Below are 120,332 nucleotides of genomic sequence, written 5' to 3' on the forward strand. Positions count from 1 at the left end.
GACAAAAACTGCATGAGCTGCCCTAGCAGTCCATCTGTACAGCTCAGAGTACTTCGTGTGTCTGACTACACTTTTTTTTTTTTTTTTTTTAATGAAAACCCCAAACACGAGAGGTATTAGAATCTATAGTACTTAGTACCATGCTTTGGTTGAAGGTTGAGGAGACAAAAGAAGATATTTGTTGACATTAGACTAGAACTTCTGTAGACTGTAATTTTCAGGAAATACGTATGAAGGAAGGATGTTCCAGAAAATGGTAGTTGAATGAATAAACGAGAAAGATGAAAAGTTGGTTCTTTGAGTTTGAAGTTGGACAGTAAATGGATGTTGGCTGGTGGTTGCACGTGTTTGGACTGTTTTGAAAGAGAGAGAGCAGGAATTATAGAATCCAATTCAGAAGAACAGTGCCCATGGAAGTATCTGTAGAAAATGCATGCAGCAGAAACAGTATATCTATGAGACAGCGAGTGTAGAGACTCTGTTAGAGAAGAGTCATTAATTAAACTAACTGACCTCTTCTGAATGGAATCCAGAAGCCTGAGAGAGGTTTTAGGTGCACTGCCCGAGATTTTGGAACAATATTCCATGGTAGGGCGGATTTGCGATTTGTACAGAGTGATGAACAGCTGTTTGGAAGAAAAGTAATGCTGAGAGCGAAAGAAAAAACCAAGTTTTTTAGATGCAGAGGAGCAATATTTGTAATGTGCTTGTGCCAAGAGAGATTAGAAGTCAGAGTAATCCCCAAAAGAGATTTTGGTCACCAAAGATAGGCATAGGAGCAGAAGAATCCTTTTTTCGAGATATAAGACAAGACTGAGTTTTAGACGGATTGAAATCAACTAAGTTGTCTTTGCCCCGCTACCAATTCCTTTGTCTTTTAAGGAATTGGTAGCGGATATTCAAGAAGTTGAAGCTAATTGCACAGGACAAGGTTTCTCAAAATGCAAAGTGGAATGCAATGTGCTATCATCGGCAAAACATATCCACTGACTGGATAGGATTTCCAGTCAGTGGAAGAAGGTCATTAATATACAAGAGGAAAAGAGTGAGAGAAAGAATTGAACCTTAGGAGACACCAGCATTAGTGGAGAAGTTAGAAGACAGAGAGCCATCTAACATCACCCTCAGTGAGCAATCAGAGAGAAAGCTGGATAACCAATTACAAAAAACAGTTGGCAAACCATAAGATGGAAACTTGTTTAGAAAACCTTTATGCCAAACACGATCGAAAGCCTTTGAGATGTGAAGAGCAACTACTTGTGTTTCACCGAACCTTTCCATTGAGTTAGGCCATGAATGGGTAACATAAGCCAGAATATCACCAGTGGATCGACACTGACGGAATCCATACTGGTGATCGTTGATCAGACGGAAGGTGTCTAGGTAGTTTAAGAGTTGGTGGTTAATTGATTTCTCCATTACTTTAGAAAGAACAAGTAATTGCAATGGGACGATAATTGAATGGAGGGGATTTGTCACCCTTTTTAGGAACTGGCTGGATATGAGCAAATTTCCAAGCAGAAGGAAAAACACTTTTGGAATAAGAAAGTGAAAAAAGATGGCAAAGAACAGGAGTAAGTTCAGGAGCACAGGTTTTGAGAACAAGTGGAGAAATACCATTAGGACCTGGAGCTTTCTTAGTATCAAAATTTGTCAAAATCCTGACGTCCTTTTGACGGAAGACCACAGGAGGCATTGAATGGATCATGTTAGGAATGGTGGGAGGTGTTTTACCAAGATCATTAATACACGAGTTGGAAGAAAAATGGAGTGCTTGTAGGTCAGCTTTATCCTTGGCTGAAGTGACAACAGAACCATCTGGTTTTGACAGAGATGGAAGCAGAGATGGGCAAAAGTTGTGGCCAATAGTTTTGTTGTGAGACTGGAATGCTTGGCTACCATTAGGGTAAGAAGCAATTTTTCTACTTTTAGCTTGTTCAAAATCTAGTTTGGACTGATAACTGCTCTACAATTGTTGAGTGGTTGGTGTAAGCAGAAAATGAAACTTTAGAATTAGAAACAAGCCAATTACGATATGCAATGTTCTTCTCTTGAACAGCCTTAGCACATTTATTGGAAAACCAAGGTTTAGATAAAGGACAAGATTTTAAAGCGGAGTGTGGAATAAAGGATTTCCATTCCTGCAAGAATAATTTCACTGACGATCTGAGCAAATGTTGACATTAGAAGTTTTGAAATAGTAATCCGACCAAGGAAAAGAAGAAAAGAAATCTCGTAGGTCATCCCATTTTGCATTCTTGTAATGCCAAACAATAAGAGGTTGTGAATAGCCATGAAATAAAGGCTCCATTGGAGAAGAGACTATCACCATGTTGACAAGTTTGTCAGCAACCTGAACAGGACCAGCAGTAGTTATGTCATTCATATCTTGTGGACAACATGATTCGGCCCTTTCCTTTTGGTGCCAACATAAGCAAAGAATTTTTTTGTTACTTTTCTTTGGCTTCTTAGCCTGATACTTTTCTCAATCTGCTTACTTGCCAAACCTTAGTGTGCTGGTTATAGACTAATTTGTACTTGCTTTGGATTTGATGGCCTCTGATAATTTATAATCATGTATAGTAAACTTTTCTAAGAAAATCCCTTCCCTTTGACTTAGAAGCGGTTATATCTTTAATTCTGGATATGCTCTCAGTTTTTCATATTCATCCATTTTAAAGTCTTAAATCCCTTAGTCAGGTTGTCTTGCAGATCCATGGTTTTCAAAAACTGCAATGTGCAAACCTCTCCTGTGTTAAAATTTTACTTTTTCTCCTCAACCAGTCTTGACACTCTTCTCTGTATTATTTCCAAAATAGGGTTTTAAACTTGTGTGGACCACATGTTGAATCAACATTTAGCAATTTATCCTGAATGTTATGATAAAACCCTTACAATCTACCATAGCATCTTGTCTATACTGTTTGTAAAGTTTCCTGTTAAATTGCATAGTTGCCCAAGCATTTTTCTTTTTGAACTGGTGTTGGTGTATTACACTAGAATATTGCAACTTAGCTGCATAACCATTAATTTTCCAGTATTTCTGCTATTTCTCAGTCGATTCATATAATTTGTTTAGGTCTTTTTGAAAAATTAGTAGCATTACCTGATTGCTCTTATTAACCAGCCTTCCCCACCTTTGTATCATAATAAAACTTGGACATTAAACTCGGATCACAGGAATAGTCAATTTCCATCCTTTATTGGTTCCATTGAAGCTGCACATAAAGTTAAAATACAAATATCAAAGGTTATTTTCCATAAATACAATGCCACAAATAAGTAAATTTTTTTTTTCTCAATATTGAAAATCGGACCATATTTTGATATTACCCTATTAGTACTAAAATACTCAAGCCCTTTGAAATACAGATTTAGATCACCAGAAGAATATTAAAAATGAGACAAAAATGCTAGGCTTAGTTTCATCTGAAGTTTCAGATAAATTTTTTGTTTGGCCTTTTTTGAGGACTCGTTTTTAGATTTTCTCTGTTTTGTGTACCTTCGGAGAGCTCCATGGAGCTACATCTTCTTTGGGGATAAATTTTCCTAGTTGAGTTGAATGTTTGAGTAGAACATTAAAATTCAAGGTTGAAAAGTGCATTTGTGAACTATCAAGACATATCACGGATCTTGTTTGTAAAAATTTGAATGGAACAGAAAAAAAAAAGAAGACATTAAACCTGATATACCATCATCAGTATCATTAATAAATGTTGCAATAAGAAATTATACAACACTGCACACAGTGGCATGTTATACCTTCATGGGGCCCAAGGCAAAATGGAATTTGGGTTAAAGATGGGGCCCCCAAATTCCATTCCAGGGCAGTCTTTTTCAATTAACGGAACTATTTAAGGAAGAACTAAATATAAAATTTCATCAAAATCGGTAAAACCCTTTTTGAATAAAACGTAATTTTCAAATTAAGCTTGAAGTAAAGTTATATGCAGGTAGAAAGTTAAGTTTCTGATAAAAATCACTTAAAAATATTAGTAAAAAACAGCAATGAGCTTTTGAGAATCAATGATTTTGGGGCTCCCCATTGCGGGCCATAGGCAGATATCTTTTTTGCCTATGGGATAATGTGCCACTGACTGCACACTACATGTAAATTTTAAAGACAAAAAAAAAAAAAAAAAATCAAGTTTATTGAAAACAAGCTGGGAAGGAAACTTTACAGAAAAATTTTAATGGTTGGTCAACAATGCCCAACCATTTAAAAGCCATTTCTAAAGAAGTTTCTAAATACTGTTTTCAAGTTTAGAGAAAAGGAAAATAAGGTGGATTCTAAGAACTGGTTATATACTGTGCTATTTAGAGATCCACAAGAATTTTCAAAAATAGTGCAGTATTTCATCAAAATTGGCCTCTGAATGGTTGTGTTATTGGAATATTTTCTGTGAAGTTTTCTTTCCAGCTTGTTTCAATAAACTCTTTATCATTTTTTGCCTTTAAAATTTATGTGGAGTGCAGCGTTCAATCTTTTATTACAATAGTTAATTTCCACATATGCCTTTCTCACAAGAAATTAAGTAATGCATGAAACAATGGGCCCAGCACTGAACCCTAGGGGACTCAACTAATAACATTAGTCCATAAAGAGCAGTGGCTATTGATGACCACTCTGTTTTCTCCCACTCAATCATCTCTACAGATTGCGTATGTTCAAATATCTCTCCTATTCACAAGATTAATTTAAAGTAGCAATGTACATAATCGAGAATTATAATTGCAATAATCAGTAACAGCATTTTCATAATCGATTATATGCAAAATAGATAGTACAAAATCTAAAAAAATGAATGGTTTTGATCAAATGTTCAATTTCAGCATTTATCAAATTAAAATTACTCTATAGTGCTGCTGAAAATTAAAGTGCTGTTGACACTCAGTCAATACTTTCATTCTATATGAAACTACACACACATTATATATATACACGTTTGGTCATGATTGTCAATTTCTTTCATAATCAACTAATTTGCATATAATCGATTATTGAAGTCGATTACTGATCATTCAGTTATCTTCATCACTAGTTTTAAAGGGTGTAATGGGTAACTGCAGACATATAAGTTGGACTTCTGTGCCAAAGAAAATAATTGAGTCAATATTTAAAGAAGTAACATAAGATTATCTTGGTAGGAATGGAGCTATAATATAATCACAGTAGGCTTTTGTTAAAAGATCATAATAATAAAAAATTATAACTATAATAATAAAGAAATTATTTATGTCATACAAATCTTTAAAGAATGTTTATTCTTCATCATCGTTGTTGGTTTGTGGAAGCACAAGGAGTCATTTTCCTCATCAGAAATGCTTCAGTATTCATTTGTTTCTAACACTGTCTTCTCTTTTCTTTATAAATTTCATGATAGCATGCATAAGCATTTTTTAAATCTGTAGCAAATTTTCTTGTGCACTCGAAAATCTCAATTGCTTTTTCTATGTGTTGAAGAGGTTCATCAAGCCCCTTGAGAGTGAAGAAACTTCACTGTCAAGGGGCTTGAAGAATTAACAGCTGAAACTGGAGTTTCAGCTGTTAATTCTTCTTCTTCCTGACACATTTGCTTCTTCACATTTTGCCATTTCAAGGTGGTCTTCATTTGTGATCTCTCCATTGCGTTCTTGAAGCAGATCAGTGACATCAATTGTAGAAACCTCAAGCTGCAATTCATTAGCAATATTAATGACTGCTTCTGTTTCATTTTGTACGATCACTGCTGTTTGCTTATGATCTCATATTTTGTTTCCAATGAAATAAGACAAGACAGCAAAAATGAACAGCAACAAAATCACTCTTTGTAACGGCAGCGTGGTAACTGCTTTATTTATGTGAGTCAATGAAACGCTCTCTTCTGCCTGAATGCACAGTAGAACTGTATCGTACAGCTATGTGCGCAGTTTGAAATACCTTATTTATCAATGTTTAGCATTTATTTATTGCAATCAATCAATGTTCATATTTTTGATTTTATTGATACTTTATACTTGAAAAAAAATCTCGTAAAGTAGGAACTGCCTGTATACCTATTCAATTCATCTGCAACATCAGATGGGTTGTCTAAGACTCCCACTCACGTTGCATAAGGGTCCGATCTGATTAGTTTTCTTTATTGTATTCACTTAAAGGGGTGAATATATGGCTTATATAAGCTAGTCTGTAATCAGGTCACAAAGGAGGTTAGGCAGGCGAAGGCAGATTACGAGAAATCCTTGGCAAAAAATGCTAAGAAAAACAGCAAGGATTTCTTTACTTATATAAACCCTAAAAGGAAGGGGATGAATCTGATTGGTCCACTTGACATCGATGGTTCGACTGTTGATAATCCTGCTCAGATAGCAAACAAACTGAATGAGTATTTTGCATCTACATTCACACATGAATTATTAAGGTTTGAAAATGGCAGAAGGTTATCAAATTGTAGCAGGATATTTAATGATTTTGTAATAACTGAGAGCAAAGTGGAGGAGAAATTGTTGAAGTTAAACATAAGAAAAGCACCTGGGGTGTATGGGATCTATCCAGTTATATTAAAGGAGGCGGCAAAGCAACTAAACAAACCCTTGGACTCAGGGGAGGTTCCCACGGACTGAAGATGTGCAAATGTATCCCCAATTCATAAAGGGGATTGAAGGGTGACACGAGTAATTACAGACCAGTTAGTTTAACTTTTGTTCCGGGTAAAATAATGGAGTCACTGGATAAAGGATCATCTAGACAAGACTGCAGCAATAATTCAGATACAGCATGGGTTTGTTAAGGGAAAGTCTTGTCTGACAAATTTGATTGGTTATTATGATGTGGTTACAAAGGAACTGGATGCAAAAAATAATTTTGATATCATATATTTGGATTTCAGGAAATCTTTTGACACTGTTGCGCATGGAAGACTATTGTACAAATTGGATCAGAATGGTATTAAGGATAAGTTGCTACAATGGATAAAAGGATGGTTAAGTGGGAGAAGACAGAGGGTGGTAATCAATGGGTGCTGCTCTTCGTGGACTAATGTTATTAGTGGAGTCCCACAGGGTTCAGTGTTGGGTCCTCTGCTGTTTTGTATATTTATCAATGATATTGATGTAGGTATATCAGGCTTAGTGATGAAGTTTGCAGATGATACAAAGGTTGGCAGGGTTGTTAATGACAATAATGGCAGTGTGCTTCTGCAACAGGATCTAGATAATTTGGGCAGATGGGCTGAGAAGTGGCAACTGAAGTTTAACCTTGACAAATGCAAAGTACTGCATATGGGTAGAAGTAACCCCAGGGAAATGTACCAACTGTGTGGTACTACACTTAAGGTGGTACAAAATGAAAAAGACCTGGGAGTAATTGTGCAGTCAGATATGAAGTTTTCTGAGCAATGCAGACAGGCTGCCAGGGCAGGTCATGGGGTTTAGTCAATGATATATAGGAATTTTGCTAGCAGGGAAAAGGAGGTGATTGTCCCTCTGTATAAGGCAATGGTCAGGCCACGCCTTGAGTACTGCGTACAGGTCTGGAAATCTCATTTTAGGAAGGATGTCAATTTGCTTGAACGTGTACAGAGAAGGGCAACAAGATTGGTGAGGGGAATGAAGGGATCCTCTTACCAAGAGAGGCTTAAGTTCTGCAAATTGCAGTGGCTGGAGACTAGGCACCTGCACGGTGATCTGATTGAGGTGTATAAGGCCTTGAATGGGTTGAGCATGCTAAATTCTGATGGGATCATTCCACTTGTTCAGATTACGAACCTAAGGGGCCATAAATTCAAATTAAGAAAGGACAGATGTATAATAGATGTGCGGAAATTTGCCTTTAGCCAGCGGGTGGTTAATTGCTGGAACAAACCTCCATCTGTCATGGAAGTTGATAGGTTGAATAATAAGGAGGAACTGGACAGGCACTTGGAGGGAATGGTGTGATTTTTTTTTTTTTTGGGGTGATGCTGCATAAGCTCATACACTTGCTTTCTTGCATCACATGCCACTACTACTACATACATGAAAAATTCCTTACCCCCATTCCTTGCTCTCTTAACCAATGCTTTCTCATATGCAGCCTTGGCCTCCCTGACCTTATTTGTGGTACTATTACAGATCAATTTGTACCTGTTGTAGGCTTCACTACTTTTCATCGCTCTGTAACTGTCCCATGCTAACTTTTTTCTCCTCTATTTGACCAGCCAGCTCAGCAGTCATCCATTTCAGCATCATCCTCCTGCAATATTTTCTTAAAGGTATGTATGCATTCATGGCTGCTGTGATTTTTACTTTAAAAGTATTCCATAATTCAAATTTATTCACCATTGCTCTGCAATTTGCCTAGTTCGCAGATGCTGTATAGTGCCTTAAACTGCCAAAGTCTCCTCTTCTGAAGTTAAAACCCTTGCTTTTACCTTTACTGTAACATCTCTCTTCATTTTCCAACTGAACACTGCATGATCACTTCTAGACAATGGTTCCTGTACTTTAAGCCCTGTGATGTCATCTGATTCGTTAGTAGGAGACAGAGTAGTTATAAAAACCACTGCTTTTCTTGGACTAATGTTTTGAATAGGTTGTGACAGAGTTTGGTTTTTTAGCTTTGTACTATTTTTAATATTTATTAAATGATATTGATATTTCAAGTTAGCTGACAATGCAGAGGTATGCAGGTTGCTTAATGACATTAATCCATTATATTACTTCAAGATCTAGATAAACTATGCAGATGTGTTGGAAAATCATATTTAATGATTAACATTGAAAAATACAAAGTACTTACCATTAAAAAAAATACTCCATGAGGAGGATTCTACGAGTTGGATGAATAATGAAGTTGCCAAATTACTTGAGCAGAAAAGATGGCATGGAAAAGTTACAGAGCAATAAAAAGTACTGAAGCCTATAACAGCTATAAATTAATCTGTAATAATGCCACTGAAAAGGTTAGGCTGGCAAAGGCAGATTATGAGAAATCACTGGCAAAGAGTGGGGAATAAGGAATTCTTCACATGTATAATGCAAAGAAGAGAAGGACAAACCAGATTGAACCCTTATTTAATGGACATGGGATAGTATTAGATACCCCAGCTGAAGTTGCAAATGAACTCAACAGTTACTTTGCATTGATATTTACAGAAGAAAAACCCTTCACGTCATTAATGAGAAATTCGGGGAGTGAAGTTTAAAAAAATGTAATTAATGATTTTGAAATGTCACATTTATTTAATGAAAAAACTTTCGGGCCTACAGGCCAGTAAGGCTCTTGGAGTTGATAGCATTTACCCTAAGGGAGGCAGCAGATGAGTGTATTGAACCATTGAGGCTAATTATGAGAGCATCACTGGACTCTGGAGTGATTCCGTTGGATTGGAAAAGTGCCAATGTATCTCCCATACATAAGGGTGGTTCTAAGAGTGAAGTGGGAAATTATCGACCTGTCAGTCTGACTTCAGTGGTTGGGAAAATCATGGAGGCAATGATCAAGGGTGGAATTCAGGATCATTTGGATAGAATTGAAATTCTCAAGGATACTCAGCATGGTTTTGTAAAGGGAAAATCATGTTTAACTAATCTGGTTAGCTATTTTGTGACAGGGTCACTCAAGAGCTGGACTTAGGGAATAATTTCGACATTTATTTGGATTTCAGCAAAGCATTTGACTCAGTCCCACATGAGCGGTTACTTTATAAGCTGGAACAGGTTGGAATCACAGGGAAAATCCTTAGATGGATAGCAGGATAGGAGGCAGAGGTTGTGATAAATGATTATTCCTCAGATTGGGTTGATGTAAGAAGTGGGGTTCCCCAAGGATCAGTATTAGGACCATTGTTGTTTTTGATTTTCATAAATGACATTGATGAAGGGATAGAGGGCGTGATGTCTGAATTTGCAGATGATGTAAAGATTGGTAGAGTAGTTAATGATTGCCGCCAAGCAGAGCTTCTTCTTAGAGACCTCGACAGACTTCAGAGATGATCAGAAAAATGGCAGCTATGCTTTAATTCAACAAAGTGTAAGGTATTGCACCTGGGAAACAGTAACCCCAAATAACGTATACACCTGGCGGAGTGGAACTAAAGCTGGTAGTGGAGGAAAGGGACTTGGGTATTATGATAGTTGTATATGAAGTTCTCCAAGCATTGTAGACTAGTTGCAAGGAGAGCCCATGGTGTCTTATCGATGATTTATCGAACCATCACTAGTAGAGACAAGGACGTCATAATCCCATTATATACGGCGATTGTTAGACCACACTTGGAATACTATGTTCAAGTATGGAGACTGCACCTAAAGAAAGACATTGTTCTTCTTGAAAGGGTCCAGAGACGGGTAACTCGCCTGGTGAGATCAGCAAAAGGGCATCCATATGAGGAAATACTTAGAATATGTGGGTTGCAGAGCTTGGAAACTAGGCACCTTAGAGGAGAATTGATTGAGGTGTTTAAGGCTCTGAGAGGCATAAGTAAAATGAATAAGGATGAAATTTTCACGGTTATAAATGATTCTTGAACTGGAGCATAATTTCATGTTATGGGGGAGGAGTTGTTTACACTGGATTGCAGGAAGTTTTATTTTAGCTAGTGAGTTATAAATTACTGGAATGAATTACCTACATGGGTGATAGAGGCTGACAGTCTGGAGAAATTCAAAGGTCAGCTTGATAATTACCTAAGGAAGTAGGGAAATGCATGGGTTGTCCATTTCCTTTTCTCTTATTAATTTTTATTATTTATTTATTGTTTTAAATTTTCTTCTTATTATTATTAATTTGTTTTTACTCTTATTATTTTATGTATTTTTTGTTATTTTATTTTATTTTATTATTATTTATTTATTTTATTTTTTTGGCTGGTGCAGTATAAGTCATAGGCTTCCTTGCACCATGTAGCCATTACTAATACTAATACTGCTTTTGTGTGCCATAATCTCAGAATAACATACCATTTTGGTGTGGCACCAAACTCAAAGTAACTGCACAGTCCAACTCAAAGTTCTCAGAGCTGTGTAGAGAGGTTGCTAGATTAGCTTATGTGGTTCTATCAATGATAAAGGAACTTTTCCAGCAGAGATAAAGGGATTATTATTTCATTATATAAAGCAATGGTTATGCTTCAACTGGAATACTGTGTACATATTTGTAAATAACATTTTAGGAAGGATGTAAATCTGTTGAAAAGGGTTCATAGAAAAGCAGTACAGTAGTTGGGGGAAATAAAAGGGTATTCATACCAAGAAAGACTGGGATCTGGTTGCAGAACAGATCTGTGGAAATTTGAATTCATCCATAGAGTAACTGATTGTCGAAATAAACTTCTGCCTAGCATTATAGAAGGTAACTGAATAAATATTAAGAAGGATAGGGCAATTTTTTTTTTACCAGTACTAAAACCAAACCTATAGAGTATTGTGCTTAAAGATTTATTTGAAGAAGATTTTTGAAATCATTATTCTTATATATTCATGATTTTTACTTAATACAGAACTATTCTGTTTGTATTTTTCTATTATGTTCTGTGTTAAGTTTAGTTTATGTTTTGATTCTTGGTTATTTTGCAGTTGAAGAAACAACAGATCGTATGCATAGGCTATATGTCAGTTTACTGAGAATTAACCTGTACAGTTTGAATCTTGCAGATAGAAAACTTAGGCAAATGGGTTGAGAAAAGAGTTTAACATTAGTTGCAGTAATTCAGAATAACATACAACCATAACAGACGGGCTGCTAGGACAGCTCATGGGGCTTTGTCAATCTTATGCAAGAATAAGGAGGTAATTATTCTGCTGTGTAAGGCAATGGTTAGACCACATCTTGAGTACTGTATACAGGTCTTGAAACCTCATTTTCAGAAGGATGTGGTTCTGTTAGAACAGGTGCAGAGAAGAACAATGAGATTAGTGAAGGGAGCCAAAGGGATCTTACCAAGAAAGACTTCAGTTCTGCAAATTAGAGCATATGGAAACTAGATACCTGGATCAGATCCAAATGAGGCCTTTAAGTCTCTGAATGGATTGAGTGAGCTAAATGTTGATGGCATCCTTACCTTTGTTCAGACAACACATACATAGGGGGGGGATATAAATTTAAAGTGAGGGATGATAGCTGTAGGATAGATGTGCAGAAATTTGCTTTTAGCCAGAGGATAGTTAATTGTCGGAACATATTTCCATCTGGTGTTGTGGAAGTGTGAAATTTGAATAAATTTAAGGAGAGAATTAGACATTAGAAATGATATTAGATTGAAAGTAAATTTTCACCAATATCTAGATAGTTAAAATCTCCCATTATAAGATATTTTGATGTACTCAATTAGTATACTGCTTTCATTTTTGTTTTCCCAGTGCTTATGTAGCCCCAGACTGACACAACATTCCACTTGGGCATCTGCATTAACTAGGTGCACTGCCTTAGATTCTTGTGCTGCTCAACCAAAAGTATGACTCTCCCCCCCACCCAGAAAGTAAGGTTATTCATAAAGTTAGCAGGCAAACTGACCATGGAATGCATGCGATTTACTATCTGCTAATGCCTTGGTTGGTTTTGCACAAAAACACTATGGACACTCAGTTGAGAGATTTAAGCTTTCACATTTTGTAAGTTATTTTATAAACACCCTATATTTTCAGTTTTGCTGTTTCCCCCACCTCCATTCCCACTGTTGTATAGTGTATACAAAGAAAACATTTATATATCAACAACTGTATTTAAAGAAGTATGTAAAAATACTGAACATTTTATCTTGTGCATATTCAAATTCTCTAAATGATATAAAATTAGAATAGAAACATGCTGAAATATCACACAGAAAAAAAAAATCTTTTGTTATTCATATTCTACAAATACAATACAAAGTCAAATAAAATACAAATTGAATGTTTGCAAGTGTTGTGATAGTAACTAAAGAGTTTCTAGTTCCATATTTTGTTGAAAGTATCAATGTACATTATTGTGAAGACTTTATACACTAATATGCGTGCACACCCAATCCAGGTGCATCACCAGTTCAAACACTTTAATCGACTTCTCCCTTTGCTATCCTTTTCATGATAATATTAGCTGCACCATATATTACAACACATGCCCAAACGAGATCATTTTGAAAGTGGTCCATTTCTACTATACATTAAGTGAACACGCTATCACAGTTCCTGTATGCACCTAGTCAACAGTCTGTGGATCCTTTCACCACGGAAGACTTGCACACAATGAGAAGTAATTCTCTAGCTCCTGATGAAACTGTTCCATCTGTTTTCTTCAGTCTGTGATGTGAGGATTTGTGTAGCTAAATCCTGTAAATTGGGTTTGATCCATCGAAGCTAGAATTTGTGGGTCAATCGGTGTCAAGACAGCTTTTTCCATTGTAAAATCACTATCAAAGTTACTAACATCGTATGGTCCTTTCTGTAAATGAAAATTGATGAAAAATAACAAATTTATCAGGCAGTTATAATATTGAAAGGCATACAACAATCTCCAAAAATTATTGTAGTAGTAAATAAATTTTGGTTAAAAGTAAAACTTACCCTAAATTTCCCTAAATTTTACTTTAATCAGGTCTCAAATCTTCCATTCCATGAGGAATGGAATTGAGACCTGATTGGTTATGCAGTTCTAACACAAATCTTTCTAAACAGGTGGATCATGTGTATTGGCGTTCAATAGTTCTGCAAATTACAATGTTTGGAGACTAGGCACCTGTGAGGCAATCTGATTGAAGTGTTTAAGGCTGTGAATGGATTGAGGAAGCTCAATACTGATGGGACTCTTTCTCAGGCTATGCACATGAGGTAACATAAATTCGAATTTGAAAAGGTTGCAAAATAGATGTACAGAAGTTTGCCTTTAGCCAATGGGTGGTTGATTGCTGGAACAAACTCCCATCTGATATTGTGGAAGTGGATACCTTGAATAAATTCAAAAAAGAACTAGACAAACTGTTGGAGGAATGCATAGGTGAAATGGAAAATTTTTTTATCCCTGATGCTGTATAAGCTTGCTTTCTTGCATTATTTGCTGCTACTAATAGTAATATACTGTTACAACAATACACAGGTTCCACTTGTTTAGAAAGGTATGCTGTAGAGGCTCTGTTTAGAATTTTTATGGTATTCAATAAATTATGTGCCTTGACTATCAATATGCTTGGTATGTACACTGAGAATCACTTTATTGGGTACACCCCCCCCCCAAGAGGTGAGTAGGTTCTTTAGCTCTCAGAACAGCTTGGATTCATCGTTGCATGGACCCCATGAGGTCCAAAACAATGCAACAGGGATGCTGGCTTGTGTTAACAACTGCTGCCACTAGCTGTGGATCTCTACTACAAAGAGCTCATCCCACTTCATTCAACACATGTGCTCAAGTGGATTGAAATCTGATGACTAGTAGCCTACTAGTGACTTCATTAGGCTAAATTCACTTTCATGTTGTGGGTACCAGTTTTGTGCAATTCTGGTCTTGTGACGGTGCATTATCCCTTTGGAAGAGCCCATTCTGAGATGGATACACACACTGCAGCTAGGAAGGAATGCACCTAGTTGGAAACAATTTTCAGATGACCATCCACTGTTGTTCCATTGGTATCAAGGGGCCAAATATTCATCCACAACCATCCGGCATTGTTTACACTTGGTAAGGTGGGCCTATCAACTCATGTTTTTGTTATATTATGGTCCTTTCATTAGTAGGAACCAGAATTCGTCAGTTCAGGCAATGTTCCTTCAATCCTTCATTGTATAGCATTGGAGTTCCTCATCCTCTGCTCACTGTGACTGCCTTGTTTTTTGCTAATAGAAGTTTAGCCCAGGTCAGTCATTGACTGTGGTACCCTATCTGTGACAAGGTACAATGAATTGTGCATTCTGAAATGTTTTTTGGTTACTACTGTTACTCTTCACATCTCAGTTTGTTTGCCTTTGCATCAACAAGCTGTTTTTGATCACAAGATTTCTGTTGGCTAGTTGTCATTTGGTTATTTGTCTAATCTCGGTACACCTTAGATTGTTGTGTGTGGAAAGTGCAGAAGGTTGTTACTTCTGAGATTCTCATACTTGTGTGTACCATACACATACAGCATCCCTACATTCCTGTTCACACCCACTTTATATATTGCATGGTGTACCACATGATGCTCACAAATTTTGGTCTTATTTGCACAGGTATAACAATGAACAGTTCAGTTGTACCAGGACATCATTTCAACAAATCAGTCTTGAATTTAACTGCACTGACTGTAAAAAGATGCACTATTCCAAAAATAAAACAGTAACAAAAGTGGAAGCAGTGGGAGATGAGAGTAAGTTTAGTAGTTCCTTTGTTCTGTGGGTTGAGAACCACTGAAGTACATACTTATTTGAATAGCATTATCCTTTCAGTGTAATGCGATGAACACTTTACTGAAATAATTGGTTTTATAAAGTTTATAAGGGAGTAAAACTTTCTATATTAAAGAAATATACTGTTTATACTAAGGCTGGATCATTATGTTAGAGAAGTTTATAATTAAATTAATTTTGACAATGAATATAATCATTTAACCATATTTAGCAGTCATGCAGGCTTGAACCACTCAGCTACTCCATACTTAAATTTTCACTTTATTTAGTAAATAACCTAACCAAGTTAGTCTATTTGAAACAGTTGTTTTTAGCCCTAAAGAGACCTGTGTTGGGGATGAACATCAGAATTTTTAATAATCCCAACCAAATAATCAAATGAAGTGGTAATGCAACAAACTTCATTTACTTATTTGTAATAGCATTTCTTTAAAATTTATAGTTGGTGATATCATGGGAAGTCAAAGGCTGCTGTTTTATTCCTGTTTTTATCATGCTTTACCTTATTTTAAATGAATAGTTTTATGTTTAAATATATTACTATTTATTTTTATCTTTTATTTTATCTCTGGATATAGTTGTAGTTATTATAGAAGATTCTGATGAAGTTGTTTTTATATTAATTAAATTAATTTTAGGAAAATTAATTAAAACCTCAACAGATATATTAAAATACTAATAAGCAATTTTCAATAATATTTTTGATTTGAACAACATATTCTCTTCTCCTTTAATAACCATAAATAACTTAAATGAATATATGGGTAATAGGTCTTTTAGTAGATGCAATCAGCAATAGTGAATTAAAATGAATAAAATAAATGATTTAATAAATTAAAACATTTATTAATGTGTTTTCTTAAGGGCTGAGTCAAGGTTTGAAATGCAAAAGACAGATTTTCGCAGCCGACTTATTACTAAGTTGAGAAGCATTGGTGTTGCACAGTTATCTAATTTCTACAAGTATTATATCTTATTACTTAAAATATTAATTTGTGAATCATTCTAAGTGCACCATGTTTGTTTCTTGGTATCCAAAGACATTCAAAGGGGAGTCTGTAAATTATATCTCGTTTTTTTTTTTAAAGGTAAGAATTAAATTACAGTACTGTATTACCATTCATTCAATATTAATTAAAGTATTTTGTTATAAACGGAATGCAAGTCCATTCTGGCTAAAACCTAACTATGCATATCATACAGCACATTTAAAAATATTTATCATGATTGCATAGGTTACTTAACATGTAATATATACAGGATAAATATTTGGGAAGTAATATTTTCTCTCACAAAATTGAAATTATTGTGAAATGCGATTTCCTTAATTATGTCTTAATGCCGTGATTACTGCCTGCTTGTGAATTTTTGTATTTTTAATTCGCATTTTGTATATTGAAGCATGTAGGAATTTAATAAAAAGTCGGAAAACTTGTGGTGTTAAAAATAGTTTCGGCCTTTTGCCCTTTGATCAAATATATTTAGCAATGCAGACTTGTATTTTCTACTCACACAATGGGGGTTTAATTATTATTAAAAGGTAATAATTAGCTCTAATTTATAATTTTATAGTAGAATTTAGAAAGTTCTTATTTAAAACCAGTTATTAATAAATTGAAATAGTTCTATAAAAGAATGCTACTTTGCATTAGATTTTACTGTTGACTGTGTAGGGACGTTGTTGCTCTTCCAGTGACAGAGCTTTATCCATTTAAAATTTAAGGCATTGCTTACTACTCTAGTGAGTCGTGGTTCTGTAGCTGGTTTATCTTGTGTTTACTCACATACTAAGCAGGGCCGACCCTGTGGTCTCGTGCAAAACTTATACGGGGTGATTTTGTAATAGTGATTTTTTTTTTTTTTTTCGAAATTTACAGTAACTAAGAAATAAATTTAAAAATAAATAATTTAATTTATAAGGTATTAAGATGAAAATAAAATATTTTCATATTATATAAATTATTAAGTCTGTTTTCGTTATTAAAGATATTTATATCACGTAAATTATTTGCGTAAACATTTTTTGTCTTTATAAATAAAATATTAATAGAATGAATAAAATAGAAATATTAATTTCTTAAAAATTATCAGTAGCATAAGAACAGTCAATTGTCGTAAGGAATAAAAAGTATTTTAAAATATTACACATTTTACTATTTATAATATCACTTTATTAAATGATAGGATACAATAATAATGAATTGTTATTCTTTATAACGATTTTTTAATATTTTACAAAACACAGTAAGCGAAATCAAATTTGCCACTCCAAAAAATTTGGAATAAAAAATTAAATATGACTTAAATAATTAATATTAATTTATTGAAAAAGAAAAGAATAACAACATATCTCACATATGATATGATATATAATGAAACAACAAACAAAAATAAAATCATTCTGAAAATCTGGAAATAAACTTTAAATTCTAAATCACAGTAAAAAAGTGCACTTTTTGTGAGAAAATTAAAATGATAAAGAATTTCCCGTTTTAATTTCTTTATCTTATTTTAACCATGCGAATTAGGAGGCGAGTTTTGTGATATTTATAAGCAATGCTAAAATATTGAAATCATATAGAGAATCGGAGCTGTAAGCATACGCTAACAAATGTTTCACATTGCTTTTTTTTTTTTCATTATAAATATTACCTTGGGAAAAAAATGAAATGTATGGTGGGACAATTTTGTAACTGCGAAATATAAATTTGAAACACAAATTCAGATAATAAGAAAATTAACATAAATCTGCAATTTCATTTGCTGTATTTCAAATGAATTATTTGCCTGCCGTGTTGAATACTGGTAAACGTTAACCAATCAGATGACCAGCGTGACTTCTGGGTATATGGGACAGGTGGTTAGATAAGTTTTGCCAATATTTCATGCTTAACAGCACTAATTGCCTAAAGGGAGAACGAGCAATGCGTTTCCAGTTAAGTATCTTGTAATCCGTTCTTGTATGGAAATTTTCTTTATTCTCCTGAAGCTATTTTAAGTGTTTCAATATCAAACGAAACATACAGTCTTCGGATCTTCAATAAATTTAGGATCCACCCTGATAGGTTCTGTGAAGACAAGCCCTACAGGAAGGAAATCCTCAAGAACTGTTACCAGATTATGAACCTATAATAAACACCTGCTCCTGGACAGACCTTTTTTTTTTTTTTTAACTTGCCTATTTGTATATGACAAAGACTTTCTGTCTTCATGTAATCATGTATAGTACTGTATATTTTGTACATTATTGTTTATTTAATCCTGTAAAAGTCTCGGGTCGAGCACGAATGTACCCTTGTTTATTGTACATTGTGTTCCTCGCACCTTAGTCTGTATTCACACCCTTCTGGCACAGAGCCGTCCCGGGGTGACCCAAGGTTTCTTGGGAAATAAACTGATTTTAAACTAAACATACACATTGAGAAAAGAAGTATACGCTCAAGAGTAAATTTCAAGTTGACTCGCGCAAGTGCTCTTGGAGTGATGATAATGTGGGGTGGATAACTAGACATTTAGACGGCGGTAGGTTCGATAGAAATTGGAAAAATATTTTAGACCATTTGTGCGTGGGGCCCTGTTCGACTGAACCAGTTGAACATGCTTGTGGCCGGTTATTATACTAAGGAATTATCGCTTAGAATATGTCCCAAGTCAGGTGACCATATATGCAAACCTGGGATTAAAGCATTTCAGGTAGTATTTCATGAATGAAACATCAATTTTAATCTACTTACCAATTTCGGCTTGAAAGGGGGGTCAACTTCTTTCCTCTCAATTTTTTCCCAGTTTATTGGCCTAAAGAAAGATTGGTCACATATATCTCCTGCTGTACATCCAGCCATACCTAGTCGGCGTTCTGGGTTCTTTTCTAGTAACTGTACGAAATAAATACCAATAATAAATCCTTCGAAATTTTCGTAAATATCTATCGGTTTTTAATTTCCTAATGGAACATGAAACAATAAAGAGATAATCATAAGCATGGATTTACAGAATAATAGTGAATGTTATATTTTAGAGCGTGTTTGTGGGGGAAATGTTCTTAATTTTTAAGCAACTTTATTTATTCCCTGCAGCATCCAACAGTTTTTGGTTCCTTCTGAATCAGTTATCATGTCATGACTATTAGTCGGCGACCCAGATTTGCTGTGGGCTTCTTCGACTATCGTTCAGTCGCTTGAATCTAATACACCCTTAAATTTAAGTAAAACCCTTTAATTAGAGTCATATCTGTTGCTTCGGCGATATTCTTTAAACTTTGTGAATTAAAAAAAAAAAAAGAAAAGTCGCTTAAGAGCCAAATGGCAATAGGAAAGATGTGGAACAAGTTCAAATTCCAATGTTCCAGTGCTGTTGAGAGGTCGTGCATTGCTGAGTTAATGAAAACTGGCTGTATTGCCCGGCCTTACTCGGCTATTTTTATAAGCTTGTTCAATTTAAGCTTTTTATAAGCTTGCCGCCCCACCTAACGCTGACGTTAGGCGGTGTCATTACTTTTTAGTCCGCCCCTAATTTAAAAAAAAAAAAAAAAAAAAAAAAAAAAAAAAAACACTTTGATCATGGCTGTGCAGGAAAGGGCCCTACAAAGAAGACAGAATTGGATCCATTGTGCAACTCACGGAGTCTGTAATCTTTATATATTCTGTGGTTAGTTTTTCCAGTTGCCGTAAGAAAAAACTTTGAGGGAACGCCTCTCTAATAGTGCACTTGCGGCTGAAACATATTCTTCGCGAAGTTCGTAGCAGCGCATAACCAGGGTATTTCAGCATCCCGGGCAGAGAGATTTTTTGGCACCCATTTATTAAAGATATATATATATATATATATATATATATATATATATATTTGTCTCATTGTTCTTCTGTTTTTGGTGCCCCGGGTATGCACCCTGTTAGCCCGTACCTTAATTCGGCACTAGTTCGTAGTAGTTATGGTCGTTGTTCTTTCACTTCATATAGAAAAATCGGAGACGGAGGGGTAGGGGGGACTTTAATTCACTTATTTATTTTATTTTATTTACTTACTTATTTTTTTTCCACACCTTGACCGAGTCAGCTGAGGTTGGATTGCATGTTTTTTTTTAACTCTGAATTTTTATCCAGCCAGCACAGAATATATGCAATACACAGTATAGGTAAATGCACTGCTGTCTCATTAATTGTCACTTCAGTAAATGCTAAAGCTAGATAACAACAACTGACTAATTTGGCCTTGGAGTGAATGTGACTAATTAAGGCTCTTACTGGCAAATTTTCACGCATCTATCCTGCAACCATCCTTTTTCAATTTAAATTTATCTCCCCTTGTTTGTGTCAACCCAGAATGAGTAAAGAAATCAACATTCAGTTTACTGAATTCATTTCAAATTTCATGTCGGGATGTACAATTACTCAGGTCTTTTTTCATTCACCACCTCGAGTGTTGTGCTATCCAGTTGATTGCTATTCTGAAATTATGGCTGCCCACATGCAGTACCGTCCATTTATCAATTTAATATACCATTTACCATTTCTCACTCCATCTCCAATTTTTCTAGGTCTCACTGCAATAGTATACACTGAGTAATCACTGAATTATGACCACCTACCTAATACTTCGTAGGTCCTCCTTTTGCCTCAGTACAGCAGCTATCCAACGTGATATTGATTCAACAAGATGTCAAGCGTTCGGGAGGTATGGCCAACCAAGCTGTGTGTAATGGGGTCAGCAATGCAGGTATGGAGGTGATTGATGTAACCAGACGTCTGATATGCCTTCCCATAATGTCCCACAAGTGCTCTGTGGGATTGATATCGGGGGAGTTCGGAGGCCAATCGATATACTGGAAGTCAGAACTGTGTTCCTCAAACCATTCCTGCACAACAAGTGTCCGATGGTTCGCCGCATTGTCATCTTGGAAGACACCATCGCCATTCGGAAAAAAGTGTATCATAGAGGGGTGTACACAGTTAGCAAGCAATTGACGACAGCGAAGACCACTGATTCCACATGCACCAGAGGTCCAAGTTCCCTCCAGTGAAACATGTCCCACACCATACAACTGCCTCCACCGGCCTGTGCTTTTGATACCATGCATGATGGATCAAGAGCATGTTGTTGACGCCAAATCCATACACGCCAATCCACGGTGTGGAGTAAATAACGTGACTCATCCGACCAGCACACCTTCTTTCAGCCTTTTAACGTCCAACTTGCATGCTCTTTGCACTAGGCGAGTCTTTTACGCCGATGAACCTTGGTTAGGAGAGGATGCTGTAGGGGTCGTGTGCTGGTATAGCCCATATGTGCGACGCATGGTCATGCCAGATATTGTTCCGGGTTGGCTCATGTTGTATTGGGTAGTCAACTCTTCAACAGTTCTGTACCTGTACGAGTTTTCGTACCCGGCGCTCACCTTTAACATCAACTTTTTACTGACCTTTGCAGTTTTGCCTTCGGGTCCTTGTTCGACTATTTTGATGACAGTCCTGGTACACTTTAACTACGGCTTTCGAACACCCCACCAGTTCAGCTGTTTGGGAAATCAAGGCACCAGCTCGAAAATCCACGATCTGTCCTTTATCAAAGTCCGATAAATCTTTCCTTTTGTCCATCACGCTCGGAATTTACTACTACTGAACCACTGATACCTTATCTATGCTACGTAGGTCGACTAACTCCGCACTCTCATACTTCACGCGGTCAAAGGGTCGCATTCAGTTTTCATAGGGGTGGTCATAATTCAGTGATCACTCAGTGTATCTTGATTCCTGTCGTTAACCATCCTGCCAGACTTTGTATCATTAGCAAACTTAGATATTAAACTTGATATGCATTCATCAATATCATTAATAAATATGAAAATAATAAGGGGGCCTAAGCCTTCATAACCGAGTGGTCAGGAGCGGGAGTACAGTAGTACATGCTCTTTGAGTAGACTGGGGTTTAAGCCCCTGACTGCTATTGTGGTCCATTTCCCTCAACATGAATTGTTGAGGAAGCTTTCATCGTGCAGTGGATTAATAATGGCTGCAATCTACCTTTAAGGGAGCCTACCGCCTCCGTAGCCAAGTGGTCAGGAGCGGGAGTGCAGTAGCACACGCTCTTTGAGTAAACCGGGGTTCACCCGTGACTGCTAAACACGGTCGATCTGCCAATTCTCCCTGGACCAGCATGGCAGATTATGGTCCATTTCCCTCAACATAAATTGTTGAGGAGGCTCCCATCCTGCAGTGAATTGATAATGGCTGCTGCTTACCTTTTTTTTTTTTTTTTTTTTTTACCACTGCACTCTGAGGGCCTCCACTAATATTATTCCAAGAAGAAGAGCAGTGCGCTTTTATAACCACACTCTGTATTCTGCCAATCAGCCAATCCTTTATTCATAGCACTAACTTTTACCCAGTGCAACACTGCTCCAATTTGTATAGTAGTCTTTCATGTGGAGCAGTGTCAAAAGTTTTGCTGAACCAGTCAGTGACTCGTTATACCTTCATGGGACCGAAGGCAAAATGAAATTTGGGTGCCACATCTAAAGAGAAAACTAATAAAGAGCATTTTCAATTTCATTTTATTGTGAAAACAAACAAATTATATGAAATAAGAACTAAATATATAATTTTATCAAAATCGGTATAACCATACCATTTTTGAAGAAAATGTAATTTTAAAATTAATCTTCAAGTAAAGTTCATTGACCTTGGCAGGTAGAAAGTTTAGTTTCCGATGAAAATCACTTAAAAATATTAGTAAAAAAACAGCAACGAGTTTTGAAACAGTGATTTTGGAGCTCTGATCGGGGCCGTAGGCAGATGTCTTTTTTGCCTATAGGATAACGCGCCACTGTGCTGAAGTCTATGATGCCAAAATTAATTTTGGCATTCCAGTTTTTTTGCTACTATGTATCATAGTAGCTAAACAGATTGGTCAGAAAAGATCTTCCTTTAATAAATCGATGTTGTAATTTCGTATAACCACATACCTGTCAAGATGATCCTGCTATTTTCCCAGGAACAGAAGCCAATCTTACTGATCTGTAATTACTCACTTCGCCGCTTTTTGATATACTTTGCGAACATGGGGAGCATTTGCACATCTCCAATCTGTAGAAACTTCCCCTAAACCCAGGGATGCTCTCATCATTACGGATAAAGGTTTGCTCACCTTGTTGCTTTTATTATAATTTGATGGATTTTGTCGGTCCCATATGCTTTATTGACCTTTAGCTTCAATAATTTCTCTTCCACTCTTCTCTCCTCCCAGTTATCACAAAATCATTTATCTTCCAGTTATAACTTGGTGGTATACTTCTGGCATCCCATTCCCTAAATACAGGGACAGGGATGTCTCAAATATACTAACAACAATATTACTGTTGTTATACATATAGCGTTGGCATCTATGGCCGTATTGTGCGCTTGCATTGTACCTGTACATGTGTGTTCATATGCCGATTTGCATGTTGTGTACGCTGAAAAAAAACAGAAAAACTCACGTCCTCCTGACAATGGCTAACTCCAACCCGGGTGAAGAGACTTTTAAAAAATCTTCCATCTCAGAGGGATTGGAACCCAGACCTCTGAAAACGAGTGTATTAATATTCAAATTATTATTTTAGTGGCACTCAAACTTGTTTCTCATATGCTTAAAAGAACCTCAGAAATCACGTGGGGAACTCTAACCCCCTTCTGCTACAGCCTCGACTGAAGAGAACTTTAGGAATTCCTCAGTCGTTTGATCATATGTATGCTAATTGTCAATACTGCAGAATCCCCAATAGTAAATAAGAAGAAAAAAAAAAGAAAAAAGAAAACGAAATTAAAAGTGGGGAAAAGTTTATTAGAGAATAAAAACATTGAATTTTTTTGTAGAACAGTATTATTGGATAATTTTCAAATCTATCTTTAAGAGACTACTATTTAGATTTGATTCAGCATACTGTACAGATGAGTCTGTATTTCGAAATAAAAATTAAGAAATTTAGCGCTAACATGTAAGACGGTTGTTGACGTGGACAGATTTAAGGAAAATATTTACTTACGAGCACAAGTAATTGTTTAGCTTCTTTGCTGATGAATCGTGGATAATAGGCTTCCTCATTGCATACTGACCAGAAGAGTTCATCCTCATCTGTTCCGTTAAAGGGGGACTGGCCGATAAGCATTTCGTATAATAAGACTCCGAAAGACCACCAGTCCACTGATTGGTTGTAATGGTGACCTTTGATTATCTGCAAGGTGGATCGAATACTGATTTAGTAAGAAATCAAATGAGGTGAAAGAGATCTAACCGAATTTCCAAATTTTTTGTTATCTGTTTAACTTGGAAATTATTTGATTATTATTGCACAACTTTTTAAACAGTGATTAAAATAAATTTATAAATGTATAAATTCCTATATTATTCACTGCAAACGAGATTCAGTTAACTGAATTTGGTTAGCATAAACCATGCTATTAAAACGGAAAGAAATACATTGCAATATGTAGAAAGATACCTTTAAATATTAATCTAATCCAAAGTTAGGAACTATTCAGTTTCCATTTTCGAAACATTTGCAAACCTCCGTTTATATTTTACCAATTACAGAGTATCGAATTTTTACCAGCCATTGTATCGTATGTCATATTGTTTGTTCCATTTCTCCATCTGTTCATTTACATTATAGTTTTTTAAACGAGGTATACATGCTCTCAAGGCAGCTATTGAGATTGCCTTCATCTTTCCAGCTAACTTGTTAAGAGAGCTTGTACCTTCATTTCTTACTCCCCATTCTTCCTTGGATCCAAGGCAGTTCCTTTGTTGTTACACTTTCGTCTTCTAACAGAACCCTACTGTGCTCTCATAAAGAATACAAGTTGGCTATTCTCCAGTTTATGGGTACACCTCTGGACGAAGTGGCTTCTTTTGCTTTAATCTGTCCCGAATTACTAGCATAAACTAACATAACCTTTTTTCACTAGCCAAAAATTAAAGTCTATTAAAAATCCCACACCTTCTTCTGCTTGAATGCTCTCCGAATTTGGCCATGCCCACAACGCAATGACAAGGTGTACCCATAATCTGGAATTCGGTCTTCCAGTTATTCGAAATATATTTCGATTTTAATTTTTCCCCTAATTTCTCCAACTACAGTGATGTGATGCCGAAAAACTTGTTAAGAATAAGAATTTGTGATAGTCAATTTGTAGATATAAATTTTCTTTCGGAATTATAATGTATCAAATCAGCGTGATTGGTGTTATTGGAGGTGGATAATTTGTACAGAATGCTTCTACCTTTTTCACAGACACGTCAAACTTAGTTTTTTTATGCTTTCTTTAAATTTTTGTTTATATAGTCTCTTGATTTAACTTTCCATAAAACAGATTTGAACTGCTTTTAGCTGTACGTCATTTTATTGACAATCCCTGTTAACATTTTTTTGACAAATGAGGAAGTCATTTTTTCATTAAAAATTAATGAGGAATGAGGCAAAAATTTTGTATGAAGAGGCTACGTTATAATGCATATGCTTTATTTGTATACCACAGAATCCAAGACCACTCCAAACGAGTGTGGAAGAATACCTAGCAGGTTGACATAGGAGTAATAGCCACAGTTCGTCCGCTAGATATTCTTCCATGCTCCACACGAGGGCTGGGTCTCTTTAGAAAAAGGTGCAGTTATTGTCCTGACGTTTATTTTTTTAACCATTGCACAGATTATCCAGAGATTTTTCAGATTAGGCATTTATAAAAAATAAATATTATCTCTAGTTAACTCCGGTTTGCAAACGAAGGTATAAGAAAAAAAAAGAAAAGTCCCACACAACCCAGGGGCTCACATCTGGTGAGTATGGGCTTGGCACACCCATGGTCCTGAGCTGGATATCTTCATTCTGCTCTTTCTTGGTGATTCCCTTTTGACTCTCTCTCTCTCTCTCTCTCTCTCTCTCTCTCTCTCTCTCTCTCTCTCTCTCTCTCTCTCTCTCTCTCTCTCTCTCTCTCAGGTTAACTCGAATTTTTTTTTTTTTTTGGCTGGTGCAGCATAAGCCTCAGGCTTCCTTGCACCATATAGCTAATAATAATAATAACTGAAATCATAGGGATGAGGCAAGTCGGGCTTGCGCGGTGGATATTCAAGAACCTCCCATTTCTAGATTTTTTAGATTCTAGATTTGGTGTACCATATAGGACCATGCATTATCATGGAGTATTATGACACCTATTGAAGCGAACCTATTTGTTTCTGTATCATTTCTAATTCCAGAAAGAAAATGAACAAGTTCAGAGTAGCGTCATACGTGCTCGCCTCGATCCAAGAAAGTCCGTACCGAAGTACCAGCGGGGAAAAGTGTTATCCGCTGTATTCTGGGATCATAAATGAGTGATTCTGACATTTTCTGGGGAGAGAAGAAACACTGTGATGTGTTTCTGAACCATTTACAGCAATTCGGCGTGGTTTGCTGTCCTCAGGAGCGTGCCTGCAGCATGATAATTCCAGTCCTCACTGATGAAAATTTGAGGTATTATCCAATCCTCCACATTCATCAAACTTAGCTCCATGGGCATCACTTCTTGGACGAAAAGGCCAAGACTGCAGGAAACCAAGCATTAGAGCAGCTTGGAAGAATGGTGTCGAACGTAATGGGGACTACGTTCTTTGTTGTGTGGGAAATACAACTTTTATTTAACTTTTGCAGTTTACATTTGAATGGAATTTGTAATAATGATCAATCAGTCCATTGCTACTCCTAGAGGTAGAATAGCCACAAGTCAGGATGCTCGCAGCGTGGAACGTCGTATACTGTCACGTCGGATCAATTGCACTTCGAGCATGTCAAAATTATGGAAATACAGTAGTGACTATTTTCAGTATTCACAGTCTCAGCGTGCTTTTGTATTCGTTCCCGTTGGAGTTGCTGAGAAAACATATTCACCTGATAGATACTTTATTTTATCATGGTGTGAAGATAATTCGGATGTCCTTGTCTTACCCATCTGTTACTTCGATGTCAACGGAAGGTCAAACGCGCATAGCTCTAGTGTACATGAAGCTTGGCAACCAGTACTACGCAACATGTCAAGACCTTCCGAAGATTGATTACAAAACTGAAAGTTGACACTTCTACCGAAATCGTCTCCTCACATCACCCAATATCTGTAAGTTTATCGAGTTTCTGAAGAAACGACCTAGCTTAAGAGCACATAATTCAACACAGGAATGGAAAAACAAGGACAAAACGAAGGGCATCATAGTTTGCTAAATGCATCAAGAGTATTAAAATGGAATATGTGCAGTTTTCACCATAATGGATTTATTATCATTTACAGTATAGCCGTATATCGTTTAATGGAATTTAATAACCTTTTGTGAATTGAGCACAACGTGTATTAGGTTAAATCTCAGATAATCCTCAGTTCATCTGCCGCATTTTTAGCTAATGTTTTGATTGAAAAGTCGCAGTATATATTTTTTTTAACTTCGATCGAAAGTGACTGTGTGACTATAGATATGGTTCAAACAGAACTAGATGTTTCGCCATGTCCTTTATGGTATTGTGGAAGCATCTGGTATAATACACACAGCTGAATGTCACTTCCAAATGCTACGTCGTCGTGTGCCATATAGGCTTGCAGCCTTTTTTTCCTTATTCCTCTCCCCCACCCTACAAAACTTTTCCATGCGTGGTAATGTCATGACTGCGTGCGAGTGAAGGTATTAGTAATGAAGGAGATATTGGTAAACCACGATCAATTCATCGGCTGGGAAGATCTCATAAGTAGTCACTAACTGTTAAAGTGACATGTAACCGGGTACCATTAAGCTGCAGCCACACATCATCCTTGGTTCCTCTGGTAGTGACCTCGGTATCAGCTACGCTCACATCCAGTTCTCATATATTGACAGGACTACTTAAGAAAGAAATACAGTCATGGAAGTCATTGGTAGTTATGTTCCAACTCAAAAGTAAAATGTGTTTTTCTGTTCCTAGAATACATTTCGAGACTCGTGCTGTCATATATGGCACACTAACAGGATTAAACAGGACCCAATGCAATACACACTCTTCGCGTTCACATATCCGCTTGTCATTCACTTCCGTATGTGAACTCTTAATGAACTTGGGAATTACCTTCGGATCCTTTCTCATATTATCTTCAACATTATTGCTGCTGCGTTGAGAGGCAGATGAGCTGTTCGCACGATAACTTTTATTATTTTGTATTACATCAGAGTGACATAAGCTTCAGTACACATAAGTGCGTATTATTAAAGTAACCTACACCCACGCTTCCCTATTAAAGCTCATGGGACAGCCCAGTGATTGTAGCAAAACGTGCGTGACTACGAAATATGTCCATATTTTGTTCCATAAAGGTGAAAAGCAGTTTGCTCGAAATTCATTTCAGACATCCCTCTCGGGTATCACCGTCCTCCCCACACCGGTTGGAAAAGGCCTGAAACTGAATCCCGTCAATAACGGGAGGAATTTTGATGGGCATTTTTTGACAAAGTGACTGAGTTGGTCTTGGGCGAGAGCTGCATAGTTTTATCTTCCGGAATGTCGGGTTTTTTGTCCAGCGAACAGGCCAATCGACCACAGAATAAACACAGTTTACAGACATATTATACTGCGCAATATGGCCCAAGTTGCTGATGTGCCTAAAATCCTACAACCAACCAAATGAGGGTAAAATACAAACTGACAAATGTCGACGCGCTTTAACACGACTGGTTTCCTCATCTCGCCATCAGACCCTAGAGAACCTAAGTTTGGATCTGCGAGCGGCCAGAGGCATACTTGTGAGTTTCCATGTGCCATGAACCTTAACGAGAAAACTTCAACCTACAGACATTTGATCATTTATTTATATGATAATAAAATACACTACAGTGACAAATGCACTAGTTCTCAAATACACTGGTGTGTAAAATTTAAGGACCAGTCAGGTTTTCACCTGTAGCTTCTCATAGGAGTGGCCTGGATATGGGAAAAGCACACCAAAGGAACCTCGTGAGGTACAGAAATGATAAAGGAAACAACACCGACACAACAACGGAAACAAAACGGTACAGAGGGACTTTATTCAAAAATGGCAGCATAGCACTGGCTGCCATGATACAGATGCATTACTGCCAAAGATGGAACAAAGGGAAGAGGTGGTCCTCAGTAGGAGATATGGCCACCCTTAATGTCGATGCAGGCTTTGCACCACCTGTCCATACCTAGAACAATGTTTTTGATAAGTTCTTGCGGTAACATCGTCCATTCCTCTGTCAGCGCCATCTTCAGCTGGTGAACATTTTTTGGTGGGTGTGGATGTACCGCTACGCGTCTCCCCAGAGCGTCGCATATGTGTTCGATGGGATTTAGATCGATGGAACGGGCAGACGAATCCATAAGAACAATGTCCTCACTTTCTAAAAGCATATCAACAGCTGCAGTGCGATGGGATGTGGCGTTATCATCCATAAACACGAACTCGGAGCCAATGGCACCTTGGAACAGACGCACATGGGGAAGAATTACCTCAGTACAGTAGCATGCACCGGTTACAGTACCGCCTTCCAGTATCTGGAGTTGTGTACGTCCAGCCACGATAATGCCTCCCCAGACGAGAACACCTCGACTGCCATATCGATCCCTTTCAGTAATGTTTGCAGGGTGATACCGTGTGCCAACCTCTCGCCAGATTAGCTCGCGCTAGAACAAAATATAAGGTATGCAAATCATGCCGAGAATGCAGAAAAAGCAGTTTGTACTGAGCTCACAAAGAACTATAATTCCTGCTATGAAACTTCACGCAATGCCTTTAATTGAATAAAATAAAGGGCTAGAAGAAGAATAATTAGTAAGAAGAAGAGGCAAAGAAAAAGTGAAATCAAAAAGAGTTAAGAGGAGAAACTACAAATTTCACCTTTTATTTAACTTTTGTGGTTTATATTTGAATGTAATATTTGAATGGAATGTTTATATTTGAATTTGTAATAATCTAAAATAAATGCACGTGTCGATTGGCATTATGGAAAGCACGCTGAACTTCAAATGTGGTTTAATGGATATAGGTTTTATGAAGCGACTTGCTTTTCCATTCTGATCGACTTGACTTGGTATGGAGAATGCCTGGGTGCGCTTAATACCCGGTATGTTGTCCCAGCTGTGAAGTTGGAGGAAGAGGTTTCATGATGGACTAATATAAAAAATTGAATATTTTATATTGCAGTTAGTTACCCGAAAGAACAGACTCATCCACTTATGGGTATTATGTCCGTAAACTGCGTTTGTTTTCTGATTGGTTTGCCTATTCTTTTCTAGACGAGGAAAACCCGGGATTCCGGAGGGGGGAGGAACCTTGCTATCCTCTCCTGGACTGACTAACTCAGCCACGTAATGAAAAAGATCCGTAAGAGTTCCTTGTGTCATTTACCAGATTCGATCCCAGGCGTTTTCCGCACGGTATGGAGAGGACGATAATTATAATTTTCGTCCAAAGTTCCATTGTCCCATGGAAACTAATCTACGATTATTGGAAATAAATATATGCTACCTCTTTTAATGGAAAATTACTAATGCCTATAAAAGAGGCAGCAGCCACTAACCTATGCCACTTCAGTACCACATATAATTTTGTTAGACACCAACTCACTACAACTAGCAAGCGCCATCATCGTCTAGGAAATTTTTGACGATGGAAGATTGTTGATAGAGTGACTGTGTGTCGAGAGATATTTTTGGAAACAATCTTAAGAGAGAGGAATCGTTGCCAAAATGTTAGAACAAGGCAGTTCACAGTACATAATCTCTGGGCGATCACTGTATCCTTTCAGTATGGTGGAATTGTGAAATGACATCACGCCTACTGTCTCTAGAGCTGTTTGCAGCCGGATAAGACAATTTGGTGGAGAATAGTAATGCGAAAGGCAGCGCGAAGGTGGAAACGGACACAAACTACTAGCCTCTTGGCACAAGAGGCTAGTAGTTTGTGTCCGTTTTACCCGTATCCAGCAGAAGTCCATTTCAGTTGATGTCATAAACTTGCAATTTCGAGACATGTTCGTGACCATCATGTATTCTATTCTCTCTGATGAGTCCCACTTCAGTCTGCAGTAAAATTCCTAACCTGATTTATGATGGTGGCTGTGGTAGTGGGCTGGATTAGCATCACTAAAAGGGTTGTACTCCTCTTCGTGTGGAGACGTTTAGACTTCCCAGAGTTAAAGATGAGATCATTGTGTAACTTATAGGGGTGTTGTTGTTGGTCCTCATATCCTACTTATGGATGATAACTTCTGTCTTCATTCAGCCAAGTGCTATGCTGTAATATTGCAGGAATATTCAGGAAAACCCAAAAATTGAAAGGGTCAGTCAGCGAGGATGGATCTAAATAGAATTTAGAGAAACACCTTATGCATCTTTAATGTAATTTAGATAAATTCCATTGAACATGCATAAAGTGCCTCGGAAGACGAATTCCATGTCACCAGCCACCTCCAGTGGCATAATGTGTTTAAATTAACTTTTGTGGAGAAATGGGTTTAGTTCCTTCGCTGTTTAGTAGAAAGCGTCATGCTGAGCATTAAAGAATAATGTGAGACCTGTATAGACGATCATATGCCAAAATGGCTTCTGATTATCTTGAACGATGGAAGATTTCCTTTTTTGATCTTATTGTTATACATGTAATTACATGCTAAAATTTTCTCTTTTGTTTATGTGTAACTTATATTGGTGTTGTTGTTGTTGTTGTTGTTGGCGCTCATAACCTACTTATGGATGATAACTCCTATACTCATTCAATTAATCAGGCTATGTTGCAATATTGCAGAATATCCAGAAAAACCCAAAAATATTGAAAGGGGCAGTCAGTGAGGATGGACCTAATTGGAGTTTATCTTTAATAAAAATTATATCTGACGTAGCCTTTATTTTCAGATGCTTCCCGTATGACAGTGCCATCGTCTAATGATTTTCGCTCGTAAACTGCCATTGGGAGTAGAGTTAGAGGAGGAATCGATTCTCCATTGTATATAAGCGACACGGATAACGGGTGTTCATTCAGATCTGCCCTCAGCTGTGAATCATGATATACTGTAGGACAGTCATTAAGGAGAGTGATTGGTCCCCTGTGTTTCTTTAAGAAACTATCCAAGCGAGTGCCATAACCTGTTGAAGGAGTTCTAAGCTTTCTTTCAACGGGTCATGATATTTACTTGAGTGTTTCCTAACAACACACGAAATTTTATCACTGAGCAAACATTCATAAATAAATAAATTTTATTTTTATATTCCGAGACGACTATACGGTCAGAGGAGTTCAAAAGATCGAAAGAGTACAAGAAACAGTGCCGTATTTATCAGTCACGGGCTTGAACCCCGGTCACTCAAGGCACGTGTACTTATACCCTCGCGCATGATCTCTCGGATTCACTTACACTCTTTTACAAACGATCTATGGCTGATAATTAACACTTTCTCCGCGTCCTTTATATAGACTATTTGTACAGTGAAGAATCGATACTACCTCCACATTTAACGGGTTTTTGTTTTTTAATTTTATGCCAAGACAACCAAGGTTGCGAGGCGTTAGCGTGTTGCATCTATAAACTTCGTGCATACCATAGTCCTTTTCCTGTTTTTTCTGGATGACAGATGCGAGTTTTCGGGAGAGAATAAATCATGCAACCCTAGACCGTCTACTTCGGCCACAGTGTGATGAAGTCCATAAAAGTTCTCATCTAGACAGACCTCGGACCTCGGACCCTTTTCTACACGCGTACATACAGTGCTAGCCTGCTGAGTACACCAGAGTTTACTGGATCAGACTACTTGGCGCTGCCATACAGGAAACTTCTGAAGTTTCCCTCGCATATTACAGAATAAAAAGGGAATTGGAATTTTATGGTTATCTTAATTTTATCCACCAGTGTATCTACTTGTTTTATTAAGTTAATGTTTCAATATAATTTTAGTTTATTATTTAATTTATTTGTAAACTATTTTTATAGTTTACAAATAAAAGAGATTTTAGAGAAAATCGTTTGAATTCTTAAAACTTTATTATTTCTTGTTGTGCCTTTCAAATTTTGATATGCTGTACAGCGGTAGATACTGGGCAATCGATATTGTTTGTTAATGGAATTACAAGATTTTTGAGTTTAGAACTCTGTCTGTTCCTGGAGGAATATCGCTACCGCAATTATTTATTTATTCATGTACTTCATGTCCACAGGGCCAGACCTTGGGCAATGGTGAGATTGATAAGTATGGAGTATTGATAAGATATATCGTCCGTCAATAAGCAACTTATAATTTCAGAAACTTAAATACCAAGCGTACACTGAATGGCCACTTCATTAGGTACACCTATCCGTTTCATTAAATGGAGCTCTCCTTCGGTGAGAGCATCACGTTTTCTTACCATGCTATAAAAAACAGATGGGCAGATATGTAAGGACAGTGACGGGATTTGAACATAAACATTTTCCATCCAGTGTGAGGAGGACAGTGATTATATCCACTGTGATAGCTGCGAGGGCATAAAAGAAGAGCATATTAGGAAAATCATAAAAGTTTGTACAGTCCTAGGAAGATTTACTGCACGTTAAATTTAAGGCCGATGTGTCAGTTCCATAATAACACAAGATATGAATCTTTCGAATAGTCTTCGTATATGCCTTTAAAAATGGATTTGTTCAACTTGAAATGGAAACACGCTTTACAATTCACTTTTTTTGCAAAAGTATTCCTGGTTCTTTCACGCGGTGAACTTCCATCCACGACACCACGCCACTCAATCTGAGATATAATTGGAAACAATACCTAGCTGACAGTGACGCCACACACGGTAGGCCTTCTGAAAGGGTCCATTGTTTCTACTCCTCGGGTGGAGTGACTTGGAGGTAATCGTGTGAAAGAGGCATTAGACTATATTAAGAAGACATATGGACTCACAAATGAAGACCCATGGATTTTATAACTAAAGTTAGATATTTGACGTTCTACAAACGATTAGGTGCATACGAAATTGCATGCTTATTTTTAGAAATGAGAACAAAAGACTAATTAATGTTAAGAAAAGATATAAACACCCATGCACACGCTAGAAGTTTGTTAATGAAATCAGAATCCATCATGCAGTAATTATTACGCGGAAAGACTGTATGTTTTCTGTAGAGACAGGCGTAAAACCAAACAGATTACCTGATGTTTGGTGGAATTCCTAATGTGTACAGGTAGACTGGAGATGAGTATGTTAAGAAAAAGGGATGAAGATACTTCTGAAAGGCAATGACAAGAGAAGCGATAATCATAATAACAAAATAAGTAAAGCTATCAAATTATAAAATGCCATACTTTATTGCGCAAAGGTATGAAAATGATATTGAAATAAACTAATTTCATGTAGTTTCTATTGAGATGAAATTAGTTGAAGCAGTTTGGGGATGGCTTTGTAATTAGGATTAATATGCGAGACCAGCAGTATTTCAATTGCCTTTGCATGATATATACATCGACCAAATAGAACATTACTAAAATTTTTTGGTTAAAGGGTAACATTTAATTATTTTACTTCCAAAGTAGAACATTTAGTTTGATAAGACATTCCCGTTAGGATGATGACTGCAGCAATGGACGAAGCAGACTTCAAACAGATATATAGATCATATTTCCAGATATTCAAAATGCAATATTCACTGTACTTTGATTTATTGATATTGCTATTTTTAAGTCCCATTATAAAAAAAGTAGGGGAAAAATACAAAATTATATGTTTATCTCTTTCTGGGTCTCACCTCTGGAGCTATGTAATCTGGAGTTCCGCAGAACGTTGATGTCTTGTTGCCGTTGATGACGTCACATTTACACATGCCAAAGTCGGCTATTTTTACATGTCCGTCTGTACACACCAGAATGTTATCCAACTTGAGATCTCTGTAAATTAGGCAAAAAACAAAATTATAATGTACGCGTTGAACTTCTGAAACAGAGATCCGCCATTTGTTTTCGCCATTTATTTAAACCTGTTCAAAAACAGGCTTAATTTTATTTTTTGTTGTATATATCAATTTATTGATTATTTTCAAACATTGACACTATTTATAATTAAAACTAAAACTGTATTGTCACTGAGAATATGCAAATTCCTTACGCTCATATGAAACTATTGAACATACAATCGGAAACTTGCTATAATGTCAGTTTAGGAAGAAGTAGGTAAAGCCTAGGGACTAAGAAACTCATTGACATTGGTCTTGAAATTTTGAAGGCTGTATTTTCAGAAAATACAGATGAGGATTATTCCATAGAACTGAAGAAGAAAATTAGATTGATGAATTTGGAGTTGAACCGTGTGTAGATGTTGGGTAACTGCTATACCTGTCATATCTGGTTTAGAAGAAAGTTTGAGAAGTGCAGTGCTAATTCTACAAACAATCCTTTACGTTTGATATTCATTTCCTTAAATTTTGACTTGTTCCACCTGAACTTCAGAAATATGCATCTAACTGGCTGAGGAATATGATCTAATATATGTTATGCACTTTTCCATCCCTAGAATATCGTATCGTTTAATAATAGTTGCTCGTCTAATACTGCGTTTCTTTTCTCCAACAACAACCCTTTAAATGAGATGAGGGTCATCGTTTTCCCCACCACCACAGCTCAAAAATTTCCTTATCGCGCAGGCATTCAGTTTGTAATGGGCGTAACTGAGTATTACCAAGATTGAATATTGCGTACCGAGTTCAATGGGTGTTGATCTTTCACGCTAATTTCACTTGCAGGAGCATAATACAGCTACATGTCCTGTTCTTTCACATAGTTCGAGCTCGGTTCTTTTTTCACTGTTCCTTTACACACTGTGGAAAAGAACCGAGCTGGAATTCTGTGTCAAAATGAATATTTATTTATTTATTTATTTATTGCACAGTCAGGCAAGAGCTGCATGTTTTTCTTCGCGAAAACTCGAGTTTTTAGTCCACAAAACAGGCAAATGGACTTTAGAATATCCGTAATGCTTTTTTCTTCCCTTCGTTTTGACCGTTATAACAGATGCGACAACTAGCTACCATACACTCATCGCTCGGCTTTTCTTAACTCAGAGAAGTAATTTTTCTTCTTCATTTCTTTAATTCTTTCTACTTCCATTTTTTTTTTTTTTTGGAATAACCTAGTGTTGTGTGTATTTTACGAAAATTTCTACCTGTAGTCCATTGTTAATCAGTTTCTTGTATATTCCCAACCAGAAACTCATGAATTCTATGAATTCCAGAGTGCTATAGCTTTCAACAAACTTTCGAATTTGGGATTACCATTAACATAATTTCTTTCGCATTGTACCAGTGTACCTTTGGATTATCCGAAATTGATGCCCTCGTGGGTAGCTCTGTTGTTGCAATCACCGTCCTTCCCACACCGCTTAGAAAATGACCTGAGTTCATATCCCTTCAATGATGCGAAGAATTTTTATGGACATTTTTCACAACATGGCCGCGTTATTCATCCTCAAACGAGGGTAATATGGTTTTTCCTCCTGGAAATTCGAATTTTTCGTCCAGCAAACAGCAAATCGACCACAGAAGACACAATTTACAGACATTATATACCGCGAATATGGCCTAAGTTTGTCATGAGCCTAAAATCTTACAACAGTCAATCAATCCGAAACTGATTTTTTATAGGTATAACTTTCCTTAAAAAGTTGTCCATAAGCTTCTAAGATTAAGTGCTGCCCGTGCCCAGAGAAATCCATTTATTTCAGCAGTAAAATGCGCTGGTGGTCGACTGTCCTGTCATCAATCTCTTTACCGGGGGATTATTGATGGCCTGGGGGTCATCCCCTTTGTTACTGGACCGCCATTAAGGTGATCAGAATTTTTTTTATTATTCTGCATGGTTCTTATAAAGAAATGAAATTTTATAGAAATATATGTATAATTACAGAGAATATTTATCATTATTTATATAAAAAAAGGAGAAACTTGGGATCAGTTGCAATAACGTGATCACAATTACATCATGAAATGAAAAAAATTTCCTCTGCTAGAAAGTTCTTACATTGCATGTAGAAAGTCTTACATGTAGAAAGTCACATGATCACAATATGGTTGAGGTACAATATGTGTGAGGTAACAATACGATCTCTTCAACTAATTTCAACAAATGTAGATCCTCTGAAAGTTATTTTGGATTGAAAGTTATCTATCGACATTGGAAATGTGCATGATGTGATATAGCGACTTTGTTGGTCAGTTCACTCTGGCGAACTCTGCTCTGTGGGAGCTGGTGTTATTACTCGATCATAGAAAATTAATACCAGCGCAATTTCCTAAAAATCTTAGAGAAATTATGAATCTCGCATGTATCTGTAAAGAACCAGCCAAGGAAACTGGTGGCTTCCTATCTTAATTTAATTTAATATTAATTTTCTGTTTATACTCCGGCACGACAACCAAGTCAGTAGAGTTTACAATATATCGTCAATGCAAATATTTATCGTATTTAGTAATCATTGGTTTGAACCCCGGTCCACTCAAGGAACGCGTACTAAGCACTCTCGCTCCTAACCACTCGGCTACGTCAGGCCTTGATTGATGCCTCAATCACGGTTAACCACTCGGCTACGTCAGGTTCATGACTGATGCCGTCAACGTTAGAAGCGGGAAGAGGAGAGGACATCTTATGATGTCCTCTCCTCTTCCCGCTTTCCTAGTGTTCGCTCTACTGTATTCCTTTGTTGAATACAGGCAGAACACCCCTTTCATCAGGACGTCGCCACCCAGATCCTTCTCCCAGCAGAACCTAACTTTACTAAAGATGATCCTTCTCCATTCTTTATTCCTGTTGGCTCTATTATCTCTGCACCACTGAAGTCGATGTACATGGTCAGATATGGTAAGGAGAAATGACCTATCTTTTGGAATTTTTGATTCACCAGCAACTCGAGCCATAGTGACTCAGTTCTTATGTGGTTTTATCACACGTTATCTGTTCTCACGAAAAACTACTAAGAACGGCCTGGATTTGTCGTGGCACGGATTCAACGAGGTGTCGAAAGCATGGCATATGTATTCCGTATCGTGTTGACTCAGTTATTTCCCGCAGATGTAAATTGGATGGTTGCAGATCTCTATTCCATAGGTCATCAGTTGGATTGAAATGTAATGACTGGGGAGTCCACTGCCGTAGTCTGAATTCACTCTCACGTTCCTGGACTACTATTTCTATAGAATTTTGGCGCTGTGAAAAGGTACATTATCCTGTCTAAAGACCCTATTCTCAGGTGGTTTCACTGCAGTCATGAAGGGATGCGCTTAGTCAGAAACAATTTAGAGACAACCTGTGGCATCGAAATGTTGCTCCACTGGAACTAAGGGGCTCAATGTGCATCACTAACACTCCCCACACCATTATACCAAGATCAGCCTGAGCTGTTGATACTTTTCAGGATGAGTCCATGAATTCATGTTTTTTTCACCATATTCTGGTTCTCCAATCAATAGGGACCCGGGATTCGTCAGACCAGACAACGTTTTTTTTAATCTCCACTCCGACAAAACCAGGATCTGTCAAAACGAGTGACAAGTGGCGCAACTACTATACTGTCACTGAGAACGAGGAGGGAGTCGACTTATTGTAATCATGCTGCTGCCAGTTGTCTAATAGCGTTTCTCGATACTAGACGTCAGAATGAACTAACATAATTCGTGATCCTTCTCAGATGGACAAATCTGTTAATAGCCTGTCAGTGAATTATTTGGTCCTCATATGACGTTTGTCTGTGTATTTCACAGCCTAGTGATGGCTTAGGTGGAACAGAAACTTTCCGAATAGGCTATCCAGCCTCACGAATCCCAATAACTTACCCTATTCAAATATACTCGCTATTCATGCACACAGTTTTGGCATCTCAAAAGTCTTTTTACTCCACATTGTCAAATTCATTTGTTTCCTCTATCATTCTGCTAACTCTACAAATCATTCAGAACTCTTTAAAATTCCACCAACTTCTTCTAAACCAGTCCGAATGCGTGCCTCAACTAGTTAACATCAATTCGCAGTTCAGTTCCGATTCACCGAAGTAACTTTTTCTAACCCTCATTTATCCCTTCGACTTATGCGTTTTGGAACACCCTTCCTTCGTATATATTTCCGGAAAATTATAATCCACAGAAATTCAAGTCCAATGTCAACAAATATCCTCTGTCTTCTACCACTTCAAACAGTACTCTGTGTTTGATGTCACCATAAAAATTATTGTAAATCTGTGCGGATTGCGGATATCGGTTGTCTGCATTTTCCCCTTAATTTTTTAATTTTGTAAAGGCAAGTTATTTATGTCAATAATACCTCTGTTGGAGAAAAAAATATAAAGCCTATAGCCGAAATAATAAAGTAAATATTATTATTATTATCAATAAAATTATATAATTCGTAGAAATTTTTATTTCATAATGAAAGTTGTAGAAAAGGAATTACCTGATAATTACCTAATATGAGACATAAATAAAGGACTTCATAATATTGTGGTATTTCAACATTCTGTTTGGTATTCTTCAAATTCACCTTATTTCAAATTTGAAATAATTTTGTAAATTATTTAAAACTGCGCTGCATGAAAATAAAGTAATTTTTACGTGATTTCAGAATGATTATAACTCATCTTTGCTCAATATTAGCTTTTAAGAACACTGGACTCTAAATAAATCCTTTGTTGAAAATACTTTTTTCATCTGTAAGAAAAACACAAGTAAATAGTTGCTGCATTAATAAAAAAAGGAAAGATAGAAAACTCACACTATAAACCCATGCGGTTAAACTACACAAACCAAACTCTTGGCACGCCACCTGATGTTATGTTCTTTAATATTAAGTTAATTTTGCAAATCAAGTACTGTAATTGCTGTCTGCACTGTTAGTTGATCGTTAAACACTCGTAGTGCTGCTACCATGCGAAAAAAAAAAAAAAAAATGCGAGGAAATGACCTACTTCTGGTGCCATGTAATCGGGTGTCCCACAGAGATTGCGTGGAAGGCAATCTTTACGATATATGCGTAGCTTGCAGAAACCAAAATCCACTAGTCTTATATGACCGTCAGCATCAAGGCACAGATTATCTAACTTGGCATCCCTATGTGAAGTAAGGAAGATGAGAAAAAGATAGGCTTCAAAGATAAAGTGTTGATAATTATCACAGCTCAGCGATTCTTATAAATTCTCGTAATAGTACAAAATATTTCGAATAAAACGCTGATGTACACTTAGCTGGCGATAAAAAATCGTATCGATTTCCCATATAAAGAATATGTTGTATGCAATCATTACTTTCGATTTGAAACAAATAAGTTTCAAATTGGGAAAAAATCATCTTTCAAAGGGAAGCCAACACGATTTTCGATCACCACATTATGTTGTATTAATGAAAGTATTGAACAGTATTGTTAAAACAGGAAAATTGTTTCACATATAAGGCAGGAGGGGGTGGACAGAATGTTTGCACAGTTTCTTCCATTTTGAAATTATAGGCCTTCACAACCACGATCTTAAAAGAACTCCATGATCAAAGTTTAAGTGGAGAAGTACAGTACAAACCAATGGGTGCGAGATTTCAAAATGTTGTAATTGGTGGTTGTAGTAATGGAAAGACATCATATACCAAACCAAAAGCATTCGGACACTTTCGAGCAAAGCCTTGCAACAGGAATTTGTGACCTTTCCATCTTCAGTGCAGTCGCGTCACTAATTCAGCTGTAGAAGAGGGGCATATTTTCTGCGCCCTGATCCGGCATTCCATTTCATCCAAAATGTGTTTGACTAAATTCAAATTTGGAGGTAGATGATGTGCCTCAGGCATTCCAGACATTTCCCCACACCTACAATGAGGAATACCTGGAATGATGCGGTCTTCAGACCAAATGGTCCTACAGCCGGCCAGTTGATCCGAAGACTGCATCACGTGACTCGTCGCTCCATAAGATCACCTGTTCCCGCTGTTCCATGGTCCAAGAACCATAAGTTAGGCACCACAACAAGCAGCTTCTGACTTTCGTTGGTGTATTGGTCTGAAGTGATGCAGCGTAACGTTTTCTAAGGACATCATTCTGTTTGCTTTCATCCCTTTCATCAGAGATCGGTGATTCCCATCCATCATTTCTTTTTGCTTACTAAATTCTCCACACTTCAACTCAATGTCCAATGTCCACATCTAACTTGCTCTTCTGTCTTTACACTACACTGGCTACAGGTGACTTTGTGAGGTTCAAACTTGTGGCTGTCGCACGCAGTGACAAAATGTGGCATCCGGTGACTAAACTTCTTTGAAATCGCATAAAGCGTTTTGACGCTACTCATTTTGCTTGTTTGTGTTGTCTCTAGTATTGGCAGCACACGTTTAAACCTGTTCTGCGTTAATCACCTCACCGTTCACGCTGTTCGGAAGGGTGTACATATATTTTTAGTTGGTTATTATACATTAACCGCATCTAATAGACAAGTCTGTTTTGTGTCAGCCAGACGAATATGACTTTTAATGTGGCGATATTATCTTAATCGCGAAATTCTGTGACAATTTCATGCATTTGGAGCTGTTGTCGTGGTATGAGCTGGGTCCTTTTATAGTCGTAGTGAATACAAAAATGAATGCTAAAACTGAAGGTGACTATTTTATGCAATGCGAGACTACTAGATTTTAATGAAATATTGCACGTAGCCCTGTACTCTGATATGCAGTTACTCTAAGAGGAAAAATCTTGTCCAGTTTCCATACAAATATTCTCTATGAAACTGTTATTTGGATAAGTTAACTTAGGATAAACAACAAGTTGCTAAACTTGTTAACGTTGTCCATATGCTCTATTAGTCACGCAAGGAGAAATAAACCAGGAAAACAATTTAAATTAGGATAAATCATGAAGGACAAGAGTTGTTTTGAGATTACTTAAGACAAAATCAACGTTCATATACACGTATCACTTTATCTTCAATAACGGTTGGTTTTTGAACTGTGATGTTTGTAGGACAGTGATAACGTTAACACCTGTCGGTTTCTAAACTTAAAATGTTTAAGAAAAGGTGAACATTTCTGTTTTTAAAGTAGAGTTTAAAAAATATATATAATAATATTAACTTTATTATTATTATTAACAGTGGCAGGGACCTATCAGGTGTCCCGCTACCGTTTATGCTACAAATGAGGACGCCACTATTGCCGGGTTAAAATAAAAGTTGATAGATTATCATACATTTAAACAGCCCATAATATTTTGATATTAGTTTGGAAATTATTCAGATGTAATCGATATTTCCACTGAGATGCCAGTAGAATATAAATAATCAATGGCCGAAGTACTTCGACATTTGAAGGGAATGGAATTGCGTTCTTTATTACCTCGAACATAAAGATAAAAAGGTGCAGTCAGAAAGTTCTATTCGTTATTTTTTTTTATCTCCATAAGTACTCTGTTTACTAGTTTTAAAATTATAGCTGCCAAGGTGACGGCCATATTTTTATAAGTTGTGCTTCATAACCTTTGCACCAATTATTTTATTGTTGTCGTTCCAGATGGGGCATTTCCACGACTAAAAGAAAAATGAGTTTAACAGAAAATGAACAAAGAACTATTGTGACATTGAAACTGAAAGTGATTTTTGGCATGATTTCTGTAATAGAGCTGTAATAGATGCGAGCGAATCTGTTGTTTTTACCAGTTCTGGTCTGAAACACTACATAAACTGCCTGGGACTTAGTTTCAACTGCGAGTGCTTCATAAAAATAGCAGTAATAGCTCCTTCAACGCCACGCGACACTTCACAACCTGAAGTATATTTGCATGGAAACAGTGGACCCTTTTACGACGCTCCACAGTTAGTGGCCTACTCTTAGCCACTGTTTCCTATTACATCTTATGTGTTATGGCGTGGAGTGGGCTGGAAGTTGACTGTGCTAAAGAGCTGTAATAGTTAGTTCCACTATTTGGAATATAAAGAGAATCCTTCAAGGTACTTCAATTGAAATAATCTTGGTACTACTGACTACTACTTGTAACAAGCATAATCTTAAACAGCAACAGATTGGGACAAAAAAAAATCAGATCTAGCATTAAACGCATACTGGCCCACTTTATTTGTAATTGCTTAGTAAACTTTGCATAGGAGAAGTATGTTCTAACGAGTAGAAAAATAAAGATTGTTTATTTAATTTAAATAACACGTTTAAAAAAGCCTTGTCATGTGAACTTGCTTTTCTGACATTTGCCACAACCGCCCGATTACTAACTCGTGCCTGACCTTCGAGATTCACTACCTGGTTAGTCTAGGTCTTTTCTCCAGGTCGTTCCACTTGGGCAACATGCAAATCCTGTGAATACTGGCAACATAACCATAGATGCTGAGGTGCCTTAAAACAACCAACCAACCATTAGGTAGCAGGTGTTGCGTTTCGTATAAATACTCACCAATGTGCCAAACATCCTACACAGATGGTATACGCAATTTACATATTACGTAGTATATTAAATTTCTGTTTTCCTTTTTAATTTTTAAACAAACTAGCTGGCTAAGAGACGATGAATAATCAAAGTTCATATTAGACACTATAAGCAAAATGTATTTTACTCACACTGATTGCATTATACGGTACCATCAATTATAAAAAAAACTATTTGCTTAATATTGTTGAAGTTTCTATAGAATTTGCAAATTTTTATTAAACTACAAAGACAAATGGGATTTATCAGCCCAAATGTTGTACAAATGTATATAAACCGTCAATAAGCTTAAAGATCTAGTAGCATGAACTATTTGAGAGCGAAAGGTTTGTTTGTTTGTTTGTATAAGCGTTTTATGGCGCATCAGGAGAGCGAAAGGACTCACTTACTTGGGGTGGTTTATCATCTAGCGCCATTATCTCAGCAACAGAATAAAGCTTTCTTTTAGAACAAGCAAATAACATTTACATTGAAGTGATGCCAAAGTAATTAAGAGGACTATCCAGGAATGAAAATCGCTTCACTGTTTGTGTGTTGGGTTTCAAAGTAAACGCAGATAACTATAGCCACGTATATGAGGAAGAAACTGGGAGAAGGGAAGGAAGAGGAATATTACTGTTGCAAAAATACAGGACGAAAATTTTAATTAAAAAATGTGGTTTCCTCATTGAGAACGCCTTTCTGTCCTGAGCATTGGAGTCGAATCAGAACAATACCCAACCTTTACCGTCCTCTGGGTTTTAATATAAACATAGCTTAGAACCTCAACTAAGAGGAGCAAAAACGATTAGGCTGTTACATGGACTTGGTCTGCGAATACTGAAGATAATTTTGTTATTTTTGTTTTTTGAGCAATAAAAGTATCACTTTTTAATATAAAGCTCGATGCCAGTAATTTTATTGTGGAATAAATTCCCCTTCACATTGCATTCTGTAGAAAGATAAAACCTAAACAAATGCGTTTTGTACCGTCTAGATTAAAAATAAAATGATGCTGTTATAGTGCCTTTATAGCCATGTTATATTCCAGAACTTCAAATCGTATTCTGATACCATATTTGGATTTATCATGTTTAATCAGTGTATATTCTGGATTACAAATCCTCCTTGAACTAGTTAAGTCTCTTTCTTATGTCCCTTTGTGTATGTTTTTGTGCCTCTTTCTCTATTTCTTATGGATTAAACTGTCATGTCTCAATGACCGAAGACTTACTCCTCATGTTATGTTATGTTATGTCATGACTTATAAGCTGTATGAATCTTCAAAAAGGCAGAAACCATCTAGACCACAATTCGTGCGAGGGCAAGTTGTGGACAAGATGGTTTTAGGGGTTTTGGGAGCATCAACAACTTAGGCTATATTGGGCATATATAATGTCTGTAAATTGGGTGTAGTTAATTTGCTGTTTGCTGGACGAAAATACCGAGTTTCCATTAGAAAAAAAACTATGTTACCCTCACCGTAGACCGACTAACTCGGCCACGTTGTGAAAAATACCCATAAAAATTCCTCGCGTCATTGACGGGATTCAGACTCATGTCTTTTCCACAAGGTGTGGGGATGGCGATGATTATCCAACTGTGCTACCCACGAGGGCAAAACATGCAATTTACAGACATTATATACAGAGCAATATGGCCTAAGTTTCTGATGCGCCTAAAACCATATAACAGTTAACAAATCAACCCAACTGATGTGTGGTTTCTGGGTTCACGCCACGACATAGGTACACCAAATGCACGCATGTCCCATATTTCCAAAACACGGATGGCAGACATATTGTGGGTTACATGATCCCAGATATACTCAATTGGATTCGATCTGGAGAATTACGAGGTTAGAGTAGGTCTTGGTCACCAATTATAATACTGAAATAATCATGAGTTGCTGTCTTATATTAGTCAATGAGCGTGTGTGTTTCTGATCTCGTGGTGTACATTTCCACACGTGGAGTAGAAGGAATCAGAATTGTTGAGTGGAGTAGAAGGAATCAGAATTGTTGACGCACCCACGACTTGACATTATCTAGAAAGTATGTGTTGCATTAATAATAATAATAATACCAATTGATTGAAGAAAGTGTACCGTACTACAAATACGAACCCCAGGCAGTACTAGAGACCCAAACCCACAAGTTGTACTGGGACCGCTCCATAATAACGGATAAAGACAATCCCGCACAACAGGCCGAACATAACCCTTATGGACAAGAAGGAAAAGGCTATCTATCTGATTGACAAAGCAGTACCCAACACTGGCAACTCAAAGAAAATCCACGAAGAGGAAAAAATCAGGAAGTACACAAACCTAAGACAGGAGATCAAAGAGATGTGGCATATGCAACAAGTTACGGCTACTCTGATCATCGTGTCGACCACAGGTATGATGCCAAAGACCTTACATAACAGCCTAGGTCTCCCAGCGAACACCCACAAGGAACTCCAGAAAATCGCAATACTGAACACCTCTAGGATAGTCAGAGAGTTCCTCGCCCAACAGTAACACCAGGCATAATAACAACCACCATGTGTACTTGATAGCAATACCAGTCATGAGGTGGAACCTCCAATCAGGGAGAAATAATAATAATAATAATAATAATAATAATAATAATAATAATAGCAACTGGACACAACCAACCACCCCATGCACTTGGTACCGGTACCCATCACGGGGCAAAAAAAAAAAAAAAAAAAAATCCCATAAAGGAGAAAAAGCTTTATAATAATAATAATAATGGGATTTGTGGGGTCAGAGCTCATCACTAACATTCCGCAGATTGAAAATGCAAGGCTAAATAAAGATTCTGGTGATAAAAAGGAAGAATGAAAGTTAGAAAGAAGGTTTAAGATGTTTCAAGTCAGCCAGCTGACAGCAGACCCTAGCGAAATACTCACGAGAACTATAGTTGCTCGCTGATTGAGACTCAGTTTTCTCTGAATAATCTTCTCGAAATCGACTTGATCCTTTAGATGTGGCATAGTGAAACAGCAGGTTCAGAGGTAAGTGAAGTTACAACGAGAACTGTTGCTGGAATTACAAACTGAGGAATGAGAGTGGCTGTGGTATGCATCCCTCTGCTTTCATATACACTTCTCATATACAAGAGTTCCTGAGAAAACTACTTTAATAATCTTCTGGAAAATGTACACTGGGAGGTAGAGTGGTAGCGAGAACAGCAGATCGCATAGGTATAACCTAGTAATGATTCGGTGCTTTTCTTTTGCTTCTGCTTGTTTAATGTCAGAATAGCATTGTGTCTATTGATGGCTATCGAAGACACGGTAGCTGCGAAGATAAGCATGGTATAGCCTTGAATGAAAGGCACGAGCTAACACAAGACAGTTACGAGAGATCAACTCTGCCGAACGAGTTCCAGTGAAGTGATATGCAAAAGACACAAAGGAGGACAGCCGATGCATTCAGCTGCATCACGAACAGATCACGATGATTATGGACCTTGGAATTTTGAATGACCATTCCAAACAATAAGTGGTTACCGCCAATCCCGAAGGTCACTAGCATAGCATAACATGCAATTATACAGGCAGCTATTAAGCTATAAATCATGTGGTCTCTTAGAAAATGTCCTTCAAGGATCACCACTGCTTAGTTGAAACTGAAGTTAAAGATTTAATCATGACTTTGAACGAGTCGTTTTCATCGCGGGAGTTATACATCAGTAATTATTACTTACACTATTTACACCAAGATAAAATCGATTTTATCACGGCGTAAATATTGTAAGTAAGCAGAATTAATCTCGATGGAATTAAAGATATCCACGTGAGATATGTTGTTAACATTCAGCTTCACTTTCTGCTTTTCGCTTTTGGGATTTTTGTCGAATTATTTTGTGGAATTATGTAGGGTTCAATCTAATTTCTATATTAAATTGATTTCTATATTATGTCGACTTTGAAATCCTCAAGGACTATGTGCTGTTATTTCTTCCCAAAAACAAACAGTTTCCCTTTTATAAAGACGAAAACGTTAGATTTTTCTCTGTCAAATGACATATTTGATTTTGGTCCCTTCAAAACAGAATATTCATTAGATTTTTTGTTGTTGTTCTGTGTAATTAACAAATCAAAATAAAGTTGTTCAATATGGAGGTTGTATTTCAATAAAGGTGTATTCAACAAGGTCCTAAATACCGGAGGTATTTAGGACCTTGAGCTTGAGCATGTTGAAAGAAACATGTCATGACCTTGCTCATGATGGTGCTATTGCCAAGTCAAGCCACAACACTGCACTGCTGTCCATATGACACAACTACAGGGGCGAAATAGCAACGTCAACAGAGTTACATAAATTGCTCTTTCTGCCAGGCATGAATGTAGATCGCAGACAATTGAACGTATGAATACAGAATAGAAATTAGTAAATAGAAGTAAATTCAAAGTATAGTACACGTTCAGAACAACAAAAGAAGAGTTAATTTTTTCTATTTGTACTTTTATTTCATTCTGAAAGGAAAATTCCAGAAGAAAGTAATTATTATGATGGAAACATAACTCAGTCCATGGAAAAGGACTAAGTTCGAAAATTCCTTCAAGATGGAAGGAATTTTTATGGACTTTTTTTATTTGTCTGTCTCGGGCGAGAGCGCACAGTATTTTACTCTCAAACTCAGATTTTTCATAGACAAACCGATCACAGAATACTCACAATATACAGATAGAGCACAGATAGGCTAAACAAAAATAATTTAATTACTTGTGGTATTTAGGACATATAACAAATTTACGTGTATCTTCTACGCTTCTTTGCTTACAGTGCTAACATTAGAATATAAGTTTAATTCCTTCTCTGTGACTGAAGAAGTAAGGGTTTCCACCAAACATGGGGCGCAGAAAAGATGGTAGTGAATGGAAAAAAAGAAGTGATAGCACTTGGCAGGTCTAAACATCCTGTTAAAGAAGTATCGAAATTGTTGGTATATCAGAAAAATAGCAATAAGAATTTTGAAGGAATGGTGGGAGTCGAAATCAAGCAGAATTCAGCAGCAGAACTATGGTCAAAATGTTGTGGTCAGAACTGTGGTTCATGGCATACTACTGTGGCATTAATGAATAAGGGGAATATACTATTGGGGTTTATAGCTGATGTTACAACAACTTACAGTTCGTCGGCATCCTCTTGTGCTTTTTAGTGATGAGATAATGAGTTTATCGAGCTTGGCGCTAATAGAGCCAATGTCAAAAGAAACTATGTGATAAGAAAATCAGTATTAATCTACAGAATTCTAATTTAGTAAAGCTTCCAATAAGTTCATTTCATAAATCTTAATATTTCTCAAATTGTTCGGGGTGTTCGGTAATCTTAATTTCAGTTAATAGCAATAGGATAAATTTACCTGTATACAATCCCCTTCTTGTGTAGATACTTCAGTGCACAAACGATTTCAGCTGCATAAAATCTGTAAATAAATAAATGGATATAGCTATATGAATAATGTAGGAATAAAACGTGTACAGAGAGAGCAACAGGGATATGAAATTTGACATAACAGAGAAAGACGATGTATTTAACATAATAATAATAACTCTGAATACTATATTAGAATACAATTTTAAGCACAGAACAAATCAGGTTAGTGTAAAGAGCTCACTAACACAACACCACTCATTTCTAATGATTGGTGCTGTTTCTATTCAATAATGATAAAAAAATCAAGAGATAGGAGAGATGTTTCCAAAGCAAGGTCAGCGTTGATTAAGAGTTATATCCCAGAATAACCAGTGTAAGACTGGATTAGTGTAAGCCTACGTTTTAGTACCATCTAGTAGTAGTAGTAGTAGTAGTGGCATGTGATGCAAGAAAGCAAGTGTATGAGATTATGCACCATCAGCCAAAAAAAAAAAAAAAAAAAAAATCACACCATTCCCTCCAAATGCCCGTCCAGTTCCTCTTTAAATTTATTCAACCTATCAACTTCCACAACGACAGATGGAAGTTTGTTCCAGCAATTACCCACCCGCTGGCTAAAGGCAAATTTCCGCACATCTAATCTACATCTGTCTTTTCTTAATTTGAATTTATGCCCCCTTAGGTTCGTAATGTGAACAAGTGGAAGGATCCCATCAGAATTCAGCGTGCTCAACCCATTCAAGCCCTTATACACCTCAATCAGATCACCGCGCAGGTGCCTAGTCTCCAGCCACTGCAATTTGCAGAACTTAAGCCTCTCTTGGTAAGAGGATCCCTTCACTCCCCTCGCCAATCTTGTTGCACTTCTCTGTACACGCTCAAGCAAATCTACGCCCTTCCTAAAATGAAGCCTCCAGACCTGTACGCAGTACTCAAGGCATGGCCTGACCATTGCCTTATACAGAGGGACAATCACCTCCTTTTCCCTGCTAGCAAAATTCCTATATATCATTGACAAAACGCCTTGACCTGCCCTGGCAGCCTGTCTGCATTGCTCAGAAAACTTCATATCTGACTGCACAATTACTCCGCGCCTCCGTAGCCGGGTGGGAAGGAGCAGCAGCAGTGCGTAACACAAGCTTCTTGATTACACCGGGTTTCGAGCCCGTCACCACCAAATACGGAGGATGCGGAAAGGTCAGGGAATGACCACAGCATATCCTGGAGCAATATGGCCTTAGTTGCTAATACTAAAAAAAATCAAAATAACAAATAAATAACAATTACTCCCAGGTCTTTTTCATTTTCTACCCCCTTAAGTGTAGTACCACACAGTTGGTACGTTTCTCTGGGGTTACTTCTACCCATATGCAGTATTTTGCATTTGTCAAGGTTAAACTTCAGTTGCCACTTCTTAGCCCATCTGCCCAAATTATCTAGATCCTGTTGCAGTAGCACACTGCCATTACTGTCATTAACAACCCTGCCAACCTTTGTATCATCTGCAAACTTCGACACTAAGCCTGATATACCTTCATCAATATCATTGATAAATATACAAAAAGAACAGACGACCCAACACCGAACCCTGTGGGACTCCACTGATAACATTAGTCCACGAAGAGCAGCACCCATTGATTACCACCCTCTGTCTTCTCCCACTTAACCATCCTTTTATCCATTGTAGCAAGTTACCCTTAATACTATACTGCTCCAATTTGTACAGTAGTCTTCCATGGGCAACAGTGTCAAAAGATTTCCTGAAATCCAAATATATTATATCAAAATTATTTTTTCATCCAGTTCCTTTGTAACCACATCATAATAATATCCTATCAAATTTGTCAGACAAGACTTTCCCTTAACAAACCCATGCTGTGTCTGAATTATTGCTGAGTCTTGTCTAGATGATCCTGCAATGCATCTTTAACCAGTGACTCCATTATTTTACCCAGAACAGAAGTTAAACTAACTAGTCTGTAATTACTCGTGTCACCCTTCGATCTCCCTTTGTGAATTGGGGATACATTTGCACATCTCCAGTCCGTGGGAACCTCCCCTGAGTCCAAGGATGCTCTCATAATTATGGCTAAGGGTTTGCTTAGTTGCTTTGCCGCCTCCTTTAATATAATTGGATAGATCCCATCGACCCCAGGTGCTTTTCTTATGTTTAACTTCAATAATTTCTCCTCCACTTTGCTTTCAGTTATTACAAGATCATTAAGCACCCTGCTACAATTTGATAACCTTCTGGCATTTTCAAACCTTAATAATTCGTCATGTGTGAATGTAGATGCAAAATACTCATTCAGTTTGTTTGCTATCTGAGCAGGATCATCAACAGTCGAACCATCGATGTCAAGTGGACCAATCAGATTCATCCCCTTCCTTTTAGAGTTTATATAAGTAAAGAAATCCTTGCTGTTTTTCTTAGCATCTTTTGCCAAGGATTTCTCGTAATCTGCTTTCGCCTGCCTAACCTCCTTTGTGACCTGATTACAGATTAACTTATATCTGCCATAGGCTTCTGAGTCGCTTGATAATTTATATGCATCCCATGCATTTTTCTTCTCTGTTACGAGTCTCATTAGTTCATTTGACAACCATTTAGGCCTAAACCTTGAACGATATTTCTTAATCGGTATATAAAGTCTAGTAGCTTCCACGATTAATTCCTTGAATGCTTCCCACTTAGAATTTACTGTTGGTAACATCGTCAGTTGATTCCACTGTAAAGAATTTAAAAACTGTCTGAGACCACTGTACTCACCTTTACAGAAGCAAAAACCCTTTCCTTTACCCCTGATGGTAATTATATCTTTAAGTAAATTCCACATCAGTACACTGTGATCACTGCCACCTAGTGGTTCCTTTATCTGCAAATTCTTAATACACGAATGATCACTGTTGATAACTAGATCAAGAGTATTACTTTCTCTGGTTGCCTCTCGAACATGCTGCTGCAGAAAACAATCATCCAATAAATCCACAAAAGTCTTACTAGTGTGCGAGTGACCATTCCACAAGTTCCAGTCAATATCTGTGAAGTTAAAATCCCCCATTATAAGACATTCCGATTTACTAGCCCACTCTATTTCTCTGTATAACTGTTCATTGTACTCATTCGAGTCATTAGGCCTATAAAACACTCCTACTCTTATTTTTGCTTTCGCAGTGCTTATGTCACACCAAACTGACTCAACAGTGCACTGTTCATCTATATCAACTGGATGCACTTCTTTTGATTTTATGTTTTTCTTAATTAACAGCATGACACCTCCCTTCCTATCCTGCCTATCCTTTCTGTACACTTTGTACTCCCTAAATTCCAATTCTGTATTCCTAATATCAGTGTGACATCACGTCTCTGCTATCCCAACAATATCCGCCTTTGATGTCTTGACCAACACTTCAAATTCATCAAATTTATTTACTATACTTCTAGCATTGGCAAGCATACATGCACCTATTCCTATTCCTAGTTACCCTTACACATCCCATATACCCACCTATTTCACGATGACTGCCATCAGTCCCTGAAACCCCCAGCGCCCCTCGCTCCAGGTCGATACTTATTCTAATAGAAGTTGTGCAAGAATCACCTTCACTTCTGCCTGCGGATACTTTTAACCTTTTAGTCTGTGAATCCTCCCAAGCTAGCAGTTTACCGACCCACCTAACACTGCCTCGATAGCATCAGCAAATATATTTGCACCCTTTCTATTTAAGTGTACCCCATCCCTGTAGAAGCAATCTCTCCTGTTAACAAGTACAGTCCAGGCTGAAAAAAATTCTACCCCTTGAGCCTTGCACAATATTTCCAGGGCCAAATTGATTGACAAGGCTGTCATCATGTACTCCCTCCTATCGTGTCTGGGCAGAATTGCAGACACTTTCAAATTTATAACCCTAACTCACGACTTTTTTGCAATATTTACTTGTACTTGTTAAGTAAATCTGCAGATCTCCTACTCTTAATGTCATTGGTGCCAACGTGTACAACAATATCACCTTTTGTGCCCTTAAAAGATGATATATGCTTTACAACGTCATCAACTTTTTCCCCTGGCAGACATACCCTGGTCCTGTTCCATCTATCCTTTTTACACAATATATTCCCCGTCTCCCTGACAATAGAGTCATCAACAATAACTAGTTCCTTTGGGAACTAGTTATTGTTGAACTAGTTACTTGCTCCCACTCACCATACGAATTCTCATGGGACTGTACAATCCAGTGAGCTCGTGGTGCTATTTGAATAATATAAATTGCTTTTTTGAATACAGTAAACTGTATAAAATCCAGCACCTTCGGGGATCGGGAAGTACCGAATTTTAAACTTTTCTTGATTTTAGGAAAAAAATATATCAATTTTTTTTCAATTTATTTATTACATTAAAAAAAAATTCAATATTTCTCATATGTGATAATAGAGACCGTTTTTGCCACCATCTTGGGTGTGTGGAACTAAATCTATTGCTTGTGTGCGTTAGTAAGAGAGTCATTGGAAGCCTTAAAGCTGGTCATTCTCAATCAGGCAACTCAATATCGATCTTGAGATTGTCAAGAGATTGTGGAGAATTTCTGTATGGTTGTTTTTGATTTTGTGCAGCGGAAACTAAGACTGTGGATGTCAGTATATTGCGTTTTGAATTTTCGTGGTCATGTTTTGTTTGCATGATGATAAACCAGAATTTTCGGGGGAATTATGCAAAACTATGAGACAGCTCTGGTCCCAGACTAATTAACTCCACCATGGCGTTAATTATGTTAGCCGTGATGTCTTATACACTGTAAAATTTTGTACATCTTTCCCCATCTCATCGTATACAATCTGATATTGAAATCACATCGTACAATCTGATGATAATTGAAACAAAATTGATGATCACCAAAAGGGCATTTGGAAAATTGCATTCATATCTACAGGCCGCACTTAAAAAAAACTACAGAAATTCTGGGAAGGGTTCAAAGATGAGCAAAAAAGTCTAATGAGAAGCGCTAGTCGATGTCTATTATGAATGAGAATAGCATGGATATTCTGGTTTTTGTTTTGTTTTTTTGGCTGTTGCAGAAAAAAAAGTTCTCCTCCTTGCATCATTCGGTCCTACTAATATTAATGCTAATTGGACAGTTTATATAAACTTTTTCTCATTGTTTTCAGCTCCTGAATCAATCATGAAAATATAGCCAACATAATATGAAGCATTTTGTACACTTGGTTCAACTTCAGAGAGAGCACAGTGGCGAGCATTTGAGAGAGCCTAAACCTGTTCCAAAAGATTATTGATCGTTTCGGTTGTCATTTTAACTTTTAATAAACTAAGAAAACACAGATCTCCAGTGGCACTTATTATCTTTAAAGAGTCTGTCATCTGTAATGAAAAGTGTTCACCCCTCTATTCTTAATGTTGATCGTTCAAATTTTTTAATGAAAACACAAGTATTTCGCTGCATTTTAATTCGTAGATTAATCTGTTCAATCTTAATTCACACATCTGCGGAATTACTTTTTAAATTATTCTAGTTCAGTTGATCATACCTTTTAAATGTGTTTTGCCCTTTGTATAACGATTATTGCCGATTTTATATGAAAAAAGTAAAACTTTAAGCGTGGTAATTGCTCTTGTTACTCTAATTGTCTGCGGCACTTCTTGTAACTGGCCGACTTAGAGGTTACTTGAGTGTTATCAGTGACACATGCCACTTTTCGACACAGAAGTTGAACGCGAGCCAACAAAATGCTCCCTGTCAACTCTCAAGGATGACTGATTGCGAAGAAATACTTACCGTGCCCTCTCCTGGTCGAACCTGCCAGATTGTTGGATGTGAAACATGAGATCTCCTCCACACAGATATTCCATGACGAAGAAAAGATGACTCTGAAATGCACAGAAGCAAAAGTATATTATGATGTATGGTGGAGGACAACCTCATTTATTCTGCACGATATATTATTATTATTATTATTATTATTATTATTATTAAATTAATTTATTAAAAATATAAGTGCGTATCGTGTGTATCCCTAAGAAAGATTTTCCACTACCAGGAGGGCTTAAATCATCGTACTTTGCTACCAGATAAAATTACAAAATATTGAAAATGTAATTCATATAACAAATACAAGAAAATTTAGCAAATATTAAGAGACACCAAGCCCACTGAATCGCATTGTATATTATTTGAAGGCTCAATGACAAAACCTATCTTAGGGATGAGATAGGTTTCCTTAAGATACCTTCAGATATCCATTTAAAGTACGGAAGACCTGATTTAGGTGTATAAAGTCCTAAGAGGATAAATTAAATGAATGGAAGGGGATATGAAATGAATCAAGCGATTAAAACGAATGGAGGACATCGTCTTACCAATTTTCATCATGGAATTTTTGCCACTCGCGCTCTCTATCACTACCCCTACATAGATTCATTATTTCTACAGAAAGATGATCAACATGACCTCCATTTAACAAAGCATGAAGGGGAAAGGACTTTTGGGATTAGTTTGATGGCAGTTCAATTGGTACGTTACTGTGTTTATTAATCAGCTGAGCTATCCACTCGATGTTACTCGAATTACTCACAAAATAATTCTGCAATAATTACTTATTAATGTATTTAAATTGCTAATGTACAATTATTTCACTCCTTCGAAATTTTGCAGGTAAATATCTTAAATCTTCTCCATTTTTGCTGGAAATCTCAAAGATGGAAATGAGGTGATACAACCCTGTCACCTCATTTCTTCACACTTCATCTGCGGAGTTAGCTACTGAAGCAGGACCGGGAGATGGATAGGCAGGCTATATATAACTCAAATATCTACATCATAGTTTCCGTGGAAGTAAAAGTAGAAGGCGCTTTGTTTTATCCTCCCATTCTCCCAAAGGTGTTCTCCAGCTAGTGACATTTCAGTGTTTTGTGGTATGAAACTCAATGCATAAGCTTGTTATCTTATAATAAGTAGCGTGTGGTCTGGGATTAATTGCTATGTACTCCTTAAAATGAGACTGGTAAAATTGTGTAATATGTGGGGAATTGGGCGGATATCTTTTGTTTTTGTACTTTTCTGAATTATCTGATTTATTTAAATAATATTCCACTCGAAAGTATTTTGTATGTGTGATGAGAAAATATTCAAAGACCTCATGATGCCATTCTATTAACACAGGACTTATCTTTGCAGATGATTTAAATGTTTAAGTTACAAAGAATATGTAGCCATGGGCGCATCTGTACCATATATTTGCAATGATTTCTTGTGGAAAAATGGAAATGTGAATGGACAAGCATGTGTTCAAGATTTTCAAGGTCAAAACTTGCATAAAGATGTACATGTAGTTCTAATGGTTCTGTGACCACACTAACAAGAACAAGACCACAGTATATGGGTGTAATATCTAGTATCTGGGATTCGACTCCTTTCTATGCAACCAAGTCGTTTTCGCACAATAAAAACAAAAACCTTTCCATGCACATGACCAATTCTCGCCATGTGGTTATTATAGTATAACTAATCCGGCTGAAAGATATACATATGTAGTATCGATATCACTCAGTTGGGTCTGTGGTATAAGACAGTGGCGGTGCAACTTGCGGTTTGATTTTTGAAGTTGGAAAGTTTAAAGTTGTAAAGTTTAAAGTTAAAGTTAAAGTTGAAAGTTTGAAGTTGGAAAGTGTATTTTTTCTGTATAAAATTTTGTCGTGGATATTGTTATGGAGAAAGTCCTTGTGCAAATTTCCAAATGCCTGCAACAAGTGGTTTGTTGCCAACAACTTGTTTTCTTGTTGGCCCCAGTCTCTTCATTTTTTCAGATCAATGAGATCTGATTGAAGCGATCTTTTAATGCTGTGTCACATGACAGTTCAATAACAGAATCAATTTCTTGTTCATTGAGACAGAATTCTTCCACACGTTCCACATTAAAAGTAAATGGGTTTCGAATCGACATTTTACTGCTGTCAATCGGAGATAAATAGTCTTGAAAGTTTGATTTAAATTCCAAAAGGTGTTCTTTAATCGCCGTAGAAATCTTAGCCGGAATGTCGCTTCGAACATACTCTTTTTGTAATTTAGATAAACAAGGAAGAAAATTATAATTCCCCTTTTCAACTCGAAGTACCCACAGATGAATTTTCTTCGTAGCTGCTTCTATTTTTTCCTGAACGTTAAAATTATTTATATCAATACCTTGTAAATTTAAATTTAAGGCATTTAAGAAACCAAAAATTTGACATAAGTAGAACACCTTAATTAACCAATTAAAATCATTAAACCTGTCTTTAAATTCGAATATTGCATCCTTTGCTAATGGAGGATGTTGCTCCAAACACAATAAGTACTCATTCTTCATTTCGATTAGTCGTTTCAATACATTCCCTCTTGATAACCATCGAATTTCACTGTGTAATAGAAGACCTTCATAATCGCTTCCTAATTCTTTGCATAAAGCAGCAAAGATTCTGGAATTCAAGGAACGAGCTTTTATATAGTTAACAAATTTGACCCTTTCTTGAGTTGCTGTATTCAAAACCAAAAACATTTTTTTTTTTTTTTTACAGCTAACTCTTCTCTGTGAATACTGTAATGCATCCATTCACAATCTGGAGCCACCTCTTGGACCCTCGGAAAAAGTCCCATACGGGAACCTGCCATTAACCGAGCGCCATCGCAACTCAATCCTCAATCCGACGCATTTGTTCCAATCGATTCCACTTTGAGTTATATAATTATTGATTAATTTAAATAGTTCTTCAGCCGTTGTTCTCATTGGTAGGGGTTTACAAAACGAAAAATCTTCGCTGACGGTGTCTTTAAAATCATACCTTACAAAGCACATTAAATTGACATTATCTGCAATGTCTGTACTTTCATCCACTTGTAAAGAAAAAAATTGACAGCTTTGAATGTGCTTTATGAGAGTTTCTTCAATATTATTCGCCATTTCCACAATTCTACGCCTCACCGTTTTATTTGATAAGGAGACTATATGCAGCTGATTTTATTTTTGTTTATAAAGGTCAGATGTAATTACTTTTAGTGCGAGAAGTATTAACTTTTCACCTATAGTATGAAGGTATCCTGTCCCGGCTATTAGTTTTGCAACTTCATACGAATTTTTAAATTCACAATATAAAGCACAAGGAAATTAATACAAAAATAATTACTACATGCTAATCCGTACCTCACTTTGGAAAGTACAGAAGAGAGTACAGAGATAGGGATGAGTGGTTCCCATGGCAAGAACTTTCTTCTCAATCATCGTACATTCCACATCGTCGTCCTCTAGAACCACGTCTTTCTTGAGGCACTTAATTGCGAAATACTGCTCTTGACCTTTTAATTGTGCCAGCATCACCTGTTTAAGACACGAAACAGTATTCTGTAAATTCTAGTGAAAATGTAGTAATTCAGTACCATTATATGCAAATCACACAATATTCCAACCTTTCTGAATTTAAAATAAACTAAAAGATGATGAAGAAGTGTGGATTATTATTTAAATATTCACAAAGTCTGTATGTAGAATTCGCTAGTAGCTATTGAGACAATCCGGATTAAATTGCGGATGATTAATATTAAAATATCCATTTGAAACTGTCAAGGAAGAATTTTTGAACCTATTTTTGGAATAACAAATAAAACAGGGGAAAGTCATTACACCCATCACTATTCAGAGCTTCTTTCTTTGTACGTCTGGCCTCACGTCAAATTAGTGACTAAGCCTTCGTTATTCTCAGTTTAGGAGATGTCTGTTGGGAGCGACAGTTTTAAATCTCATTCTAAAACAAGCATTCCAAACAGCAAAGAAGTTTGGGAGAGAAAGCAAGCTTCTAGAAAATTCCATGACAGCTTCAGGCCGGTATTTGTCGTTCCCAACATTTAGGACAGCTATATATGGAGCAGGCTATTGAAGCGTGAATTGCAATTGTCTTAGAATCAAATGAAATGACAGAGGGAAAGTGACTGGCATCGTCTAGAAACCAGGCAATTACAGCTAAAATTAGGTCCGATACCTTCTTTCTAATTTTACTTTTGAGGGTTTTCACTCATCTTGTTTTTCTGATGTGGAGTGATAATTTACCATACGTTTTATATGTGCCATCCTTTGCTCTCTAATTAATACAACACTAGATGTGAAAAAAAGAAAGACGGAGTAAAACACGAATCCCTTCCTTGTACTTGCTAATATCTACAGGGAAGAAGAAAAGCAACTAAATAAAGATATTTTAAATCCGGCTGGAAGAATGTTGTCTGATACCGACTAACACACCCACGTTGCGAAAAAAGGCTCCCTCACGTCAGCGACGGGACTCGAACTCAGGTCTTTTCCACCCTATGTGGGAGGACAGTGATTCTACCAGCTGTGCTACCTACAAGGGAAACAGCTGATATAGGACTGGATCATAAACCGGTTGTAGCTAGAATAAAATTAAAACTCAAAAGTGAAACAAACAAACAAACACACAAGCCTAAGATTTATACCAGAATTAAAAGATTAAAAAAAAATTAAATAATTTGAAACAAATTAGGTAATGTACGCAATGCGTATATTTCAGGTGAGTTCGATTTTTATTAATTTAATTAATAGAATTTTAAAAATAAATGATTAATTGTAGTATATATAAAAGATATTTCTTGGCTAAATGCCTCAGAGTACGAATGAGTTTACTTATGCATGGGTAATGTACACACACACACACACATCATTTATACTACCAAGGTAATTTTAATGCATCGTTTTAATTATATCTCATATTGTGAATACCTTCAACGAGTTTCCATGGTATTGCACTAACTCGAATAAGTAACGCTTCACCAGTGAAGAAGACTGATGTTACTTATCTTCGGCGGACACCGCCACAAGGACAGCACCGTTTCGAAGCTTATTGGCTTCTCATTGGCGAGTGGGCAGATATCCTATTGTTGCGTATGTGACAACCCAGTTATGAAGTATAAGTCCACAATATGAGAGATGCCTGATGGTGTGCGTGATTTAATCTAAAAGATTAAACCACGCTAATATCTATAGGGAATTCTTATTTTATTCTGGATTTTTAATAAAAATTGAAATGCAATACTTATTTCACTGATCTACTCTAATCTGTGACTTGATAAAATAAGCAAATAACAACACGTACTTCAAACCTCTCACAGTATGCAATCAGTGTTTTTGTAATGTACTTTACTTATATCCTCCCGGATTTTAATAGCAATCGAAAGATAATAGATATTTCGCATTTCTGCTGAGTTTAATATAATAAGAAAATACTAATAATTCATCATTCTTTTGTTTAATAAAATAATAACAAAAAAATGAACTTCTTAAGTTTCATATGAGCGAGCTGAGAACCGGGAATGTTTCTTTACTGCACAGTCATATTGCCCATTCACTCCTCAAAATATATAATATATGGATAGCCTTTGTACGTATTAGAGAAAAAATAATTAATAATTTGTCCGATTTTAATGAAATTTGAGATGGCTTGATAATATTTCAAAAAATTCATAAAGAATTCACTTAGGCATGTATACTAACATGCCTAAAGCGCCTAACTTGCTTCACTTGTTGCCAACGATGAAACAGTAAATACAGCTCTCTGTCAGTATCTAAACATTTCCTTACTTCATTGCAACAATTCTTTGGAGAGGTGGCCATATGTTATCAGCATAACAATGCTCCTTATCACAAAGAACTCTCAGTGATTTGAAGAGAATAATGTTATAAATCTGTCATATCTAACAAATAGCCAAAATCTGCGTCAAATTTAACTTCTTTGTATTGTTTTAAAATTGCAACTGAGAGTGCGAATAAGACATCCTAGTTCAAGCAGAAAACTGGCTGTAGTCTTACGGAAGGTGCAGGGAAAGACTCTCCCCTACACACTTATTGAAATCACAGTTGTAGAAACCCATGGGCTTTATTTATGTATCTGTCAGTTTAATACATGATATTCATCTCTGGATGGAAATTTTGCTAGAAGGGTGTTCATGTGTTCTGACAGTTCATATAGTAGTAAAAGTAGTAATAGACGCATGTGATGCAAGAAAGCAAACATATGGAGCATCAGTCCCCCCCCCCCTAAAAAAAAAAACAATTCACGCAACCATTCCCTCCAAAAGTTTGTTCCAGCAATCAACTACCCGCTGGCTAAAGGCAAATTTATCTATTTCCTTTCAAGGCCTTATACAGCTCAATAAGATCATCTCACAGGTGCCTAGTTTCCAGACGCTGCAATTTGCAGAATTTAAGCCTCTCTTGGTAAGAGGAGCCCTTCCTTCCCCTCACCAATCTTGTTGCCCTTCTCTGCAATTGCACCAGCAGCTCTACGTCCTTCCTAAAATGAGACTTCCAGACCTATACGCAGTACTCAAGGCGTGGCCTGACCATTGCCTTATACAAAGGGATAATCATCTCCTTTTTCCTTCGAGCAAAATTCCTGTATATCATTGACAAAACCCCATGACCTGCTCTGGCAGCCTGTCTGCATTGTACAGAAAACTTCATATCTGATTGCACAATTACACCAGGTCTTTTGCATTCTCTACCACCCTAAGTGTAGTACCACACAGTTGGTACGTTTCTCTGGGGTTACTTCTATCCATATGCAATATTTTGCATTTGTCAATGTTAAACTTAAGTTGCCATTTCTCAGCCCATCTGCCCAACTTTTCTAGATACTGTTGCAGTAGCACACTGCCATTACTGTCATTAACAACCCTGCCAAACTTTGTGTCATCTGCAAACTTCGACATTAAGCCTGATATGCCTTCATCAATATCATTGATAAATATACAAAACAACAGTGGGCCCAACACCGAACCTTGTGGAACTCCACTAATAACATTTGTCCACGAAGAGCAGTGTCCATTGATTACCACTCTCTGTCTTCTTCCACTCAACCACCCTTTTATCCACTGTAGCAACTTACCCTTAATATCATTCTGCTCCAATTGGTACAGTAGTCTTCCATGTGCAACAATATCAAAAGCTTTTCTGAAATCCAAGTATATGATATCAGAATTATATTTTGCATCTGGTTCCTTTGTGACCACATCGTAGTATCCAATCAAATTGATCAGAAAATACTTTTCTTTAACGCATGCTGTGTCTGAATTATTGCTGCAGTCTTGTACAGACAATCCTGCGATAACCAATAACCAGTGACTCCAATATTTTCCCCGGAACCGAAGTTAAACTAACAGGTCTGTAATTACTCATGCCACCCTTTGATCTCCCTTTGCGAATTGGGGATATATTTGCACATCTGCAGTCCGTTGGGACTTCCTTTGAGTCGAAGGACGCTCTCATAATTATGGCTAAGGGTTTGCTTAATTCCTTTGCCGCCTCCTTTAATATAACTGGATAGATCCCATCCACCCTAGGCGCATTTCTTATGTTTAACTTCAGCAATTTCTCCTCCACTTTCCTCTCAGTTATTACAAAATCATTAAGCTCCCTGTTATAGTTTAATAAACTTCTGTCCTCCACTTTCCTACAGAATTTCTCACGTGTGAATGTTTATGCGAAATACTCATTCAGTTTGGCAGATATCTGAGCAGGATCAGATAGGATATGGAGGAAACAAGATATCTGTTAAAATATTGTCAATAGTTCACTTATTATATACATATAAACTTATATAAGTTGTTAAACAATAAACTCTTATTAAAAAATTAACAATTCATTTCTTAGAGGAATTTATTTTGGAGATGCTGACTAGAGAAAGCAAGTAGAGTCCATCTAACGGATTTTCACGATTTAAATGACAGAGTCAATGCAGACAGAATTTGGCATCAGTAGCCCCCGTGTCGTTAAGCACAATACCACCACCACCAACAACAACAACAGCAGAATCAGTGATGCACTGGGCAAGCTGTAGTTGCCCTTCAGATGGTCTAGAGTTGGAGAAATGTATTTCTGCAGCATCGAGGACCTGTTTTCTACCAGAACAAAAATATTCGGGATCAGTTTGAAGAGCATTACAATATCCACTACGGTGTTTGGGAATCAATAATCCTTTTGAGTGAGGGATCTCTTTCAGAGGGCTAATGGTGTCGTTAAAACCCATAGTTGTTATACTTCTATAAAAATGAATTTTTTCTAATCATATATTTTTTTCATCCATTATCTTAGTACATGCCGCAGGATAACGCATATTCATATTGTATTTCTGTGCATTTAAAATTAAGATTATTTATGTTTTATAGGCATCTAAGTTCCTCTGATTTCTGAGAGTGAAGTAAATTAATCGAATTTTCACTTCTAGCACTCAACACGTTTCTTGGAGCACGCTATTTTAGACGATACTTGCAGACTCTGTTTCTCTGCCTTTCCAGAAGTTATCTTTTGGCACATTGCCACTAACTCCCTCAACTACTTCATGCACTCTCTCTCTCTCTCTCTCTTCGATTTCTAGTTGTATTTAGAATTCTGCTTCCAACCGCTTGACACGAGGAAGTGAAACATCTGTATCTCTTTCCACCTCCCCCAAACAGAGTTGCCTATTGTTCCTTTAACACATAGGAATTTGGCATTCCTCCCTCTGTATTTCGCAATTTATATGTTTTTTTTTTACAGTAGTATCATCTTTTCTCTTTTGATTTTCCTCTTTTACCTTTATGCTTACTTTCCCCATTATAATTTGATAAAGTTCATCTATACTTCGTTTTCAATATCCATCTTGTTTCCTCTGTCTCTCCCGCTTTTTTTTTCTTCTAATCTGAATTATTAGTAACACTCCTGTATTCGCTCTCTTGGCCACACTATTATTTAAGAGAAGGAGAATAAATTCAAGAGTGATGACGATAGAAAATTGAAGAGAGAGGGGAAATAAATAAAACAGAGAAGAGAGAGAGATGATTGAGTTCAGCCCACTGCGATTTCCTCCCCAATCACCAGATCTCAACTAACTGTGCACCTGTAAGATGAGGTGGAACGAGCTCTTGGGAGTTATTTATTATACGCGACCATGGAAGGCAGTCCAGTCAACATGGACCAGGATCCCTGTGGCACGCATTCGACACCTCGTTGAGTCCATTCCACGAATAATCCAGGCTGTTATTGGGTAAAACGGGGCGTAATCTTGCTAATAGATACTTACTTAATAAGGTGGCCACTTGGTGTGCAATGCAAATTCTGGTTCAGTGACCAAATTAAGAATTTCGAAAAAAATCCCCCTCAAATGCTTACCTATATATATCATTCATTTAAATTTATGCGCATTTTTATATTTTTTGACAAATAATGATATTTAGACAAGTTAAAAGAACTTTTTCTTTCATGTAGTGTATATATGATCTTCTGAAGGATTGGTAAGATAAAGGGAAAAAATCAAATGAAAAGAATATTAAACAATTGCCGTTTGGGCATTTATCGCTCACCAAACTAAATAATTAATCATTAAAATTCTATTTATATTACTGTACTTGACACAATGCTGTCTAAACATTGTAGTTAAAACTAATATTTATTTACAGTTAGACATTTATTGAGTTAAAACAAAAAAGAGAGAAGAATAATAAAATATTAATTATTTTATAAAAAGATGTCGTTATATGAAAAAACTTTATTAGAAAACAGAATTTAAAAAGTTCTGCCATAATTTTTAATAGCAATATTTTTAGTTCTCTGATAGGATGATAGCAAGTGAGCGAAAGATAATTAATTAGATGTATCATTAAATTTTAAAATTCAGAAGTTTTAAATAGATTGCCATTTTTTATGAATATTGTTAGGAGCATCCTGTTAAGATAAATACTATTTATTAAAATTATTTTTTAATTGAAATATACACTGCCCTACCATTAATATCCGGACACCCCTCCATGAATGGGGAAACAGGTCCTATGCATGCAACACGTCACAGAACCTGCTATAAATATGCACACTGGGTTTTGAACAGATAATTGCAAAAGTGAGCATGAAAGATGACACGTTCAACAGAATTGATCAACTCAACAAATGCTAGACGCCGAGCGATTAACATGGTGTAAGGAGCGCGAATCCTGGACTGTAGAGCAGGGGAAAACAGTCCTATGGACAGACGAGTCGAGGTTCGCACTCTACCAGTCGCATGGCCGTTCCTGGGTGTGCCGAATGCCAGGGGAACAGTCCCTCCTTATTTGTATCCTCCCAACAATGAAGTTTGGTGGAAGCAGTGTCATGGTATGGGGCTCCTTTCATGGTTTGGCTTGGGCCCATTAGTCGTTATCGACAAAACCATGAATGCTGTGCATTACCAGAACAGCCTGGACAATTATGTATTTCCTTCCAACATTATGGCAATACTTCGGGGAAGGCCCATACAACTCTGTATCAACAAGACAACGCGCCATGCCATACTGCTGGGGTCGTAACAGAGTGGTTTGAGGACATGGGTGTGGAAAATTTGGATCGGGCAGCCTAGAGTGCTGATCTAGAGTGTGAACCCTATCGAGCATCTTTGGGATGTATTGGATCAACGGGTACGTGCACGTCGAGATCGCCCAAAGAACAAGGCCGAGCTGGTGGCTGCGTTAAAGGCCGAGTGGAGGAACATATCACCTGGCATTTTTAAAAAGCTGGTTGAGAGTATGCTGCGAAGATTGAAGGCCGTAATAAAAGCAAAAGTTTTCAGCACAAAATATTAAATGGCACAATAAAAGCTCTTTTTTTGTCTAAAGGCAGGTGTTCGGATATTAATGGTAGGGCAGTGTATGTTCAGTATTATTTTGTAATTCACGATAAATTAGTTTTAGATCTTCTTATAAATTCGAACTCTTTATATCGATATCCAATAAAGGTTTCGTTAGTTGATATCTGAAAGTATCAAAATGCGCTAAAGAAAAATAATGCTTAATCGAATTGAATTAACACTTTTGTACAACATGCGATAATTTCTGCCAACAGAAATAATTTTAAGAATTTCCAGAAGTTGGTATCTCCTGTAAAAGTGATCTATGGTTCCCTCAGACATTCCTTTGTGTTATTATTTAATTTGGAGTGGGTGTTCTTGACTTTTGGATTTATGCATGGGTGGGCAGTCCTTGTGGTGTTCCTGGCTGCAATTGCGCATTAACTTTTGCAGGGTTTTGTACCACTCTAAGTATCGTCTCTTGCTAGTTAATTTAATTCCTTTATGTACAATTTAGTTTGATTTTTATTTAATTAGGCAACAGTAGCGCTTCACAAACTCAACTTATTGCAGTTAGCAGCAGTTTTTCGCACGTGGTATGAAAGTATTAATTTAATTCCGTTAACCATAGCACAGTGGCTTAAATCACCGTCCACCCCATCCTGAATGGAAGAGGCCTGGGTTTGAATCCTTTCAATAACGAGAAGAACTGTTATGAGCTTTTTTTCACTCCGTGTCTGAGTTAGTTGATCTCAGGCGAAGAGAGAAAGGTTTCTCCTTCCCGTAAACCTGATTTTTCATCCAGCAAAAGAATCAAACCTAACATAGAATGTACACAATACAATGACGCCTCAGTTGCTTTGAGAAAATAATAGATTATTCTCAAAATAATCTATTTTGAGAAAAGATTATTTTTTTAAGTTGTTAGTTATATTTTTGAGATTTTCCTGTTCTGTAAAATCTCCTCAAAAGAGGAAGCGCTTAAATTTTAGAAAGGTTATTTTCCTTCTACAGAGAACACAAGAAAATCTTAGTACTTTTAATAGCTTGCTACTCTGTACCCCCTCCACTCATCACTAGGCGGTTGGAATTGGCTTTTTGACATACCATGCGTGGCAAGGATGACGTTGACCTAACAAGAGAGACTACACCGTGAGTAAGGCGGCGAAACGGTAATTGTAGTGACTCAGATAAGCTATAAGCGGAAATTCAAATGCATCGCAAGGTGACTTTAGCTTTGACGTAATATATTAGTTCGTTGAATATCGTTAGAAGTTGAAAAACTCTAAAAACTCTTTATATATTTTTGCCTCATATGTATTACTATCCATATCACTCTTCAATGATTATGATAGAAAGTTATCGCAACAACGCAGTGAAGGAGTTGGTCTTCACTGCAGGCACACAGAGTGCCTTGTTCTTTTGCACTTTGTGAGAAAGGCCTAAATTCGATTTCACTGTGTATGGGAAGAACTTTTGCTGGCTTTTTTACACACCGAGTTGTTCAGTCTCAGTTGACGGTGTCATGCTTCCCCCACAAGAAACTCTGGTTTTTCATCCAGCAAAAATCAAGTTCATCGTAGATGGATGCACACCGTTTACGAATGCAACATACTAAGGACTCATGGCGTTATTTATCTTCACTTATTGTAAAAACCAACACGAACAATCTTCACTTATTAGATGGATGGCCTTGGTTAATTATAATGTGCCCTTTAGTAATTCGTGTAAACTTAAAAACTGACATCCGTTTTTCTCCCTCATAGATTTTTTCCTAAACATTACATCTTTTGTATTTTCGAATAAAGTTCGCAAAACTTATATTACTTATTCATTATTACGTGGTTGGCCATTAGTCAGCCATTTTTAGGCACTTCGCTTATAATGTCTGTGCTGTATCTTATATTATCTCTATCTTGTGAACTCCTCTGACCGTGTGGTCGTCCCGAAGTATAAACAGAAAATTTATTTATTTATTGTATAATTGCCTGTTGTCTTCACCATGTTCATCTTGTCTGTCTGTCAGCATTTAATGACTCAACTCGCGATGGACAGATTTTCATGAAATTTTACATCTGGGTCTTTGAGAAAAAATTTCAAGCTATAACAAATTTCATCAAAATTGGACTAATAGAAATCCGTCAATTATTATTTAATATTTTCATACGTGTTACATTGGTCATGGTTTCTCAATCTGTGGTACGCGATTCTGTAAGAAAAAAATCAAAATTAATTTCTGGCAGCATTTAATAACTCAACTTCCAATGGACAGATTTTTGTGAAATTTTGCATTTGGGTCTTTTAGAAAGACTTGTCAAGCGATTCCATTAAAATTGGACCAATAGAAATCCGGCAATGATTATTTGCTTTTTTCGTACATGTCACCTGAGTCACGGGTTCTCAGCTTGTGGTACGCGAATCCATAAGAAAAAAAAAACTAAAAATCAAAATGAATCACTAATACATAAAAACGCTGACATAAGTATCATTAATTTTATTTTGATAAACTACGAAGTCGAAAGAAATACTGAGAAATGGTTGACCTGCATCTAGCTCACCATCTTAATTACAGTATTCCAGCTCAAGAAAATATCTTTGGTAACATGATGATACAGAAAAACAGACATCCATGTAGGACATTCCCTGCTTGATATTAATCTCACCGTTCTCAGAATTTGTTGTTCGTCCTACTCAATAGAATTTCTTAAACTTTTAAATTTTATGTCGGCCTGTCCATCAATGATCGCTAAGAAGATAATAAGGACCAATAATTGTTCCGGGTCCACGTCAATTCATTGCAAGACAGTACGTTATACGACAGTGTGGTGCGTGACAATTCGCTGTATGCGATAATTTGGTGCGTGATAGTTCGGTGCACGAGACAATTTGGTGAACGATATCTCGTTGCATGTGACAATTTGGTGAAAGACAATTGGTGGCTACGACAATTTGGTGTATCCGCGACAACCGGGTGTATCACACAAAGGAAGAATGCAGAAATTTAGAAAAAAAGAAAATGATATATTTTTATCCATTTATTTCGTATAAAAGGATTTACGCCGGTTTTTCTCATGGGCAGGTTGGAAATTGAGTACGTGTATGTTTCAGCATGATTCCCTCCATAATATAACACCTTTAATCCAGATAAGATTATTTATTATATATTTTTAATATATTTATTCAGTTGAATCCTATTTTTTTCCAGGTGCACGAACTGGTTGAGGGTCGGGAAGCTAGAAGAAAATTACAGGCGTAGAAACCAGGTGAAAAGAACAGAAATGAAGATTATCACTGTGAAAGTTGTTAAAGCCATACGCGTTTAGCAACATCGACTGATTTGGAGTTGCGAAGCCAGAAGAAACTCATATACACTCATGTATGCAATCTCCAGGGAAACTTAAACGGCCTACCCTAAACCCATACTCGGTACTAGCTTACTACTAATTTCTTTCAAGAAAACTATAGCGCCGTTGCATTGGACTTGGCTCTAACCAAGTTATTGGACTTGGGTTATAACTTGATCCAAGCATTGGACTTGATTAGAACTTGGTCCAAGCATTGGACTTGATTAGAACCTGGTCCAAGCACTGGACTTGATCAGAACTTCGTCTAAGCATTGGACTTGATTAGAACTTGGTCTAAGCATTGGACTTGGTTCTAACCAAGTTCAGTAGAGAGCTCCTGACATGCTGATTTGATTAAAACAATGGAATGTACTGAATCCCGGATGCAAGACTTCCACCTATACAAAGAGACATGCCATCTACTGGTACAGAATCCCTGTGCTATTTACTGTTCCTTATGAAGAAATCGATATTAGTCACAATCCAGAAGAGTGGCGTCATTTCATAGAAAGAGATCGTGTTTGAAAGCTGTATTACTTCACAATGAGGATATATTCCCTTCGTTCCCTTAATATTAAATATTACGCAAATTGTGAAAGGTGTTGGAGAAGAACAAGCCTGATCAATATAAATGGGATGTCCGTGGGGGACTTTAAGATGCTGAGGTTTCCTTCTGAGTTCGCAGGGATTTCACTAAGTTCCCTTGCTTTCTCTGACTCCGAGATCAGCACTACAGAAGAAAATGGTCTTCCTTAATTATGTTGCAGTCTGGTCCACACAATGCAGTAAACAATCCCTTGATTTCTAGAAATAAAGTTTTGAAATAAAGAAATGAAGTCATGCGTCTACCACTCCATATCTAGAATGAGATTGGTCTATAAGTTAAGCAGATGCAAATGTTAAGCAGATGTTAAGCAAAATGATTGATGCTGAGCGAAATACTTGAAAGTTATTTTCGCTTTCTAGTGAATTGGTAACCTTAAGAGCAAATATTATAAAGAAGTAGTTGACAGGATGATTGAAAATTATGGAAAATGGGATGCAAATGTCAGTTTAGCTTTATCATCCAACCAGTGAAGGTTGGATGATGGGCAGCTGTATATGATTCTTGGCTCTGGATGATCACAGTGACTAAGGTACGGAATAACTCTGAATGAAATTAATGAATCATTCCTTTTTTTTTTTGAGGAAACAGTACTGACAGAGCTGTTATAGTGATAAGTAAAATATACCTTAATATGTTTACGACCTTTTAATGACAAAATTAAGGAGAAACTTTGGGTTGAGTTTGTTTAGTATAGCGTCGAGGCAACCAAGGCCATGAAGTGTCAGTATATTGTGTATGAGCATGTATTCTATGGATGGTTGATATTCAGCTTTGCGAGATTTTTTAATATAGAAAATATAAAGGAAAACATAAAAGAGTAGCGATCGTAGCCACGGCTATCCTCTGTGTAACCCTTTAGGTTATTCCCAGTGGAGCAACTTAAAGGGCACGTTATCTTACGAAGCCAAGGACACTACAGAAACTCCCAATTGCACTGCACCCCTTAAATGGAAGTAAAGAATTTTAAATTAAGCAATTAATATTTAAGTTATAAATCCTCTTATGACTTTTTGCGGTTCCTATGGTTTGTCATGTCTATTGGTTGCCCTGGGTCTGCGCGGTAGCGCAATGGTTATAACCAACGTCCACAATGGATGGGAAAGCCCGAATTCAAATCAATCCTGTCAATGACGCAAGGAACTTTCATGGGCTTTTTCACTCCTTGACTCAGTTAGTCGGTCTCAAGTATGGACAGAAAGGTTCTTCACTCCCTCCCTTCCAAGGAATTGAGGTTTTTCGTCTAGCAAATCGACCAGAGAACACGCAATTTATGGACATAGTACTGATCTGTATTAGCCCTGTACATAGACATTTGCATTGAATTAATCCGTTATTATGGCTGCAAACCATGGGTTACAAATTGAAAATAAATCGATAAGTCAAGCTGTCATCCATTGAAATAATATCTAAAGTAATATTAATATTTGTGCGTATTAATTTAATTAGGTTTTTATCATATTATATAATTATAAAGCTACTTACTTTGCCAAAACTACCCTTTCCCAGAACTTTCAGGAAATGGAAGTCGTCTACGGTATATTTTTTAAATCTTAACTTGGTTAAAGCTGGTGACGTTGTTACTCCAACTTTTTCTGTAGATGGTGATGATGTTACCTTAATCTCATCTGCTCCACTCGTTTGTTCCCAGAAATGATCGTAGCTGTCATCTGAGTCAGTACTGCTAGGAGTAGATGGTTTCTGTAGAGTGAAGGGTTTGTTGTCTTTTTCAGCTGGCGGAACTGTCTTGTGGATGGCAATTGGAGGCGAGACTATTTCTTAAAAACAAAAATTCCATTAAGTAAAAGAACCTGTTGTTATAGATATAATTACGATATTGGGGAATAAATTTGATTTTTGCCGAATATTACCTAAACCATTGTATTGTTAAAAATTCACAAAAGCAATGGTTTTCTAATCAAAGATAACTTCTCAATTCCTGATTCAGATTGCAAAAATAGTTTCAATAATCACAGGTCAAAATTCAAATATTTTATACAAAAACACCTGAAAACCGGTGAAAATATTCAAACTAAATAACGGTTTATGGTGAAATCACTCTGAAAATGTGTATCTTAACAAAGAACTGGGCAATCCGTTGCTAATTTTAGCGGCTCGCAAAACCAATAGTCTATAAGCAAATGTGAGATCTTCTGGTTTTAGTTTTAAGAATAAGATAAAGAATAAAAAATTCCAATCTTGAGAGCAGATGTCCCCGACTTATCATAGTGCATCTATAAGAATAAACCGTTTAGATGGGCTTATAAAATCAGAATTAAACATGAACCCTCTCCCTGGACCAACGAAATATACTCTGAAAATTTGGTGTTGATCTATCTTTTCCTTTTGGAGTAATGTCGTACATCTTAAACCAACATCGACTTCCACTGGGTAGAAATGGAAAGAAGGGAGTCTATCCAATTGAACCTATAACCTTCCCGTAGACTATGAGAACATGGGTTGAAATTTTGGTATCGATCTGACTTTTACTTCTCAAGTAATGCCCAAACATCCGAAACATAATATGTTTATAAAATAACTTAATTATTCAAAGATATAACTACTGTGAATGGTAAAGGTAAATTCTTTTTCAGTGTGACCAACTGATAATGTTATCAACTGCAAATTCTAACTGGGAAATATTCAGACAAGTAATCGTAGAAGCTACTGAGCTTTTTATACTAAATAAGAGATATTGTTCAAGGTTCAAAACTCATGTCGGATGTCAGATGAACTAATGAGACTATTAACAAAGAAGAAAATGCATGGGATGATTATAATTTAGCACGGGACACAGAAATCCGCAGTAACTACGAAATGGTCTGCAACCAATTCACTAAGGTTAGATAAACTAAGGCAGATTACAAGAAGTCATTAAGAATGCGAAGGAATATAAATTTTAAAAAATTCTATGCTCGTTTAACACTTTTTGATCATCTTGTTCAGGTTGCTGACAAACTAAATAAATATTTTGCTTCTTTCACGCATGAAAAAATACTTAGTGTTGGGATCCTAGGTATACCAAGATATACTAGGAGCTAAATGATTTTACGGTAACTGAGAAGATAGTGGAAGAGAAATTGCTGAAGCTAAAAATAAATAAGCACCTGGGATTGACGGCATATATCCAATTATGTTGAAAGAAGCGCAAAAGAGGTAAGCAAACCTTTAGCATCCTTTAGTTCAGAGGGGGTGAGTAATTTCAGACTTGTAAGCGTGACTTCTTATTCCAGAGAAAATAATAGTCTGTGGTTAAAGAAACAATTCAGGCCCATCTTAACAGGATGTAGTTATACGGCAATCACATCATGGATTTGTTAAGTGGAGATCTTACGTGATCAATCTCTTTAGCTACTATGATGCAGTAACAAATAAAATGGATGAAAAATAATTTTTACGTCATATACTGTACTTGGATTTTAGTAAACCTTATAATACTGTTCCACATGAAAGACTACAGCTTGGAGCATTGTCATTAGGGGAAGATTTTTGCTGTGGATAAAGGAGTGGTTAAGTGACAGAAGACAGTTGTTATTAATGAGAATTGCTCTTCTTGGAGTAATGATATTAGCAGATTCCATTAGAGTTGAGTGCTGGAACCCGCCTCACTGTTTTCGCTATTTATCAACGATATTGACAAGGCATACCAAGTTTAATATCTAAGTTTACTGATGATGCAGATGCTGGCAGAGTGGTTAATGACAGGTATCAAGGTATACTGCTGCAACAAGGGCTAAAGAAATGAGACAGATCGCTGAGTTCTCAGTGGCAATTGAGGTTAATTAATATTGACAGATGCAAGCTGCTGCATATGGACAACAATAATCCCAGAATAAAATACAAATGGTCGATAAAGACCTAGGGGTAATTGCGCAGCCCGACAAAAATTTCTCTGAGCAGCGCACACAGGCGCTCGACAGCCCATCGGCTTCTGTCAATGATATACAGGAATTTTGCCAGCAGGGATACGGAGGTGATTAAAGAGATCAAGTAAAATTGAGCTAGCACCTGACTTTTAAAAGTAGCTAGAGCAGCTAGCATATTCTTTTTCTAAAAAAAATGTGACATTTTATTTGATAACATTTCGTATCCTATCATCGGTAATTTTATTCACTTAGTTATCCATGCTATCTATATTTTTAAATACTGTATAATTATTCGCCCCTGTAAAACCAGTTTCCCAACATTATGTAGAGCGTATACAAAGAATTTCCCATGAAACATACTTTGTAGCTTTTTATTTACGAATGCCAAAAATGCAAATATTTCGGTGACCTTTCTCTTATTTCTATTATCCATTTATATCAAACAAGTGTAGCAACAATTTTCTTCATTTAAAATTTTTTGAAGTAACTTCAAATATTTATAAAACAAAGAAATTAATTCATCAGCTAATTTAATCATTACGATAATTTTAATAAATATTACAAGCGTTTATGTATTTGAAGGGCGTTTATGTATTTGAAGGTACTGTCTGGTCATTTTCTTGGAGGGAATGAGGACTTGTGCGTTGGATCTTATTTATGCAACTCTCGACAAAAGAACGCAAACACTTGATGTATGATGTATGCAAGAGACCTCTATAAAGATTCTAATAGGAGGGGCTAACTGTACCTCATTCTACTCCTTAACAAAGGGAGGAAACAAAGCTACAATATAAAAGATAGTTAAATTTATGAGATGTTACAAGATGGCTGTTATTCTAGTATTCCAAAAATGTAGAAATGAGAAAAAAACAGTCACCAAAAGAGGGAGATCCAAGAAAGGGGAGAAAAGGCAGAAAAAAAAAAAAGCTTCCTCTTCATTTTGAAATGCATTCTTTCAAACGCCAAAAACCATCAACAGACCGTCACCTTTGACAATTTCGTGGCTCTCACACTCTGGCAGTTTTATGAAAATGGGTTCCCCGCATTCCAGCAAGAACACGTTTAGTACGAAGTGGAAGGCCTCATCAGGGACAATAGTTTCTGCTCTTAGTGTGCAAGGAACTGTTCGAGAGTGTTTCACGATCGATTGATGCTATTGTTAAAGCCAAAGGTGATAATATCCAAGTACTTTTGCAGGTTATATTAACTCAATTTTTGTGCTAAACGATATCCATCTATTCACTCACTAGCCTATAGAACAGTGACTGAATAGATGGGATTGAGAACTGATGGTACTCGATAGGACTAAGGTTCAGATATATCTTAGCTCAGTCCTATCGAGACGCATTACTGGATATTTTAGTGTTGACATATTTCTGAGAGACGTTCCATATCTGTAGGGCTGTTCCGATGGATACGAGCTGTAATTAGTAGCTGAATACGAGCTGAAGGGGGCATCCCCACAGTACGAAAAATTGCGTGGTATGGAGATTAGCCATACATACAACAGTGAAGCTTGTCTCCATATTTTTGCTACAAATGTAAAAACATATACTGTGCATTATGTGCAATAGTGGACGGGTATACCGTATTTTAAGTAAGACATCCCAATACACCAAAGGTGAAAACAGATTAAGTCATTGAGAAACTGAATGTGCTTCCAAATGGTAGCAGATTATCCTCCTCATGAATCTGAGACGATTAAGTTAAGATGAAACACCGTAGAAACAATCTGTCTACGATTTATTGTAAATTTAGTTTTAGAGAGAGAGAGAGAGAGAGAGAGAGAGAAACTCAAAAGAAACAGCAATAAACGTTTTTTTATTTTCCTAATGAATCCACAGAGAATGGAATTATAACCACAAAAAATCAATTACCTTTTTTTACTGTTGCTAAAACTTCTGACAGTAGCTTCTGATTAACTCCACATAAATTTGGCATATGTTTTTCGCACTTCTTATGGCAGTTTACTTTACATTCTGAAAGAAAATAACAATTGTTACGCGAGCATTTCTTGTTTAGGATTGTAATTCATTCTAGTCTCTTTACTTTTCTTATATCTTGTGATGGTTTTTATTATTTTTTTACCGAAAAACTCTAGATAGAAAACCTCTTGGCTTTAGAAATGGAAGACTACAAAATATCTACATGTATTTACATATACGGCAGCTCAATTAGAGTCATTAATCTGAGAGTGACATATTAGAGTATGATTAATTTTAGGTGGTAATACAATGCAGATATTTGCTTAAGACTGCATTTTTTGTTTTATTTTCTTTCTTCAAGGACTTTCAACTTATTTTCAACGCCGTATATAATATGTGTGTAAATTGTGTGTATTCTGTGATTCATTTGCTGTTTCCTGGGAAAAAACACAGTTTCCGGGAGAAAAAACCATGCTCCCTCGCCTGGGACCAACAAAATCAGCCATAAAAATTCCTCGCATCGTTAACAGGATTCGTTTTTTTCCGCCCGATGGAGAGGACAGAATTATACCAACTGTGTAGATGGGATTGAGGAAAAATATCATCGTAAGTGGCCCTATGAGGGCCACTTGCGATGATTCACCAGTTTTTTTGTTTTTGCGCCAAAGTAGGACAACGAGGCGTCAGCATATCGAGTCTGTAAACTGAGTGCATTCTATGGCTGGATTGCGTGTTTTGCTGGATCAAAATTGAGTTTCCGGATGAAAAATCCGTGCAATCCTCCCTCACGGTCGACTAAGTCGATTGGGTAAGGCCATAAAAAATAAATATTATATCTTGATAGGATTCAAAACTAGGTATTTTCACCAGGTGTGGAAGGACAGCGATCATAACCACTATATTATCCGCAAGGGCAATTCACAAGCTGTACTATTCCTGCTGTTTATTGCAGATGATTACATTTTTTCTCTGCTTTTATTTCTATTATGTTCTCAGAAATATCTAACCACAGTAGTTTCCTTTAAAAGGAATATTACCTTCTTTCTCTTTCTCGAGAAAAATCCACAAACTTGAGCGCAGTAGTCATACCATGCTGTCGTGCTCATGAAAAGAGATGTATACCTTTCTGTAATCTTGGATAGCTATTATTATAATTCTCTATATTTTATTGCTTTTATTTATTACATATCAGTTTTAGAAGTAAAAATTTTACATATATTTTTATTGACTGTTTTATTTTATTTAGAAATTAAATACAGTAGTTATTTAGATCATCTTACAAGTTTTTCAGTGGACCTCGCCTGAATCCAGCTTGGAGTTATTGAGTGATTTTAGCAGACTGTTGTAGTTTTACTTGTAGTTGGCAGATTATCAGGACTTTCGGAATCCCTCACATAGAGGTTTCAACTTTCTGGTAGTGTAGTAAGGACCTTGACAACCTTCAGTTCCTTCAGATAGTGCTCACGCTTTGGATGAATCATTTGACCTTTCACTGGAAATTTGTTCAATGCATAATGACTGTCTTCCTATGTTTTTTTCCCCCCTAAACAAACCATGTTGGATTCTATTTCGGGTGCACGGTGATGTAGTACATGAATGGTTTTAGCCTCGGTACTTCATCAGTTTTCTAACTTCAGAAAAGTTTGAGTCGGTACTATTATCATATAATATAAGAAACTTTTCTAATTTAATCATGTAAACACTTTCGGGTTATTGATATTGCATTAACCACAACGTTCGGGGACAGACGCACTCGTTTTTCTTACAAAGATTAAATATAGAACTGGAACTGTTTAGCTCAGAGGACAAGACGTCACTATTTAGTTTGTTTAGCAAGAAAATTCCACTGAAAATAATGTCGTTTCTCAACCGCCCATCCATTAACCAGGATTTTCATGCACAAGAACTCCAAGAACTCCTCTGCAAACCAAATAAGTTCCAATCCAAATAGATCTGTCAAAAAGTAATACCGGGAAAATTGTGAATAATTAAAAGACCAAAAACATAACCTTGTGAAAACTTGCGGAAATGTTCAGAAAGTTACTGGTTGGTGGATATACAATTCAACAATATTAAGCGGTTTGCCTTTGCAATTAATGGATGCATTGATAAGACTAATTGGTCAGCTGCTATGGGTAGGGCAATTTTTATTCCTTCAAACTTACAGACGACTGTTTATATTCGGCCATTAAGACCACTATGCACGATGATTATTTATTCCATTTCTGGTGCAGTTTCATGGGTAGATTATTAACATGGAAGAAGCAAAGAAAGGGTTTCCAGCGCAAGTTCTAAAAATAAAAGATGGAAAACCAATTAGATTAGGATAGAGTGAAAATTGTTTTTACTGCGTACTCATTAGTAGAAGTTTATAATGTTAAGCAATTTTGATATAGTGGCATATTTTGGAGATCATGTATAACTCGTTTCTGCCAACTTTGTAACCAAATTAAATGAACAATATGCATCTTTCAAACCATAATTTAATATTATAAAACTGTCGAGCGTCTCGCCGCGAAGGGTTTTCTACTTGTCGTTTGTACAATAAAGATTTATATTCAATAGCATCTAATTGCAGGAATCGCTTCAGTTCTGCAAATTGAAGCGTCTGTAGACTAGACACTCGCGAGGAAATCTGATCGAGGTGTTTAAGGCTCTGAATGGACTGAGTAAGCTCAGTGCTCATACCATTCTCCCTCTTGCTCAGACTACAGAATTAGGGGACATAAATTCAAATATTGAGGAAGGATGGTTGCAGGATAGATGTGCTGAAATTTACCTTCAGGCGTAATTGGTTGTTGGAACCAATGTCCATTTAGTGTTGTGGAAGAGGGCAGTTTGAATAAATTGAAAGAAGAATTAGACAAACCGTTAGTGGGGATGGAGGTGATATGGGAAGTGGTTTTTTTTTTTTTTTTTTCGGCTGATGCTGTATAAGTTTGCTTTCTTGCATTATTGAATACTAATACTAAGTATTACTTAGCTCATTTTAAAAAATTGCTTATACTGTATATAAATAAATGACATCACTGAGAAGAATCATGGCATACATACATACGTACATTTCTTCACAAAAAATATATTAATTCAGTATATTCACTAAAACTAAATACACCATGAATTGTCAAACTAATAGAGCAAGCTTATCTGCGAAAAGACCTAAACCTCCCAAGGATTTCCTAATTCATTTCACAAATATACGTGGTCTCAATTCTAATCTCAAAGATGTCCATTTCCACTTGCAGTCTGCCAAACCCCATGTACTTTTTCTGACAGAATCTCAGTTATCGGTTGATTCATCTACTGCTCATCTCAGATGCCCAAATTATTCGCAGTATGATTCCTTTCGCCTCAAAGGTGGTACTTGTGCATATGTCCGTTCTGATATTCCCTGTCAGAGACTTGGCAATTTGGAATCTCCTCTCTTTGATCTTCTCTGGCTTAAAATCTCTCTACCTCATTGTGTCAAATTCATCTGTTGTCTCTACCGTTCTCCCAACTCCACTAATCACTTGGAGCTCTTTGACTTCCTCTCTTTGCAACTTGACTTTCTCCAGTCCAACTTTCCTAACAGTGAAGTAATTTTCCTTGGTGATTTTAATGTTCACAACTCCAGCTGGCTTCCGTTTTCTAGTCACACCGACCCAGCTGGTCGAGATGCTGAGGCTTTTGCAATTACTAATGACCTAGCACAGATTGTTCATTTACCTACAAGAATACCGGACAATCCTAATCATACAGCCAATACGCTTGATCGTTTTCTCACAAACAACCCTTCTAAGTACACGATCGAAGTGAGAGGTCCTTTAGGCACTTCAGATCACAACTTGGTGATTGTCTCTTCTCCAATGGAACCTTTATCTCATGGCTATTCCCAACCACGTGTTGTTTGGCATTACAAAAATGCAAAATGGGATGACCTACGAGACTTCTTTTCTTCTTTTCCTTGGTCGGATTACTGTTTCAAAACTTCTGATGTCAACGTTTGCTCAGATCGTGTCAGTGAAATTATTCTTTTTAGGAATGGAATCCTTTATTCCACACTCCACTTTAAAATCTCGTCCTTTATCTAAACCTTGGTTTTCCAATAAATGTGCTAAGGCTGTCCAAGAGAAGAATGTTGCATATGGTAATTGGCTTGTTTCTAATTCTTCAGTTTCATTTTCTGCCTACACCAAAGTTCGCAACAGTTGTAAAGCAGTTATTAATCAGTCCAAACTAGAGTTTGAACAGGCTAAGAGTAGAAAACTTGCTTCTTGCCCTAATGGTAGCCGAGCATTCTGGTCTCTTGCCAAAGCTATTGGCCGCAACTTTTGCCCATCTTTGCTCCCACCTCTGTCCAAACCAGATGGTTCTGTTGCCACTTCAGCCAAGGATAAAGCTGACCTGCTAGCATCCCATTTTTTCTTCCAGCTCATGTATTAATGATCTTGGGAAAACACCTCCCACCATTCCCAACATGCTCCATTCAATGCCTCCTGTGGTCTTCCGTCAAAAGGATATCAGAAGGATTTTGATGAATCTTGATGCTAAGAAAGCTCCAGGTCCTGATGGTATTTCTCCACTTGTTCTCAAAACCTGTGCTCCTGAACTTACTCCTATTCTTTGCCGCCTTTTTTCACTTTCTTATTCCAAAGGTGTTTTTCCTTCTGCTTGGAAATTTGCTCATATCCAGCCAGTTCCTAAAAAGGGTGACAAATCCCTCCCATCCAATTATCGTCCCATTGCAATTACTTCTACTCTTTCTAAAGTAATGAAGAAATCAATTAACCGCCAACTCTTAAACTACCTAGAAACCTTCCGTCTGATCAACGATCACCAGTATGGATTCCGTCAGTGTCGATCCACTGGAGATATTCTGGCTTATGTTACCCATTTATGGACTAATTCAATGGAAAGGTTCGATGAAACACAAGTAGTTGCTCTTGACATCTCAAAGGCTTTTGATCGTGTTTGGCATAAAGGTCTTCTAAACAAGCTTCCATCTTTTGGTTTGCCAACTGTTTTTAGTAATTGTTTATCCAGTTTTCTCTCTGATCGCTCACTGAGGGTGATGGTAGATGGCTCTCTGTCTTCTAACTTCCCACTAATGCCGGTGTCCCCCAAGGTTCAGTTCTTTCCCCCACTCTTTTCCTCTTGTATATCAATGACCTTCTTCCATTGACTGGAAATCCTATCCATAGTTTTGCCGATGATAGCACATTGCATTCAACTTTCCATTTTGAGAAACCTTGTCCTGCTCAATCAGTTTCAACTTCTCGAAAATCTGCTACCAATTCCTTAAATGCCGATCTTCAGGTAATTCTCCAGTGGGGCAAAGACAACTTAGTTGATTTCAACCCTTCTAAAACTCAGTCTTGTCTTATATCTCGCAAAATGGATTCTTCTACTCCTATGCTTATCTTTGGTGACACTCCGATTTCTAGGCAAACTGATATATCTCTTTTGGGGATTACCCTGACTTCTAATCTCTCTTGGCACAAGCACATTACAAATATTGCTTCCTCTGCATCTAAAAAACTTGGTTTTCTCTTTCGCTCTCGGCGTTACTTTTCTTCCAAACAGCTGCTCACTCTGTATAAATCGCAAATTCGCCCTGCCATGGAATATTGTTCCCACATCTGGGGTGGTGCCCCCAAAACCTCTCTCAGGCTTCTTGATTCCATTCAGAAGAGGGCAGTCAGGTTAATTAATGATTCATCTCTAACAGAGTCTCTCCACTCGCTGTCTCATAGACGTACTGTTTCTGCTGCATGCCTCTTCTACAGATACTTCCATGGGCACTGTTCTTCTGAATTGGCTTCTATAATTCCCACTCTCTTTCAAAACAGTCCGAACACGTGCCGCCACCAGCCAACATCCATTTACTGTCCAACTTCAAACCCACAGAACCAACTTTTCATCTTCCTCATTTATTCATTCAACTGCCGTTTTCTGGAACAACCTTCCTTCATACGTATTTCGTGAAAATTACAATCTACAGAAGTTCAAGTCCAATGTCAACAAATATCTTCTTTCGTCTTCTTAACCTCAAACCCAAGCACGGTACCAAGTACTATAGGTTCTAATACCTCTCGTGTTTGGGGTTCACATAAAAAAAAAAACAAAAAAGAAACAGTACCATAGTTAGCATTATAATAAATGAATTTTCTGTTTTCTTGGAGAAAGAAATACGCAGTCTTCGTTGTACCGAGATGGAGTCGGTCATAAAGTCCGAACATTCAGATACAATAAGTGGGTATAGTTTCGAACATTCAGATACAATAAGTAGGCATAACTGAGATGTTATGTACATGGAAGAAAATGAAAATTAATAGAGAAAACAGAGAAATGAAAAAGTTTGGAAAGTTTGAAGAAATGAAAAAGTCATTCCAAGTTCCCGGGAGATAAATCTATGCAACACTCGCCCAAGCCCGAACCACAATATTAAAATACAAAAACAAAAAAGTATCTCGCGCCGTTGACGAAATTCGAACCTAGACATCTTCCAGACGATGTGGAAGGATCGTGATTATAACCACTGTGCTGCCACCGGAGAATCTGTTTGGTCGAACAGCGTAAGAATAACAAAAGTACTCTCGAAATACAGGACAACTGCCGAAATATAAGACTGAAATAAAGTTCTTGAAATAAAAGACTACACTTTGATCTTAGCCAAAAGATCAAAGTGTAGTCTTTGATCTTTTGGATCAAAGACTACAATATAATTGTAGTCTTTGATAACAATACTTGAAATACAAGCTATGCTATGTTTATATTATCCGTGATAGCATATTTATGTTAATACCATGAATTTATCCCTCCATCGATACTGTTTAATCTTAGTATTTGGCACTTCGCCAGTCAGTTATGCTGTTCATGAAGATGATGAAGTTCTTCTGAAACAAATCTTGTAACTACCGACGAAAGGGAAAAATATAAATGAGCACCGACTGAACACCCATAGCTGTACCCTGAGTGCAGGATACAGCTATGATTGCTTAGTTAATGTACAGCTATGGGTGCTCAGTCAATGCTCCCATAGCTAGTATTATCATGGTGGCCTTGGAGGGAGACACATTTTTGAATCTACTGGTGCTGGTTGAGCTTTGGAGAAGATATATGGACGATGCGTTTGCGGTTATTCCTTCTTCCTCGCGGGTCAGAAGCGCTGTTCCTCCAATATCTCAATTTCTTTTACTATGGAGTTAGAGGTGGACCATACTCTTACGTTTCTTGATGTCTTAGTTAGGCTTGTAGGTTCCAGGTTGGTGACCTCAGCAGATAGAAAACCAACGTGCCAGTTCACCAATTATAAGTCGGCACATTCCCCAACACATGCATAGCACATCACGAGCATTATTTAGTTGGGCATAGTCTCACTGTGATCCTACTTCCACAGAGTCTGATGGCGGATGTTTTGTCCCTTCCCTTTCATTTATTTTTCTTTCTCTCTGTTTCTCGTTTTTTTTCTTTTTCACCGTTCACGATCTGCATTGGTCTGTTGTAGCACATGGGTGTATGTTGCTTTGCATTATTAAGTGCAAACTAGAGCTGATAAATCAATGTTTATGTCATTTGAAACAGCTGCCCAAAGAGTTTTATATAGCATAGTGTAGATGTCGCTAGTGTTGATAACAGCTGCGCCTCACAATCATGGGCGCCGGCAGGATATTTTTCAAGGTGGTGCATGTGGGAATACATTTTTGTTCACCAAATTTTCATCATCCAAAGGTGATGCACTTGCATGCAAAACCTTGAACCATGTTGCCGGCGCCCATGCTCACAGTAACCATTAAAATGGCGACAGTACAAAAAAAAAAGGATATAAAACTGTAAAATGTGTGTATTGTGATTTGCCGAGTTTAAATTTGTAGTTACAGTGCAAAGCCAGGAATATGGAGGTAGGGTACCTTCAGGCAAGTCCATTAAGCGATGGGTAGAACAGTTTAAGGGAACTGGCAGCGTCCTGCATAAACAAGGGTGCGGGTCGGGCTGCTGAAAGTGTCCAAAATGTTGAGTGCGTTCGTGAAAGTTTTATGCGCAGCCCAAGGAATCTATCCATCGTGCTAACACAGAACTAGAAATGCCCCGATCGACCATTCACAAGGGTTTTCCGCCACCGCTTGAAATTTTATACATACAAAATCCAGCTTGTGCAAACATTGAAACCGGACGATCTGCTACGTCGGAGAACGTGGATATATTCAATCGGATTGAAAATAACGACAACTTCCTGAACAAAGTTGATTTTAGTGACAAGTCCACCTTCCAACAGTCCGATAAGGCCACCTCCACAACCGCCTGGATCTGGGGCAGTAAAACCTCTCATGTGTTTAGTGAGCATGGACGAGATTCCTCAAAATTGAATGATGTGTGGTGCGCCCTTCCCGTATCCAGCGATTAGCCTTTTTTTTCGCTGAGCCTACCATAAACAGTACTTGGACACGCTAGAGCATTTTGCGATTCCACAGATGGCAGAACATCAGCCGAACATTACGTTTCAGCAAGATGGTGCTCCTCCTCATTGGGCTTTGACTGCGCGCCAATTTCTCAGTGAGAATTTTTCCAGGTCCATGAATTGGACGAAGAGGACCAGGGCCCCCTCGCTCACCAGATATAACCCCACTGGACCTTTTTTCTGTAAAGTTATGTGAAGGATCGGGTGTATCGTACACCCGTTGCAAATCTGGATAAACTTCAGGAGCGAATCATTCATGCATTTGCTTCCGTGACTCCTCAAATTCTAGGAAACACGTGGCACGAAACTGTAAACCATTTGGACATCCTGCATGCTACAAATGGTGCCCACGCGGAAACTTATTAACTTTTTGGGTTGTCCTTTCCATTGAAAAAAATTGTTTGTCGATGTCTCTTGTAGTTCCTGTTATACAATAATTTGTTAAAGTTTCCATATATTGTACTTTATTTTTATTTTTATTAAAAATAAAATAAACCTTTTTAAATAACGTTTTAATTTTATATTTTTACGTTTCGTCCGTATTTACAATATTTGTTTCAGCACGTTTATTCCCGATGAACAAGACCTTTTGCTAATGACAGTTGTTGTTGCAAAACAAGCTTTTTAAAAATTATGCTATTCGGATTCCTGTAAATAGCACATGTTCAGCTAGATTTCTGAAAAGATCACAAATAAAATTACTTTCTATTTTTCTGTAGTTTGTTTTCCTTCCTGTGTGCTTGCCTATTTATCTGCTTTTGTTTTGATTGAGGTCGCGCGTGTTATCTGTTCTGGTTTGTAGTTATTTAGGTCTCTTCATAAGGAGGGAACTAAGATTCCACTCGCACAGAAACTTGCTTGTCTTGGACAACTCTCTCTATATATACGATTTCTAAAAGGGAAACCGTTTTCCTATTGAAGTTTGAACAAATTATTATATTAGGGTTGCCCGTAATTTAATACATAAACCCGTATTTGTGTCTATAAATTGAATGTGTTCTCTGGTCGATTTGCCTGTTTTTCTGGACGAAAAAACCCCAGTTTTCGGGGGGGGGGGAAACCTTGCTATCTACGCCTGAAACCGACTAACTCAGCCACGGAGTGCAAAAAGCCCATTAAATTTCCTCGCGTCATCCACGGGATTATTGAAGCTTGAACAGAAAATAATACTGTATATATTTTTTGTAATACATACAAAAATATTGCTGTTGTTGATCTAATAAGGTTTTAGGAGCACATTTCGTGTGTTCTATAGTCGATTTTCTGTTTGCTGGATGAAAAACCCGAGTTTCCGGGAGGGAAAACCATGCTACCCTCGCCTGAGACCGATTAACTCTGCCACGTTTTGAAAAAAGGCCCACAAAATTCCTCACGTCATCGATGGGACTCGAACTCAGGTCTTTTCTACCCGGTGTGGGGAAGATGGAGATTCTACCAGCTGTGCTGCCCACGAGGGCTTTATTATCATGTGTTATCTCAGCCAATACGGCAGGAAAGGGTGTGAATGGACCAGGCAATGTTGGTGTTGCGAAAAAGCGACATAAAATTATGTTAGAGCAAAAATTAGAAATTGTGAAAATGCATGAAGGTGGAAAAACAATAAGGACCGTTCAGATGTTTTAAGACTGGCAGTATCCACTGTGAATACAATAGTGAAAGATAAAGAACGAATAAAGGAACTTGCAAAACGTTCCTCTCCTTTAAATTCGCAAGAAAGATTGAGCGACCTCCTCAACTTGCAGATTCTCTGACTCCAAATTCAGCGCCATATCCATCTTCAGCACCATACTTCTACGGGTCTTCCACTTCTTCACCTATTTCAGAGTCGGAAGAGGAGTCTGATATTGACCACGTGATAGCTCTCTCTCTCTCTTCAACATCATCCTCCTCCAACTAACATCAGTGTCATATATACCACCCGCCCCCCACACACATGCAAATACATATACTAACTGAGCTGAAACAACACACGTGTAGTATTTGCGCCCCTTTCATCATTCATTATTAAATCAGCTTTATATATTTTCTCCTTCTATCCAATAAATTCTATGGGTTTGTAAATATCTGAGTAGTTCGAAACTTACAGTATATTTGTCACAAAAATTCCAGACTTCCTGGATGACAATGTAGCCTTTGTTTAGCGCAGAGAAAGTTCTGGATGGTGAACAACGAAACCATATTACCACTTTTTAATAGCGTATCACTATTTAATATAGCCCCTTGACATCTGCAGACTGAAAGGCCAACTTCTGTAGATCGGCTTGTGCAATTCCGAACTGACGTGCTTCAAGGAGTAAAATGTAATTCACCCAGATTCTGTTGTATTCAGCAGAGAGTTAGTATTAGTATTAGTATTAGTAATGGCCGCATGGTGCAAGAAAGCCTATGGCTTATGCTGCACCAGCCAAAAAAACCCCGAATAAAACAATGATAAAAAAAATAAAATAATAAAATAATAATAATAATAATTAATAAAAGAAAAGGAAATTAAACCTATCATCCTATACGCTTCCCTGATCCGAAGGTACTATCCAGATGACCTTTGAATTTCCCCAAACTGTCAGCCTCTACCACCCATGTAGGCAACTTATTCCAGTAATTTATAACTCGCTGACTAAAATAAAACTTCCTGCAGTCCAATCTAAACATTTCCCCACGTAACTTGAATTTATGTCCCCTAGTTCTAGCATCATTTATAATCTTGAAAATTTCGTCCTCATTTATTTTACTGATGCCTCTCAGAGCCTTAAACACCTCAATCAAATCTCCTCTAAGGTGTCTAGTTTCCAAACTCTGCAACCCACATATTCGAAGTCTTTCTTCATAAGGACGCCCTTTTGCCGATATCACAAGGCGAGTTACCGTCTTTGCACCCTTTCAAGGATCTCGATGTCTTTCTTTAGGTGCATACTTGAACACAGTATTCCAAGTTTAGTCTAACAAAAGCCTTATATAATGGGATTATCACGTCCCTACCTCTACTTGCAAAAGTTCGATAGATCATCGATAGGACACCATGGGCCTTCCTTGCAACCTGTTTACAATGCTCAGAGAATTTCATGTCTGACGTATCGTAACACTCAAGTCCCTTTCCTCCAGTACTGGGTTTAGTTGAACTCCACCAAGTGAATAAGTTATTTTGGGATTACTATTTCCCAAGTGTAATACCTTACACTTTGTTGGATTAAAGCATAGCTGCCATTTTTCTAACCATTCCTAAAGTCTATCTAGGTCTCTCTGAAGAAGCTGAGCTTGACAGTGATCATTAACCACTCTACCAATTTTAACATCATCTGCAAATTTAGACATCACGCCCTCTATCCCTTCATCGATGTCATTTGCGAAAATTAAAAACAACAGTGATCCTAATACAGATCCTTGGAGAACCCCACTTCTTACATCAACCCAATCTGAGGAATAGCCATTTATCACAACCCTCTGCTTCCTGCCCTGAAGCCATCCAGCTATGCATCTAAGGATTTTCCCAGTGATTCCAACCTGTTCCAGCTTATAAAGCAACCGCTCATGTGGGACTGAGTCAAAAGCTTCGCTGAAATCTAAATAAACAATGTCGAAATTATTCCTTAAATCCAGCTCGTGAGTGACCCTTTCAAAATAGCAAACCAGATTTGTTAAACATCATTTTCCCTTTACAAAACCATGCTGAGTATCCTTGAGAATTTCAATTCTATCCAAATGATCCTGAATTCCACCCTTGATCATTGCCTCCATGATTTTCCCTACCACTGAAGTCAGACTGACAGGTTGAGAATTTCCCACTTCTCTCTTAGAACGGCCCTTATGTATGGGAGATACATTGGCACTTTACCAATCCAACGTAATCTCCCCAGAGTCTAGTGATGCTCGCATAATTAGCCTCAATGGTTCAATGCACTCACTTGCGGCCTCCCTTAAGATTATAGGGTATATTCCATCAATTCCAGGAGCCTTACTGGCCTGTAGGCTCGAAAGTTTTTTCATTAAATAATCTTGGGAAATTTCAATATCATTAATTACATATTTTTTAACTTCGCTCCCACAATTTCCCATTGCCACAAAAGGCTTTTCATTTGTAAATATCGATGCAAAATAACTGTTGAGTTCATCTGCAACGGCAGCTGGTGTATTTATTACTATCCCCTTTCCCTTACGTAAAGGTCCGATCTGGTTTGTCCTGCTCTTCTTGGCATTTATATATGTGAAGAATTCTTTATCCCCCCTCTTTGCTCTGTTTGCTAGTGATTTCTCATAAACTGCCTTTGCCTGTCGAACCTTTTCTGTGGCTCTATTACACATCACCTTGTAGCTGTTATAGGCTTCAGTACTTTTTATTGCTCTGTAACGTTTCCATGCCACCTTTTTCTGCTCAAGTAATGTGGCAACTTCACTATTCATCCAACTTAGAACCCTCCTCGTGGAGTATTTTTTTAATTGTAAATACGCATTCAAGGCGTCTGTGATTAATGTTTTAAAAGCGTACCACAGTTCAATTGTATTCATTCTCTGCGCGATATCTACCCAGTTAATAGAGGCTATGTAGTACCTTAAGGCATCGTAATTTCCTTTTCTGAAATTAAAACCCATTCCTTTGCCTTTTACTTCTGCTACCTCTCTCGTCATCATCCACCGTAGAACTCCATGATCACTTCCTGCTACTGGTTCCTCTACTGTCAGCCCTGTTATGGCATCTGATTCATGGGTGATGATGAGGTCTAGGATATTCTTTTCTCTAGTACTTTCCCTGACATGTTGATACAAATAACAGTCATCCAGTTGATTTAAAAATTTTGTTTCCCCTATCGAGTTTCCTTCCCATTTACTCATTTCAATTAGAGGCAAATTGAAATCACCCATAATAAGGCATTGACGCTTACTTGCCCATTCCATTTGCATGTAGAGGCTTTATTCATAATCGTCACAATCACCTGGTCTGTAGATTACTCCTACTCGCATTATACCTTTGTTTCCAACTATCTCACACCATACAGATTCTATACTAGCACGTGAAATGTCTGAATCTGGGAAAGCTATCGTCGCACTCAGGCTGCTTCTGATAAGAACCATTACTCCACCACCCCTTCTATCTACCCTATCCTTCCTAAATACATTATAGTTCAAACTGTTGCGCTGATTCTTTAGCGAGCATTCCACTAAAATCTGAGAAGGAATGGGAATTTCAAAAGTGTTTTCTAATGGAAGGAAGTCATCACAGTTCCAGAGTATCGAGATTATTTCGTTTAGGAACGAATTTAGTTGTAAAGATTTCAAGTGCAGCAAAAGGCGGGCTGGACAAAGAAAGGAGGTCCACCTTAATATGTAATTTGTGCGTGCGATCTTGAATGGTGAGGTGAGGAAAAATATACATGGAAATTTATTTGCCTTCATTTAAATAAGTTTCCTCTAGCCTTAGATGGGTATGAATGTTGACGCCATTGGCGCGAAAGAAAGAGATCGATGACATCGTTTTGCTGTGCTTCCTATCGTAAAGTAAGAAAGATTATAGCATTTTGTTGGTGGATGTACAAAATTGCTACGAAGCGTCCCATTACATTTCTTTTTAGGATGTTTAGCCATCCGTGCGGTGCTTCTTGGGGGTAACGACGTCCGTTATCATTTGTAGTGGACTTACACACCAACTGGATTCATTATTTGTGCATGAAATTGTGTTGGGTTTCATCGGGACTTTTTGCACATATTTATTTGTAGCATTTTTCGTGGTACACATGTAATGGTCCACCAGAGCGGGTGGACTCTTCCTCCTGACTGTAACGCTGTTGTCTGTGCGGGTTGCACAGTGGTTATAATCACCACAATCGGTGGAAAAGGCCTGGGTTTGAAGCCCGTCAATGACGCCAGAAATTCTTATGAGCATTTTTCACCTTGTTGGCTGATTAGCAGGTAATAATGAGGTTCCCCTGGAAACTTCCACCACTTTTAAACTTATAAGAACATGTGCAGCGGTGGATGGCTTCCACTTTCCTTTTATATTGAAAATACGTTTCTGAATGATATATATAATAGAAGCTTTCATATATAATAAAAAAAGATTAAAAAGTTTTGGTAATCTCTGATTATTCTCTTTAATGGGGGTTGTGATTAGTAACGTGTTCCCAAACTTCTCTTATTAGTCTGTCAACTACCCGTCTTGAATGAAAACCTTCTGCGAATTAACCTACACATTACGTGCATATTTTTAGGTGGGAAGCGAGAATCCGATAACCTGAGACAGACTCCCTTCCTCTTGTGTTTGAGAGGACTCAGAGAGGACGCCAGCAACGTTCGCCAAATATTTAGTGCAGTAACGAAATATATTTTTTCCCCTCTATGTTTGTTTTCAAACTGCTATGCTGACCCAGTTACGCTTGGCGTGTTGACATACAACTTCAGTAAATGTTAGACATTACTATTGACATTTTCTTTGGTGTAATTAGCTACGCAAATAATGATTTTAGTCTCAGAATATTTTCGGTACAAGCTACCAATTCCCTGGAGGATTATGGTAGTTAAATATGCAGATTTCCTCCTCAGTATCTTGAGTTAGTCAGTCTCAAAGCCGAGTGCTATTAGCAAGTCAAATCCAGGGATCCTGACTAAAAATGCATTCGAAATAAATAAAAGGCGCAAACTACTAGCTCGAGGTAGTTCAACATTACTTATTAAGTGTTTGGACCTAACTACTTAATAAACGGAACTGTTAAGTATTTCTTTTGGCCTGGGGCGCCATGAAAAAATTACTGAGGCACTAAGGACGCCGTGAACCGAGAAAGTTTCGGAACCTATCTACACGAGTATAGGCCTTGAAGTTGTCGCAGACATTCTCTCAGATATGCCAGACAAGCTGTGCTGGTTACCTGGGATTCTAAAACACTGATGGAACTGATATTCGGGTGACGCTCAAATCAAGTGGACCCAATTTCGGCGAAGTACAGACGGTCTGTGACAGCCAACTCCTCTGCTTGCACCTTCACGATGGTGCGACTGTTAGTAATCCTGGGTTTAATCCCCATGTGCAAATCACTGTGGGTGACTACCCAGGTGTGAGCCAATGTAGGCAGGGGTCGAGGTTTGGCGCCCACACTACACGGAGGAATGCCGCCTCTCTGTGTTACCAGGCAGTACAAGGTGGTAGATGACTCTCATCAACCGGTGCAATACCACCGCTTTGCCTATTGGAGACTTGAAGTGGTGGATCCCATGTTTAGTCTACAGAGCTAAGTTCCAGTCAACCCTTCCCCATCTCTTCCATCATGCAGTATGACTAATGTCTTTTGAGGTTATGATGAACACCATGGCGAGATCCAAACTTCCTTACATTTCGAAGGTACAGCTCTAAAACGATATTAGCAGGCCGGCCGCTAGTTAGCACACCAGACCGAACCTCTAGGGTAACTCTCTAGGAGGCTTCCGGATCAGCTAGTGTATAATCTTGCTACCTCTACTCTGCCAGATAGTGACTGGAGGGAGTCCGTGTAGTGTGTATGCGGAGGCATTGTCAAGGCCACCTTATGTCAAGGATCTGGGTATATTCTTACTGTGTATGCAATATCCAAAAATTTTATTACTTCATACAACATCCCCCCTCCCACTTTTTCTTACTATTAAATACAACATGAATTGTCAAACTAATAGAGCAAACTTGTCTGCGGAAAGATCTTAACCTCCCAAGCACTTCCTAATTCATTTCACAAATATACGTGGTTTCAATCCTAATCTCAACGAAGTCCATTTCCACTTACAGTCTGCCAAACCCCATGTACTTTTTCTGACAGAATCCAGTTATCGGTTGATTCAACCACTGCTCAACTCAGTTGCCTAAATCATTCGCTGTATGATTCCTTTCGCCTCAAAGGTATTATTTGTGCATATCTCCGTTCCAATATTCCCTATCAGAGACTTGTTAATTTGGAATCTCCTCTTTTCGATCTTCTCTGGCTTAAAATCTCTTTACCTCATTCTGTCAAATTCATCTGTTGTCTCTATCTCCCAACTCTACTAATCACTTGGAACTTTTGACTTCCTCTCTTTGCAACTTGACTTTCTCCAGTCCAACTTTCCTAACAGTAAGGTAATTTTCCTTGGTGATTTTAATGTTCACATCCAGCTGGCTTCCGTTTTTCTAGTAACACAGACCCAACTGGTCGAGTTACTAAAGCTTTTGCAATTACTGATGACCGCGCATAGGTTGTTCATTTACCTACCAGAATACCGGACAATCCTAACCATATAACCAACACGCTTGATCTTTTTCTCACAAACAACCCTTCTAAGTACACGGTCGAAGTGAGTGGTCCTTTAGGTACCTCAGATCACAACTTGGTGATTGTCTCTTCTCCAATGGAGCCTTCATCTCCTGGCTATTTCCAACCTCGTGTTGTTTGACATTACAAGAATGCAAAATGGGATGACCTGCGAGATTTATTTTCTTCTTTTCCTTTGTCGGATTACTGTTTCAAAACTTCTGATATCAATGTTTGCCCAGATCGTGTCAGTAAAATTATTCTTGCAGGAATGGAATCCTTTATCCCACACTCCACTTTAAAATCTCGTCCTTTATCTAAACCTTGGTTTTCCAATAAATGTACTATGGCTGTTCAAGATAAGAACGTTGCATATCGTAATTGGCTTGTTTCCAGTTCTTCAGTTTCATTTCCTATCTACAACAAAGCTCGCAACAATTGTAAAGCAGTTATTAATCAGTCCAAACTAGATTTTGAAGGCTAAGAATAGAAAACATGCTTCTTGCCCTAATGGTAGCCGAGCATTCTGGTCTCTTGCCGAAGCTATTGACTGCAACTTTTGCCCATCTCTGTTCCCACTTCTGTCAAAACCAGATGGTTCTATTGTCACTCAGCCAAGGATAACGCTGACCTGCTAGCATCCCGTTTTTCTTCCAATTCATGTATTAATGATCTTGGTAAAACACCTCCCACCATTCCCAACACGCTCCATTCAATGCCTCCTGTAGTCTTCCATCAAAAGGATGTCAGAAGGATTTTGACGAATCTTGATGCTAAGAAAGCTGCAGGTCCTGGTGGTATTTCTCTGGTTGTTCTCAAAACTTGTGCTCCTGAACTTACTCCTGTTCTTTGCCGCCTTTTTTCACTTTCTTATTCCAAAGTTGTTTTTTCTTCTACTTGGAAATTTGCTCATATCCAGCCAGTTCTCAAAAAGGGTGAAAAATCCCTCACATCCAATTATCATCCCATTGCAATTACTTCTACTCCTTCTAAAATAGTGGAGAAATCAATTAACTGCCAACTCTTAAACTATCTAGAAACCTTCCGTCTGATCAACGACTGCCACTATGGTTTCCGTCATTGTCGATCCACTGGTGATATTCTGGCTTATGTTACCCATCTATGGACTATTTCAATGGAAAAGTTCGGTGAAACACAAGCAGTTGCTCTTGACATTTCAAAAGGTTTCGATCGTGTTTGGCATAAAGGTTTTCTAAACAAGCTTCCATCTTATGGTTTGGTAACTGTTTTTTAGAGGAGGCTTAGAGGGGAACAGGTATCCTGTGTGTTATCAGACACTCAGCCTAAAACACTGATGGATCCAATATCTCTCTATTACAGAAGATTTAGGAGAAGTCCGGTTGGCCTGCCTCTCTAAAATCCACTCACGCACACCTTCTCGATGGTAAGCCCTGTTACGTCACTTAGGTGGCAACGAACGTGTAGAGTGGTTCTCTTCAAGACGCCTGGTCAGCGTGAAGAGGAAAAGACCAAACCCTCCAGCATATGACAGCACAACAAAATAAATGGCCCTCAGTCCCCAGCAGCTTTCACTCCCCCTCCCTCATACGACTATGAGAGGATCAGAGTTGAAGCAGAGGGTGCTAAGAATCTCTGGGTACGACCAGGCTGCCATGCACGGAAATTGAACTTGGCCTGTTATAACGTAAGATCACTCATCGGTGATGACAGGATATTAGAGCTGGAAAATTAATTAGAAAATGTGAATTGGAATATCATCGGTTTGGCTGAAACAAGAAGAAGAAATGAATCACTTATAAGTTTATCAAGTGGAAATCTGCTGTACAACAATGGAAACAGTGAAAGGAGTGAAGGTGGAGTTGGGTTTCTGGTCCATAAAGATTTAAAAAACAACATTTTGGAATTCAAAAGTACATCACCAAGGGTGTCAAGACTAATACTCAAGATTTCTAAGAAGTACAAGCTAAAGGTTATAATGATTTATACACCAACATCGAGTCATGATGATGAAGAGGTTGAAGAAATGTACACCGAAATTGAGAGTCTTCTAGATGAGGAGAAAATCCACTACACTATTATTATGGGGGACTTCAATGCTAAGGTTGGAAAAAGACAAAACAGCGCAGAAAGGTGAACTATAGGAAATTTTGGAATTGGTGAAAGAAATGAAAGAGATGAAAGACTTGTGGACTTTGCAGAATCTCAAGCATTGTCAGAAATGAACACTTTTTTCAAGAAAAGGGTGAACAGAAAGTGGACATGGAAGAGTCCAAATGGATTAACAACTAATGAAATCGACTTCATCCCCACTAAAAGAAAATATATTGTGAATGATGTTACCGTCCTGAATAAGGTAAATGTTGGAAGTGATCACAGAATGGTAAGATGTGCACTTGATATAGATGTAGGAAATGAAAGGAAAAAACTGACTCGAGTAAATAATACAAAGGTATTTGAGATAACAGAAGAGGAGAAAAAGCAGTATGTACTGGAACTTAAGGACAAGTTTGAGCTTCTGCAGACTGCTCAGAACCAAGTTATCGACGAGGAATATTACAACTTTCTGAAAGTGATAAAGCCCAAGAAACCTATAGGGAAAAAAAATCCAAAGAAGAAAAAATTAGTCAAAAAACACTTGTTATGATGAACCGAAGGCGAAAAATGAAGAGCAAGATAAACACTGACAAGGAAAAAAGTGAGTATACTGAGTTATGCAAAGCCATTAGAAAGAGACTCAGAGAGGACATAAGAAGATGTAACACAAGAAAAGTAAAACAAGCATTAAAGGAAAACAAAGGATTTAAATCAGCAGCCATGAGCAGGAACACAGAAAGACAAATGATACTGAAACTGAAGAATAGCGATGGTGTACTTATAAATAGCAGAGAAGGCATAATTCAAATAGCAGAAGACTACTATAGAGAATTATACAAGGAGCGAGGGAATGATTCCAGCAGTGGGGAAGATGGATTGCAAAGTAGCAACACATACGACATACCCGATATTCTTCCTGATGAGGTAGAACATGCGTTGAAGAAAACGAAGAATCAGAAAGCCCCGTGGGAAGATGAAGTTACTGTAGAGTTGTTAAAATTGGGAGGAAGAGACATAACACAAAAACTGGCAAGGCTCTTCACAAAGTGCATTAGAAAAGGTGTGACACCTAAGCAGTGGAATAATGCAATCATAGTTTTGCTGCATAAGAAAAGAGATAAATCAGAAATTGGAAATTATAGACCAATTAGCTTGTTATCCCACATCTACAAGTTGTTCACAAGGGTCATTACTAACAGATTAGAAAGAATACTTGATTAGAATCAACCGAAAGAGCAAGCTGGCTTTAGGACAGGATTCTCAACTATGGATCACCTTCACGTAATATCACAGCTAATGGAGAAAGCAAATGAATATAAAACACCATTATACCTGGCATTTGTGGATTATGAAAAGGCATTTGACTCCATACAGCATAAGGCAATGTTTCGGGCACTGGAAAGACAAGGCATGGATACCCCATATATTATGATTTTGAAGGAAATATATGAGAGTGCTACCTCCTTTATTAGACTAGACAAAGACAGTAGGAAATTTAAAATCGAGAAAGGAGTTCGAAAAGGAGACACAATATCCACGAAGCTGTTTACTGCTGCCCTTGAGGAAGCTTTCAGAAGATTAGACTGGACGCAGAAAGGAGTCAATGTGAACGGAGAGTATCTAAACCATTTACGATTTGCAGATGACATTGTGGTCATAAGCCACGATCCCAAAGAATTAGGGGAAAATCTTAATCAGTTATGCACAGTTAGTATGGATTTTGGACTAAAGATGAACATGGCTAAAACAAAAGTTATGATGAACAAGTATGCTACAGAAAGGGACATATTGATTGAAGGAGCAGTAATTGAAAAGGTGGAGTCATATACTTATCTGGGACAAGTTATTAGCTGTAATAATGATAAATGGCTGGAAGTCAAGAGAAGAATAAATTTTGGATGGATAGCATTCAGGAAATATAGTCACATACTGAAGAGTAATATCCCAGTTTGTCTGAAACGTAAAATAATGAATCAATGTATACTCCCCACCATGACTTATGGAAGTGAAACTTGGGCACTCACCAAAAGAATGAAAGAGAAGCTGAGAACTACACAGCAAAGAATGGAACGAATTATATTGGGAATCAGACTGTTAGATAAGAAGAGAAACACATGGATTAGACAGCAAACTCAAGTAAAGGATATTCTTATCAAAACTAAAGAACTAAAATGGTCTTGGGCAGGACATCTAGCTCGAAGACATGATGACAGACGGACTAAGAAAATAACAGAATGGTACCTAAGAGGAGCTAGAAGAAAACCTGGAAGACAAAGGCGGAGATGGATAGATGAAATTCATGAGTTTGTGGGTAGTAAATGGATGGCCAGTGCTCAAAACAGAAGGAACTGGAAAGTTGCTGGAGAGGCCTTCATCCTGCAGTGGATTGAAAATGGCTGATGATGATGAACTGTTTTTTGTAATTGGTTATCCAGCTTTCTCACTGAGGGTGATGTTAGATGACTCTCTGTCTTCTAACTTCTCCACTAATGCTGGTGTCCCCCAAGGTTCAGTTCTTTCCCCTACTCTTTTCCTCTTGTATATTAATGACCTTCCTCCATTTCCCGGAAATCCTATGCATAGTTTTGCTGATGATAGCACTGAAAATACTGGAAATTGCATTGCACTGCACTTTCCAGTATGAGGAACCTCGCCCTGCTCAATTAGCTTCAACTTCTCCAATATCCGCTACCAATTCCTTAAACGATGATCTCCAGGAAATTCTTCAGTGGGGAAAAGACAAGTTAGTTGATTTCAATCCTTCTAAAACTCAGTCCTGTCTTATATCTCGCAAAAAGGATTCTTCTGCTCCTATACTTATCTTTGGTGACACTCCGATTTCTAGGCAAAATGATATATCTCTTTTGGGAATTACCCTGACTTCTAATCTCTCTTGGCACAAGCACATTACAAATATTGCTTCCTCTGCATCTAAAAAACTTGGTTTTCTCTTTCGCTCTCAGCGTTACTTTTCTTCCAAACAGCTGCTCACTCTGTATAAATCGCAAATCCGCCCTGCCATGGAACATTGTTCCCACAACTGGGGTGGTGCCCCCAAAACCTCTCTCAGGCTTCTTGATTCCATTCAGAAGAGGGCAGTTAGGTTAATTAATGATTCATCTCTAACAGAGTCTCTCCACTCGCTGTCTCATAGACGTACTGTTTCTGCTGCATGCCTCTTCTACAGATACTTCCATGGGCACTGTTCTTCTGAATTGGCTTCTACAATTAGTGCTCTCTTTTTCAAAGCAGTCCAAACACGTGCCGCCACCAGCCAACATCCATTTACTGTCCAACTTCAAACTCACAGAACCAACTTTTTATCTTCCTCGTTTATTCTTCATTCAACTGCCGTTTTCTGGAACAACCTTCCTTCATATGTATTTCCTGAAAATTACAATCTACAGAAGTTCAAGTCCAATGTCAACAAATATCTTCTTTCGTCTTCTCAACCTCCAACCCAAGCACGGTACTAAGTACTATAGGTTCTAATACCTCTCGTGTTTGGGGTTTTCATTAAAAAAATAATAATAATAGGCAGCGGCACGAAGTCAAGATGGTGTCAATAATAGGCGTTATTTGAAATGCCCGTCTGGGCTAAGGAATATTAAGACAATACGATTTCGATTATTATAATTTACAAAAAAAAAGATGATATCTTCCAAATTTGGAAAACTGTTTTCCAGATCTGCTAAAAAAAATAAAATGCTAATATATGAGGTATTTTTTTTATAAAGGGAAAAAAATTATTTCATTTAACGAAGTCACTAATAAGTCCCATCTCAAACCGCTATCGAGATCTTCTAGAATTCCTATGTTAACTAATAATTCAAATATCTCTATCACCTATCCTCTTGGCATTGCTAATCTTTTTACTACTCACTTTTCGAAACTTTGTTCTCCCGAATAGTAATGACAGTTTTGATAGATTAGTTTTCACTACTGATGACGTCCAGTCAGCCATTTCTCGGCTTAAAGATTTCATTTATCCTGGACCTGATACCCTCCCTGCTATTTTTTTCAAGAAAAGTAGTTCACTTTAGCTCCAGTTCTTAGAAATCTCTTTAATTACTGTCTTCTTCTTCATGGATGTTACCCTTCATCGTTCAAAGAGACTTATACCATTCCGATTTATAAATAAACAGGGTGAAAAAGCTAAGCCTAATAACTACCGACCTATTACTATACTGAATACAATTGGGAAAATTTTTGAACTTCTACTTTATAAATATCTTAGTTCCTATCTTCACCCTTTTATAAATAATCCTCAGTATGCTTTTCTTCCCAGGAAATCAACTGTTTCAAATCTTGCCTTGTTTTCTCATTTCCTGAAAACTAATTTGGACAAAGGAAATCAAATTTATTCGACATGCATTTGAGTCTGTCCACGTCGATCTTTTGCTGTTTAAGCTATCATCTATGGTCTACGATTCCCTTTACTAGATTTTCTTGATTCACTGCTTAGAAATCGTAAACTATCCGTACTAATTGATGGTACTTCATTAACTCCGTTTACTGTTTCGCAAGGTGTTCCTCAAGGCTCACCATTGGGTCCGCTCTTCTTTATTGTTTATACTAATGATCTGTCAACGTTATTTCAATCCGTTAATGTTGAGTGGCAACTCTATGCAGATGATATTAAACTTCACCAAATTATTTTTTCTTCAACTGACAGCGATGAACTCCAGTCCTGTCTTGATTCCCTCTCACTCTGACTCAATAAAAATAACTTGTTTCTAAACCCGTTAAAATGTAAATTATGTCGCTTTCTCTCTAATCGTGTGGTCAGACCCTCTGTCCTTACTGATTATTATATTGGAAACTCTCTAATTGCAAGTACCTTGCAATTCTAAATCCTTGATATGTTCAAGGATTTAGGTGTCCTATTTCGATCTGACCTTCATCCCTCTTCCCACGTCGATCACGTAATATCTCACACTTCTAAACTTCTTGGATTAATCAAGCGTTCTTCCTCTGTTTTCAAGAGTGACAAAGTTATAATTCTTCTCTAGAAGCAGCTTATACTTCCCATTTTTGTTTATTGTGATATTATTTGGTCCCCACAACGGGAATATCTTTCTCAAAGACTTGAGAGAATTCAAATTAAATTCATTAAATTTCTATGCTATCGAAATGGCATTGCCTTTCAACGTCGAAATTATGGAGCTCTTTGTGGTCGATTCGGAATCATTCCTCTTCACTCTAGCCGACAACTCCATGGGTCTTTTTTTGTCTACAATATCATAAAACTCTGTTATCGATTCTCCATCTCTTCTGGAACAAATACCTTTTACTAAAACCATTTGAATTCTCGTTATAAAATTAATTGCTCACTGCCTTTTCCTCGTTTTCAACACTTGGTAGTCCTCTGTTCCATTTTCTTCAGGTATTGAATAATTACAACATTAATAATTACAATTTGGTTTACTTTGGTGGTGATAAAATCTATAAGAACCATTTCAGCGTTGATGTGAAAAATACGATCTTTTAATTCCTGCTCTTCTTAAGAGTGTCTATCTGCTCTACACACTTCACGGATGTCAGGAGCATCTATTATACTCCTTATAATTCCTGCAATATCCTTTACTACAATTTTTTTTTGAAAAATACCTCATTGTTTTAGGATTATTAAATATATTCGCTTAATTGTTTAAGCAGTTCAATTTAAACTACGTGATGCTCTAGTATCTTTTTCCAACTTGTTAAAAATTAGCTCAGCACAGACCAGACACAATATTTCAGTGGACAACTTAATGCTCTGGCAGCTTTCGAGAACGCTGTGGGAAGGTGAAACGTTCTCAATTTTATAATAATTGGAACACGTTTGCGATAATGGTTTTTCTTTGAACTATTAGAGAAATTTAGCTAATAAACTTAAGAACGCTTTATCAGTTGACATACTTTTTGGAACGTTACAATTCTGTCTGGGCTGTCAAGGAAAATTGAAGTTTATCAGACAGACATTTTTAAGAATATGTGATCAATGAACCAATTTAATTCAAATAGGTGAGTCGCCAAGTTTAAATAAATGCAGTCTGAAATGAATCGAGGTACTCTCTGCGTAGATAACAGTTGTTTGTGATTCACATTGGGGGATAGAATAAAAAGAAGAGAGAAAAATTATGAGCGATGTAAGAAATATAAATAAGAATATAAGAGAAAAATCATGTAAAAATCAATGTGTGCTGATTAAAACAGAACGGGAAGGCTAATGTATTATTAAGAATATTATTGTCTGTATGTTGATTTATTTTCATAGAAGAGAAGAGAAATTTCAGAAATTGGCACCATAAATGGAATCTCTTTTTTAGAGGCTATTTGTTTTCTTTTTTATCAGTATTTTGGTAGATAACATTAATTTTTAGCGTTTTTTTTTTTCGCTGTTTTTGAAGTAGTTTATTACGCTTACTTTTTTGGGACCAGTTTATTTATTTTCTTATTTTATAACGCACAATAAACGTCACCTGTACCGGGAACAATTTATATGAAGTGAACAAAAGTGCACGATTAACTATTCCTAGAAGTTAGTCTCTATCACCCCTCTCCCAAAGCCAAAAATCAAGAGGAAGTGGAAGTTATATCCGGTTTGTTTCCTCTTAGGGCCTTAAAGAGCGATAAAAGCGTTTAAACTGCAGCAGTATAGCTATTAAAAATGCATAAAATGCATGGTACTTTACATTGTCTTCAGATGACTGGTCCCAAACCTTTATGTAATTGGAACCAGAAGAAAACTGCGTTAAAAGTGGGATAGCCCAGTAAGCAAGAGTGTTAAAAAGGACATTTACTGTATATTTGTGAAAGAAAGACATTACATGGTTATTCTTTGGGATTAAATTAAGACGAATTAGCATTATACTATCACCTGTTAATACGTGTACAACCACTGCAATATTGGGACTAAAACTGTAAGGTAACGTTTAAAGATTCTGCTGAATCTCATTGATGGCACCTGAGGTTTATTTTTCTTTGTTCTCCAAGGGTGAACGAGATTCAGCAGAATTTTGAAACGACCCCTTTTGTTTTCAGTACCAGTATTATGAAGGTTACTTCATATATTCACTTGTAATCGTTTACAATAAAACTGCTTAAAATTAAATTACAATAAAATTATTTTTATGGCTAAACTTCTATAATAAAATGAATTAACGATACAGAGTGAAAGTCAAACCAGAAATGAAAGGAATACTAAAATTCCGCAGGTATCCATTGAGAATTGGACACATGTTTATATAAACTTGTTTTATTCGGAATAATCGATACTATAACCTCCCGAAATATTTACTATTCCTCCTGAATCACCCTGTATGTAACTCAATTGTTCTCTGGCTCTCTTGAGGAACAGTCATTAATTTGGCCAATGAACAGATATCGGAAAAGCAATAGTTTATTACAAAACTAGAGAAGTAGGAGTGGATTTCCCAGTGGGTTCTTTCCCCTACCCATGGGCCCCAAGAAGCACGATCTATTGAATATATATGGTTGCACAAAGTTTAAGTTTTATTGTAACGTCGACTATTTCCATCATCGTGCCCAAAGGTTAAAGAGAAAGTTTACAGCTGTCAGTTGTAGGCCACCATGTTTGGGACACGTGTTACATTTCATAACACGCTAAATGTAACATTTAGGACGCCACCACTGCAGGGTTAAGAACTCCTTTAGCCACAAAACGAGTGAAAAGTGGGAAAGTCATCACACTGTCACGCAGAAGGGAATATAGGGAGATTAACCGCATAAGTTGCTTCTACACTTATTTCACAGACATCATACATAACTTTATGGTCATCTTCCTTAAGCCAGTGGGAATATTATAAGAGAAACTGATGAACACTGCTAGGCTTAGATATTTCTAATGGTAGTTTGATATGCAGGGTGTCACCAACACCAAATTTAACTTTAAATTGGAATCAACTACCTTGTTATATGGGGAGTGAATGAATCTACTCTCTGTGCTGTTTATCACCTCTATTTATAATTTAATCCTTTGCAACACATGTTGCCATTTTTTCTGCTGTTTTCATTTTCTTGCTTTCCTCCCGATGTTTGCAGAATAAAACGAATCCAGTTCATTGTGAGCTTTCGAGCTACGAACATCCATAAAGAAAAAACGTACACGCTGTTAAGGCATGTGACATTTAGAAAGTTCCCAAGATATTACAAATTTAACATTGTTTAACGATTACTGAAGAAAGAGAGAACCGAATAACGATCTGGTTTCTCGTGCTGTTGCTATGCCAACCAAGGATCTTGTTAGGAGGATTTTATGTATTATAACAGTAACTTGCGCAATGGTGATGAAAGATTTCATAAGAAGGTTGGCGTGTACCGTGTAAGTGTCAACAAAGACATTGCAGAATACTGGAACTTTGTACAGCTGTATACTATTTTTTGAAACCATAATAAATTGCAACAGATCTAGGAGGCATGCAACAAAAAGTAAAATAAACAAGCTCAGAATACAACGGAATTAATACAGTGTAATGATTTTTTAAAGTTGAAGCAGATGGATTGAAAATGTGAGTTGCGGTTTTTGTATTAATCCAAACTAAGGGATATAAGTTGTAGTTTAAGGATCCTATTAAACATTAATAGAATGCGGAAGTACACTTACTTAAATTTATTCGTCTTACAGTGCACCTGACCGAAGAGTGATCCGTCAGTCGACAGGAAGCCACAGAATCACAGACACTATCCATGAACAGATTCATACCTGCACTAGGTAAAGCACACTCTACCGAACTATATACCATTTCCCATAGGTTACTAAACTCAGGAGAGAGAAGAAATTAAATACCACTGACCTAGCTTTTATACAGGACTCGGTGTTCCCCTTGGCCTACTGGGCTGACTTCCAGCCTTCTCCCCTCTTCCTATCTTTGTCTGTGCAGTGACAACTAAGATGCTTTTTCTACCCACAGATTAAATTAAGCTTAGTGTCATCCAGTAAACATTACAAAAGTTTCTGTCATCCCTCCTTCAGTGGGGGTGTTAGAGGTGGAATTTGACCTTAGGGCTTTGAACTCAGGTGAAACTATTTAACTTTTGGTTTAAAGAATGCTAAATGTCACTAGGGTCACCCGCAATATTAATCGAACTACTCAAGTGTATTATTTTCGTGAATTGCTTATGTTCTCCGGTTGATTTGTCTGTTTATATGAACGAAAAACCCAAGTTTTTAGGGAGGAGGAACCTTTTGTCTGTGCCTGAGACCGACTAACTCGGCCACCGAGTGAAAAGAGCCCATAAAAGTTCTTTGGGTCATTTGCGGGATTCGAAACTGGACCTTTTTATTTTCACCCGGTGTGGGAAGGATGGTGAAGATGCCACTGTGCTTATCTGCGCAGTTTAAAGAATGCTAAGGTTGATGTACAGTACAGAGAAGGGCAACAAGATTAGTGAATGGAACAAAGGGTTGCTCTTACGAGGAGAGGCTTAAATTTTGCAAGTTGCAGCAGCTGGAGACTAGACACCTGAGAGGTTATCTGATCGAGGTGTATAAGGCCTTGAATGGGTTGAGCAAGTTGAATGCTGATGGGATTCTTCCTCTTGCTCAGATTAAGCACCTGAGGGGGTACAGATTCAAATTGAGGAAAGACAGTTATAGAACAGATGTGCGGAATTTTGCATTTAGTCAGCGGATGGTTGATTGATGGAACAGTCTTCCATCCTAGTGGACTTTTTAATATACAACAGTAGCACGTAAAAATAATAGCGTTCTCTCTGTCTCTCCCTCCCCGATTTCAATCTTTTATTTTATTATTTATTTATTTATTATTAAGGTTTTTTTTTGAAATTTCATCTGCACTAGTAATCTCATGAGGTGAATTTGTATTTTTGTTAGAAATATAATCTTAATTTCATCGTTTATTTTATTTTCCACTAAAATAAAATCATTCTGGTGCCCGATATATATTTTTTCTTCTTCAAGGAAATGCACGATTTTGTTAACGTCAAAGGAACCATTTGTCAGTATCCCAAAAAAAGTACCATGTCTAACACGAGATGGCGCCACAAAAATATGTCACTTTTTTTTTTTTTTAATATTTTTGTTGGAGTAAGTGTTTAGCAAAAGCTTGAACAGAAGAAGGAAAATGCTTTCAACTGCTTCTCTCTCTCTCTCTCTCTCTCTCTCTCTCTCTCTTAGAGGGGAATATTTGCCCATTTAGATAATCGGCAGTCTGTCATAATTTATCTTTCTTTTCCTAAACTGTCACTATCTGTACTAATGGCTAAAATAAGATGAATGCTTTAAGATTGATGGTGTTAAAATTTTGCAGCTGTTAAGGCAACAGTCAAAGCTGATTGATGTTTCTCTTACACCCATCCTCTCTTACATCCATCCTCTCGAAAAGAAGACGTGCAGAGAATTTCCATATCAAATTAATTGAAGTTTCGTACCGATAATTTTAGAAAAAAATATAAAGCCATTGATATGGGATTCAATCCTCGTTGCAGTAAAAGAGGTGCAGTATTAAGAACGAGAACTCACAATTCATGCTGGGAAAGGACGAGTATTTTAATCAAAAGAATTGAAAAAAGAGGACCTTAAAAGTGCTTAGTCATTATTGAGATCAGAGAAACATTTTTTTTACAATCTGAAGTCCTGTCAATGGTCATTACAATATCTGCCACTCCATCTTAAAGGCGCAACTATCGAAAAAAAGGAATTTTGATTTTATTCATTAGCTTTTATGTAAACTTTGCCTATTTCATTGCTTTTATGAGGTAATAATTAACAAAGCAATTAGAAATTAATTATACAGTTAATTTTGTATAAAAGAGACACGCTTAAACATCTGTGAAATTTATAATTGAAATTAGGTTGATTAGATTATTACCTTTCTCTGTGTCTTGGTCCGGTCTTTGTCCAGTCCTTGATTGATCACCCGATGAGGCTGGCACGTGTTCAGATTTCTCTTTTTCATTACTGTCATTTCCTTTTTTACCTTTTCCTCTGTTAGGTTCTTTTTCAACATTTCTTTCATCTGTATCCCTTAAGTCACATTTAACAAGTGGTGGTGGTGGTTGCGTACCAGGAACTTCTTTGGTTTCTGTTTCCGTTTTGATGATCTCAGTTTGTTTGATTCCCGAAGCTGGAGATGCCACTTTGTCTTCTTCAGTGTAAAGAACGTTACCATTTATGTCCTTTCCTGTGTGTGGTTTTTTAATCTCATCTGCATCTGGTCTTTTACTTTTTGCAATTAAATTCGTCTTGGGTTTGACTTTCTTTTTTGTTTTGATATTTGCTTTACTGCTATCGTTTGATAAATTATCTTTCGACAGCTCTGTTTCACTTTTACTGATTATTAATTCTCCTGCCTTTGGTGTTCCTTGAACCTTTGAATTTGTTTGTTTAGAATCATCCTGATCGGTTATATCTGTTGTGTCTGCTGGCATAGATACAGATCGAATATAAGCAATCTTTGAAGTAGATTTTAAATTATTTTCTTTATTTATTTCAACCTTTGTCTCGTTTCCGGTAGATGGCGCAGTTACAATACAGTTTTCATTTGCAGCGTTTGTTATGTTTTGTCTTTCAAGGTTGCCAACAACCAAATGGCCATTTTTTGTTTGTGAGTTTGTTTCCGGCTGTTGTTCGATGTCGTTGGTGTGATTTTCATTAGAGATAGCATGAGTTTCAGCCAGAGGAATTTTGTTCTCTATAGAAACAGGAATGATTTTCTCTTCACATTTTCCTTCGGTCGCTTGTATTGAATTGTTTTCCCTCTCCTTCTTTCCATCTGGAACTCTTGGTGGAATGTTAACTTCGTCATTAGTAGCTGATGGCACAGGAACTGCTTTCTCATTCAGGAAAGAGTCAGAAGATTCAGGAGGGGGTGTTTTTGGAGTTAAATCTTTCTTCTTAAGTTTAAACTTTGCATCTTTAGTGGGGGTGGGAGGCTTTCCAAGCACTGTTTCTGTTTGAGATTGTTGGACTCTATCTTTCTTTGTTAAGTTTTGCGTGCTGACTTCTTCTTTAACTGTTTCATTTATCAAGGGTATTCTGTCTATTTCGGAGGAGTTTTCAGCGGAAGACTTTGTATTGCTGTCTTCAACCTGTTCGGTAACGTTTTGCTCTGCCTTTTCAAGTTCAGATATAGCTTTAGTCTTCAAGGGTGGTTTCTGTCCCATCTTCTTCTTTCCTTTAGTTACCTGTTTTGGCAGATCTTTTGTGTCCTTGGTGTCCTGTATGACTGTTGTTGCTGAGTTATCTGCTAAGGGACTGCTTGGGATATCTCCAGTGGGTTTCACTGTCGCAGATTCTTTACTGGTGTTATCTATTATGCTATTTGAATCGGTTAATTTCTTGTTATTATCAGCAACTGAAGAAACTGTTCCAGTATTATTTTGTGGTTTATCTACTTCTGACAGTTCTGTAAATTTCTTGTCTTGTTCTGGACTTGAATTTTCTTTTAGTTCCACTTTTTTTGGTTTGGATTTCAAAATGCCTTTTAATTCCGCAGGTTGTTTAGCACTCTTCGTTGTTTTTGGTGCTATTTCTAAGGAATTTTTGTCCTCGGACTTTTGCTGGAAAACTGGTGTTTCTTCTGGCTTGATGTCATTCAATTTTGATTTTTCTTCATCTTTAGATTCACTAAGCGAAAAGGTTTCTACTTTTTTCGATTTAGGTGTTGTGACTTTTGTATTTTTGTCACCTTTGGATATTTGTGTAATATCTTTAATATCTTCCGATGGCTGACATTTTGAATCAGATACGATTTGTACATCTTGTATGTTTGTGTTTTTACTAGTTTTAGAAGGTAATGTATTTTCCATCTGAATACTCATTGCCTCCTGTTTTAAATTTTTGATTTCGCCTCTTGATTTCTCATCTTGATTTTTCGCCTCTTGATCTTTTGCCTCTTGATTTTTCACTTTTGAAATATGAAGTCCTTTTGGGACGTCTTCAAACACAAGCTGTTTTTTATCACTAATTGGAGAGCACAATTTCTCCCGTTTCTTGTTATCATCTTTAATATCTTTTTGTCCATTTGCTTTCGACTCATTTCCAGACTGTTTAATATTCGAATTAATTATACCTTCCCCTGTGCTGCTCTTATCTAGTGTGAGGCTTTGATTTTTCATTTCTTTAGAAGGAATGGTGTTTTCTTTGTCATACTCATTAATGCCTTTCAAAAATGATTTTCTACATTCTTCATCTTTCTGTTGGGAAGCTTTTGTTGGTTCTGTTGCTGTTGTAATAACTGCATTGGATTCATTTCTGCTGCTCTCAGTGCCGCTTTCATCCTTTTTCTCACTCAGGATATTTTCTTTTAATTTTTTTGTTTTCTTTGGAAGTATCATGGTGATAACTTCTTCATCGTGTTTTTTGCCTTCTTCCGCTGATTTAGATGCAAGTCGCCTGGCAGCTATTGCTGAAGACTTAATGTCCGATTTTAGCTTCAAAGTGACTTTTACGAAATTATTATCTTCTCCATCCACTGCCGCTTGAGGTGGTTTAGCTTCGTCTTTATCGTTCTTTGATTCGACTGCTTTCTTCTCTTCAACTTTTTCCTCAGTGTGCGTTGTAGGTGCCGAATCTATTTTGTCATCTCTGTCCGCTTGTTTATCTGGCGGATCTTTCGTTGTTGGTGTTGGTGGAAATGCCCTTGTGTTTGTGTTAGCGCTTTCTGCTTGAGGAATCAGTTTCGATTTGATGGTGCTCAGCGCAGTTGACTTTGATGGATCTGGTTTGACTATCTGTTTTAATTTATTTGAGGCAAGATCTTTTTGCTTTGGAGAGTCCACTGTAGGTGAGAGTTGTCCTTCATTTCCCTGATTACTTTCATTCATTATTTTTTTAGGTCGGCTTTCCTTTTTTTGGATTATATCTTCCTTGGGTGTGGATGGGATATTTGCTGTTGTGGTTTCTACTTTGACATGCTCTTCAGCTGGTATTGGTGGACACTGTTTGATTATGCTTGGTGGTGTAATCATTTTTGCATCTGTGTTTCCTTGCTGTTTATTGAGGTCTGCTGAAGTTATAAAAGATAGTGGATGTTCTGTCTTATTTGGTGAACATTGTTTCGTTAATTCAAGTTCTTTAACTTTCTTGATGACCCTTACTTTAACAAGATCTCCTTTTGGACTTTCTGCTGATTCTCCTTGAGTGATCATGTTAGGTGAATGATTCTCTGAGTTTGTTGAGAATTGTTCTGGTGTTTCAGATTCCATGCCTCTGTTTTTCGTTACTCTGTTTAGTTTCTCTGTTGGTGTTGTTGGAGCAGAGGCATTTTTGTCTGGAGTTTTAATTATTTTTGTACTTGCGATTTCCTTTTGTTTGGTGAGCCCTATTTCGTTAATTACCAGCTGCTCCTTTGAATCCATTCGATCAGTTTTGTTATGAAATGTTTCTACTGGAGTTGATGAAAACTGTTTCGTTAATTCCGGTTCTTTGGCTTTTTTTATGCCTTTTTCTTTAACAAGATCCCTGTTTTGACTTTCTGTTGATTCTGTCCGAGTGGTAATATTAGGTAAATTGTTTTCCGCTGAGCTTTTCGAGTACTGTTCTTTTATTTCAGATTCCTTACCTTTAGCTGTCAATACGTTTTTCGCTTTGTTGAGGTTTTCTGTTAGCGTTAATCGGGTTGAGGTATTTTTTTCTTCATCTTTAACTATCTCTGTAGCTGTACTTGCGTTTTGTGTAGCAAGATCTGTTTTCTGAATTGGTGGACTTTCTTCAGAATCATTTCGATTAGTTCTTTTAAGTAATTTTTCTGTTGGAGTTAGGGGACTTCGTTTTGTCGATTCCAGTTTTATGACTTTTTCGATGCCCTTTTCTTTAAAAAGATTTTGACTTGCTACTACTTCGATCTGAGGGGTATTGTTTGGTGAGTTGTTCACTATTGAGTTTATTGAGCATTGCTCTGGTGTCTCACATTCGATACCTTTATTTGTCGTTAAGCTGTTCACTACATTGGGTTTTTCTGTTGGTGTTAATGTGATATCGGTATTTGTTTCTGATTCCTTACCAACTTTTACAGTTTTGATCGCTTTTTTCTTTGTAATGTCTGTTATTGTAACTATAGAACTTTCTTTTGAATCTGTTTGGCTATTCCCGTTAAGTGGTTCTTCTTTTAGATTTGATAAACATTCCTTTGTTGCATCTAATGCTTTAACTTTTTTGATCCCTTTGCCTTTGGTAAGTTCTTGTTTTGGACTTACTGTTGCTTTTGTTTCGATGCTTTCGTTAGATAATTTCTCTGGTGGAACTAGCGCATATTTTTGTATTTCTTCGGGTTTGTTTAGTGTCTCGGTATCCCTTCGATTACCCGTGTTTTTTGTTGAGGATAATATGCCTTCTTGTAACGTTGTTTGGCAGTTTGTTTTAGAGGATTTTTCGTTAGTTGCTATCTCTTTTGGCGATGACAGAACCCCTTTTACTGGTTTTAGTTTAATTGCTTTGGTATCTTTTTGCTCGTCTGGATCAGTTTTTTTGGGTATTGATTTTGCTTTCTCTGAGTGATTAGTTTCCTTCCGTTCTTCTCTGTTTCTTTCATGTTCCATTAAGTCTGTGGATTGTTTTCTTGTTTCGTATTCTTTATCTGCTTTCTGTTTTGTATCTTTTGCTTTAGCCTTTTCGTCCTCTTTTAATAAGCTGTTTTCACGGTTTGTTTTCTGTTTTGTCTTTTGTAAGTCTTGTGTTGTCAGAGAGTACTGATTTTCTTTTGAGAATTCTTTAATCGGTGTTGTAATATGTGATTTGTTTTCATTTGTCGCTTCATCTCTCTGATTATCTAATACTTTTGGCTGAGAAATGCTATTGGAGGCATCGTTTTGTTTGTCCGTTTCTGCTTTAGGTAATGGTGCAGCCTCTTTTAAAGAAGTTTTATTATCTTGTGTGTTAGGAGCTATCTCCCCTTTATGGCTTTCTGTTTTCTTAGCAAGATCAGTGGCTGTTTTTTGTGTAGATGGCGTACTGCTAACTGCTGATCGCAAGGACGAGTTTTTTACTTGGATATCGCTTTTCTTAGCCTCTTTATCTTTTAACAATATTTCTCTTTGTTTCAGTAAAGAAGTGCCAATTTGTTTATTATCCGAAGAGTCTTCCTTTTCCTTTTCTCCTTTGATAATCGATATATTCATTTCTTCTATGTCGTTTTTATCTCCTTTAATGCATGAAAAACTTTTAGATGATGGAATGCTGTTTTCACTAAAAGCATTCGTGTGACCATGTCGGACTAATTGTTTTCCTGTCATTGACAGTTCCTTATTCTTCTCAGATGCAGGAAACTGTTCAGGCTTTAATTCTTCTTTCTTTTTGTCAACAGTTAAGGACATTTCATTCGGTTTTTCTGCATCCATAGGAACAATTAATGTGATATTTTCTTTACTGGTAGTGATATCAGTCGTAGAAGAGCGAGTTATTTGTTTTTTAACTTTCCTTCTTCCATATTTCGTAGTGGAACTTTTATCTAAGTCTGTTTCCTTCTCAAGTGTAACAACTTCGGTCTGATATGTAAGATTGGTATTTGCATTAGTTTTCGAATTGTGTGTTTTTGTTTTTGTGGACAAAGTATTGTCTTGGAGAAGGTTTTCAAGGCCTGGCTTCATCTCACGGGTTGAAGCGTCATCGAATATTTTATCGATCTTGTGGTTATTATCACTTTTGAATTGAATAGATGTGTCAACGAGAGGAAGAGGAGAGGAAGAAGAAATGTTTTTCTCGGTATCTTTATTTCTTTTCCTTCTAACCCCACTTTCTACAGTCACTTGTTTAGACACTACAGTATCCTCTTTCTCTGCCAACTGCTTTTCATTTAATTCAGCTGGAACTCCATCAGTCATTGCTTCTGGACGCTTTCTGGCATTCTCAGACATAAGGGTTTCCTTTTCTTTTGAAAGACATGTCTGAAGGCTTGTTGAAAAAGAGTTGTCTGTTTTCTTATCTCCAATTACTTCTGATCTACCGGGAGAAGAGCCTCTGCCATCTTCCAATGAATCCGTACTAAGACTTTCCCTATTTTTTAAATTTATTTGTACGTTTTCATTGTCTTCAGAAATTTTCCGTCTTCTCTTCCCTCTCGTGTCTTCCCCTGTAGAAATGAGTTCGCTTTTATATTCACAAACTTTTACACAAAGAGATTCTTCTCGGAATATTTCATCATCCTTAAATCGGTGCTGAAAGTCATCGCTCCAGCTCCAGGACGTAACGTCGTTTTCTTTGAAAGATCCTCCATCTTCTTCGCGAAGTGATGACAAGCGAAAACTTCCAATTCCAGAATCGTTTGATCTTATAGAATCACGTTTTGAACACAGCCCATCACCAATATCATCGGGTAAGTGCCAAGAATCTAATAGTTGTCGAACATTCTCTGTTTCGTTATGTTCCTTTTCACGAAATTTCACTATCGGACGGTATCGTTTTATTTGCCTCTGCGTGTTTCTTCTTTCTTCGATTGGTCTCGGAGTGTAATTGGTAAATACAGGTCTTTCCATAAGAATAGGACGGTAAGAGTTCCAGGCTGTTGACGAATAGGAACTGTGGAAATCGCGGGAATATGAATTTCTGGACTTGAAATGGCTGGATGTGTCCAGTCGAGATCTCCAGGACGAGATTTCTGTCAGTCCTGTTCTGTGTGATGATGACGATGATGATGGAAAGTTGTCCGTTGTGTAACTCCTCGGAGGACGAGGAGGTAGATTTGTTTCGGTACTACAAGAACTTCTCATCATGGACACCATGAAGGGATCGGCAAAAGGCATCTGATCCCGTGAAGTCGATGTTCTTGCGTAATTGCTAATGATTGCGTCTCTCCTGGACATTGCAACGGAATACGACGGTGGATCATGTTGAGGATATGAATAGGATGACAAATGCGATCCCTTATAAGATGACATGCCAGGGCTTGTTCCGGTAAAGCTTGAGGCAGATGAAAGGGAAACATTATTATATACAGAGGAAGATCCATAAGATGTATTATATCCATGGTCTGAGTGACGCATTTCTGATGTATAGGACAGTGGGCGATAGGAAGGCCGCTGAGAATGCATGGCAGTTACTTTTTATGGTAACAAAAAAAAAAATAAAATAATAATGTTCCCGAAATATCCTCTTACAGAGTTAGCAAGAATACAAAACGATCTTTACTTACAGTTATCGAGCAGAAGAAGAAAACATGGGAAGGCAAAGAAACGTATTTGCAGGCATTCATTCTTCACTCATTACCATAACAACGGAGTTATTTTGTTTAGTTATGGTCGAAGTGATGTGGTTAATGTTTTCCATTTTTATGCTCATCAGTCGAATGAATATATGCGGTATCCAACAGTGTTTCAGATTCCTTATCTGGTACAGGTAATCCCACCACCACCACCACCACCACCACCATAGCGGCCTTCACTTGTAAACTCCACTAATTACTAAGCGAAGAGCCGGCACACGTTCACTCCGACCTCGTCCGTGTCGCTGTCTGTTTAAATACCACAACTACCTGGCATCACCGCAAGAGCAAAGGAAAAAGCTGCCAAGAGTAGCTGTCATGCTCGTTTCAATTCTCCACCTCCTCACTGTTTTAGCGGCGCGTGAACAGGCTGATCTACTGGTAGACTTCTTCATTCTGGTCCGTAATCGTGCCTTCAAAGTGCGTTCTCGGCGAGACACACAGACAGTAGTGTGCTGTAAAAGGTGTTGCAATTATGACGCAACAGGGACTTAAATTTAGAACTCACAGGCTGCGCTGCAGGACAAGGAGGACAGGATCACGGAGGAATATGTTAGTAAAAAGTTCTAAAAGATGAGAGAGAGAGACAGGTGAAGAAGAGGAGGATAAGAAACAAATTGAAACCAGTTTGAAAAATTATAAACAGTCTTATTTAGTTTCATCTTAAAATGAGAACAGTCATTCAGAGAAAATCATCTGGATATCCACAGGAATCCAGATTAAATACAACTATTTTTGGAGGGTTGAAAAAATTGAATTTGCCTTTTATATTCAGTTTCAAGGGCTTAAACTATGACTGCCATACCTTTGAGAGTAAGACTCCGGTGGAGGTCCAGTTCAAAAATATTTAAAGGTTATTTAAATGCACATTGTTTCTTCCAGATGTCATTTATTGTAAACAAATGATTTGCTCTTATCCATCATAAAACAAAGACATTATATATTCTCGGCTCTTTCTCCAACAAAATCAAACCCGAATACGCCACCAGTTCATGGACTTTTTGTAAACAAATCACAGGTTGCATACCTAAAGTAGTTTCTGGAATGAAGCCAATTGCTAGAGTTGGAGAGCGGTGATTGATTTCAACGTGGGTAACAAAGTGCCATAAAATATCTGAGTTATGTCTGACAGTGAGCATTTCGCTCTCTCTCTCTCTGTTTTCTCTGCCTGTTTAGCTATCTATTCAAGCACCAACTTGCTACGCAAGATGATGATTAAACAATTTTTCTTGGTATCCAGTCAATCATATTCTCAATGGTACGATTGCTCGACAGTACGCGCTTGTCGGAGTAGTACTCTTTGACGAGAGTAAACTCCGACACGTTCAATTTGCCGACAGATCACACGATGGACAGGTTCGATTTGCCGACATCATTGTTTCTCCGATTGTACGTTTTACTTCTTGTTTTATTTTGTTCATTGTGCTGAAAAATTGGAATTCTTTTCTATAGACCTGACAACGCCCCAGTTTATTAAAATGAGGCGCGTTTATTAATCGTACTATTCATCTGGTACGCTACGCTTTCAATGACATTTCGTAGTACAGTGTCAACAAGGCATTGATGACAATTCTTGAGACATTGTCGAAGGCAGCTTTAATGTCTAAAAAGATTACATCAATCTGTTTTTTTGGCTTTCAGCGTCGTTTGGATCCGAAATAGGGTGTCCATTAAATTTGTGACAGATGATCTCTTTGGAATTACAGTGTGTAAATATGGAGGTCTTTTCCGGAAACAATGCATGACAAGAATTCACAGCAGAGTCTTCTCGAAATAGTTTTATAATTCTTTGAGATGGCGGGCTGTTGGACGGTTTGAAGCGGGACAGTCGCAGGCGAAGGTGGCATGTTGGCTTGATGCGTCACGTATGATCGTCTCGGCACTACGAAAGCAGTTTCAGCAGACAGGAACTATTACGAGAAGTGCTGACCAGGGTCGTCCGAGGGCCACGTCAACAAGAAAAGACCGCTATCTGGCTCTAACAGCAAGACAGAACCCTAAAATGTCCTGTCATCAACTGTCTCTTGAGGTTGCTGCGGCCACAGGTGAAACCATTTCCAACCGGACTGTGTAAAGAAGTCTTAATTCAAGTGGACCCTACTCAAGGAAGCCCGTGGTTTGCATTCTGTTAACCCCAGACCACCGCAGAGTTAATCGAAACTAGTGCCATGAATATGTAACTTGAAGCCCTGACAAATGGGGTACAGTTCTGTTTCTGATGAGTCCCATTTTAGCCTAGAAACAGATTCTAGACATTGTTCCATCTGGAGACAACAAAGAATGTGGTAACATCCTTCCAACACCAGAGAAAGATGTTGGAGGAGGGTGTGTTTTTGTGTGGAGCGGAATAATGATCAACGCCCGTAACCCTGTTCATGTTTTTATAGGAGTACCGTAACTATGCAGTTGTACCGAGAAAAGATCGTTAAACTTATGTGCGACTTTTTAGGAGTGCGGTTGGCCCAAATTTTCTTTCATGCACGACAATGCCACTACACATAGAGCTCAAGTGGTGGAGGAATACCTTGAAACTGAAACTATCCAACGACTGCCGTGGCCAGAACGATCACAGACTTAAATCCAATCGAAAATGTGTGGGACATCCTTGAGCGTCGTATTGCACGCCGACAGCCAACTCCTCGGTCACTTGTTGAGCTAAGGTCTGCGCTGATGGAAGAATGGGATTTTTTGTCACAGAATATTATAAACACCCTTTGTATCGAGCTTGATTCACCGCTATCAGGACTGTTTAGCTATTTCAGGGAACATACGGCTTACCGATGTTATGTGATCCTATTTTTAAGCATCTTGTATCAACTTCTGTAATATGACCTTTTTGGTAATTGTTATACAACCCCTATAAATGTCTCCGATACCTGTTCGAAGTTCCTTGCTGTCTCCTCATTTCATCATTATTCTATGGTACACCACCATACCAAATTTTGTCATGCTTTATCACAAGCTGCGGGAGTTACGCCATGTTTTCTACATGTTCTGTTAATTTTGTTGAGAAGTGCAGTGAAGGAGTACATTGTTATATAGGTGTGTCATCCCATTCACATTATAAACTTCGGTGATTTTCTCGTCTGGTTTGGAAATACACCAGAAAACCTTTTCAAGCACTGATTATTGGCTAAAATACGGTCTCAGTTTTCCATTCACTACACTGAGAATTTTTATACGGGAACATGGAATGGATACCATGGAATTTTATTGTCATTAGGACAAATATACATATCCTGGATAAGTTACTAACATCGATATAATGAGCCAGTACTTTTTGACCCCCGTGGGTAGCACACAGTTAGTATAATCATCGTCTCCCCCGCAGTGGGCAGAAAAGGCATGAGTTCGAATCCCGTTAATGACGCCAGGAATTTTTTATGGGGCTTTTTCACAACGTACTTAAGTTACCGACCTTCTTCAAGGTCGAAGTGATGGCTAAAGCAAAGGGTGGCGCCAACTGGTGTCTCCGTATGACTATCATCCGCCACTGGACGCAAAAAAGCCAAAGCTGAACAGCTCCACCTCTACATCTGGATGAAGATGACAAATAGAAATATTGAACATAGTACATCGAGTGTAGCGCAGGATAAAGCCACCCGCGTTCAGGCCTTAGGCAGAGGATCGGTTGGAAAAGTCGGAGACTGTCTCCCGAGGAAGACAGTCGAAGAAGTAGTGCTGCCGCCCGCATATGGCTACCACAAGAGAACGATAAGACCATCCAGCTCCAACCAACTGGAAATGCTTCCTCCTCAACTGTGCTAGTATTTTCCAGCCTTCTTGGGTAGCACAGTTGGTAGGATCACCGTCCTTCACACACCGGGTGGAAAAGAACTGAGTTCGAATCTCGTCAATGACGCGTGGAATCTTTATGGGCGTTTTCACAACGTGGTTGAGTTAGTCGTTCTCAGGCGAGGATAGTATGGTTTTTCTCCCGGAAACTCGAGTTTTTTCGTCCAGAAAACGCACAGAAATTGCGTGTGTTTCCAGAGAACACACGCAATATACAGACAATATACACGGATCAATATGGGCTAAGTCGCTGATGCTCCTAAAACCCTACTACTACAATAACAACAACAACGGTTCTACTGCACGAGCTATATTTCGTTTTCAGCTTAAGTAACTGTTCAATTCAGAAGTACGAGTAACATTTATCTCGTCTAACTTTTCATTTTATCAGGAAGAATGACTGTGTTGAACAGAAATCGCAATATGTCATCTGATAGTTAATATTTTTTTCCAAAATACATTTAAGTTTCTTCTTTATGAAAAAATAAATCCGACTCAATGCCTTTTCTGTTGAAGGTACCAAAGAATTTTGCAGCAGCGCCTAATGCCCAAATAATAAAACACCACATACCGTTGAAGGTTTCTTTTGTACAGTACGAAAGGTTTGTTTGTTTGTTTTTCAAATCTGAACTTTTCTCCCGGTGAAGTAATTTTATTTATATTTCCAATAATGCTGGTCGGCTTTTACTTTTTTTCCCCTGTTGCTTTTCTAATAAAAGAGCCAGTTACGATGGTTCAAGCAATTTTGAAAATAATAGTGACAAAAATGTTATATACAAAAAATCCAAAGAATTTTTGTTCATTTTTTTTTACGATGGTCTAAAATAACAGTAGATGTTCCATCTACTGGCACTGGAAAACAAACAAGAAAAAGTTTCCTTGGAAACTAACGAAAGAAGTGATTTTAATCTTCTCTAGAACTTCATCTCTCGCCTACTCCAAAAGGTGCACATATAACCTTCTGTGCAACGTTTGGAAGAAAGGCCAAGGAGAAAGAAACAACAAACAATCGATAACAACCACCCTTCATCCAAACTGTTTTGTTTTTTTTGCGTAGTATGGACAACAACAAAAGGCAAGAGGACGCCATTACTGTCATAAGTTCACTAATTTTCTTTAAGCAGCAGATTTAAATATATATAGCGAACGTATCCTTGTACTAAGAAATAAGCTCTACAAAAAACTCTAAAAAGAAGAATAATTCCATATTGGATCCCCCTTACTCTGGTGACTTGTGATTCTGGAGTAGCTTATGCGGACACCTATTATGCTGGGGGATCTGATTGGCATCTGATCAGATATATAATGTTGTTATGATCTTGTGTCCCATACTTGTGTGTTATCTTGTATGAATTGAATTTGGACCTTAATTTGTTATAAGATGTGAATATTAATTTGATATCTGGAGATATGAGACGTTCCGTTACCAAATCTAGTTTCGGCAAGTGCTGTGGTATCCGATGATATTTAAAAGCATTTGATTTCAATAGAGATGGAATAACTTTGTTCTTGAGAGAGCCACGACAGCTGTTAAAGGCCGACATTCGACTTACATCCTCATTTGGAAATGCTGTTTGCAGAAGAGCGTCATCTCGATCTTCACATCGTTCTTGAACCAAAGCCGATCACACACGGAACATACTTGACCGAAATCATATCATTTTCCAGGAATGTACGTTTAAAGTGCGCGTGGATTCTTTGGTGTTTCGTAAAATCCTGTTACTGCTCCGGCTCTGTATTACACCCACTACGTGTTGAACGATTTGATGGAGTACTTCTGTTTTGGCTTTTCGTTTCGAGGACTCGTCATCGTTTTCATTTGCAGTATCAACTTCCATGACTCCTTCTTCCAAATTCACTTCTAACGTTTCTGGGGAGATGTAAGGCTCTGAAGATATGGACGGACCTTCTCTGGCTTCTTTGTTCAACTCCATCGCACGCTGTAATTTCTTTCGCTGTCGAGATGGGTAAAATCTCTTCTTTGTACTCAATGGAAGTGGTTTCGGTGATAGCATTTCACGTACACGTGCTCTATACGCCTTGCAACGCTCACTATTTGTATTCGACATGAATTATAAATTTTTTTCCGTCAAATTTTTTTATTAAATACGTTGGAGAACGACAAAAGAAATAGCATGACGCAATAAGTAGGGGTACTGACTGGGTCGCTCCAGCTCGTGCTTAGTACAGAGTGGCACAATGGTGGAGGGAGAATCATTTCGTGTAGCATTTTCTTGCCGATTTTTGTCAATTCACGGACGCATTGCCTTGCAACGCTCACTACAGTGAGTCCCCCGCTTTACGATTGATTCACTGTACGATCAAATCACTTTACGATGGACACGATATGTAGTAAGGGCCGGCCATTGTGATCACACCTACGAATTGAATTTTAATTCTATTAACGGTGATTCTAATAAGCGAAAATAGGAGGAATATTATCCACAGGCTATAAAAGTAAAGCTATAAAGCACAGATTTACACTTTATTACCTTAATAATTAGCAAAATTAAATGATACATGAAAATGGGAAAAATATTTTTCACAGGTTAACAAAAGAAAAAAAAAAACAGAAAGGAAGGCAGGCAACTACACCATATATTCGGAGGTAGTCAACCTTCCAATTACTAATCGGGCCTAACGTTGCTTAACTTCGGTGATCGCAGGAGAACCGTGGTATTTATCCTAGTACGATAGTTGGTTGTTCGGGATGCCTGTAATGCGTTTACTTATGACGACGGTCGCATTTTCGTTCCGTTTTTGTCAATCCACGAACTTACTCCCCTCTGAAAACTGCCTGGAGCGTGCCTAGAGAAGTTTCACTTCAAATAAATCTTAAACTGGTACCTATGCTGGCGGTTATTATTATTGCTCTGTTGATGTCACAAAGTATGTTTTACATGATTTGTTAAGTATAAAATACATCCACCTGTTATAACGATCGCACACCTGCTGGCATTCAACACAAAACTAGTCACACGCAAAGGTCAAGTTTTTAATTTATTAAAACGAATAAGAGATGTATACTAATTCTGCTAAAAACTTTTCGAACTTTCTGTTGGTGATCTGAGAAAAATTAATTTCTTTAATAAACATAAACCATACAAAATGTTCTTATTAATCTAAACCGTAAAAAGCTTGGTGAACTATTCTTATTATTAATAAAACAGGAAAATAAAACGTGCAATGCACTTAAAACGATTTTTATTTACAAGACAATAATTCACTTGTGGCTTCCAAGTCAGGGATTACACTCATCAAGGTCGGATTTATCTATTTTATTTTATCTGTTTATTTTTATTTATAGTAATAGTATTTAATAGTAAAATATATCCTGTATTTTATTATTATCACGAGTTATTATTAAACGAGTGTCTAGAATGCTCAAGGATTAACGATTTAGGAATAATTAGTGTATTGGAAAGAATGTGGAACTCAAAAAACCTCTAATGGGTGTTTTTTTTCTGAATACTTTTTCTTCCAGCACAGGATTCATAAACTTATTTCTTAAAAATAAGTTTGCAAATTTTATTTCTCCAATTTTAATTAAACTTGGAGTTGTTTTTATTTTTTTAAGCCACATTCGAACCAAGATTTCAGCCTCGGGATTCGAACTCGGTTCTTTTCCACCCAGTGTGGAGGAGGATGGTTATAATACCAACTGTGCCAACCGCGAGGGGAGGGGGGGGATTCAGTGGAGCTGGATGATAAGTGTTTTGATTTTGTGTAGAGACAACTAAGCCATAAAGCATTAGTTTATAAGCTATATCTGTAAATTGCATACATTCGCAATTTACATTCGGTTTTGGTGGTTTGTCTGTGCAACAGAAAAAGCCAAAGTTCCAAGAAAAAAAGAAAAAAAAAACACATTAAAGATCATTCCGTCAGGATAAAAATTATTTCTTGACTTCTGTGAGTGTTACTAATTGGATCCAGAGCTTTTCAATGCTGGAAGCATCGCCTTATGGGTTGTCTCATGGTGTGGACTGACTGGAACCGTTGAAAAATATTTCCGCATTGGCCTATTTTGGAAAAATCGCAGCACTTAGGGTATGCTTTCCTAATTTTATGGACCATTTATAGTATGATAATGCCCTACAGTCACACAAAATAAGGCTTATCCGACTTG

The 120,332-nt window shown here is 37.4% G+C and overlaps 1 protein-coding gene across 6 annotated transcripts; it reads right to left on the bottom strand.

Annotated features, from left to right (window-relative positions):
- Positions 1–12,874: 12,874 nt before the first annotated feature.
- Positions 12,875–112,331, bottom strand: LOC150090076 (uncharacterized). Of its 6 annotated transcripts, none has more exons than XM_090389750.1 (10): positions 105,083–112,331; positions 75,447–75,548; positions 71,189–71,475; positions 58,324–58,497; positions 54,927–55,018; positions 49,123–49,185; positions 40,266–40,407; positions 24,332–24,520; positions 19,047–19,187; positions 12,875–13,378 (listed from the first exon to the last, which is right to left on the bottom strand). In XM_090389750.1, exons 1-10 carry the CDS (start codon positions 112,236–112,238, stop codon positions 13,232–13,234), a joined length of 8,493 nt encoding a protein of 2,830 aa, XP_090245876.1. In that variant the 5' UTR covers positions 112,239–112,331; the 3' UTR covers positions 12,875–13,231. The 6 variants fall into 6 exon arrangements, with proteins under 6 accessions (XP_090245876.1, XP_090245875.1, XP_090245874.1 ...); XM_090389749.1 differs by lacking the exon at positions 40,266–40,407 and adding an exon at positions 35,071–35,209 and having other exon boundaries at positions 71,189–71,481; XM_090389748.1 differs by having other exon boundaries at positions 71,189–71,481.
- Between the last annotated feature and the right edge of the window lie 8,001 nt (positions 112,332–120,332).

The sequence above is a fragment of the Mastigoproctus giganteus genome, chromosome 2 (assembly GCF_048544385.1).
Source record: "Mastigoproctus giganteus isolate SK-2022 chromosome 2, ASM4854438v1, whole genome shotgun sequence".
Classification (NCBI taxonomy): Eukaryota; Metazoa; Arthropoda; class Arachnida; order Uropygi; family Thelyphonidae; genus Mastigoproctus; species Mastigoproctus giganteus.

Excerpts from the sequence above, each read along its gene's own strand:
- LOC150090076 (XM_090389748.1), bottom strand. The coding sequence starts at position 112,238 with ATGCATTCTCAGCGGCCTTCCTATCGCCCACTGTCCTATACATCAGAA. Across the intron at positions 75,549-105,082 it reads GGACCAAGACACAGAGAAAG|AATGTAAAGTAAACTGCCAT; the intron begins GTAATAATCTAA and ends ATTTTCTTTCAG. Across the intron at positions 13,379-19,046 it reads CCCCTTTCAAGCCGAAATTG|AAAGGACCATACGATGTTAG; the intron begins GTAAGTAGATTA and ends TTTCATTTACAG.